We start from the raw sequence: 144,179 nt of genomic DNA, 5'->3' as shown, positions 1-144,179 counted from the left end.
AACTAATGAGTTAGTTACGGGATGATATATTACAGAACGAGTAAAGAGACTTGCCGGTAACGAGATTGAACTAGGTATTTGGAATACCGACGATCGAATCTCGGGTAAGTAACATACCGATGACAAAGGGAACAACGTATGTTGTTATGCGGTCTGACCGATAAAGATCTTTGTCGGTGTCAAAACCGGCGGATCTCGGGTAGGGGGTCCCGAACTGTGCGTCTAGGCGGATGGTAACAGGAGACAAGGGACACGATGTTTACCCAGGTTCGGGCCCTCTTGATGGAGGTAAAACCCTACGTCCTGCTTGATTGATATTGATATTGTGGATGTTTACAAGAGTAGATCTACCACGAGATCAAGGAGGCTAAACCCTAGAAGCTAGCCTATGGTATGATTGTAAGGGTTGTTGTGATTGTTATCCTACGGACTAAAGCCATCCGGTTTATATAGACACCGGAGAGGGCTAGGGTTACATAGAGTCGGTTACAATGGTAGGAGATCTACATATCCGTATCGCCAAGCTTGCCTTCCATGCCAAGGAAAGTCCCATCCGAACACGGGGGGAAGTCTTCAATCTTGTATCTTCATAGTCTTGGAGTCCGGTCGATGATGATAGTCCGGCAAATGATAGTTCGGCTGATGATGGTAGTCCCGCTATCCGGACACCCCCTAATCCAGGACTCCCTTAGTAGCCCCTGAACCAGGCTTCAATGACGATAAGTCCGGCGTGTATATTGCTTGGCATTGCAAGGCGGGTTCTTCCTCCAAATGATAGAAGATTGTGAACACCAGGATAGTGTCTGGCTCTGCAAAATAAATTCCACGTTCCACCGTAGAGAGAATAATAATATATACACAAGCTCAATCTGTTGATGTTTTCCATGGCATGATGTCACACCACTACCAAGCCATTACTCGAATTGTTTTTTACTTTACCACCTCAGCGCATTTAGCGAAGCGGTTTCCTTGGCACGTCTTGTCGAAGCAGAGATCGTGTTTCCCCTTAATCCGGGATTCTCATCAATACGGGCGTGGGTAACCCAACCGCATCATTGATGGTGACGCTTGGGAGATAAGCGAGTTTTACCAGGCCGGTGGGGGACGCGTGAGATTTCACCCGCCCATATAAGGGATAAGGATTCACCTTCTCACCTATGCCTTCTTCCTCCTTTGCTTATCCATCTCCGCGCACTCGAGCTCCAGTGCCCAAGTTCGCGCATCTCGTCTCAACCTTCTCCGACCATGTCCGGAGCGGGAGGTAAATGGTTGGCCTCCACCGTTAAGGAGGAGCAAATCGCCAAACTGCGCGGCGCCGGATACCTCTCCGGCGACATCGCGCACCGGCTGCCCGACGAGGGGCAGCTCATCCCCACCCCCAGGCCCCATGAGAGGGTTGTCTTTCTTTCCCACTTCCTCCGCGGACTGGGCTTTCCACTTCACCCCTTTGTCCGGGGGCTCATGTTCTACTACGGCCTGGATTTCCATGATCTGGCGCCGAACTTCATCCTCAACATCTCGAGTTTATCGTCGTGTGCGAGGCCTTCCTCTGCATCCAGCCCCACTTCGGCTTGTGGCTCAAGACCTTCAATGTCAAGCCGAAGGTAGTGAAGGGCATTCAAGCGGAGTGCGGAGGCGCCATGTTGGGCAAGATGCCCAACGTCCTTTGGTTCGAAGGGGCCTTCGTGGAATCCGTCAAGGGGTGGCAATCGGGGTGGTTCTACATCACCGAGCCGCGCGACCCTAAATGGGCGGCGGCCCCCGAGTTTAGATCTGGTATCCCCACGCAGCTCACCTCCTGGAAAGAGAAGGGCTTGCTGTGGGGCAGTTTGAAGGAGCTGACGGGACTCCAGACCTGTATCAAGAAGCTGGTGAAGAAGCTCAGGCTGGTTAACGTGGTCCAAGTCATGCTCGTCCGCCGGATTCTCCCATGCCAAGAGCGGGCATTCAATCTATGGGAGTTCGATCCGGAACAGCACCAGGCGCTGAACAAGCTCTTCGACACAACGTACGAAGGCGCCTGGAAGGTGCTGTTCAAGGGCGCGAAGCCCCCGCATCCGCGACGGAAGATCGCGGATTTCGCTCGCAGCGCCAGGCTGACGAGGTAAGTGATTCTACCCCTTTACGGGACACTTGTTTTTCATAGTTTGACTCTATGCGGGTTTTAATTCCCCCTTTTCCTTTGACAGGACTGGATGAAGAAGGCGGAGCAGATTACCTGTCCGGCTCCTATGCCAGAAAATCCAGTAGACGCTCGTCTAGCGAGGCTGCTGGTTCCGGCACCGCACGTGGTGCCGGAGAAGAAGGCCAAGAAGGAGGCCACGGGTGCTCGAAAGAGTGCCCGTTTTCAGGTGTCCGACGACTCCGGGGCTGACTCCTCCCCTGAAAATAAGGAGGAGGAAGAGGACTCTCTCCCAGAGGAGGGAGAGAGGAAGAGGAAGGCTTCCCCAACTGGGGAGGCCGGAGGGTCCAAGAGGGGAAGGACTATTTCCCCGGACAGCTCTGCCAACATCAACGTTGGCGAGGAAGAATGGCCTTCAAGGGCCAGGCCTCCGGCGAGATCGTAAGTATCCGGATTCCTGAATGATTTATAATTTCTTTTTCTGCGTCACATAGTGTCATTCTAACGCCGCATGCTACCTGTAGTCCGTCCAGTGATGATCTCCCCGCTTCATCGAGCGGGTCGTTGGCTTTGTCGGATGTAGACTCCATCCCGACCGCCTCCACCCTCGCGACGCTGAAGACGCCGAGGTGGGATCCCTAGAGGGGACCCACCAGGGGGAGGCTCCGGAGGCGCCACAAGGCGCCCTCCCGGACTTCGCGTCGGACTCCACAACGGAACCCGCAGTGGTTCCGGAGTCCGGCAGGCGGCCCCTTCGATCGAAGGGCAAGACCGTGACGCCGGCGGCTTCCGTCCAACCGGAGGCGCCGGGCAATTTGTTGGAGGCGCTGCAGAGCGCTTCCATCGAGGAAGAACACCGCACTATTATGAGTGCGGTGATTCAAAAGGTGCAGCTCGCCAAAGGCGGGCTGACCGAAGCCTGCAATAGCCTTCTATCAGGCTTTGAGGTAAGAAGTTAAAAACATGCAAAGTAATACCGCATAGACAGTAGCCCCTGATGCTCAGTTTGGTGTTCGGAAAGAAAAGCCGGACTGAGGATCTTAAAAAGGATATACGCAGGGTTGCTAAAAAATTATGTCAATATGGGTTGCAGGCTGCGCTGCTGACCTCTGCCGCACTGACTGCGGAGGTCGGTGCGTTGAAGCAGGAGCTTGAGTGGTCCGCGCAAGAGCTCGGCCGCGCCAGGAAGCAGCTCCAAGACAAAGAAGGTGAGTAACACCACTTTGAATTTGTACCTTACAGAAAAGGATTTAGGTTGCGACAAAAAATAACAAGGATAACATGGGTACTGCAGGGGCCACGAACGAGGTGGCGGCCCTGAAGGAGGCCGTGTCCGCGGCCGAACGCAATGCGGCCACGGAACGGGCAGAGCGAGAAAAGCAAGAGGCGAGGGTGGCGGTGGTTCAGCAAGAGCTCCAGGCTCTCATGGAAAAGCATGAGAGTTTGGAGCGTGACTCAAAGACTCGAGAGTCCGAGCTTGCCTCGGCTCTCGAAAGTGCCAAAACCGCCAAGGCCGCGGCCCATAAGGCCCTTCAGGAGATTGAGTTGATGAAGAAGATAGCGGCGGGTAAGGCATTTTTCATGCAAAGCAAGCATGTGAATGTAAATTACGTGATACTTACCCGAATTCGGATCTCTCCAGGGGCGTTTGCAGATCTGCCTCGCAGCGTGTCTGATGCCGCCGCATTCTACCGAGCCGAGGAGGGGAGCTCAACGGAGAAGGTCTTCTGGTCTCAGTATGCTGAGGCCGGCCATCCGGTGCCCTAGCGACCAGCTGAAGCAGCTGGTCGAGCTTCACAAGGTGGCCGAGCAGGCCATGAAGGGGCTCATAGTCCGGCTGTGGCCCGGAGAGGCCATGCCTGGGAGCTACTTCGGCCTCGTGCTACGGCTGGTGGATGCGTGCCCCTGGGTGGAGGTTATCAAGCGCTCCGCCTGTATTGAAGGTGCTCGTCGGGCCCTTGCCCGCGCAAAGGTGCATTGGGGCAAGCTGGATGCGGAGAAGCTAATCACTGACGCGCCACCAGCGGGCAAGGAGCATCGTACGCCCGAACTTTACTATAAGGCTGTCCTGAAGGGTGCCCGCAAGATTGCGGATGAGTGCCCCAGGGATGTAATTATTGAGTGAATTCGCAATTTGTTATCCTGTGCGCTGAAAACGTTGTTCATATGAGCTAAGCAACGCTTGTTTAATTTAAAATATTACCTTCTGTGCGGCCGTTTATTAAATCTGAGAGATGGCAAGTCGTCGGCTTCAGCCCCCATGCCACGAGTGCTGGGGTGTTCGGGATAAACTTGAGCACTCTTGTTCCCATTTTTGGGTCCATCTAGGGAGGCGCTCAACACAACGAACCAGGCAACCGGACTTATAGTGCTTGAACACTCTCACTTAGCCATAGAATTCTACAATTTTAAATTTCAGCGAAGCCCCTAGTATTCGGAAGACCGAATTGGGGCGCTATCCACGCCTTCATCGGACATAATCCGGAACTTCGCTCGAAGCGGCGTAGGTCTTTAAGGACCCGAAAGGACCTCTCGAACAGCGACCAATCTCACGCCTTATCATGCCGGTCAGTTTTAGCTTTCTCCACTGAGGCGTTAACCCGGCTCAACCGGGGCGCAATCGCAGTGGTTCTCCCAGTGCTACCTTAGCCGATAGAACGGAAACGTAAGGTGCCAAACATGGGAGCCGGGCAAACCCAACTATTGACCCAAGACATGATTCGGAGCCGATTCATATAATGCTATAAGTTCGGGGTGCCGCACTTGTGAAAGTGTGCGGACTTTATCACACCATAAAGCGGAGGACATAAGCCCCTGGTGTGTTTGGCCGTACCAAGATGCACGGGTGCAACATGTCGTAAATGAACATATATATATAAAGTAATGCAATTAAAGGCAAAAAGTGCTGCATTTTATTCGAGAAGATATGCTATCAGTGCGGAATGATACAAATAGTGCGGAAAGCAAGGGATTGGACGAATTAAAGGCGTCTCCCTCCAGGGGTAGGCCGCGGAATGTTGTATTTTAACAAATTTAATGCTCGTGATGGAGACCACCTGAGTGTTCATCGCGGCCTTAGTCCTTCCCTAGCTGTTGCATCATGAGTTCAGTCGGTTCGCCGCCGGACTGAGTTCTGTATAAAAAAGAGAAAAATAAAACAAAAAAGAGCGACACACTTGGGAGCCCCTGGTGTGGTCGAACCGCACTCTGGGTCTGTTGTGGTGGTGCCCTTCCCCCTATGCCCATGGTATCTCCAGGGCGTAATTATGTACGCGGAGAGTTTGTCTTGCAGTTTTGCGAGGGCTGGGGTTGGGGCCGCATTGCTACGCGTGCACGGAACGTGCCAGGTGGTCTTGGTTGATGTTGCTCCGGGCGCGTTTGGTCGTGTCCGGTCGTTTAACGGCCGGACTCGAGAATTGCCTCAAAAGGCTGCTCTGTACTTCTGCCGCGAGAGCCGTTGTATGTTCCTCCGTTCGGAGGGAGCGTTCCGTGTTTCCATTGACCGTGATGACTCCACGAGGGCCTGGCATCTTGAGCTTAAGGTATGCATAATGCGGCACCGCGTTGAACTTTGCAAACGTGGTTCGTCCGAGCAGAGCGTGATAGCCGCTGCGGAACGGGACTATGTCAAAGATTAACTCCTCGCTTCGGAAATTATCCAGGGATCCGAAGACCACTTCCAGTGTAACTGAGCCTGTACAATTGGCCTCGACACCTGGTATGACGCCTTTGATGGTCGTCGTTGTAGGTTTAATCCTTGAAGGGTCTATGCCCATCTTGCGCACTGTATCCTGATAAAGCAGGTTCAGGCTACTGCCGTCGTCCATAAGGACTCTCGTGAGGTGAAATCCATCAACGATTGGGTCCAAAACCAATGCGGCGAATCCGCCATGGCGGATGCTGGTCGGATGGTCTCTTCGATCGAAAGTGATCGGGCAAGAGGACCATGGGTTGAATTTTGGGGCGACTGGCTCCATCGCGTATACGTCCCTTAGTGCATGCTTCCGCTCCCTCTTGGGAATATGCGTTGCGTATATCATGTTTACCATCCGAACTTGAGGGGGGAATCCCTTTTGTCCTCTGTTGTTCGGCGGCCGGGTCTCTTCCTCGTCATCGCTGTGTAGCCCCTTGTCACTGTTTTCGGCGATTAATTTGCCTGCCTGCTTGAATACGCAACAATCTCTGTTGGTATGGTTAGCTGGCTTTTCGGTGGTTCCATGTATTTCACAAGAGCGGTCGAGTATTCGGTCCAAATTGGACGGGCCCGGCGTGGCTCTTTTGAATGGCTTCTTCCGTTGACCGGGTTTGGAGCCTCGAAATCCGGCGTTGACTGTCGTATCCTCATTGTTGTCGCCGTTAATGCGGCATTTGTTTTTGTTTCGACGCAACCTGCCATTGTGGTCCTTAGTATCCGGACTGCCAGCGTTTTTGCTGAGGTTGTTACTGCGAGCGAGCCAGCTATCCTCTCCCGCACAGAAGCGGGTCATGAGGGATGTGAGGGCTGCCATGGATTTCGGCTTCTCCTGTCCTAGGTGCCGGGCCAGCCACTCGTCGCGGATGTTATGTTTGAAGGCAGCGAGTGCCTCTGCATCCGGACAGTCGACGATTTGATTTTTCTTTGTTAAGAACCGTGTCCAGAATTGCCTGGCCGATTCGTCTGGCTGCTGGATTATGTGGCTTAGGTCATCTGCGTCTGGTGGTCGCACATACGTGCCCTGAAAGTTGTCGAGGAATGCGGTTTCCAGGTCCTCCCAGCATCCAATTGACTCTGCGGGCAGGCTGTTAAGCCAATGCCGAGCTGGTCCTTTAAGCTTGAGCGGGAGATATTTGATGGCGTGAAGATCGTCGCCGCGGGCCATGTGTATATGGAGGAGATAATCCTCAATCCAGACCGCGGGGTCTGTTGTGCCATCGTAGGATTCGATATTAACGGGTTTGAACCCTTCAGGGATTTGATGATCCATTACTTCGTCAGTGAAGCATAGTGGGTGTGCGGCGCCTCTGTATTGAGCAATATCGCGACGTAGCTCGAGAGAGCGTTGTCTGCTGTGTTCGGCCCGGCCGGAGTAGTTGTATCCGGTGCGACGGTATTCGTCGTGGGTCGTGGGGCGTCCACGTGATCCATAGATAGATCTGGATTGTCTTGCCTTGTCCTCCAATATATCTCGCAAGTCCGGCGCGTTCCCCCGTGGCTTCCTGCTTTTAGAGCGATGCCGGGGTACGGTTTTGGTGGAGGGCTTGCACGCCTCTCTATCGCGGCCACGACGTGGTCGGTCTGCCGTATTATGCGCTGGTGATGCTGCCTCCTCTAATCGGGGGAGCAACTTGCGTTTTGGGTAACTTTTGGAGGGGCGTTCGAGTTCGTACTCTTCGGCCGCGAGGACCTCGGTCCATCTGTCGGCCAATAGGTCTTGATCAGCTTGAAGCTGTTGTTGCTTTTTCTTTAGGCTGTTTGCCGTGGCCATTAGCCTGCGTCTAAAACGCTCTTGCTCGACGGGATCCTCAGGCACGACAAATTCGTCGTCGCCGAGGCTTGCCTCGTCTCCGGAGGGAGGTAAGTAGTTATCATCCTCGACCTCTTCGTCTGTCGCCCTCTCCTGAGGGCTTGCTTCTGCCTACTCCTGCGCTGGATCGAGCTGGAGGGAGTTGTCTTCGGCACTTTCTGGGGTGTTATTATCTCCTGTGCCGGAATCTCCATTCTTGCTGTGGCGGGATTTAGAGCGGCGCCGCTGAAGTCGGCGCTTGGGATGTTTCTTTAAGGAATCGGCCTCCGCTGCTTCTTCGCCATCCCCATCTTTCGGGGTGTCCACCATGTATATGTCGTATGACGAGGTGGTCTTCCAGTGTCCTGTAGGCACTGGTTCTTGGTAGTCTCCGGCATCATCGTCCATACCGTCAATGTCTTTGGAGTCGTAGTCGAGTATGTCGGTTAAGTCGTCGATGGTGGCTACGAAGTGGGTGGTGGGTGGGATCCGAATTTCTTCGTCCTCCGCGTCCCAACCGTTCAGGCCGTAGTTCGGCCATGGCTCTCCGGATAGCAAGAGATTCTTCAATGAGTTTATGATATCACCGAAGGGCGAGTGCTGAAAGATGTCCGCAGCGGTGAATTCCATGATCGGCGCCCAATCGGATTCGACTGGCAGGGGCGCAGGAGGTTCGGAGTCCGGAAGGGAGTCCGGCACCTCGGAGTCATGGGCTTACGTAGGACAAGGTAAGTGTTCGGCTCCATCGTCGTAGGAATTGTGGCTCCCGAGGCGGTGTCCAGCCATCCGTCCTCGATTCGAGCGATCGGCTCCGGACTATGAGTCGGAGCAGATCCGGGTGCAGCCTCCAAGGTGCTGTCCGGCGGCAGAGTTAGGTCATGCCCATTGTGACAGCGCGGCGCGATCGGCTGTGGCTCAGATCCATCGAGGATCAAGTCCCCGCGGATATCGGCCGTGAAGTTTAAGCTTCCAAACCTGACCTGACGGCCAGGGGCGTAGCTTTCGATCTGCTCCAGATGGCCAAGGGAGTTGGCACGTAGTATGAAGCCGCCGAATACGAAGATCTGTCCGGGGAGAAAGGTCTCACCCAGGACTGCATCGTTGTTGATTGAAGTGGCCATCAAGCCTATCGGTGACGACATAGAGGAACTCTCAATGAAAGCACCAATGTCGTTGTCAAAACCGGCGGATCTCGGGTAGGGGGTCCCAAACTGTGCGTCTAGGCGGATGGTAACAGGAGACAAGGGACACGATGTTTACCCAGGTTCGGGCCCTCTTGATGGAGGTAAAACCCTACGTCCTGCTTGATTGATATTCATATTGTGGATGTTTACAAGAGTAGATCTACCACGAGATCAAGGAGGCTAAACCCTAGAAGCTAGCCTATGGTATGATTGTAAGGGTTGTTGTGATTGTTGTCCTACGGACTAAAGCCATCCGGTTTATATAGACACCGGAGAGGGCTAGGGTTACATAGAGTCGGTTACAATGGTAGGAGATCTACATATCCGTATCGCCAAGCTTGCCTTCCACGCCAAGGAAAGTCCCATCCGGACATGAGGGGAAGTCTTCAATCTTGTATCTTCATAGTCTTGGAGTCCGGTCGATGATGATAGTCCGGCAAATGATAGTTCGGCTGATGATGGTAGTCCGGCTATCCGGACACCCCCTAATCCAGGACTCCCTCAATCTTCGTAGAATATGTAGGAGCCAATATGTCTTGGTCATGTCTACATTGTTCTCGAACCCGTAGGGTCCGCACGCTTAAGGTTACGATGACAGTTATATTATGAGTTTATGCATTTTCATGTACCAAAGTTTGTTCGTAGTCCCGGATGTGATCACGGACATGACGAGGAGTCTCGAAATGGTCGAGACATAAGTATTGATATATTGGAAGCCTATGTTTGGATATCGGAAGTGTTCCGGGTGAAATCGGGATTTTTCCAGAGTACCGGGAGGTTACCGGAATCCCCCGGGAGCTATATGGGCCATGATGGGCCTTAGTGGAAAAGAGAAGAGGCAGCCCTACATGGGCCGCGTGCCCCTCCCCTCCCTTGGTCCGAATAGGACAAGGAGAGGGGGTCGGCCCCTCTCTCTCTCTATTCCCCCCTCCGCGAATCCTATTCCAACTAGGAATGGGGGGGAATCCTACTCCCAGAGGGAGTAGGACTCTCCTGGCGCGCCTCTCCTAGGCCGGCCGCGCCCCCCCTTTAGTCCTTTATATACGGAGGCAGGGGCACCCCAGAGACACACAAGTTAATCCACGTGATCTTATTCTTAGCCGTGTGCGGCGCCCCCAGCCACCATAGTCCTCGATAATATTGTAGCGGTGCTTAGGCGAAGCCCTGCAGCAGTAGTACATCAAGATCGTCACCACGCCGTCGTGCTGACGGAACTCTTCCCCGACACTTTGCGGGATCGGAGTCCGGGGATCATCATTGAGTTGAACATGTGCTAAAACTCGGAGGTGCCGTAGTTTCGTTGCTTGATCGGTCGGGCCGTGAAGACGTACGACTACGTCAACCAAACGCTTTCATTGTCTGTCTACAAAGGGTACGTAGATCACACTCTCCCCTCGTTGCTATGCATCACCATGATCTTGCGTGTGCGTAGGAAATTTTTTGAAATTACTACGTTCCCCATCATGTATGACGTCGTTGTCGATATAACCCCCTCCCGGATAACTTCTACCATGATAACTTATACCACGGGAGCACCCCCCGGCCCTCTCGCTCGACCAAAACTCTCGAGGACATCCAAACCCTAGAAAAAAACAATGTCGGTCTCCTACCCCCTCCCACCGCGCCCCTACCCTTGAAGCGTTGCCGAGGCCATCCCAAACCCGGAATAAGCTAGGTGTCTACGTTTGCCACTAATATATCCACCTGGTGTCATCTTTGTGTAATAATTGCCATGTTGTAGTATTTGCAGAAACAATGGAGCACGGACGAGATGAGGAAGCAGAAGAGGTGTTGGGGAACATAATCTTAGCCGGAGGTGATGTCTTGTCGTACCTTAACGACAATGCTGGTCTGGAAGAATAGGGTGAAGAAGCAGGCTATGGTGATCAAAGAATGGAGGAGGAAAGACATGATTATGATGGCTCCGGTGACCCAATGTTGGTGCAAGAAGGAGCCCGTGGTGACGGCTCCGGTGACCAAACAGAGTCCGGCCAGGTATATATATTAGTTAAGCCTGTGCTGACTAGCTAATTGATGCATTCATTGTTTTGGTATGTACACATATTAATTAACTCTCATCTTTCTTCTTTTTTCTAGCCCTCCGGATCGAGCACAACTTCGGTAAAGAGACAAGGCCCGAAGAAAAAGTTGCGCTCGGATGAAAGGTTTGAGATCACAGCAATCATGCGCGACGGCCAACAGATTGAACCCATCCGGACAAAGGAAGCATTTGCTTCTCAGTGCGGGGTTCTTGTTAGGGACAAGATCCCGATCATCATCCACCAATGGTATAAGCCTAAGAAGGAATACCTTGAGGTGTCTTATGTCAATGACATGCAGAAAGATGATCTTTGGACTGAGCTGAAGGCAAGTTTCACCCTACCGCCAAAGGAGGATCCGGAGAAGCCAGTTAAAGAGCAATTAATCAAGTCTCATGCTCTTAAGAAGATGGCAGACCTATTCAGGAGGTGGAAGAATGAGCTGAAAACGTTTGTCGACAAAGAAGAGACACCAGAATTCATCGGCAAATATGAGAAGATCAGAGATCACTGGCACGCATTTGTGGCCCACAAGACATCGGAAAAGAGTAAGAAGATGTCAGCGACAAACAAGATAAATGCTGCGATGAAGAAGCTTCACCATTGCACGGGTTCAGGTGGCTACCTCAAAGCCCGGCCTAAGCGGGCCAAGGATAAGAATGATCTGCTTGATAAAGGGATCGAACCTGAGAGAATGAACTGTGTCGGTGTACTTTTGCCGACGTTAGGTTTGAAAGTGCGGTGAGTAGGCCACTGGAACTATCGCAGCTCACGGGCAAAAGCCAGACAGCCTACCTCGTAAGGTAGGCCTCCAGGGCGCTCCGGTGTCGGGTGGTTCACAGCAAGCCCTGCTCGCCTGTCTGACTGGTGGCGCGCTCCGCGCCGGCGCTCGATAGTGGTTCGAGCGTCTTCATGTTCTCGTTCCCGAAGGACTTAGTGCTGGTCGCGGTGGGTCCGAGGGTCGGACGACGCTATGGAGATTCCGTCGCCCACAACATCGCGACGGGCTGATGTCCGCGGTACCGGGCGAGGAGGAGGCGATTGCACCATGGTCGCGGCGTCGTCGGCTTTCCTGCCACCGGTGCGTGGGATTCCGTCAGAGCGTCGACCCGGGGGCTCCACCATACTTGGTTCGTCTTTGTTGTCCACCGCAACAAGGCTTCGGATAGTGGCTCTCCATTCGTCGAGTTTCCCCGTAGTGGGAGGAAAATCGAGGAGCAACTACGCGCGCGCCAGGGCTTCTGCTGGCGTTGGTGGCAGGGAAACCTGCACGGATCGCGACGCGCTTCGACTTCTGACCGTGTCAGAAGGAGCTCTATCACGACCCCGAGGTCGCATGCCATCTTCACCAGCGCTCTGGCGAGCGGGCAGGTCTTGTACTTCCCGGGAGCGGCGTTCGGGAATCTTCCCGCGGCGACGCCCGGGATCTTCGGCGTGATTACGCCGTTCGTCGCGCACCGCTTGAGAGGAGCGCGCCGTCGACGCCGGCGTTGGAGTCTTGGAAGCCCTCGAGCCGCCTTCGGGTTGGGCGGCAGCAATCTTGGAAGGCCCTGCGCCGCTTGCGGAGGGCCTGGCTTCGTCTTTGGATTTGGCGGCGTGTGGCCCGCTACCAGGCGCACGAACATCGCCGCCTCCCAACCTCCGGCTGCTGGGACGGTGTTGGTGTTCGCAAATGGCGCTCCGGGTCCTCTCAGCGACCGGTCCGCTGCTCGCCCGCATCGGGGCGGGATGCCCGGCCTCCGACGGGCCAACCGCCACCGTCATCTTCTTCTTGGGCGCCATGATGATGAAGAAGCGTCGAACTAACTCCTAAAGCCGATTCTCACAACTGTGCCCCCTACCTGGCGCGCCAAAGATGTCGGTGTAAACGACACCTATGGGATCACAAGAATCCCTACTACGGTTGCGGGGCGCGGGGTCGTGAGAAGAGCGGATCAAACAGACAGCACACGGTTCGTTTACCCAGGTTCGGGCTGCGGGGATGCGTAAAACCCTACTCCTGCTTTGGTGGATTGTATATCTGTGTTCTTGAGCTAGCTATCGGGCGTGAGGAGCTCCAAAAAGCCGAATCCTCTCCCTGGTCGCCTCGGGCCTCCTTTTATAGGGAAAAAGGGTTTGCCACAGTGGCACATAGGAGGTGGAAAGGGTACAGTAATGCGAGGTTATGCCTCGCATTACATGACAAGGCGCATTTAATGCGCCTGCCCAGGTGTCCTTACTTTATCGGGGGCGGGGGCGAGGCCTGTCTCGTTCGTCGCCGCCTCCCTTCGTGTTGACACGCGCCCTGGCCAACGGTGCTTACGGTGCCATGTAGACAAGCAGGCAGCTGAGATGGCGCAGCAGTGGGTCTCCACGAAGATCTGCATGCCGCCACGCAGGTGCCTGCCCAGCTGGTCGGGTCGGCAGCTGCGTGCGAACGGCAGTGGAGGTTGACTGGTGTGAGCCTGATGGTGGCCCTACGAGTGTTCATGGCAAGGGCCTTGCCGGGGCCCTGGCAAGGGTCTTGCCGTGGCGCCTGCTGTCATCCCCGGCAAGGCTCTTGCCGGGGGCCTCGTGGTCCTCCTTGGCTGGGATCCCGCCATGGATCATCATCATCTTCCAAAGTGTGTGTGTGATCTTGAATGTCTTCACAAAGATCCGCATGCCATTACAGAGATGTCTCCCGAATCCTTGTCCCAAGGGGCAGAGGACTCAAGGGAGACTCGATCCGTGGGCGTGGGACGAGCTGCCCCGGCAAGGATCTTGCCGGGTTCGCTAAAAGCTCCTCCCGGCAAGGATCTTGCCGTGGGAGTCTGCTTCGTCTCCCTTGCTCTTTGTGGTCTTGGTCTTGGCGTCGTTCTGCTTCCCTCGAGCTTTGGCCTTACCTTGGCTCACCTCCCTCGCCTTGCTCAGTGTGGTGGTGCCCGTGGCTCAGACTGCCCATGCACAGTTATAGGGGTACAAAAAGTGTACCCCTCTTTTTGTACACCGACAAACTGGCCAAACCGTTGCCGGACTTGGTTCTTCGGGGCTGGCGGAACCTTGGAGCCTGTATCATGGAAGTGCGTTTGGATGGACGAGCAAATGAGAATACTAGTCAAGAGGCTACTGCACTATATCGATGCAGCACAACAAGGGACGTTCGTTCCAGACAGAGAGAACGACGAGCTCAAAATGCTCCTCGGGAATCCTGAGCACCCTGGACGGACACCAGGCATGCCAGGCTCCGTTCTGTGGAAGGCTGGTCTTCCAGACACAGGCGGTTACAAATGCCAGGAGAGGAGGAAAAAATTGGAGCAGACCCAAATTCAAATGTTGCATGAAAGGGCTCAAGCGCTAGAGGAACAAGACGTAGCTCGCAGCAAGCGACCTGCGGAAACTACCCCCGAAGCTACCACGCCATCTCAGCGGAGAAGCAGCGTGGCTTCCACCGAGCTGCTTCAGCCGGAGCATGTCTTGACGGCTCCTGCTAGTTATCTCGTGGATGCTATCACGGACTCTCAACATTGCCACCTTATGACGCAATGGCAGAACTTCAAAGTCAAGGCGGTTGTCGGCTCTGTTCGACCTCCTAAACCAGGCGCAACTTTTCACTATCGTACGATTCTAGAAGCATATGCTAGGGTGACGGTGGATGAAATAACAGAGGGATTTGAGGACCTCCAGCTTGACCACCCTACCGGTGAAGGGGAGACTCGGCTGGGTTCTGCTCTGAAGACTCCATGCCTATGGCGGAAGGAGCTCATCAACCTTCCGAACTGGATGCCTCCGCCTCCTCCTCTTCCTCCGGCAAGTAAGGGCACTCCGCCTCCTCCTCCGGCGAGTGATCAGGGCACTCAGCCTCCTTCTCCGGCACGTGGCGGCACTCCGCCTCCTTCTCCGCCTGCGCCGGCGCGCCCAAGCAGCTAGCCTCCTCTTTCTCTACCTCGTCAGCAAGGGCGGAAGAGACCCGCCGCCGCTCCGTCTCCTCTGTGTCGTAGTCCTTCTCCTCCGCCTCGTAAGCAAGGAAAGAAGACAGCCACAGCCACTCCGTCTGCTCTGTCGGCGTCTAGCAGTATAGCCAGAGGCAGGAGGTAATACAGATTCGGTCCTTCTCTCAAGACTCCAGAGAAGTTACCATACGAGAGGACCCCGGAGGAGAACACGAAGATCGTGCGAGCTGAAGTGACAAACTTCTTTCAAGGGGTGAAAGCAAAGAAACATCCACCTCCGGAGGAGAAGGTAGATCCGGTGAAAGCGAAGCGCACTCTGGCTGCCCTGAAAAAACCACCAAAGTCTCCGCCAAAAGGCAACTATGAGCGCATTATTGCAAAGACATTTGTCAAAGCGGAGCGATCGGGAAGTACTGTCAGTGATCAAGGATTAAAAGAACGACGAGCTGGGAAAAAAATTGCCCAGCTCGGCGAACAAGCGAACCAATCGTGCCCCCCGCTCAAGGTGTCTAGCGACATCGTCGATAATGATCCGAGGATGGTGCCCGGTTATAGCAATCTTGGAGATTACTGCCCGACGATGTACATTATGATTTCTTGGAGGTGGAGGAACACAGATACGAGTACGGGAAGCCTCTCATCAAAGATGAAAGATCTCTAACAACGATGATGAGAAGATTCCATGATTGCTACATGAAAACCTGCTGAGAGTCTGGGGGGAGGAATATTTTGACGCTGAGAGTTAGAGAGGAGCATGACCTCGTTGGAATTGAATTGTTGAATATTTTGACGCTGAGAGTTCTTCCAGTTTTTCAATCAAAAGGCCCTCGATAAATCAACCGTCACTTGCTACTGTCTGTAAGTAGTACTACTTCTATCATTAAGTCTCTCTATATAGGTCAGCTCTTTCATTGCATGTATTTATAATTATCCTCACTATATTATGCAGATTGAAGATCGTTGAATTGAAGAAAAGACAAATCGGTGATATTGGGTTCATTAACACAAATCTCATAGATGCAACTGCGGTTAAATATCATGCCGAATATACCAAGGCCAACTTGCTAACATCATTGGTAATAAATGAAAACTAAGATATAATACTCTTTCCTTACAACTTTAAGTGAGTGTTACTGTCTTGTGCATATTCGGTTTCCCTTATTAGTCCAGATTATAGTAATGTAATTGATGAGTTATGCATGCATGCGCAGGTTCCACTATATTCTCCTAGAGATTAAGCTTGAGCAGGGACTAGTAACCGTCTTAGACTCGAGACGAAAAGATCCCCAGGACTATGCGGACATGACTCAAATGCTCGAGAAGTAAGTTAAATCTATCATTATCCACCATATCAGCAACTTTGTTCATTTCCTGATATCAAGTAATTGTTTTCTTTGTCTGGCAGGGTTTGGAGAAAATTCACCAAAAAAGCTCCGAGACTGCCGAAGAAGCTGCAATTTAGAGACCCGAAAGTAAGTACTATAGAAGCATGTTCCGCGCATCTCCTAGTGATTCAAGTGCTAGTTTCATCAATACCATTAAGCATGCTTGCTTATCAGTTTGATTGACCTCAGTTCCTTGTAAAGTGGTTGTGGCAGGAACAAGGGAATGATTTCTGTGGATACTACGTTTGCAAGTCCATCCGCCACACGACCTGTGAGCGGGGCTACTCTGACGAACAATGTGAAGTGTGTAAGAAATAATATTCACAATTTTATTTTATTACCATCATTTGTGTTGAGTTTCATTTCTTCATATATAAATGTATTGACCCCCTTCTTCAAATTAGATCTTTCAGATGCGGGATGAATTCCTACCACCATATCATATGCGATCAATTCAAGGGGAATTGGCGGCATTCTTCCTTGACCACGTGATCACTGAAGATGGAGAATACTATGTGGACCCTGTGTTCATATATAATTAGGAGATTATATTGTAAGAGATAATTATTGTATATATGTAGCCAGTAGTGTCGGATAGATATACGAGAACTTGTTGTTCGACTAATCTCTCGGAGAAGGAGACGTGGTCGATATAACTTCTCTCTGTATGCATATGTTCATGATGATCTTATGTTTCCTTCATTTGCTTACTAGCTAGCGTGTCTAGTCCTCTCTATACATATATAGTACGTAGCGTCGACAAAGCACGGAGATAAGAGAGGACACTTCTCTCTATAAATTAGCTAGCTAACACAATATATGAAACACCTAAATTAACACCCCAAAACCCCCAACCCCCACCCCCCTTTCAAAAAAAAAACAAAAACCCCAGCCCCTGAAATGCTGACGCGTGGATGCCAATTGGTCCCGGTTGGTGCCACAAACCGGGACCAAAGGCCCTCCTGCCTGGGCTCGCCACACCGGCCACGTGGAGGCCCATCTATCCCGGTTCGTGTAAGAACCGGGACTAAAGGGCTAGGGCATCAGTAACGACCCTTTAGTCCCGGTTCAACAACCGGGAAAAAAGGCCCTTACCAGCCGGGACAGATGACCCTTTTTCAACTTGTGACCTTCTCTTCAGAGCTGCATCACATGTACAAAATTTTGTTCCGAGTGAAGGGACAATTTCCATTCTAAGAGAAAGCCAAAGCAATTGTGTTCTAAGAAGAACCAAGTTCAGATAAATCTCACAAGTTCCGAACCGCAGATAAAAGTACTCGGGCATCAGGGCCGAAAGAGTTTAACAGTTACAAAATTACTCGGCATTCCGAGGCAAATTTAATCAGAGCTTAAAGTTTGTTCGCTCCGCAGGAGGAGGGCTGGTAGGCTCGATGAACTCGTAAAAGTTGATTCCATCTGCAATGCGAGTGGCTCCTTCGATGAAGGTTTCCATGAAGGATTGGAAGTCAAGCTTCTTGGTATTGGCAACCTTGAGCGTTGCCAGCTTCTCTTCCTTGGCTTCTTTGAAGTGGACACGGACCAGAGACAGAGCAACATCAACAGCACACCGAGCAGATAACTTCTTCCATTCCTGCACTCGACCAGGGATCTTATTAAGCCGAGTTATCATGGACTCGAGATCATTCTAAAATTTCACCCATGGCCAGAGCGTTGTGTCAATCCGCGACACCGCCACCTTCAGTCGCGCAAGGTAGTCCATGGCACTGGCAAGGCGACACTCCAGTCGGAGCACATTCATGGCAGCTTCATCCTTAACAGGAGAGAGGATGGGGTCCAAGCTCGTTTCAATTCTCCCAGTCTCTTCCTCGAAGTTTTGATAGAATTCTGCACACACAATAAAGCGATAAGTCAGCAGCTATATGGCAAGTCGACAGCAGCAAATCAGTTAGATAAGGAAAAACACCTTCAAGCATAAGGAACAACTTCTTGGCGAGTCCTCCCAGATAAGCCTCCAGTTCGTCCCTCTTCCGAGTGAGATCTCCAACTTTGTCGGTTAGAGCCACCTTATCCTTCTTCAGCTGCACGACTTCCTTGTTGGCCTCGCTGATGGCAGTCTTTAGTTTGGCGTTTTCTTCTTCTAACTTGCCAACTGAATCTAGCTTCTTGTCGGCAAGCTCGGTTTTTTCCCGCGCCGTCTTCTGAGCTGCAGCAAGATCAAGTTCCTTCTGTTCCAGCGCCTGCTTCATTTTCTCTAAAGAAATAACATTCTTCAGACGGGCCTGGAGTTGTCTGTTTTCACTACGCATATCTGCTCGAGTAGTGTCACTCGGTTCAATGAACGAAAAGAGAAGATGACAAAGCAGACAGTCGACAAGTCATTACCTCCCATGGCAGTGGCTTCATCCTATGCTTTATTCAAGTTCTCCTTGGCCAGTCCCAGGTCGAGATTGGGTTGGATTTGTTGTTTCTGCAAATAGGCGAACTGGCTCCCAAAGTCACAAGATTTCTGCGGTCAATGAATAAGGCATGTCAATCGACTGAGACAGAGATCAATTGCTCCGAGCGGAAAAGATACAGGTTCAAATCATTACCACAAAAAAAATTCTAAAGACTACTGCTGAATCAAACATTCAACAGTAGTCTCGGGGACTACACCGAGTGGGTGCACTTGGCGTGCCCCCACTGGTTCCGCTTTCCACTCGACGTGCTTCAAAAAACAACAACAAGAAGTGTGGCAATACTTGCTCTCAGACCACCGCCGAGTGCCTGCAGTCGACCGCTGTCTCGGGGAATACACCTAGTGGGTGCACATTGCATGCCCCCACTGGTCTGGATCCAACTTGGTACGACCAGTCTAAACCGTGTGGACGAACTAAAAAGAGATATTTTTGATAACGACCCCCGTTGAATCAAACATTCGACGAAAGTCTCGGGGACTACACCCAGTGGGTACACTCTGTGTGCCCCCACTGATTCAACGGTACACTCGACACCACATGGTCGAATCAAGTGGAAAATTACTCAGCAAAAGTTGAAAACACCCAGTGGGTGTACAGATGCAAGATGCAGACTCTTGATAGATGCACAACACTCATCCACGGGCATCTTACGGATAGTAAAGCAGCAGTTTTCAAGTAGCATGTCCTAACAGAAAAAACGTCAAGCTAAAGATCAGTCGGAAGTCAACTAACCTGGACGTTAGCCTGGAGAGCTGAGCTAGCGTGACTTGGAAAGTCGATGCCGAAGGGCATACACTTGAAACAGGATCAGCAAAGGTAACAGAAGCTCGGTTGAGGTCTCCGGGCTGCTGGGTCACTGGTTCTAACACTAGCATCATCTGCGGTGTCTTGCTGGCTAGGACCTCCTGCCCAAGGTCCTACTCCTCCTTCCCGTGGGCTTCTGTGGCACTTCTTCATCATCGTCTAGAAGTTCAATAACATTCTGCAAAGCTTCAAAAGAATCGACCGCAGGGAGTTCAGTCGACCGTGAACATGATTGGCAGGGTAAAAGCAAGATAACAAGAGTAATACATGCTTTGGATGTGGCCACGTCTTTCATCTCCTTGTCATCATCTTCCTTGTACATGGAAGTCACATAAGTAGCAGTGCTACAAATTTCAGAATTCACTCGGTCAGGCGGGAAAGTGAGTCGGCTGAAGGTCAGGTTATGCAAAAGCAAAAGGATAAAGCTCAATAATTACCCAGAAGCAACGGGGATTGTCAGGACACCGATCCTAAGCCACATCGATCTAGCATGTAACACATCATATCGCTTTGCGGCCTCACGCACGGTATTCCCATGGGTGCCACCTTACCTGGCCCGGGACCGTTTGCACCTTTTGGCTCACGTATATGATAGTGTCGATAGCATCCATATGACAGGGAGCCCGGGCGACATGACTAGTTGTGAGCCCAAAGTGGCACTAACTTGCAGGTACAGGCATACATGACCCAGCAATGAACGTGTCGGTCATCAGCGAATGAATTCGGGCTGTAGCAACTGGGCTAGCAGGACTCCAGGATTCCAGACACCGCGTGACATTTCCCCGAAGGGACACACACAGGATCAAAGAAGGACTACATGCCGGCCAGTCTAAGCGTTCCGGAGCAATAGCAACTGGGCTAACAGGACTTCGGTAAACCAGGCTGTAGCAGACTACCATGGCTCACTGGAAGCACTAGACTACATTTCCCCATAAGAGAGGCTACCAAGGATAGACAACTAGGTTGTCGGATCCCACACATACGAAGCATTTCAAATTATACACACAATATGCTCGATATGTGCAAATACAACATGGCATCACAACAAAACTGTACAACTCAAAGTATTTATTCATTAGGCTCCGAGGAGCCAAGTATTACAAACATGGGTCTCATGACCACACATACAGAGCATTCAAGTAACAAGCACACACGGAAGCTAAACTTGTGTGAGTACAGACAACTACAAATGAAAAAGGGCTGACAAGCCTGACTATCTACAAGATCCTTCCGAGGGCACAAGATCGAAGCTGAGGTAACAAGCAAAACGTCGAAGTCCAAGCGGAACTACTAGTGAGACTGAAGTCTCTCTACAAAACATAAATTAAGAAAACGTGAGTACAAATGTACCCAACAAGACTTACATTAGAACTAGCCACATATGCATCAGTATCAACAAATGGGGGTGGAGTTTAACTGCAGCAAGCCAGCTTTGACTCGGTGGCTATCCTGTACTATGACTGCAAGTAACTCTTTTGAGGTGGCGCACACGAGTCCACATATTCACCATATCAATACACCACTATGGATCCGCTCCCGTCTCCCCACGAGAAGGCCATCCATAGCACTCACGCTTGTCTTGCACATTTTAGAGTATCCACTTTCACTTGTCTATGAATTGCACAGGCCGTCCAAAAGTCCTTTACCGTGGACACAGCTATTCAAATAGATCATTTATAACCCTGCAGGGGTGTACTTCTTCACACACACTCTCGCCACTTACCACCATGTCCACATCGTGTATCTCGGCAAGCTACAAGCGGAAGCCTGGCGAGGGAGTCGTCCACGACCTAACTAACCACAGAAGTCTCTAGTCCAGGTTTATCGCCTATTCGGGTTCCATCCGCAAGGAGATCCGGCCAGGGTGTCGCTCACGGCCCCAAATGATGTGTACAGGGTTCCAAGCCCACCAAACGAGCGACGCTTGGCATACCCCGCCACGGTGCCTAGTTTGTCCCAAGCCCACATTTATCGGGTGCCACTTGGTAGACTACTAACACTACCTACAAACACTAGAAACTAGTCGCAACTCCTGGACAGAGATCAGGTTGATTAATAAGTCGAGAGAGCTTGGAGTGCCCGAAGCCCAATGTGTGGTAGTAGCTGTTCATGGATCACAAACACAGAACTTAGTTCCTGAGGACAGCTGCAATGAGACAACCCACCATGTACTCCTACATGGCCTCTCACTGCTACCTTTACCAAATCATGTTCACACACTTAGCTCACAACGGTAGGACAAGTTCACGCACCTCCGATTCATCCCCAATGAATCAGACCAGACTCAACTCTAAGCAGTAGCAGGCATGACATACAAGCATGAATGAGTAGGCACATCAGGGCCCAAACAACTCCTACTCATGCTAGTGGGTTTCATCTATTTACAGTGCCAATGATAGGTCATGTAGAGGAAAGGGGTTCAACTACTGCAGCATGTAACGGTTGAATCATTGTTGTCCTAATGCAGTAAAAGAGAGCAGAAGCGAGAGAGTGGGTTTGTATCAGAATGAACAAGGGGGTTTTGCTTTCCTGGCACTTTTGAAGATAGTATAGTTCTTCATCGGTATCATCGATCTCATCGTCGGAACCACGTCTACTGAGAGGGGACAAATACCGGCAACAGAGAAGAAACACAATCAATGCAATGCAACAATATGATGCATGAACATGGCATGAAGATGTGATGTGGTTTGTGCTAATGCATCTAGCATCCTATTTAGATGAAGTCCATTTGAACCAAGGGTTCAAATGCAACTCCAAATTAAACATTTATAAATGCCATTCATGTGTTTTCACAAGTACAGCAGGTCTAGGTCGGTTTGTCATGCATGAAACAGGTATGGATGGATAGATTGAATTTTTCTGATAATTTTTCATATATAAATTATTTCATTTGGAGTTACGGTAGATTTTCTACGAATTTCAGAAGTTTAAATTGTTTTCTAAAATTTCCTGGATTATTTTTAATCAAGAAAACTATTAATTGTGCAGCACTACGTCATGCCTTCGTCAGCAGGTCAACAGCGCTAACTGCGGTCAAACCTGACGTGTGGGGTCAACACGTCAGTGACACTGAGATTAACCGGGTCTAATCCCGTGTCACTGGGGTTTGACTCGCTGCGGGACCCGCTGGCAGTGGCTCTGGGGGCGTCTAGCTAGCAGGGATTAGCACTAATGACAGTGCCACGTCAGCGAGTTAGCGCCGGTGATAACCGGAGCACGGCGGCATTCACTGTCCGGCCAACTCCGGCATCGGGAGGACGTGCGGCTGGTCTCGTTGGAACGGCCATGACGCGGCGCGTCCAACGGTGGCTGCAGTTGCGGCTGGGGTGGCCAATAGCGGCAACTGCGGCGAGCGAGGCGGCGGTCGGAGCTCGGCCTCGAGCGGCTAGGGGACTACGGTGTGCAAGAGAGGAGAAGGAAAGGGGGTTCGGACCGTGGCCTCACAGTGAGCACGATAGCCGGGTCGGCGAGCTTGGGGGAGCACCGGAGAGAGCGGAGCGGCGAGGGGGACCTCCGGCGTCCAGCGGTGAAGATGATGAAGATGGCGGCGAAACGGAGCACTCCGGCTCGCTTCCTTTGGCCTGGAGACGAGGTGCACGACGAAGGAGCTTTTGAACATGGCGATGCGGCGAGAGGGGAACGGTGGCTACGCATACCGTGACGGCGGTCGACTGCTGCTCTCGGATGGAGCTCAGGAGGATCTAGAGAGGGGGAGAGGGGCCAGAGAACGAGGGGGGGCAGACAAAGGAGGATGCAGGCGTCTCCTGGACATCTCGAGAAGGGTCGGGGAAGGAGGAGGCAGGGAGGGAGGTGGCCATGGCGATCACGCACGCGTCGACACGCCTCTGCCTTCTGGCAGAGGTTGAGGACGACCGCTTCGCCCTGGTGGGCTGGGGCTCAGCTACGGTGCTGGGCCAGCTGGGCTGCCAGGTAAGCCAGGTGGGTTCTAGCCCTTTTCTATTTTTTTGTTTTTGTTTTCTATTTTGCAGTTTGTATTTGATCCAGTTTTAAAACGAAATCAATTTTATAAATCCTAAAATTATTCATGAGCACTTTCTGAATTATTTCAGTGGCCAACAAATAATTTCAACATTATTTGAGCACCTAAATTATTTATAATATTTAAATACCCAAAGTCAAATACAATAGTATTTAATTCAAAAATCCAAAATGGCCTAGAAATATGTGCACCATTTTTTCCAAAGGTTTTCATCTTTATAAAAAATCATGAACTTTTCTGAAGGGCATTTTGGGTTCATTGAAATTATTTTTATTGAACCTAGTTGAATTCATTTGGTGCTAGGGTTTCAACAATCCCGATTTCAACTTTCAAAGAAATTTAGACATGATGCATGGATGCTTGTGCAGCTATTTGCAATCAAATTCTATGGCTGTGATAACTCACCCCCACTAACAAGAATCTCGTCCCGAGATACAAGAGGGGATACAAAGCTAACTTGATCTTCATGATCCAACTTGCACTTCATAAGAACGTTGACTTGATCATCATCTTGATCTGGACATCTTTGCATTCGAGATCTTCATCCAACACGACGACATAAATAACCTCTACAGGATTCGATCTTCTCGAAGATCGAGCAACTCACGATCTATTCATGGAATGAGACATAACAACATCTCTTGCGCTGAGACACATAACACACACCAGGGGTGATGGAAAAGTAGATGACGAAGGTTCAAGTTGGTAGGCAACAATTCCACGCTTCAGTAAGATGGTGCAAGGTTTCAAAGTAGCAAGGAGATAATTGCCATGATTCCATAACGTGACACCTTAGGGAAGGTGACTAGTAGAATTATTCCCTTAAGTGGAAAAAAGAATTACATTTGATTCATAGATCATTGGAAACGAAATCTGGATGGTCGACCGAGAGACATTTAGCACTCCACTTCTAATGTTCTCCTTGATGTACCAGCTTAACTCAATACCATTTGGTATCTGGAACACCAAGTAAAGGTCTAACTTCGGGAGCTCAAGGAACCCATAAGGAACAACTTATGTTCAAAGTCATACCAAATCCTCATGGAAGAACGGCCAAATTGCTGACTCAAGATACTGCAATAAGAGATCTCCCGGATAAGTGTGTTGGCCATGACATCCACTTAACGGTTCAAAAGACCAATATTATAATTCTTGGGAATCTCCCAACCATCATATCTGCGTGAGATTCAGATCTGGTTGGTAACATGATGTTTCAGACGGCATGTCTGAAAAGGAAAGGTTGCAATGCAAACCGACGAGATGACGTTGCGAGATTCTCGGGAAATGAACTACGATAGCATGCCCCAAAACATGAGCTGGTTCTGCTACACAGATGTGAACACGCTGTCCTAGACAAGCATGACTGAGGGAGTCCCGGATTAGGGGGTGTCCGGATAGCCGGACTACCATCATCGGCCGGACTATCATCGGCCGGACTATCATCATCAACCAGACTCCAAGACTATGAAGATACAAGATTGAAGACTTCGCCCCATGTCCGGATGGGACTTTCCTTGGCGTGGAAGGCAAGCTTGGCGATACGGATATGTAGATCTCCTACCATTGTAACCGACTCTATGTAACCCTAGCCCTCTCCGGTGTCTATATAAACCGGATGGCTCTAGTCCGTAGGACCAGAACAACAACCCTTACAATCATACCATAGGCTAGCTTCTAGGGTTTAGCCTCCTTGATCTCGTGGTAGATCCACTCTTGTAAAACATCCGCAATATCAATATCAATCAAGCAGGACGTAGGGTTTTACCTCCATCAAGAGGGCCTGAACCTAGGTAAAACATCGTGTCCCATGTCTCATGTTACCATCCGCCTAGACGCACAGTTCGGGACCCCCTACCCGAGATCCGCCAGTTTTGACACCGACAATGACCACATAGTAGTCTTACAATTAAACACTACCGAGTTCTGGTTGGGAACCATCAATGAAGATAACGAAGTCTTGTGCATGTCCGTCTGGGCACTTCGAGAATAGCATTTGAACTTCTTATCCTTGAACAAATCAATCAGTGGCTTTCAGTGCTAGGAATACATATGGAATGGAGATGATCAGTCTATCAAACCGTAGAATACTTCGCACATGCGTGACTGACTTGGGACGATTCCAGAGGAGGCAAATCAAACTTTCTTGAATTCACGGCGGCAACTTACATCAAGTGCACGTGAATTAGAGGAAGTCACTTCTTTCGTCCAAACATATGCTTCACGAATGGATCATGAAGACATTGCCTACAAAGTTTCCAACACTAGCTTAATGTTCAACATGAATCATGGAGGAGACAAGATAAGGATGTTGTTGATGGGCTCAACAACAATTCATCCAGATTCTCATGAAGATGGAATTCCACAACTATGTTAACAAGGTGATAGCATTGGTCAGACCAAAATATATAATGGTGTATGATCGAGGGATCAACCACGAGTAAGACAACATTATGAGCATCGTTGGTTCTGATTTGATTTGACGATAACCCACACTCAAATCAAAGTTTTGACAAGACAATAGATCCAACAACTGATACGAGGACCAATTGATGAAGATATCATCTTTCTTCAACACACACTCGAAAAGATATCCCTTTGGAATGAACTAAGTCAGAAAAGCTTTTATCTTCCAACTCTCCAAGTTGTTGTTTAGCTCAACCGACTAGTTTAGGGTATCCAACACAGAATCTTGGAGAATGGGTGGTTTGGAGGAAAACCAACATGATCACGAACTCAACATAGCGGTTTGGTGACAACTTGGTAATACTTCCGAGAAGATATTCGGAACATCACGAACCACCGGTTTGTTACTAAGCTCAAGAACAATCTTGGTTTTTGGAGCAAGACGATATGATCAAATAAGCAAGGGATTGAATAATCCTAACTCATTGATCAAGGAGTGCACCAGAAATAAGGACTGGGTAGCACAATCTATCTTAGAATTATGATTCAATAACCAACACGCTAAGAATGAGAATATTGTCCATTTACTACCAAGCAACGAGTTGCTCGAAGTATTGATTTCACATATCACATTTCACTTGTCGGCATTCCAGTCACAACAACACGGAACCGAGGAATGAATAATGATGGAAAGAAGTATTACTAAATCAAGAATTCATAAGAGGTGGTGCAATTCTCATGACATTCTTGACATAAGATGGTAATGCTCCAGGGTAGAACAAAACAAAAGGGGGATTGGCATTTTGATCTGCGGGATACAACTACTTTGGCCCAATCCTAGAAATGGATGAGGTACTGGAGTTTGTTTCTCCTAGTCATTCTAAAATAGAACGGCTTGACGGACCACAAGAATAATAGGCATCGATGAACACGAATGCAAGACATGCTCTTTACTATCAAATGATAGACGGAGATCAGGATACAACTAAAGAGAGGGACAACTGAAAGGAACATATATCTTTCTGAGTCGTGGATGCATAGATTAGTATGTCGAGCAAAGCTCAATATTTCTTCCGAATAACCCATGCAGAAAGGTAGAACTGGCAGATTCACAATGTAGAATGGAGAACTCATCAATAGGACTCTGGTTGTGATCTTTTGGTTCAAAAGAACTTCTGCCATAAGCAGTTCATGGTATTTGGAAGAAGGAAATACCACAGACCTCAAGGACTACCGCAAAGGTTACTTATATCCTAAAGGTACGAGCAACACTATCAACACGAGGTAAGGGGGAGTCCCGAGGCACCCACGAGGGTGGGGGGCGTGCCCATGGGGGGAGGGCACGCCCCCTGCCTTGTGGACACCTCGGTGACCCCCCTGATGTGAAATGAACGCCAAACTCTTCTATATATACCAAAACTTCCAGAAAGAAACCTAGATCGGAAGTTCCGCAAGCCCCTGTAGCCATGAGAAATCAATCTATGCCCTCTTCGGCACCCTGCCGGAGGGGGCCATCATCGCCGGTGGCCATGGAGGAGTATCCCGGAGAGGCCATCATTGCCATGAAGGCCAAGGACCAGAGGGAGAACCTTTCCCCATCTATGGGGGAGGCCATGGAGGAGGAAGCATAAGGGGGAGAACCTCTCCTCCTCTCTCTCGGTGGCGCCGGAGTGCTATCGGGAGGGGAATCATCGCTACAGTGATCGTCTTCATCAACTTCACCACCATCATCACCATCCTCATCTCTTTTACGTCGTCCACTCTCCCGCACCCCGTTGTAATCCCTACTTGAACATGGTGGTTTATGCCACATATTATGATCCAATGATGTGTTGCCATCCTATGATGTTTTGAGTAGATATATTTTTTCCTTGGGTTGATTGATGATCTAGATTGGTACGAGTTGCATGTTTTATTTTGGTGCTGTCCTATGGTGCCCTCCGTGTCACGCAAGAGTGAGGGATTCCCGTTGTAGGCTATTGCAACACGTTCATGATTCGCTTATAGTGGGTTGGTGAGTGACTGAAACACAAACCCGAGTAAGGGGGTTGTTGCGTATAGGAATAAAGAGGACCTGATGCTTTAATGCTATGGTTGGGTTTTACCTTAATGATCTTTAGTAGTTGCGGATGCTTGCTAGAGTTCCAATCATAAGTGCATATGATCCAAGTAGAGAAAGTATGTTAGCTTATGCCTCTCCCTCATATGAAATTGCAATGACGACTACCGGTCTTGTTAACAATTGCCTAGGACAATTCCGCACACCGATCGACCATTATTCCACACTCGCTATTTATAATATATTCTAACTTTATGATAACAACACCTACTTTTATATTTTAGCTCTCTAATATCATGCAAAGTTATCCTCTTCATACCCACAACATAGTTTTATTTCTCATTGCTAGTTGGAAGCAAGCGTTCAGTGTACGTAGAGTAGTATCAGTGGCAGATAGGGCTTGAGAGAATATTGATCTTACCTTTAGCTCCTTGTGGGTTCAACACTCCATACTTATCACTTCCACCTTTGGAAATTTCTATGATGATCCCTTGCACTTGGGATTATCAGGAAGCTTAACTTGTCTGAGTACAGACAACTACAAATGAAAAAGGGCTGACAAGCCTGACTATGTACAAGATCCTGCCGAGGGCACAAGATCGAAGTTGAGGTCAAGCTAAACATCAAAGTCCACGCAGAAATACTAGTGAGACTGAAGACTCTCTGCAAAACATAAATTAGGAAAATGTGATTACAAATGTACCCAGCAAGACTTACATCAGAACTAGCTACATATGCATCAGTATCAACAAATGGGTGGTGGAGTTTAACTGCAACAAGCCAGCTTTGACTCGGTGGCTATCCTGTACTACAACTGCAAGTAACTCTTTTGAGGTGGCACACACGAGTCCACATATTCACCATATCAATACACCACTATGGATCCGCTCCTGTCTCCCCACGAGAAGGCCATCCATAGTACTCACGCTTATCTTGCGCATTTTAGAGTATCCATTTTCACTTGTCTATGAACTGCACAGGAAACCCAGAAGCCCTTTACTGCGGACACGGCTATTCAAATAGATCATTTATAACCCTGCAGGGGTGTACTTCTTCACACACTCTCTCTCCACTTACCACCATCTACACATCGTGTATCTCGGCAATCTTCAAGCGGAAGCCTGGCGAGGGAGTCGGCCATGACCTAACTAACCACACAAGTCTCTAGTCTAGGTTTATCGCCTATTTGGGTTCCATCCGCAAGGAGATCCGGTCGGGGTGTCGCTCATGGCCCCAAACGATGTGTACATGGTTCCAAGCCCACCAAACGGGCGACGCTTGGCATACCTGGCCATGGTGCCTAGTCTGTCCCAAGCCCACCTATACTGGGTGCCACTTGGTAGACTACTAACACTACCTACAAACACCAGAAACTAGTTGCAACTCCTGGACAGAGATCAGGTTGATTAATAAGTCAAGAGAGCTTGGAGTGCCCGGAGCCCAATGTGTGCTAGTAGCTGTTCACAGATCACAAACACAAAACTCAGTTCCTATGGACAGCTGCAATGAGACAACCCACCATGTACTCATACATGGCATCTCATCGCTACCTTTACCAAATCGTGTTCACACACTTAGCTCACAATGGTAGGACAAGTTCACACACCTCCGATTCATCCCTGATGAATCAGACCAGACTCAACTCTAAGCAGTAGCAGGCATTACATACAAGCATGAATGAGTAGGCACATCAGGGCTCAAACAACTCCTACCCATGCTAGTGGGTTTCATCTATTTACTATGGCAATGACAGGTCATGCAGAGGAAAGGGGTTCAACTACCGCAACATGTAACAATTGAATCGTTGTTGTCCTAAAACAGTAAAAGAGAGCAGAAAGAGATAGTGGGTTTGTATCGGAATGAACAAGGGGGTTTTGCTTGCCTGGCACTTCTGAAGATAGTATAGTTCTTCATCGGTGTCATCGATCTCATCGTCGAAACCACGTCTACTGAGAGGGGACAAATACCGGCAACAGAGAAGGAACACAATCAATGCAATGCAACAATGGCTAGGGGGCTACAGTGCACAAGCGAGGAGAAGGAAAGGGGGGTTCGTACCATGGCCTCACAGTGAGCGCGATGGCCGGGTCGGCGAGCTTGGGGAAGCACCGGAGAGATCGGAGTGGCGAGGGGGATCTCCAGCATCCGCCGGTGAAGATGACAAAAATGGCGGTGAAATGGAGCACTCCGGCTCGTTTCCTTCGGCATGGAGACGAAGTGCGCGATGAAGGAGCTTCTGAACATGGTGATGCAGCGAGAGGGGAACGGTAGCTACGCATATGCGCGATGGCGGCCAGCTGCTGCTCTCGGATGGAGCTCGGGGAGGAGCTGGAGAGTGGGAGAGGGGACAGAGAACGAGGGGGAGACAGAGGAGGCTGCAGGCGTCTCCTGGGCATCTCGAGAAGGGTCGGGGAAGGATGAGGCAGGCAGGGAGGTGGCCACGGCGATCACGCACGCGTCGACACGCCTCTGCCTTCTGGCGGAGGTTGAGGACGACCGCTTTGCCCTGGTGGGCTGGGCCTCAGCTAAGGTGCCGGGCCAGCTGGGCTGCCAGGTAAGCCAGGTGGGTTCTAGCCCTTTTCAATTTTTTTTGTTTTTGTTTTCTATTTTGCAATTTGTATTTGATCCAGTTTTAAAACGAAATCAATTTTATAAATCCTGAAATTATTCATGAGCACTTTCTGAATTATTTCAGTGGCCCACAAATAATTTCAACATTATTTGAGCACCTAAATTATTTATAATATTTAAATTTCCAAAGTCAAATACAATAAGATTTAATTCAAAAATCCAAAATGGCCTAGAAATATGTGCATCATTTTTTCCAGAGGTTTTCACCTTTATCGAAAATCATGAACTTTTCTGAAGGGCATTTTGGGTTCATTGAAATTATTTTTATTGAACCTAGTTGAATTCATTTGGTGCTAGGGTTTCAACAATCCCCATTTCAACTTTCAAAGAAATTTAGACATGATGCATGGATGCTTTTGCAGCTATTTGCAATCAAATTCTAGGGCTGTGACAGGGACGTCCACTTTGATCTTAGGCAAGGCTTTCCGAGGCTTTGCGGGTGCCACCTTGGGCTGCTTCAGCGCCTTTTCAGTCGGAACAGGGGAGGAAGTCCGAGTGCGCTTCCAAGACTGCGTACTTGGCGCAACCACTTTGCCACGAACACTTGCGGGGTCATGCTTTTGCTTGGAACGTCTTTCAGAGCAAGGTGGGGAGTCGACTTCTTCGCCAATGCTTGAGTCCTCAGTTTCTTTCCCGTCCTCATCATCAGATTTCCAGTCGGTGTTGTCACCGCCGCTCGCTTCCCCTTCATGGTCTTGCTCTCCATTGGGCATCAAGTACATCTCAGTATAGATCTGCGAAGCAAAGAATTGGGCAAGTTTAAGTCAGGGTCAAGGATAGTTACAAATCAGAACAAAAGGCACTCGGTAGTGAAAGTCAAACCTTGTCTGGTTCATTGGAGGAGTCGAATGGTTGGATTCTCCTCGACCCCCTGGGGTTGTCTTTGTTTCTAGTGATGCCCTGCAACCATTGCTCCACCATCTCTTCGGTGACTTCCTCTGGGTGAATCCGAGAGGTGTCCTCAATGCCCGAGTACATCCACATAGGATGATCCCGAGCCTGGAGTGGCTGGATGCGTTGACTAAGAAACACCTCCAACAAATCCATGCCGGTCACACCATCGCAGACTAATTGGACTACTCGTTCAACCAACATGTTCACCTCTGTTTTCTCTGCTGAAGTCACTTTCAACGAGGAGGGCTGCCGGACCCGATCCATTGGGAAGGGAGGAAGACCAGTCGACTGCCCAGGAGTCGGTTGGCCCTTACAGTAAAACCAGATCGACTGCCCCTCATCTGAATCCCTAGACCTCCGCACATCTAAATCACGTGCGTCCTCACAACACTCGGATTATCCTTTTTCACAGACTGAGAACGGCAAGTGAAGATGTGTTTGAAGAGACCCCAATGCGGTCGGCAATCCAGGAAATTCTCACACATAGACAAAAATGCAGTGAGATATATGATGGTGTTGGGGGAAAAGTGATGAAGTTGAGCTCCAAAAAAGTTCAGGAAACCTCGGAAAAATGGATGAGGGGCAAAGAGAAACCACGCTCTAAGTGGGTTGCGAGGAGGACGCACTCACCCTCCTGCGGCTGCGGCGTAGTCTCGTTGCCCGGCTGCCTCCAAGATCTGTGGGCAATCAAGCCCCCTTCAGCCAGATCCACCAGATCATCCTTCGAAATCGTGGACCGGATCTAGTCGCCCTGGATCCAGCAGGGAGGTAGGCGGCCCTCGATGATGATCCCCCCTGACTCGTCTTCTTTTCCTTCACCGCCGCTGTCGCCTTCTTCGCGTGCTCTAGGGCTGCCGTCTTGTGCTTCCCCATCATTGCGGGCTGCGCACGAACGGGGCGGTGACGTTGAGAGTGGAGGCGAATGCGGTGGAGAAGCAAAGGAGGAAGAAGGGGAATGGCGAGCACTGTGCAGAATACATCGGCCGCAACGCCTTATATAGGCCCGCTTCCGAGTGGCTGACTCGTGGGCCCATATGATCATGTCAAATCCCGCAACAGTCGGGCGCTGGGCACGTGGCAGAAAAGGCGGCACGGAGATCGAGGCGCCCCTGCCTAATCCGTCCCATTTTACCGTGGTGCCCTCCGCTTCGCGCGCTTCCCGAATTTCGAATCCCGTGAGATCCGGGGACGGCAGTACAACCTATCATGCCAAAGATTTCATACCGCTCCAGCACAAGTTTGGCATTAGTTCATTCGACCAAATCTGAATGGATCAAGGCGACTGTAAATGAAGTTGAAGTCTCGGTGTAATTCGTCAGCCTACACTAGTGCAGAACCGGGCAATAGCACCAGTTCGTAAGGCCCTTTAGTGCCGGTTTAGGAACCGGCACTAACGTTTCGGCACTAAAGCCCCCCCCCCCCTTTAGTACCGGTTCAGCACGAACCGGTGCTAAAGGGCAACCACGTGGCACGAGCCAGCTCTGGGGGCCGGGAGCCCTTTAGTACCGGTTGGTAACACCAACCGGTACTAAAATGTTTGGGGGGTTTTTGGTTTTATGATTTGTTTTTCATTTAATTTTGTGTTTTCCATTTTAATTCTTTTTCGTTTGCTTGTATTTTACGGTACTACACATTGTACACGTTATGCATATATATATATATATATAATATATATATATAAATAGAATTTCTAGTAGAACCAATCATATATATATCATCAATGTCTCACAAACCATATTAATTCACACATACACACATGTATAGCTATATACAATTTCTCCTACATATGCATGTTGCCTTCGGAGCCAGTGGCATTAGCCTAATTGGTGCCTTCGGAGCACGATGACAATTGGAAGTGGTTCATGGGGGCGGTAGCGGGTAATAGTATTCTCCCTTCGGATTTATGACCTGGTCGAGCAAAAATCCCGCTATTTCCTCTTGAAGTGCTTCTACGCGCTCCGTTTCTAGGAGCTTGTCCCGCACCTCTTTGAACTGTTAAGAAGGAGATCAATATGCATGTGTATTAGTTGTGTGACTAGATATCGATAATGGTGTAAAAATTGTGAATAGTGTTCTGACAAGCGTACCCATTCCTGTCTTTGAGATCTGCTCCTTTCGGACGCCATCATGCGAATGTTCTCGCAAACGCAGAATGCACACAGATCAGTCCCCTGCGCCTGCTTCAGGGCCTTTATTACGAGAATGGAATTTAATTTGATCAGATAATAATTAATCAAGCATGATAATTAAAGAGATGGCAGCTAGCTAGCTAGCTAGCTAGTACTACTTAATTACTTACCTTGGATCGAAACCATTTCAGCTTTGGTTTCCATTCGCCTTCCGTGACGCTGATGAACCTTGCCCAAGCCCTGCCCGCCGACAAAGAAAATGAATAAAGGGGTTATTAAATAGTTCATATCATGAAATGACGAATTACTAAATAGGCCGAGATATATAGTTAATAATGATTGAAATTACCTGTTGACTATCCCAAACAAGATGTTATAGTCACTTTGTTTTTTAAGTAGCGAGTCCAGTATTTCAACTGTTCCGGCGTCAACTTTAATGATACACAAGATCCAGTGAAATCTGCATGCACACACGTTTGCATGTCTTAATTAAGCGGGCATATGTAAGCAAAAACATGTAGCTAGCTAGCTAGTAGGCAAAAACAGAGAATTTGTAGTACAAGAAAGTGTGACTCACTGGAAGTTGTAAGGAAGTAGTATATCTTCATTGTATTTGAGGCGCTTCAAGAACTCTAGCATGCTGTCCTCTACCTCTTTTTCTTGATGCTTGTTTATTTTCCATGTGTATTCATTAACGGTGTTTGGGTCAATGAACCCAATGCCATAGCGTCCACCTTTTCTCATTTCATACATCTTCATCCTGCATAATACCACAGAAAAGAATATAGTGAGGATAATTACAGGTAATGATTGATCAAAAGGATCACTACAGCTAGCTTGAGACTTAAATTACAGAAAGAAATCACTTACAGACAATAGCAACTGACGATAGATTTGTCGAGTGCGTCTTGATTGTATAACTGAAACAGTTCAGGATACTCAACGGCCACAGCTTTCTCATGGTAGTAATCATCCTTCTTGACATACACCATGAGGGACTCTCGATTGGATCTCTTGGTAATGTCCATGTACCATTGATGCAATTCATACATTCTCGTTGGGAGCTTGTTGACATCTTCTGGCTCGACCAAAGGTTGGCCCCGGACATATTTCCGTTTTATTTCCTCCTCTGTAATCCCAGGCATGTCCTCGATCTCGAGGAGTTGTCCAACAGTGATCTTGAGTTCTTCAGCCTGCATTATATGCTCCTGGGTTATTACCACATCGCCCACCTCGGGAACGTAAACTGTTTGGCCACAATAATATTGGGCGCGCGTACTGTCACGTGTTGTTGGCGGCACAACAAGCGGGGGGATCGATTGCGCCGCCTGTTTTCCCAGCTGGGCAACGGTTTTCCCGCATTTTTTGACAGCTGCTTGTTGTTTGCTCGAGCTCGAGCTCGCCTCCTTCTGTAGACGTCGTCGATGTAACTTCCTGATGTGGCGCTCATAGTCTGTGTCAACAGGCTTAGGAGCTGGTGGTTGAGCCATACGAATGAAGTGGTCAACTACTTCCACAGGCACTTTCTCCCTTGGCGGCGGTGGCGGTTTCGGTCCAAAATGGGCGTCGAGTTCTGCCTGCACTATGGCATTGGTTTGCTCCTCGGTCCTGTCGTAAGCCCTCACAGGAAGAGGAGTAGTGAGGTTTGGACCATATTTATATCGCTTGCCTCCGCCTGTACTTCCTGTACTATGACCTCGACTCGTACCGCTACGCACCATAGCTGCGGGGTGTCTCTTCTGCGATTGCTGAGGCGGCGGAGACGGCTGACGGGGCTGAGTTGGACGAGGAGGAGTGGCCTGAAGCTGTGCCGGACTTGCAGTGGCCTGAGGTTGTGCCGGACTTGGAGGAGGAGTGGACGTCTGACGCTGTGTCGGACTTGGAGGAGGAGTGGCCTGACACTTTGCCGGACTTGGAGGAGGAGGAGTGGCCTCACGCGTTGGTGGACTTGGAGGAGCGGGAGTCTGCTGACTCGGTGGCGGACTTCGAAAGATGATGCAATCCTTTCTCCATAGGATGACACGATGTATGGCCTCTCCCAATGTGTGCTCGTCGTCACCTCCAGGAATGTCAAGCTGTAGCTCCGAATATGGGTCCACCACCTCATCAACCAAGACACGAGCATAGCCCGCTGGAATCGGGTTGCAATGGAAGGTTGCCTCGGGGGAATTTGAAAAAGCAACGCGTCCGCCACCTTCATGGATATGTTCTTCATTTTGAAGTGTAGCTCGCAGTTAGTGTTCTCCGTGATGTCATCCACGGGGTATCTATCCAGCACTACTGCGTCGCCCGGGGCGGAACCCACGCTGCTTCTCGGCATGGATGGGGCGGTGGTATCCAATGCTGGATCATCCGCTAGCTGCTGCAGCTGCTGAGACCCCCTTTGCTGGCTAAGTGAGTCGATCTGCTCCTGCTGCCGCTGGAATTTAGCTGCCAATTCCGCTTGACTTGCTTCTAGGCCTTGAAGGCGTTCATAGTCCCGCTTCCTCTGCTCCTCCTCCATCTTCCTCTTCTTCTCCTCCGCAATCTTCTTTCTCGCACGGGTTCTGTAGTCGGCGTTCCAGTCCGAAAACCCCTCATACCACGGAATAGCGCCCTTGCCTCGTGTTCTTCCCGGGTGTTCAGGATTTCCCAGGGCACGCGTAAGCTCGTCGTTCTCTCTGTTGGGCTGGAACACCCCCGATCGAGCCTCTTCTATTGCAACAAGTAGCGCATCGTCGGCTCCGTTCAGACATGCCTTCGTCGAAACATTGCCTGTCTTCGGGTCCAACTCCCCCCCATGCGCATAGAACCAAGTCCTGCACCTGGGGGGCCAGCTCTTAGTAACCGGAGTGACACTTGCATCCTCCATCTCTTTCTCAGACTTATCCCACTTAGGCATTGCCACCGCGTAGCCACCTGGCCCCAGCTTATGGAACTTATCCTTTTTTTCGGCATTCTTCTTGTTTATTCTCGACCGTTCCTTAGCTAATTCTGAATCCTTGAATTTCACGAAATCGTCCCAATGAGCACTTTGATTCTCTAGTATCCCCTCGAATACTGGAGTCTTCCTTCCTCCCTTGACGTACTTCTCCCACGTCGTTCTCTTGTGGTTCTTGAATGCAACCGCCATCTTCCTAAAAGCAGCGTCCTTGACTTTCCGCACATCTGCTTCTGTGAAATTATCTGGTAGGGTGAAATGTTCCATGAGAGTATCCCAAAGCAGTTTTTTTTATTCTCGTCGACAAAAGTAACATTTGGACGTGGCTTTGCTGGCTTTCTCCATTCTTGAAGGGAGATCGGGAGTTGGTCCTTCACAAGAACTCCGCACTGACGAACGAACTTGTCCGCAATCTTCTTAGGCGCTAATGGTTCGCCATTAGGTTTGAATGCCTCGATATTGTACTTTACGCCCTCCTTCAACTTTTTGTTCGGGCCTCGTTTCGTCCTTTTGCCTGAAGATTTGCTCGATCCGGATGGCTGAAAGAAGAAAGATCGATTCGTTAATATATCTTCAACTCATTTAAAACATGCGATGATCACCAGATTCCTGCTTATATAAATATATATACCTCGCCGGTGTTTGTTGTTTCAGGATCAACATGTTCTTCGTCGTAGTTCATGACTTCATCTTCTCGGTCGTCGCGATCGAATATCATATCACCCTCTCCGGTGTTGTTTAGAAATTCGGAGCCGTCAAAATCTTCTTCATTCTGATCATCATCTGGCCCGCGTATGATATCGAACATGGTCTGTTCTCTCTCTCTGTCGGTATTGTCCGCCATAGCTTTTATTTAACTATGCCAAAAGAAATATAAAACAATTTAGTATAATCTCGAATAATAGATATAATCTCGAATACATCGTCTCGAATAATAGATATAATCTCGAATACATCGTCTCGAATAATAGATTTAATCTCGAATACGTCGTCTCGAATAATAGATATAATCTCGAATACATCGTCTCAAATAATATATATAATCTCGAATAAATCATCTCGAATATTATATATCGAATACATCACTAGCTAGCTAGCTAGCTAATAAAGATCGAATACTAGAGAGTAATCTAGGCGGTGGACAACCAAAGTGAAGGAACCATCACTGGATCATAGCTCGGGTGATCTCCCCAAAGAACCTGCCAGGTATTGGAGAACCTGACGTCCATAGCAGCCATGTAGCGATGGACGTGCTCGTCCTCCTCCCTGACACGGCGACGTACCACCTCCGGCGGGGCCGGCTCCCTCCGCACCGAAAGTGGCCCACGCGAATGCCACCAAAGGAGATGAGGGTCGACGACGGGACCCGGGGCCGGGTTCCTCACCAAGCGTCGCGCCCCTGAAGGTAGCACCTCCCAGTGCCAGCCCGGCGGAGCCCAGTCCCGGACATGGGTCCTCTGAAGCAGGACGTCGTCGCGAACGGGTCGACGGCGAGGATGCGGGCCGGGCATCGTCGACAACAAATACTATATGCAAATGTAACACTAATTATGCTATCATTGCATATGTCAAAATTCTATATGCTATTTCATACTAATTAAGCATCTAACACTAAAAACAGAAAAAACAACTTCTATACATCCATTAAAAACAGAAAAACAACATTATATAAAAAATTCCATACTAATTAAACACTAATTATATCCATCTAACATGCATTCATACATATATACTAGTGAAAAAATAATAATCTGAAAAATCTAAACTAATTAAACATACAAAATACGTATATACTAATTAACTTAAGGAAATGTGCGTGTGTGTGTGTCCATCATGCTTGTGTGTGTATGGGTCGGGGAGGGGCGGCGCCAATGGTGGCCACCGGGGGCGAGGGAGAGGGGTTAGAGGGGAGAGCTCACAGCGGGGCGACGGCGACGGCGAGGCGACGGCCGGGGCGGCGACGGGCCGGGGCGTGACGGGGCGGCGACGCGGGGACGGCGCGACGGGGACGGGCCCGGGGCGGCGACGGAGACGAGGGCGGCGACGGCGACGGGGGCGGCGACGGGGACAGGGGCGGCGACGGGGATGAGGGCGGCGACGAGGATGGGGGCGGCGACGGCAACGGCGCGCGACGGGGCGGCGTAGGACGGGGGCGGCGACGGCGTCGATCGACCAGGAAGAAACAGAGGGAGAATGAAATTTTTCGAAGTGATGTATATATAGAAGGCACCTTTAGTACCGGTTGGAGCCACCAACCGGTACTAAAGGCCTATTTTGGCCAGGCCAAGCGGCGGGAAGCACCCCCCTTTAGTACCGGTTCGTGGAACCAACCGGTACTAAAGGCCCCCCCTTTAGTACCGGTTGGTGCCACAACCCGGTACTAAAGGGTGTGCGCTGCCAGGCGAGGGGCACAAAAGTTTAGTCCCACCTCGCTAGCCGAGGTGCACTCGCACCTGCTTATAAGCCCCGCCGTCGTTGCTGTCTCGAGCTCCTCTCTTAAGCAGGCCTTCTGGGCCTACCTCTTCTGCGATGCCCTATTGGGCCTACTGGGCTAGCGGGCCTGCATCCTGGCCCAACTTGAATTTGGGTTTCTAGTCGTATGCAGGCCGCTGTGGCCCAGTAGGTGGGCTTTTTTTCTTATTTTTTTGCTTTATTTATTTTTGTGAATAACTTAACTTTGAAAATAGATTTTTCAGTGATTCTTTTTTCTTAAATTTAATATTAGTGTGTTTTATCATTATATTCAATTTGGTAATGCTTAGGTTATTTAAAAAATGAAATGCCTTTGTAACGGATGAGTTTTCGTCCGAAACCCTGATACTTCGAAACAGATTGTCCATTTTGTACACGAAGTGCATCCAGTTTTTGCGGTAACCCTCTCTACTTTTTTGCACATGCTATGTGGGTGAAATTATGATACCATGCCAACTTTCATCCTTTTCTGAGTTCATTTGAAATGCTTTTCAATTTCAGGGTCATTTAGCTGAAAAAATCAGTAAATGCATGAAAGAATTTGCTTGCACATAAAATTTCTTCGCGTTTCAAATGCCAAAACACATAACTAGCTACCCTAACTATTACAGAGATTCCCTCCTGGGTGTGAAACACAGAAGAAAGTGATGATAGTTAAGCCGATCACATCCCAGATCTTTGGGTGTGAAACTTTTTCTTCGCGTGTGTCCTTTTGCGTCGTAGCCATGGAAAATCTTCATCATTTAACGGGATGCTCGGGTCAATATTCACTGTGAATGGAGCAATTTCATCAAACTTTTCATAATCTTCTGACTTGTCTGTCTTGTCATCCACTCCCACGATGTTTCTCTTCCCAGAAAGAACTATGTGCCGCTTTGGCTCATCGTACGATGCATTCGCTTCCTTATCTTTTCTTTTTCTTGGCTTGGTAGACATGTCCTTCACATAGAAAACCTGTGCCACATCATTGGCTAGGACGAATGGTTCGTCTGCATACGCAAGATTGTTGAGATCCACTGTTGTCATTCCGTACTGCGGGTCTTCCGTTACCCCGCCTCGTGTCATATTGACCCATTTGCACCGAAACAAAGGGACCTTCAAACCACGTCGATAGTCAAGTTCCCATATGTCCTGTATATAACCATAATATGTTTCCTTTCCCGTCTTGGTTTCTGCATCAAAGCGGACACCACTGTTTTGGTTGGTGCTCTTCTTATCTTGGGCGATCGTGTAAAATGTATTACCATTTATCTCGTACCCTTTGAAAGTCATTATATTCGAAGATGGTAACTGGGACAGCAAGTACAGGTCATCTTCAATAGAGGTGTCATGCATGGTACGTGCTTGCAACCAGCTGGCGAAACTCCTGGTTTGTTCACGTGTAATCCAGTCATCAGACCGCTCCGGGTGTTTGGAGCGTAGCAAATTCTTGTGTTCATCCATATACGGAGCCACCAAGGCGGAATTCTGTAGAACTGTGTAGTGTGCTTCAGTGAGAGAATGTCCGTCCATACATATTATTTGTTCCCCTCCTAGCGTGCCTTTTCCATCCAGTCTGCCCTTATGCCGCGATTCAGGAACACCAATCGGCTTAAGGTCAGGAATAAAGTCAATACAAAACTCAATGACCTCCTCATTTTGACGGCCCTTGGAGATGCTTCCTTCTGGCCTAGCACGGTTATGAACATATTTCTTTAAGACTCCCATGAACCTCTCAAAGGGGAACATATTGTGTAGAAATACAGGACCCAAAACGTTAATCTCTTCGCATAGGTGAACTAGGACGTGCGTCATGATGTTGAAGAAGGATGGTGGGAACACCAACTCGAAACTGACAAGACATTGCACCAAATCATTCTGTAACCTTGGTATGATTTCTGGATCGATTACCTTCTGAGAGATTGCATTGAGAAATGCACATAGCTTCACAATGGCTAATCGAACGTTTTCCGGTAGAAGCCCCCTCAATGCAACCGGAAGCAGTTGCGTCATAATCACGTGGCAGTCATGAGACTTTAGGTTCTGGAACTTTTTCTCTGCCATGTTTATTATTCCCTTTATATTCGACGAGAAGCCAGACGGTACCTTAATACTGAGCAGGCATTCAAAGAAGATTTCCTTCTCTTCTTTGGTAAGAGCGTAGCTTGCATGACCCTGATGTATGCCGTCTTTTCCGTGCATACGTTGCTGGTCCTCCCGTGCCTCAGGTGTATCTTTTGTCTTCCCATACACGCCCAAGAAGCCAAGCAGGGTCACACAAAGATTCTTCGTCACGTGCATCACGTCGATTGCGGAGCGGACCTCGAGGTCTTTCCAATAGGGCAGGTCCCAAAATATAGATTTCTTCTTCCACATGGGTGCGCGTCCGTCAGCGTCATTCGGAACAGGTTGTCCACCAGGACCCTTTCCAAAGACCACCTTCAAATCCTTGACCATATCATGTACATCAGCACCAGTACGGTGGCGAGGCTTCGTCCGGTGATCCGCCTCACCTTTGAAATGCTTGCCTTTCTTTCTTACGGGATGCCTGCTCGGAAGAAATCGACGATGTCCCAGGTACACATTCTTATTAGCCAAATATATACTGTCGGTATCGTCCAAACAGTGCGTGCATGCGCGGTATCCCTTGTTTGTCTGTCCTGAAAGGTTACTGAGAGCAGGCCAATCATTGATGGTCACGAACAGCAACGCCTTTAGGTCAAATTCTTCCCCCATGTGCTCATCCCACGCACGTACACCTGTTCCATTCCACAGTTGTAAGAGTTCTTCAACTAATGGCCTTAGGTACACATCAATGTCGTTGCCGGGTTGCTTAGGGCCTTGGATGAGCACTGGCATCATAATGAACTTCCGCTTCATGCACAACCAAGGAGGAAGGTTATACAAACATAGAGTCACAGGCCAGGTGCTATGGTTGCTGCTCTGCTCCCCAAAAGGATTAATGCCATCTGCGCTTAGACCAAACCATACGCTCCTTGCGTCATCTGCAAACTCCTTCCCGTACTTTCTTTCGATTTTTCTCCACTGCGACCCGTCAGCGGGTACTCTCAACTTTCCGTCTTTCTTACGGTCTTCTCTGTGCCATCGCATCGCCTTGGCATGCTCTTTGTTTTGGAACAAACGTTTCAACCGTGGTATTATAGGAGCATACCACATCACCTTGGCAGGAATCTTCTTCCTGGGGCGCCGGCCCTCGACATCACCAGGGTCATCGCGGCTGATCTTATAGCGCAATGCACCACATACCGGGCAAGCGTTCAAATCCTCGTACTCACCGCGGTAGAGGATGCAATCATTAGGGCATGCATGTATCTTCTGCACCTCTAACCCTAGAGGGCAGACAACCTTCTTTGCTTCGTACGTACTCTCGGGCAATTCGTTGTCCTTTGGAAGCATATCCTTTATCATTACCAGCAACTTTCCAAATCCCTTGTCAGATACACCATTCTCTGCCTTCCATTGCAGCAATTCCAGTGTGGTGCCCAGCTTTTTCTTGTCACCTACGCAATTCGGGTACAACAATTTTTTGTGATCCTCTAACATGCGCTGCAACTTCTTCTTCTCCAAATCACTTGCGCAGTTTCTCTTTGCATCGGCAATGGCCCGACCTAGATCATCAACGGGCTCATCTGATGCCTCTTCTTCAGCTTCTTCCCGCATTGCCGGCTCAGCTTCTTCCCGCATTACCGGCTCAGCTTCTTCCCCCATTGTTGTATCATCGTATTCAGGGAACCCATGGCCAGGATAGCTGTCGTCGTCCTCTTCTTCTTCATTGTCTTCCATCATAACCCCTCTTTCTCCGTGCTTGGTCCAAACATTATAATGGGGCATGAAACCGGACTTAAACAGGTGGACGTGAATGGTTCTTGACGTAGAGTAATTGTGACCATTCTTACAGCGAGCACATGGACAAGGCATAAAACCATCCGCCCGCTTGTTTGCCTCAGCCGCAAGCAGAAAAGTATGCACGCCCTCAACGAACTGGGGAGAGCATCGGTCATCGTACATCCATTGCCGGCTCATCTTCATTACACAACACCGAATAGACCAAATTAATACAAGTTCATACATAAAGTTCATACAACACTTAAATGCAACAAACAAATAACTCTCTAGCTAAAGCATTTAAATGCAACAACAAATACGATCAAGATCGCAACTAAGGTAACAATGGATCCAACAGCATAATGATACCAAGCCTCACTATCGATGGCATATTTTCTAATCTTTCTAATCTTCAAGCGCATTTTCTCCATCTTCATCTTGTGATCATCGACGACATCGGCAACATGCAACTCCAATTCCATCTTCTCCCCCTCAATTCTTTTCAATTTTTCTTTCAAGTACTCGTTTTCTCTTTCAACTAAATTTAACCTCTCGGCAATAGGGTCGGTTGGAATTTCCGGTTCACATACCTCCTAGAAAAAATTTCTATGTCAACTTGATGGGCATAATTTGTCATAAACACGAAATGCAACTAGTTTTAAAAGAGAATATACATACCACATCCGAATCATAACAAGGACTAGGGCCGACGGGGACGGATATCAAAACCATGGCACTATATGTATAACAAACAACGTACGGGTAAGATAATTATACGAGTAACTATATATCCAAATCACACAAACATCAATTTTTATATAAAATTTCATGAACTAGAGGCTCACCACAAGGTGGTGCCGGCGACGGGACGGTGCGGGCGATCGACGGTGGCTACGATGGAGATTTAGAAGGCACTAAGTAAACCACACCTACATATGCAAACTAAGTGTTATTTTTGACCTCAAATTGCATATAAATCAAATACTAGCACATATATATATATATCCTCCCAAATTACTAAACTCACAAATTAATCACTATATAAAGCATTGCAAGAGCTAATCTAGCAATGAGAGATGAAAGGACAAAGTTGCTAACCTTTGTGATCATTTGAATGGATGGGGGCCTTCAAATCTTGACAAATTTTGGGCAAAATGTGTGATGAGCTCGAGAGGAAGAGGGGAAGAACAGAGAGGAGAGGGGAAAGGGGAAGAACAGAGCGAGCTCGGGTGGACGAAGGGTTTATGTAGGACGACCTTTAGTACCGGTTCGTGCCAAGAACCGGTACTAAAGGGGCTGGAGGGGCACCTGTCTGACAACATCCTGCCACCACTCTCATTAGTACCGGTTCGTAGCACGAACCGGTGCTAAAGGTTCGCCACGAACCGGTACTAATGAAAGCGGCCCGGCTAGCTGTTGGAACCGGCACTAATGTATACATTAGTGCCGGCTCAAATACAAACCGGCACTAATGTGCTTCACATTTGACCCTTTTTCTACTAGTGCTAGGTAAAATGCCTCGAAGCACAAAAACCAGGTCGGAATCATCTTCAACCTCTTCCTCACTCGGACCCTGATCCATTCAGGGGCTAATGACATTGACATGTACCTAGGGTAGGGTAATAGGCCTGACCTAGACACCCTTCCCAAGGACACTTCCCTACAGTCAAAGGCATGCAAAGCACAACAGCACCTACCGACTGAGATCACCACAGAGTGCATCCCACTTCACCAACAGTTCTACTCGGGATCCCAATTCCACTTGACTGAACAAGAAACCACTTGGAGTACAGAAGACCTAAAGTCACTCAGGATGGCAACGGTCAGGCGTTCACTCTGTAGTCTTTAAGATCAATTAAAGCTCTTTATAGCTAGCGTTACCAGTAATGCCCTGTCTTAATGCACATTGAACCCTATGTAATAGGGGATGGCCGGGGCCCTGGCGCACTCTATATAAGCCACCCCCTCCTCGGGGACAAGGGTTCACACCCCCTATAACTTCACACATAATCCAATCGACCAAGCCTCCGGGCACCGAGACATAGGGCTGTTACTTCCTCCGCGAAGGGCCTGAACTCATAAACCTTGCGTGCACAACCTCATCGCAGCTAGGACCTTGCCTCTCCATACATACCCCCTATTCTATTGTCAGACTTACTCCCACGACAGTTGGCACCCACCGTGGGGCAGGTGTCTTAGCGACTTTCCGGTGATGTTGCAATTTTTTCGATTCCTAGCATCATTGTTTCCAGCGGCGGATTGGCTGAGGGCCACGAGATCCGTCTCGGCGCGCTCATTTTTGTCGACGACGACTCTGCTTGGCTCCAGGAGGCCCCCTCGACATCGAGACGCTCCTTGTCCGTGGGGCTACACACTTTCACGTGTGCGTCCGTGGCGTCCTTCTGCGGCAGCCGTCGACCTAGTATTGGTCGGCTCCCGTGGCATCTTCGCTCCCTACTGTTCATCGCTGCAAGCGATCCGGTCGATCGCGACTCCAGCGGTGGGTGAAGCATGCGGTGGCCCGCTAGTCGGCCACCCCTCAAGTCGCGGCAATCGAGCCCGGCGAATCTCTTTACGGGCTATTTGATCTATTGTGTGGCTCCGTCGAGACCCTGTCCGAGTGTGACAACTGTGACCCTGCGGCAGAAGTCTTGGTGGTCAACACACCGCACAACCCGCCAGGTTTTCGTCGCGGCGACGACGGCGATGGCGGTGGCGATCCATCACGTGTTCATGAAGAATATTATCCCGAAGCCCTCACTTCACAACAGACGGAGGAACTTCACCGCCACAACATGGAGGAACTCCACACGCCCATTGTTGGAGAGACCTCTGAGGCTCGGGCCTTGGAGGAGGTGCGCCTGGCCACTTTGGCTGAGCACAATCGACAGGAGAACCTTCAGCATGTAGTCGACGAGCGCGCCCGTTAGCAGATCCCAAAATCCAGTCGGCGACGATGACGGTTATTTCCGTCCGACCCTCAGGTATATCGCACTCCGATTCAGAATCTTATAGTTGCATCCCGTATAGCAGAGTTGATCTAGCCGTCTCAGTTAGAGGCTGGAAGAAGTTTAATGCAGATCAGGGCGCTGCTTCGGGCAGCAGGAGAGCAAATCTCAGTTGTTTCTTAGTCTCGCAATAGGATACACAGCAGATCTGTGATGGCTGACACAGTTCAGTTGGCTCATAGCCCAAGATCGCCCCTACGGCATGAGGGACGTGGGCATCACCAAGAGAAGTACGTGGGTCGGAACCACGAGCAGTATGATCACCGACTTGGCTGTGATGACCGTCGTCAAGTGCCTACGCCTATTACAAGGACTGGATCATACGTGCCTCGGCAATATGATAATAGGCGCCCGCACAGCGGTGAGCGGAGGGTACCGGTCGACCCAACAGAGCCAGGTTTTGATGCGAGGTCGGTCCTCGTTCAAGGTCTGGTCGACAGGAATAGAGCACACCGAGAAGGACTTGACAGAGATTGTCCGACTGGCAGTAGAGTTCATATTTCCGGTCCAGAGTGTTTCAGAAGAGCCATCAGAGCTGCTAAGATTTCCCCCAACTTCAGGTTGGCAACAGGAGTGAGCAAGTTTACAGGCGAATCGAAGCCTGACATGTTGTTGGAGGATTACCGAGTGGCTGTGCAGATCGGTGGTGGTAATGATAAAGTGGCAATGAAGCATCTTCCTCTGATGTTGGAGGGTTCGGCCAGAGCATGGTTGAATCAGTTGACTCTAGGTAGTATATTCATTTGGGAAGAGTTGGCCCGAGTGTTTGTCAGGACATTTGAGGGCACATGCAAACGACCTGCAGGGTTGGTAGAACTTCAGCATTGCATACAAAAACCGAATTAAACTTTGAGGGATTATATCCATAGGTGGACCACTTTGCATCACACAGTGGAGAATGTGTCTCAGCATCAATCTGTTTGCGCCTTCAAGGAGGGCGTTCGGTACAGAGAGCTTAACCTGAAATTCGGTCGGACAGGAGATATATTACCCTGACCAGAATGATGGAAATAGCCACTCGGTGCGCTAATGGCTAAGAAGAAGACTAAATCCGCAGTGGCAACAGCAAACCAGTCGTCCAGGACACTGGGGGAGGGAATTCCAGTCGGAAGCAGAAACGCAAAGCTGAACCCGCAGGACCTGGTGAGACTGCAGTTGTGGTCCAAGGAAAATTTAAGGGAAAACTTAAGGGGCCCTGGACCCCCAAGAAGGTAAAAGATCAAGCAGGAAATGATGTACTAGATTTGTCGTTTCATATTCACACCAAGAAGGATGAAGAGGGAAACCTGATTTATCCCAAGCATACCACTCGATAATGTCGACTCCTTATCCAGCAGTTCCGAGAGAAGCAATCCAGTGAGAAAGAGAAGGAATCTGATAAAGATCAAGACAAAGAAGAGGATGATGGTTTCCCCAACGTCAATTCTACCTTAGTGATTTTTGCTGACATCGTGAGCAAAAGTCGACTGAAAGTCATAAACAGAGAAGTGAACATGGTTGCTCCGGTAACAACAGCATATTTGAAGTGGTCACAAGCTGCAATCACGTTCGACCAGTCCGATCACCCAGCACGTGTTGCTACTCCAGGGCGACAAGCATTGGTAGTCGACCCAGTTGTTGGAGGCACTTGATTGAACAAAGTATTGATGGATGGCGGTAGTGGTTTGAATATTATATTTGTTGCATTTGAACTCCGTCTGATATTGATTTCCTGCGACGTAAAAAACAAGCAGAAAACAACAACTAGCACTTGGCACTATATGAATAGGTTAGTACCTAAAAATGATATAAAATGATTATAAAACATCCAAGATTGATAATATAATAGCATGGAACAATAAAAAATTATAGATACATTGGAGACGTATCAGTGGCCCTAGATGAATCTGTTTGTGGAGATATCCCTCATCTCCAGGTAGAGGAGAATGATATTCTGTCTGCACCATTTACTGAGAAGGAGGTTCTGGATGCAATCTAGCAAATGAAACCGAATAAAGCACCGGGACAAGATGGGTTTCCAGCTGAATTCTATAAGAAATGTTGGCATATTATTAAGGATGATCTTATGCCTATGTTTCATGATTTCTTTAACTGTCATCTACAGTTGTTCATCTGAACTTTGGCCTGATTACGCTATTGCTAATGAAAGAGGAAGCAGTTCGGATCAAACAATTCAGGCCCATATGTCTTCTTAATGTGAGTTTCAAAATTTTCACAAAGGTGGGTACCAATAGATTGACACAGATTGCTCATTCAGTGGTACAACCGAGCCAGACAGCGTTCATGCCAGGGAGACACATACTTCAAGGAGTGGTCGTTTTGCATGAAACGCTACATGAAATCCATTCGAAGAAGCTAGATGGGGTGATCTTCAAAGTGGATTTTGAGAAGGCATATGATAAAGTTAAGTGTTGAAATATATTACCCGCCTCCCTCCATCAGTTCGGACTTTTGGATGAGTTGGTTGGAGCATGAATTGAATATGATATCAGAGCCAAGAGGTCTTGAGTTCAAGACCCTGCCAACGCAGAATTAAATAAAATGGTGCAGAGAGAATATCATTGTAGGCCATTCTTATTGGTAGAGCCAAGCAACATGGTCAAGTGGAGGGGTTAGTTCCTCATTTAGTAGATGAAGGAGTATCCATCTTACAATACGTGGACGACACTATCATATTCATGGAACATGACATTGCTAAAGAGCGCAATATGAAACTTGTATTATGTCTCTTCGAACAATTGTCTGGTTTAAAGATAAACTTTCACAAGAGTGAATTGTTCTGCTTTGGGAAGGCCAAAGACGAGCAAGACACTTATAGACAACTATTCAGGTGTGAACTAGGTTCTTTACCTGTTAGTTATTTGGGCATTCCGATTCATCATCGTAAGTTATCTAATAAAGAATGGAAGTGTATCGAAGATCGAATTGAGAAAAAGCTGAGCTGCTGGAAGGGAAAGCTTATGTCTTATGGAGGTCGGCTAGTGCTGATTACTTCGGTACTGACTAGTATGCCGATGTTCCTACTATCGTTCTTAGAAATTCCGAAAGGGGTAAGGAAGCGACTTGATTTCTTTAGATCTCGGTTCTTCTGGCAGTCAGATGAGGCCAAGAGGAAATACTAACTCACGCGATGGGATATCCTTTGCCGACTAAAAGACCAGGGGGGTCTCCGTATTGAGAACTTAGAAATCAAGAATAGATGCCTTGGCTCTACAGGCTAGAGACAGAGCCAGAGGGCATGTGGGCACAGATCTTGCGTAATAAATATTTGCAGTCGAAAACACTCGCCCAGGTTACCATCAGACCAACTGACTCGCCATTTTGGAAAGGGCTTATGAGAATGAAGGACTTGTTCTTTCATAGGGTCAAATTTTTGGTGGGCAATGGGATGTCAACAAGATTTTGGGAGGATACGTGGTTAGGAGAGACGCCCTTGTCTGTACAATATCCAACCCATTATAACATTGTGCAACATAAGGAGGATTACGTAGGCATAGTTTTCGAAACGATTCCCTTGAATATTCGGTTTGATGCGCGTTAGTTGGTGAACGATGGACTGCCTAGATGCCCTTGGTTTAGAGATTGATAGATGTTCAACTCTCCGACAAACCGGATTCGATGCAATGAAAATTAGCTAAAAATGGGGTTTTTACGGTGGAATCTTTCTATATGGATTTGAATAATTCTGGCCCAATCTCAAGATCGTTACACATTTGGAAGATTAAGGTTCCCTTGCGTACTAAATTTTTTATGTGGTTTATCCACAAGCAAGTAATACTCACCAAGGATAACTTAATCAAGAGGCGATGGGTAGGTAGTTCACGTTGTTGTTTTTTTAATCATGATGAAACAATACAACATTTATTCCTTGAATGCCAAGTTGCCAAATTGTTTTGGAGAACGATTCATATAGCCTTCAACATTAATCCTCTAGTTGACATTGAGTCGTTGTTTGGAAAGTGGTTAAATGGGGTTGAACATACTACGGCGGCTTGTACTCGGATTGGAATATGTGAGCTTCTGTGGGCAATATGGAACTATAGGAATGATTTGATTTTTAACAGACAACACACTTTAACTTTCTTGCAGGTCATCTTCAGAGCTACCGCATAGATCCGTACGTGGTCCTTACTCACTCCTATGGACTCCAGGGAGCCTTTGGTTACTGGGTGCAACCAATTGGAGATGGTAGCGCGGGCTATATTCAACCGGTTTGGATCGCTGTCGCATAACAGGATAGGAGTCTAGGAAGCTTATCCTTCATATTGCCGTACCGGTTGTGATTGTCAGCATGTATTTTCCTTTTATTCATTTGCTTCACTCCACTTGCGAGCTGTAATACTTTAATGACTGTGATACTTCGGGATTTTTTTAATAAGATGGTTGCATGTATCATTATGATGCAGAGGCCGGGGGTACACCTCCATTTCCAAAAAAAAACTTCGAGTGAAAGATAAATTTGTTGGCTATGATTTTTTACTTACATCTAAAATCATGCACTCTACCTAGAAATCTTTGTCATCTTTAGAGCTCCGTACGTGTTCTCCGTTTGTTGGCTGTTAGCCGAGGCAAACGACGGCAGCACCCTTGGGTGCCGCTTTCTCCTTGAACATGTCGTCTACTCATGGTGTTCGCCCTTCCAGCCACATGGATAACTCTGAGGAAAACCTCATATCTCGGGATCAAACTAGGGTGGCGTTTCTACCGCATGCCCCCCTTGGGCTGGGAGAAAACCGTGATGGTGGCGGGACTTTTATGAGAAGAAAATATTTCTAGAACACGAAACCAGTGACAACTCAACCCATACAAAGGGAAAAATCAGTTTCAGATACAACTCATTTTCAACACGAGTCGTGCCTGTTCTGACGGTTCTCCATAATTAGAGTAAACATTTTCAACAATGGAAACAAAATTATTCAAATTCTACTCTAGAATAATATATCAAACAATGTGTGGCTATCTAGTTCTAGCGCATGTGTTGAGGACCGCATTTGGCACTATGTTTGTCTGGTTGTCTCTGAATCCACCCTATCTTCGAGATCCTCCCGATGAACTAATCCAAAAACTTGGCTACTAAACCACCGCATGAGGACGCTACCACAGAGCCAGACTAGATTCTCATCCAAGTCAGTCAAACGCCAATGAATATCCTCTATATTTCCTGGAAATCCGTGGAAACGCAGGAACATTCAGCTAATTTTATTAAGATACAACTCATATAAAACATTAACTTGCGGACGAACACACCCATGGAGATCGAAGAGCTCTCTAACTGTCATGGTAGAGAGCATACCAAAGCATTTCCAAGATAGGATTTTCATTATTCCCGGCGCTCGTCCACGATCTATCTAAGGAACTGCGATCAATCGTCAATCCATCAATTCCTTTGATCTCTCTTCTCTTCTTATTTATTTTCTTGCGAGCTAACAAGATGCAAGTTACTTCTTTTTGTCGGCGCTGCCTCCTCGCAACGCCTCTTCTTCTTCCTCTTTGTTGCCTCACACAACTATCTGTTCTTCTCTCATGAACACAAACACATGGTCAGAAACACCACATACACACTCAACGCACACACCAAGAAAGAAGCTTGTTCGCACATGAACATGTCACCGCGTAGCTTTGACGCCGGGGGTGATGCACTGCAGCTCACGTCGAAGGAGATCCGACTGAAAGTGCGGTACGCAAGGAATCCGACGAGCGGTTTTATATACCCGAAACCCCACACGCCCTGGAGGGACCCCACCAGGGCACGTGGCGGCTATGGGCTGCCCTAGGTCGAACTGATTGCCCCTAGGGCCTCATGGATCGCCGCCCTACAAACGATGAACAAGCGAAGAATGATAAGAAGAAGAACTAGGGTTAAGGAGAAAAGATAAAAGACAAAAAGTTGAAGATGATTTTTTCGATTCTGTGTTGTTCAATTGGCCGTCACCCCTTAGGTATATAAGAGGCGGCTGGACTTCCCATGCCAGGAAAAGGCTTGGATTCACGTCCAAAACCCCAGTTAAATTCGAATGGTTTTCTCTGAAGTTTCCAAAACTATTCGGTTTAAAACTGGTTGCATCTTGCGGGTATTTTTTTAGGATGTAAACAATCTCGGATGGAAACGAGCCGAAAAGAAATTTGGACCGTTTCGATGATATGAACAACTTTCATGTTGAATGTTTTTTCATGAGAGGCCATCTTGATGGGGTTTTGGGCTGTTTTATGAAGTCTGCGGCAGAAAAATCTGAAACCCGGATGGTTCTCCCCGGAGTGTGCGGCCATCTACTACAACAGTGTCTTGTATTGGCTGTTACTTTTTAATGTGACCTCGCATTAAGACTATTTTTATATCAAATCAACCATTTTGAGGAGACGCACAACTTTCATGTTGAAACGTTTTCCATCCGAGACCATCTTAATTGGGTTCCAAGTCATTCTTTAATCTGGTTTCAACATGAGCATCTTTGAAATTGTCATAACTTTTGCATCCAAGCTCTATTTTAGACCATCTTCATATCCATCTTGATCTTCTCGAAGAGAGCCATCCCACGGTGACTTTCAACAATAAATTTGAATTAATCTTGACATAGCTTCAAGATACTCTTTATGATCGGGCCACTTTTGAACGTCAACACATGCCCCCCCTGTTTTTCGGCATAGCTAGCGCGCCGAAGAATAACTTGTACCGTGTTGTTTCCAAGGACGATGTCGACACTCTATCGGCCATTTATATGCTTTGGGCAATAACTATATATTGGCCATTATTTTTTTGAATCCTTGATGCAAACTTGGGCGAAACCTTCTCAACTTCATGAACAATCGGATGATAAAGTTCCATACATATGTATCTCAAAGTCATTCTTCGAACCATATTGTTCACCCACTTGCTAGGATTTTGCAGATAATCAATAATAATCTTTCTCCATTCTTTACTTTCGTCTGCATACAAATTTCATTAGTGGCCGAAGCGGTGGACTTCGGTTCGACCTTACCTACACTAGTAGAAAACAGGGCTTTGGTCCAAGCTCAATGCACCCTTTAGTCCCGGTTGCATTACGAACTGGGACTAATATGAGCATTAGTCCCGGTTCAAGTGGCTAGGGTGTCGGGAAGGCATTAGTCCCAGTTCAAATGGGACCTTTAGTCCCGGTTTGAGACACCAACCGGGACTAAAGGGTGTGATGCCCTTTAGTCCCGGTTCGTGTCTCAAACTGGAACTAAAGATTGGGGTTCTGAAATTTGTTTTTTTTTTCATTTGTTTCCTGTTTTTAGTTTCTGTTTTAAATTGCTTATATCTTTTAGGATATTTGATGTTTTTGAGTGATTCCTTCTGCATTAGATTCAAAATTTTGTCTAGTTTCTTTTTGTGCCATTAGTTTTTGAATTTGAATGATTTAAATATGAATTTGTTCAAATTTACTTCAAACACCAGACTGTGAATTATTTGAGTTTAAAAATAGGTTTTAATCTAATTCTTTTTGCTCCTAGTCACATGTCAGATTGTTATCACAGTAAGATTTATTTTATTATTTTTATAATAATTTAAATTAGGATGTTAATTAAAATAGTACTGGTTTGCTTATATAGTTGTTTTTGTCCTTTAATTTTTGTTTTCAATTATTTTTAGTTAAAAAATAATTATTTTTGCCACTTTAATAGAACGTGAGCAGAGTTAATATGATGGCATGTTGGAGACATGAAACAAGTTTGCTATAGTAGTAGATCATGGCATCAAAAGGCATACCATGATAATACATAACATAGAACTCAAGTAACACAACATGGCATTTGTATAGGAGCAACAAGTTCATGGCATTCATCAAGACAAGATGCAACCATAAAATAGTAGCTTCTCAGACTGAACCTGGGAATGCAAAACATGAACATTTGATGATGATTTGGAGGAACATAACAGCAAGCACATAAATTTTAATAATTATGAAAAGGACATGAGCATGTAGTATACATGGCATACTTCCAATTAAACCAATGGCACAATTTATAAGATGCATAGATTAATTACACTACAAGAAACCTATTAATGCATGACGGATTTCGGATGACAGTTTCAAAAATCGTCATGAACGGCCCAGTACAACCCCTCAAGCCCGCCAAAAGCCCGCCTAAAGTCCTAGACGTTTCCTGTATATAACCTAAACCTAACACACTACTGCCCCAATCTCCTTCCTCCATCCGCCGCGGCAACATCTCTCCTCTTCTCATCCCAGTCCTCTGCCTCCACCTCCCTGCCTCCAATCGATGACGGCGGCCTGAGATCCATGGCGACGGCGGCACCAGTGGCCCGATGGAAGCGGTGGCTAACCCTAGCCGCCGCAGCGCGCTACTCACAACCAAGGACCAGATCCATGGATCTGCGGCAAGGGCCCCGCTGCTCCATCTCCCAGGTCATGAAACTTCCTCACCATCCGGAGATTCGCAGCAGCAAGCGTTGAACGAGGAGAGGACAACGACCGTGACCTGCGGGAGGCCCGAGCTTGAGCTCGCCGGTGACGACGACACACCGCATAGGGTCCCTCACTACGTCTCCCCATCGATTCCTCTCTCCTTCGTTCCTTCCTTCTCTTCCCATTCCAATAGACTTTTGTTTGCTTTTATTTAGATCAGCATGAGCTCTCCTCCTCTCCAGATCCATGCACGGCGACGACCAGGACCCCATGCTCAAGCCCCATGAGCAAGACGAGGTCGACAGTCAGGTCATCTGCCCCGCCCACCATGATTTCCCGCAGAACAAGAAGGTCGACCCTCTCTCTCTATTTTCTTTTCTTTCCAAATGATTGTTGCTATGCTCTTGGATAGTTCTCTAGGGGCTCTCAAATTTTCTTGGACTAAACCGGATGCAAAAAATGTGGCCACTTTGTTTCCTGATACTCGCAGGTTACAGCCATCAATAGACTAGCATTGCTGGCTATGTTGTTTTTCTTCTCTCACCGTGTGAGTACTAGCAGTGTAAAATTTGTGAGATCTGCTACTTAGTTAAGCAACTACTAGTTTAATAAGTAAATGTCCATCAGATGCTCCTGTTGGTTCCTTCGATTTTTCTTGTTTATGGAGGGAAAGTAATTCATTCATCTCACTGAATCGATTGGCCAAGAGTAGATTGTTTGTTAACTAGACCTGCTATTACACTGCTTCTCTATTATATAATATGTGCAAACTTTCTATTTTTTATGTGGTGAAAATAGCCATCGTATTGATTTCCCCACAATCAAGTTGATGAAAATTATACCACATGAATTTTCATGCTATTGTACCAAGATGAGGGTGTTGCTTGTTGCCATGGAATGCTTAGTTTGATCCCATTTATTATCAGCAAACAAATATGCGTTTAGTATTTTTCTATGTTTTGTTATGAAAGACAAGTCCCTTTGGAAGAAAAAGACTACTTGGAAGGGAAATGGGAAGCCAAAATAGCTGACGACTATGTATTCTCGGTTATTGGTACAATCAAAATCTGGTACAACTCATGCTTGAATGTTACTGGGTTAATGCCAAGCTGCTTATACAATCGATGATACTATTTTTTATATGCGTAACTAGAAGTAGCTGACATCCTTGTACTTCATCCGCTTATATAATTGATGCACATACAAGTAGGCTCCTGATCTTTGCTCAATTTAATATATATCACAATTTGATGATGAATTTCTTGTTTCCAGTACATGTCACCAAGTTCAGGATATTACGTAGTAAATGCCTCCGTCTGACAAGATGTAAAAACAAACCTTTTCCTGCCCTTTACTCTGTTTTATTTGTTTATAATGGAAACTAGAGCAGACTTAGATACGTATAGTGCTTGAAGATTTGACCTCTTAAGTCCTCTTAAAATAGCTTGGCCATAGTTTGTATATACACGTGCCTTGAGCATCCGTATTTTGCCCAGCTGATATATCTTTGTTATTATCTAGATATGTTCTCATGGTGGTTAACTTGGTTTTCTAATGCCATTGTTTAGTGGATGTCATTGGTATATATTCTTTATGCAAGCGTATATATACATAGAAAGCGGAGGCTCCTTTTTCAGAACGGTTCCAAGAAAATTCAAAGTGATGTAACATTGATGTTTGTAAATCACAAAGTCCACCACTGAATGTCTCTGCACATTTGTAGGCCTTGATTTCATATAAAAACAATCCAATTTATCTTCTTACTTCTGTCCTGGATTTCACTATGACTCTCTTTCTCTGATTTCTTGTTACACGGCATGCTGCCCCATAGGTGTAGATGCTGAAACATTCCAATTGTAGGTGTGCCTTTCACATGTTTACCGAGGTGTTTGATAAAAAATCTCGCCTTATGCAATTCCATCAAAATAGCTTAGAAATTGATACTCCATGGTGTACATGTAAGTCCCCCGAGATCCCATGTCATACTTAATTAATTGTGTGCATGAAGTATTATAGCTTGCATAAATTAAGGTGACTTTTTACTATTATGTATATGCGTGTTCAAGCTTACATACACTAATTAAGATCACAAGAAACAAAGACATGCTTCTGATTTGCTCCAAAGATATTAAATATGAAATTGTTGGAGGGTATGTGATAGGATTTTATAGTTAAGTAGTGCCTACTATTTCATGGTGATAAATTTTTGGTTCTCCTAGTCTAAGAATGCAATCTGTACAACATGAACCAATGAAGAAAAGAAACTTCATACTTCCGCTTGTACCTTAATAGCCTTGCTTTGCTTCGATACAGTACCAGATTGGCCATCAACTTTTGTTCCTCTGTTCAGATAGACTAAATTTGTAGTTCTCATGCAAGCTGTCATCTTGTATAACATATATACTGGTTCATTTCATTATTGTTTCCTGTTATAAATAATAGTACTATGATGGTCAAGTCGGCAGCAAGTATTGTTACTATAAAAATTGAAGAATCTTGGAGATGTAATTCTTTTTTATCTCTGCAGTAATTCTCTTTTTTGTACTATCTATTTGTATCTACAAATATCTAATATTCTTGTAAATATGCTAGGTAACGAGCTACTTGGTGTTGCCCATCACAATCAATCATGACATGACGGTTGCCACAAAGGGCCGAGGACAAGAACGTGAACAAGTCTCAATAGTTTATATGTTTTGTTGATGTAAAATGGATTGTACTAGTTCCTAACCTTGATGTGAGATATATTTTGTTAATCTATGTTGTAAGTTACCATTTCGTAGAGGATTTTGGAGGATTTTATAAACTGGTACGTTGATACATACAGATGGTTGTATACTAGATGAACTGTGTACTGTTTGACACTTTGCAAATACTTCCTCTTGGGTCAAAACTGGAATTAGGATTTGTGTGATGCATTATGCTAAAAACATACTGGGTCAAAATTAAGCCGAAATAAATGGCCTAATGGGCTTGATTTAATTTACATAATCCATGACGAATTTTATGACAAAGAATAGTATCCACGTAGGCAGCCATGTGGCAATTGAAAATCCTATGTGGCTTCAGTCCATGACGGTCTGCTAGTCCTGGGCGGGCTTGGGGCAGATCCGTGATGGTCAGGTACCGTCAAGGAAGGTACAATGTCAAATTATGACGCGATATACATGAAGGATTTCACATCCGTCATGTCTGGACACCCATGACAGTTTTTCAATTATGCGTGACGGATTGGATCCGTCATGTAATAACAGATTTCTTGTAGTGTTACAATGAGCTTTGCAAAATGGAGCATGTTGTCAACAGATTGACAGATTTAGCATAATGACCACTTGAGAGAAAGCTTAAGGGAGGCTACGGCATGTTTACATGGCAACCAAGGTCATGGCATTTAAGTACATGTCAAGCACTAAAAAACATGATTACTGAGCTACTGCTGAAAACCACAAGAACATGTTTAAAACATCATGGCAAGAATGCAAATGATAACAGTTTTTCAGACTGGATTTTACTGGACATGGTTGCAAGCTTGCTTAACTCAACACACAACATATCATGGCATGAAAATACAACCAACAGTAAGGTGGCATGTTTGTGCATCTACTCATGTCAAGAATATGGTCATAGGATATGCACAACACTAACTATGCACTTTGCAAAAATGAACTTACTCCTAATAGGCTGATAGATATATTTTTCAGCAATTTGAGAGCATCAAAACAACAAGCTACTGTAGGCTATAATTGCAAAAAATGGCATGGTTGGATAGAGCATAACATGATCTTCAAAACATGCTTAATGGCCATCTCCAAAATATGCACATATTTGATGGTAGCATCAAGTAAACATGGCAACATAATATAACAGTTTCAGACGACAAAAATTACTGACTCTAACAATGAGTAGCCCACTTCGCAAGCTTGTCCTAATCAACACAGGGCATATCATGAAAAATGAGTTACACCATTGCAAAGCGTACATGATTGTGCTTCTAAAAATATAGGCATGTTGCTCAAAAGAAAATCACATGAAATGATATGAAAAACACAAAATGGCATGTTATATCAGTTTTTTGCACTTAAAAACACTTAGCACTTTTGCAATGATTAATATGGAATCAAGATGAGCCCTAACATGGACACAAACACTACTAAGAAAAGGGCTACTAATGGCGCACCAGTTTTGCCTACTAATGGCGCATCACTGGTGCGCCATTAGTATCACGCCACTAGTATTTTTTACTAATGGCGCACCACTGGTGCACCATTAGTATTTGGTATACTAATGGCGCACCACCGTTGCGCCATTAGTATAGGCCACGGTGCGCCATTAGTATAGGCCAGTGGTGCGCCATTAGTATAGGCCACGGTGCGCCATTAGAATTTTTGAAATTTGAAGGCGGGAAAATAGTAATGGTGCACCGTCTAACCCCCACCGTGCGCCATTGCTATTTTTGAATTTTGAATTTGGATCTGGATCGTGATTTTTTTGCCCATTTTTTGCTTGTTTTTTTGCTCGTTTTTTGGCACGATATTATTTCAAATTTTGTTCCTGTTTTTGGATCTTGTACGTTCTTTTGCCATGTTCTTTTGCCGGAGAGGAGTTCGTCGGAGAGGAGGAGGAGGAGGTCACCGGAGAGGCGCTCGCCTACATCACCGGAGAGGAGGAGGAGGAGTTCGCTGGAGAGGAGGAGGAGGAGGTCGCCGGAGAGGAGGAGGAGGAGGAGGTCGCCGGAGAGGAGTTCACCGGAGCATCGGAGAGGAGGAAGGAGAAACCATGAGGGGATGGGAGGAGAGGAGGGAGGAGGAGCTCACCGGAGAGGAGGGAGGAGGAGCTCACCGGAGAGGAGGGAGGAGGAGGTCGCCGGAGAGGAGGAGGAGGAGGTCGCCGGAGAGGAGGAGGAGGAGGTCGCCGGAGAGGAGGAGGAGGAGGTCACCGGAGAGGAGGAGGGTAGTATGGCGGAGGAGAGAAGGGAAGATGGAGTGGAGGAGAGGAGGAGATGGAGTGGATGAGAGGTGGAGCGGAGGAGAAAAATGAAGGAGGAGAGGACCACGCCCAGCCATATATATGGCATAGTAATGGCGCACCGCGGGCAGGTGCGCCATTGCTAACTTTTTTTTTATTTTTTTGATTTATTTTGAATTTTGAAGGCGGGAAGATACTAATGGCGCACCATGGGCAGGTGCGCCATTAGTAACTATTTTTTTAATTTTTTTGACTTATTTTGAATTTTGAAGGCGGGAAGATAGTAATGGCGCACCATGGGTAGGTTTGAATTTTTTTGAATTTTTTTGCCTCTAGATCTTAAAAGCCCCGTAACTTTTTTTCTGTTAGGTTTTTGGGGATTTTGAAAATGTTTAACGGGGTTCCCCCGGTTAAATTCGGATGTAACTTTTCGAGTAGATGATTTTTCATATAAAAAACTTTTTCATCCGAGTCTGTACGCAAAAGTTATGCCCATTTTACAAATTCTCGAGAGATTTCGCAAATAAAGTCGAAATTCATATTTGTAAATTTTTACAACAACTAGACCACATATCACATGGGAAACTTATTTTCTTTTATTTTTTGACATTTCCATCATTTTTGTTTATTTTTTTAAAACTGAAAAGGCGGTCCACAGGGGGGTGCATTCGGTGGAAGTGGTGGCCAAGTTACTAATGGCGCACCATGGGGGTGGTGCGCCATTGCTAGTTCAACTAGTAATGGCGCACCACTCCCACGGTGCGCCATTAGTAGTTTTGAAAAAAAAATTAAAAAAACTTTTTTTACTAATGTAACTAGTAATGGCGCACCACTCCCACGGTGCGTCATTAGTAGTTTTGATGAAAAAAAATTTTAAATTTTTTTTACTAATGGCGCACCGTGGATGTGGTGCGCCATTAGTATTTGCACACTAATGGCGCACCAACACATGGTGCGCCATTAGTATATAGTAATGGCGCACCACATGTCTAGTGCGCCATTAGTGTCAATTCCATCTATAGCCCTTTTCCTAGTAGTGAAAGCACACCATCTTGTAGAGCACAGAGAGCACAACATTTTGATATATTATACACTCCAATCGGATAAACATGCACAAAGTTATGGCATGAAAAAAATGCATATGTGATGTTTTTTAGTCAAAAGACTTGGGCGTTTCATAAATAGAACTGGGTGTCAAATACTATAACGTGCACATGGCGATGGATAGGGTCGGTGCTCAAATTGGGCCCGTGGGCCGGATGGTGAGGAAGAGGCCAAGCAGGCCAGAACGGAGTTGGGCTGCTCGGGCGTGCGGTGGCCCATGCTGCCAGGCGAGGCGAGCGATGAGCGTCCTCCTCCTCGATCCCGAGCGGGGACGAGGCAGGGGAGGCGGCGGCGGTTCCATGGCGACGGCGGGCGGCGGTGAGGCAGGGGACCGGCGGGGATCCACCGGATCTGGCAAGGAGGAGGCCAGGTAGCCGGATCCGAGGTCGACAGGGGGCACAGACGCCGGGAGCTCGGCACGACGGCGAGCACCCATGGTGGGGCCCCGATGGTGGCTGGTGCGGCGGAGCTCCTCTGCCGGTGCCCTGAGCGAGGAGGCGGGGCCATAGACGGGAGGAGGGGCTCTCTGGTGATGGGGCATGGAGGCGGGGCGAGGTCGACAAGGTGAGGGGCGTCGGATCGAGGCAAAGCGCTCGGGTGACGGCGTGACGCGGGCTCGCTCGGGCCCTAGATGTGCTGGGTTGGGCCGTGCGCGGGCTTGGCGGGCTCACGGCGGGAGGTGGAAGACAGGGGCGTAAGGTGGCGGCTGTAGAGAGGTGGGGCGCAGAAAATGAGGCGGGAGCTAGGGTTTCCAAAAGTGGGGGGGGGCTAGGGCGTCCATATATAGTAAGAGGGGCTAGGTTAGGGGGTTTTAGTCCTTTTTTGATAGTTTAATCTCGATCGAATGGTTCGAAACGAAGGAGTAGTGTAGGTGGAATAGATGGGCTATGTAGAGGGGCGTGGGCTGAGAAGAGAGAGACGAAATGCGGCCCGGCAATGGTTTTCGGATACCAAAAACGTCCGATGAATATACTGGCTATAGTGCCGCTACTGATGATGGTTGGGCTATCAAACGGACTCCGAATGCGACAAAATTTGGCAGGCGGTCTACCTACGCTATAATAATACTGTATGCCAACTTTCAACCCATTCAGAGAGCATTCTTATGCCACGTATAAAATAATATTTCGGAGGTGCCGCGGGCGCGTGCGAGTGTGGTCGGACTCAGAATGGATAATGGAGGGAACTTGGAGACCCGGATGGATGCAAGTTTTGAAAAACATGCAGATGAAATACGCATGTTGACATGGCAAAGTGAAACAAGAAAATGAATGGCATGGCAACGACGGCGAATAAACGGAAGACATCTGGCGCATCGGTCTCCGGGCGTCACAGTAATATTGGTAAGCGTTAGGAAATACCTATGAATTATTCACTTCATGTTCAACCATTTGATGTTTGGGGTTTTGATTACATGGGACCTTTTCCTTCCTCTAATGGATATACTCATATTTTGGTTGCTATTGATTATGTTACTATGTGGGTAGAAGCTATTCCAACTAGTAGTGATGATCACAATACCTCTATTAAAATGCTTAAGGATGTTATTTTCCCAAAGTTTGGAGTCCCTAGATGTTTAATGATGACGGTGGTTCATACTTTATTCATGGTGCTTTTCGCAAAATGCTTCCTAAGTATGATGTTAACCATAGAATTGCATCACCCTATCATCCTCAGTCTACTGGTCAGGTTGAACTTGGCCATAGAGAAATAAAATTAATTTTACAAAAAACTGTCAATAGGTCCCGAAAGAATTGGTCTACAGCTGTCTCTCTAGCAGATCGATCCTACTGTTGGTCAGGTGGTAGGACTTGTATTGTGCCACACCAGAGAGCTGGCCTACCAGGTGGGCTTGTGAATATATACTTTGTTTTATTCTCATGCATTTTCTCCCTAGTTTGCTCATTCGCCTCCCTTGTCTTATGTAGATTTGCAACGAGTTCGAGAGAGTCAGCAAATTTCTGTCGGAATTAAATGTTGATGTATTCTATGGAGGTGTTCATATTAAGAAACACAAGGATTTGCTCAAGAACGACTGCCCCCATATCGTTGTGGGCAAACCTGGGAGGATTCTGGCTCTAGCTAGAGACAAGGACCTTTCTTTGAAGAATGTGAGGCATTTCATTCTTGACGAGTGTGACAAGATGCTTGAATCACTGGATAATTTGTCAGCCTTCACTTATGAGCCTGCTTATTTACTAATATCATATCATTATGCCCTTGAATGAATGGCAACTATGTATACATTCTGCAGACATGCGGAGGGATGTCCAGGAGATTTTCAAGATGACATTGACAATGACATGTACCTAGGGTAGGGTAATAGGCCTGACCTAGACACCCTTCCCAAGGACACTGCCCTACAGTCAAAGGCATGCAAAGCACAACAGCACCTACCGACTGAGATCACCTCAGAGTGACTAGTAGAAAAAGGATCAAACGTTCAGCTCATTAGTCCCGGTTTGTATTTGAGCCGGCACTAACGTGACCATTAGTGCCGGTTCTAATGGCTAGGCGGACCGCTCTCATTAGTACCGGTTCATGCCAAACTTTTAGCACCGCTTCGTGCCACGAGCCGGTACTAAAGAGAGTGGTGGCAGGATGTTGTCAGTCAGGGGCCATTCCAGCACCTTTAGCACCGGTTCGTGCCTCGAACGCGTACTAAAGGTCGTCCTATATAAACCCTTCGTCCACCAGCGCTCTATTCTTCCCCCTTTCCCCTCTCCTCTCTGTTCTTCCCTTCTTCCTCTCAAGCTCATCACACATTTTGTCAAGATTTGAATGCCCCCATCCATTCAAACGATCACAAAGGTTAGCAACTTTGTCCTTTCATCTCTCATTGCTAGATTAGCTCTTGCAATGGTTTATATAGTGATTAATTTGTGGGTTTTAGTAATTTGGGAGGTATTATATGTGGTAGTATTTGATTTATATGGAATTTGAGATCAAAATAACACTTAGTTTGCATATGTAGGTGTGGTTTACTTAGTGCCTCCTAAATCTCCGTCGTAGCCAGCGTCGATCGCCCGCACCGTCCCGTCGCTGGCACCACCTTGTGGTGAACCTCTTGTTCTTATCTTTTTTATATAAAAAATTCATGTTTATGTGATTTGGATATATAGTTACTCGTATAATTATCTTACCCGGCACGTACGTTGTTTGTTATACATAGTGCCATGGTTTTGATATCCGTCCCCGTCGGCCCTCGTCCGTGTTATGATTCGGATGTGGTATATTCTCTTTTAAAACTATTTGTTGCATTTCGTGTTTATGACAAATTATGCCCATCAAGTTGACATAGATATTTTTATCTAGGAGGTATGTGAACCGGAAATTCCAACCGACCCTATTATCGGGAGGTTAAATTTAGTTGAAAGAGAAAACGAGTATTTGAAAGAAAAATTGAAAAGAATTGAGGGGGAGAAGATGGAATTGGAGTTGCATGTTGCCGACGTCGTCGATGATCACAAGATCAAGATGGAGAAAATGTGCTTGAAGATTAGAAAGATTAGAAAATATGCCATTGATAGTGAGGCATGGTATCATTATGTTGTTGGATCAATTGTTACCTTAGTTGCAATCTTGATCGCATTTCTTGTTGCATTTAAAATCTTTAGCTAGAGAGTTATTTGTTTTTTGCATTTAAGTGTTGTATGAACTTTATTAATTTGGTCCTTTCGGTGTTGTGTAATGAAGATGAGCCGGCAATGGATGTACGATGATCGATGCTCTCCCCAGTTCATTAATGGCGTGCATACTTTTCTGCTTGCGGCTGAGGGAAACAAGCGGGCGGATAGTTTTATGCCTTGTCCATGTGTTGGCTGTAAGAATGATCAGAATTACTCTAAGTTAAAAACCATTCACATCCACCTGTTTGAGTCCGGTTTCATGCCCAACTATAATGTTTGGACCAAGCACGGAGAAAGAGGGGTTATGATGGAAGAAAATGAAGAATAGGAGGACGACGAGAGCTATCCTGGCCATGGGTTCCCTGAATACGATGATACAACAATGGGGGAAGAAGCTGAGCCGGCAATGCGGGAAGAAGCTGAGCCGGTAATGCAGGAAGAAGCTAAAGAAGAGGCATCTGCAGATGAGCCAACTGATGATCTAGGTCAGGCCATTGGCAATGCAGAGAGAAACTGCACAAGTGAAGAGGAGAAGAAGAAGTTGCAGTGCATGTTAGAGGATCACAAAAAATTGTTGTACCCGAATTGTGAAGCTGACAAGAAAAAGCTGGGCACCACACTGGAATTACTGCAATGGAAGACAGAGAATGGTGTATCTGACAAGGGATTTGGAAAGTTGTTGGTAATGTTAAAGAAGATGCTTCCAAAGGATAACGAATTGCCCGAGAGTACATACGAAGCAAAGAAGGTTGTCTACCCTCTAGGGTTAGAGGTGCAGAAGATACATGCATGCCATAATGACTGCATCCTCTACCGCAGTGAGTACGCGGATTTGAACACGTGCCTGGTATGCGGTGCATTGCGATATAAGATCAGCCGCGATGAACCTGGTGATGTCGAGGGCGAGCGCCCTAGGAACAAGATTCCTGCCAAGGTGATGTGGTATGCTCCTATAATACCACGGTTGAAATGTTTGTTCCAAAAAAAAGAGCATGCCAAGGCTATGTGATGGCACAGTTAAGACCGTAAGAAAGATGGAAAGTTGAGAGTACCCGCTGACGGGTTGCAGTGGAGAAAAATTGAGAGAAAGTACAGGGAGGAGTTTGCAGGTGACGCAAGAAACGTATGGTTTGGTCTAAGCGCAGATGGCATTAATCCTTTTGGGGAGCAGAGCAGTAACCATAGCATCTGGCCTGTGACTCTATGTTTGTATAACCTTCCTCCTAGGTTGTGTATGAAGCGGAAGTTCATTATGATGCCAGTGCTCATCCAAGGCCCTAAGCAACCCGGCAACGACATTGATGTGTACCTAAGGACATTAGTTGAAGAACTCTTACAGCTGTGGAATGGAAAAGGTGTACGTGCGTGGGATGAGCACAAACAGGAAGAATTTGACCTAAATGCATTGCTGTTCGTGACCATCAATGATTGGCCTGCTCTCAGTAACATTTCAGGACAGGCAAACAAGGGATACCGTGCATGCACGCACTTTTTGGATGATACCGACAGTATATATTTGGATAATTGTAGGAAGAATGTGTACTTGGGACATCGTCGATTTCTTCCGAGTAGGCATCCCGCAAGAAAGAAAGGCAAGCATTTCATAGGTGAGGCGGATCACCGGACGAAGCCTCGCCACCGTACTGGTGCTGATGTACATGATATGATGAAGGATTTGAAGGTAATCTTTGGAAAGGGTCCTGGCGGTCAACCTGTTGCGAATGACGCTGACGGACGCGCACCCATGTGGAAGAAGAAATCTATATTTTGGGACCTGCCATATCGGAAAGACCTAGAGGTCCGCTCCGCAATCGACGTGATGCACGTGACAAAGAATCTTTGTGTGGCCCTGCTTGGCTTCTTGGGCGTGTATGGGAAGACAAAAGAAACACCAGAGGATCGGGAGGACCAGCAACGTATGCACGGAAAAGACGGCACACATCAGGGTCATGCCAGCTAAGCTCTTACCAAAGAAGAGAAGGAAATCTTCTTTGAATGCCTGCTCAGTATGAAGGTACCGTCTGGCTTCTCATTGAATATAAAGGGAATAATAAATATGGCAGAGAAAAAGTTCCAGAACCTAAAGTCTCATGACTACAATGCAATGTCTCACAAGGTAATCGATCCAAGTCATACCAAGGTTAGAGAATGATTTGGTGCAATGTCTTGTCAGTTCCGAGTTGGTGTTCCCACCATCCTTCTTCAACATCATGACGCACGTCCTAGTTCACCTATGTGAAGAGATTAATGTTTTGGGTCCTATATTTCTACACAATATGTTCCCCTTTGAGAGGTTCATGGGAGTCTTAAAGAAATATGTTCATAACCGTGCTAGGCCAGAAGGAAGCATCTCGAAGGGCCATGAAAATGAGGAGGTCATTGAGTTTTGTATTGACTTTATTCCTGACCTTAAGCCGATTGGTGTTCCTGTATCACGGCATAAGGGCAGACTAGATGGAAAAGGCACGCTAGGACAGGATCAAATAATATGTATGGATGGGCATTCTCTCACTCAAGCACACTACACATTTCTACAGAATTCCGCCTTGGTGGCTCCGTATATGGAGGAACACAAGAATTTTCTACGCTCCAAACACCCGGAGCAGTCTGACGACTGGATTACACGTGAATAAATGGGGACTTTCGCCGGCTGGTTGCAGACACATGCCATGCATGACGCCGCTATTGAAGATGACATGTACTTGCTGTCCCAGTTACCATCTTCGAATATAATGACTTTCAAAGTGTACGAGATAAATGGGAATACATTTTACACGATCGCCCAAGATAAGAAGAGCACCAACCAAAACAGTGGTGTCCGCTTTGACGCACCAACCAAGACGGGAAAGGAAACATATTATGGTTACATAGAGGACATATGGGAACTTGACTATGGATGTGGTTTGAAGGTCCCTTTGTTTCAGTGCAAATGGGTCAATATGACACGAGGCGGGGTAACAGAAGACCCGCAGTACGGAATGACAACAGTGGATCTCAACAATCTAGCGTAAGCAGACGAACCATTCGTCCTAACCAATGATGTGGCGTAGGTTTTCTATGTGAAGGACATGTCTACCAAGCCGAGAAAAAGAAAACATAAGGAAGCGAATGCATCATACGATGAGCCAAAGCGCCACATAGTTCTTTCAGGGAAAAGAAACATCGTGGGAGTGGATGACAAAACAGACATCTCAAAAGATTACGAAAAGTTTGATGAAATTGCTCCCTTCACAGTGAATATTGACCCGAGCATCCAGTTAAATGATGAATATTGTCCATGGTTACAGCGCAAAGGGACACACGTGAAGAAAAAGTTTCACGCCCAAAGATCCCACTCTGGGATGTGATCGGCTTCACTATCATCACTTTATTCTCTAGTGAGTTTCCAGACTTGTATATCTGGAAAGTGCCTCTTCGAACAAACTAGAGGGAATCTTTGTAATAGTTAGGGTACTTATGTGTTTTGGCATCTGAAATGCAAAGAAATTTTATGTGCAAACGAATTCTTTCATGCATTTACTGATTTTTTTGCTAAATGACCCTGAAATTGAAAAACACTTCAAATGAACTCTGAAAAGGTTGAAAATTGACATGGTATCATCATTTCACCCACATAGCATGTGCAAAAAAGTTGAGAGGGTTACAGCAAAAACGGTATGCACTTCATGTACAAAATAGACAATCTCTTTCGATGGATCAGGGTTTTGGACGAAAACTCATCCATTACAAGGCATATTTTTTTTAAATAACCTAAGTATTACCAAATTGAATATAATGATAAAATACACTAATATTAAACAAAAAAATCATCACTGAAAAATATATTTTTAAAGTTAAATTATTCACAAACTAGTGATTCAGACAAATTTCAAATAATTCAAATTTGAAAATTACTAGCACTAACAGAAAGTTTGTAATTTTTTGCACCTAAAGCAAAAATATTCACAAAGAAACTCTAAATACATCAAAAAACAACTCACAAATAAATAAAAGAAAATAAATAAAGCAGAAAAGAAAAAAAACTAAATAAAAAAGCCCGCCTACTGGGCCACAGCGGCCTGCATACGACTAGAAACCCATCCTGTAGTTGGGCCAGGATGCAGGCCCGCTAACCTAGTAGGCCCAACAGGGCATGCAAGCAGAGGTAGGCCCAAAAGACCTGCAATAGAGAGGAGCTTGAGACAGCTACCGCGGCGGGGCTTATAAGCAGGTGCGGGCGCCCATCGGCTAGCGAGGTGGGCCTAAACTTGCCCGCACAGCACCTGCGCCAGCGCTCCCCATTAGTACCAAGTCGTGGCTCCAACCGGTACGAAAGGGAGGGTCTTTAGTACTGATTGGAGCCACCACCCGGTACTAAAGGGGTGCGCTTCCCGTCACTTGGCCTAGCCAAATTTGACCTTTAGTACCGGTTGGTGGCTCCAACCGGTACTAAAGGCCCCTCCTATATAAACAACACTTACGAAAATTCGTTAGTTTTCCGCTTCTTCTTCTCCTCTGCCCCGTCGCTGCCACGCCCATCGTTGCCCCCGTCCCCGTCGCCATCCCCATCGTCGCCTGTAGCCGTGTCGTCCCCGTCGCCGCCCGTCTCCATCCCCATCAATGCCGCCCGTCGCCGCCCCGACCCGTCACCGCCCATCGCCAACCCCGTCGTCGCCGCCCGTCGCCGTCCCCGTCGCCGCCCCCATCGCCTCGCCTCGCCGGTGAGCTCCTGCCCCACCATGGACACACACACACACATTGTTAATTAGTTATAAAATTGTCAGTATTTTTTATGTTTTTAGTTATACAAATATTTATAGAAATGTTAGAAATTTTTCTGTTTTTAGTTATAGAAATGTTATAGAAATGTTAATTATATAGAAATGTTAGAAATTTTAGAAATGTTGGTTTTAGCTAGATGAATTAGATTAATATCAAATTGTTAGAGAATGATCGATGTTTTTTTAAGTTTCTTATAATTTTAGTTATAGAAATTTAGAATTTGCATATAGAACTTTGACATATGCAACGATATCATTTTTAAAATTTGTATATAAGAAATCACAATCCAATCATTTAAAAATGTTACTTTTGTGGCATATAGTATTTGTCTGGACGATGCCCGGCCCGCATCCTCGCCATCGACCCGTTCGTAACGATGCCCTTCTTTAGAGGACTCATGTCCGGGACTGGGCTCTGCCGGGCTGGCACTAGGAGGTGCTACCTTCAGGGGCTCGCCTCTTGGTGAGGAACCCGGCCCTGGGTCCCGTCGTCGACCCTGAGCTCCTTTTGTGGCGTTCGCGTGGGCCACTTTCAGTGCGGAGGGAGCCGGCCCTGCTAGAGGTGGTACGTCACCGTGTCAGGGAGGAGGACAAGCACGTCTGTCGCTACATGGCTGCTATGGACGTCAGGTTCTCCAATACCTGGCAGGTTATTTGGGGAGATGACCGGAGCTGTGATCTTGTGACGGTTCCTTCTCTTTGGGTGTCCACTGCCTGTGCCTCAGGAACCGCGAGTGGCCTAGATTATTCTGTAGTATTCGGTCTTTATTAGCTAGCTTATTCGAGACGATGTATTCGAGATTATATATATTATTTGAGAAGATGTATTCGAGATTATATTCGATGATGCATATCATGTACTATGATTCAGTTTTTCCTTATTGATTGCATGCATGCATTGTAAATTGAATACTAAATTGTTTTATATTTCTTATGGATTAATTAATTAAAAGCTATGGCGAACAACACCGGCAGAGAGGGAGAAGAGGCCATGTTCGAGCTCATACGCTCCCCTCGCGGGCCAGATGATCAGAATGAAACAGATGACGGCTCCCAATATCTGAACAATACCGGGGAGGGTGATGATATGATATTCGATCGCGACAACCGAATTGATGAAGTCACGAACTATGATTATGATGATGAAGAAAATGTTGATCTTGAAATAACAGAGACCGGCGAGGTATATTTATATAAGCAGGCATCTGGTGATCATCACATGTTTTAAATGATTTGAAGATATATTAACGAATCAATATTTCTTCTTTCAGCCCTCTGGATTGAGCAAATCTTCTACAGGCAGCAGGACAATGCGAGGCCAGGCCAAAAAGTTGAAGGAGGGCATAAAGAACAACATCGATGTCATCAAAACTAATGGCGAACCAAGCGCGCCTAAGAACATTGCGAACAAGTTCGTTCGTCAGTGCGGAGTTCTTGTGAGGGACCAACTCCCGATCTCCATTCAATAATGGAAAGAGCCAGCAAAGAAACGTCCAGATCTTACTTTTGTCGACGACAGAGCTAAATCAAAGCTTTGGGAATCTCTCATGGAACATTTCACCCTACCAGATCATTTCACAGATGTAGATGTGCATATAGTCAAGGATGCTGCTCTTAGGAAGATGGCAATTGCATTCAACAACCCCAAGAAAACTATATGGGCCAACTATGTCAAAGGAGGAAAGAAGACTCCAGAATTAAAGGGAACACTGGAGAAGCAAAGAGAACACTGGCCTGCTTTCATGAAATTCGAGGAATCAGAATTATCTAAGGAACGGTCGACAAAAAACAAGGCCAATGCCGCAAAAAAGGAGAAGTTCCATAGGCTGGGGCCAGGTGGCTACGTGGTGGCAATGCCTAAGTGGGATAACTCTGAGCAAGAGATGCTGGATGCAGAGGTCACTCCAGTTACTAAGAGCTGGCCCCCAGGTGCAGAACTTGGTTCTATGCGCATGGGGGGCGTTGGACCCGAAGACAGGCCAGGTTTCGATGAAGGCATGTCTTGAAGGAGCCGAAGATAAGTTACTTGTTGCAATAGAAGAGGCTCGAACGGGGGTGTTCATGCCCAACCGAGAGAATGACGAGCTTACGTGTGCCATGGGAAATCCTGAACACCCGGGAAGAACACGAGGCAAGGGCGTTGTTCCGTGGTATGAGGGCTTTTCGGACTGGAATGCCGACTACAGAAGCCGTGCGAGAAGGAAGATGGAGGAGAGAAGAAGAGTAAGGTAGAGGGGGAGTAGAGGAAGTAGGAAGCAGAACGCCTTCAAGGCCTAGAAGCAAGCCACGTGGAGTTGGCACTCCAATTCCAGCGGTAGCAGCAGCAGATCGACTCACTTAGCCAAGAAAGGGGGTCTCAGCAACGTCAGCAGCTAGCGGATGATCCAGCATCGGATAGCACCATCCCATCCATGCTGAGAAGCAACGTGGGTTTCGCCCCGGGCGACGCACTGCTGGATAGATACCCTGTGGATGACATCATGGAGAACACTAACTGTGAGCTACACTTCCAAATGAAGAACATATCCACGAAGGTGGCGGACGCCATCTCTTGTACAAATCCCCCGGAAGGAACCTTCTATTGCAACCCGATTCCAGCCAGCTATGCTCGTGTCGTGGTTGATGAGGTGGTGGACCAATATTCGGGGCTAGAGCTTGACATTCCTGGAGGTGACGAGGAGCACACACTGGGAGAGGCCATACATCGTATCATCCTATGGGGAAAGGATTGCATCATCTTTCGAAGGCCACTGACACCGTGTCAGCCGACTCCTCCTCAAAGTCCGCCACCACGTCAGGCCACTCCTCCTACTTCAACTCAGACAACGCGTCAGGCCACTCCTCCTCCAAGTCCACCAATGCATCAGGCCACTCCTCCTCCTCCAAGTCTGGCACAATGTCAGGCCACTCCTCCTGCTTCAAGTCTGGCACAGCGTCAGGCCAGTCCTCCCGCTTCAAGTCCACCAACGCACCGTCAGGCCACTCCTCCTCCAAGTACGATACCGCGTCAGGCCACTCCTCCTGCTCCAACTCAGCCACGTCAGCCGTCTCCGCTGCCTCAGCAATCGCCGAAGAGAGCCGCCGCAGCTATGGTACGTAGCGGTACAAGTCGAGGTAGTACAGGAGGTATAGGAGGAGGCAAGCGATTTCAATATGGTCCAAGCCGCATGCCTCTTCCGAAGAGGCCTTACGACATGACCAAAGTGGAAAACGAAGCGGAAGTGAGGGCCCAATTGGACGCCCATTTTGGACCAAAACCGCCACCACCGCGAAAGGACAAAGTGCCCGATAAAGTCGTTGACCACTTTATTCGTATGGTTGAACCACAAGCTCCCATGCCTGTTGACTCAGACTATGAGCGCCAAATCAGGAAGGCTCATCGAGCACCACTACAGAAGGAGTCGAGCTCGAGCTCGAGCCAAGCAGCTGGCAAAAAATGCCGGAAAACCATTCCCTAGCTGGGAGAACAGGCGGCGCAATCGATCCCCCCGCTTGTTGTACCAACACATGAGAGTACCGGTGTCGGTCAGTTGGTAATAACCGACGAGCATGCTAAAGAGCTCGGTATCACTGTTGGACAACTCCTCGAGATTGAGCCCATGTCTCCGCATAGAGAGGAAGACATAAAACGGAAATATGTCTGCGGCGAACCTTTGGTCAAGCCACGAGAATGTATGAATTGCATGATTGGTACATGAAAATTACCAAGAGTTCCAACCGAGAGTCCCTCATGGTGAATGTCAAGGAAGAGCATTACTTCCATAAGATAGCTCTATCCGTTGACTATTCAGAACTATTTCAGTTATTCAATCAAGAAGCACTCGACAAATCTCTCGTCAGTTGCTATTGTCTGTAAGTGATTTCTTTCTGTAATTGAAGTCTCAAGCTAGCTTTAGTGCTCATTGATCGATCATTACCTGTAATTATCCTCACTATATTCTTTTTTGTGGTATTATGCAGGATGAAGATGTATGAAATGAAAAAAGCTGGACGCTATGGCATTGGGTTCATTGACCCAAATACCATTAATGAACACACATGGAAGTTGGAATGGTATAAAGAAGATGTAGAGAATAAAATGCTAGAGTTCTTGAAGCGCCTCAATACCAATGAAGATATACTACTTCCTTACAACTTCTTGTGAGTCACACTGTCTTGTACTACAAATTCTGTTTTTGCTTACTAGCTAGCTAGATGTTAATAATTAAATGTATAGGGTTTAGGGTAGTTGATTAGTGTTATGCACATGCCCGCTTAATTAAGACATGCAAACGTGTGCGCATGCATTTACTACTGGATCTTGTTAATCATTAAAGTTGAAGAAGGAACAGTTGAAGTACTGGACTCACTACTTAAAAAAGAAAGTGACTTCACCATCTTGAAAGGGACAGTCGGCAGGTAATTTCAATCATTATTAACTATATCTCGGCGTATTTAGTTCGTCATTTCCTGATATCAACTATTTAATAACCCCTTTATTAATTTTCTTTGCCGACGGGCAGGGCTTGGGCAAAGTTCATCAAGGTGACTCCGGGCAAATGGCGACAAAAGCTGTTTTGGTTTCGACCCAAGGTAAGTAATTAAGTAGTACTAGCTAGATACCATCTCTTTAATTCTTGTTTCAATACCATTAATTAATTATCATGCTTAATTAATTCTTATATGATTAAATTATATTCTCGTAAAGGCCCTGAAGTAGGCGCCAGGGCTGAAGTGTGTGCATACTATGTTTGCGAGAACATTCGCATGATGGCGTCCAAAAGGAGCAAATCTGATAGACAGCAATGGGTACGTTTGTTGGAAATATGCCCTAGAGGCAATAATAAATTAGTTATTATTATATTTCCTTGTTCATGATAATCATTTATTATCCATGCTAGAATTGTATTGATAGGAAACTCAGATACTTGTGTGGATACATAGACAACACCATGTCCCTAGTAAGCCTCTAGTTGACTAGCTCGTTGATCAATAGATGGTTACGGTTTCCTGACCATGGACATTGGATGTCATTGATAACGGGATCACATCATTAGGAGAATGATGTGATGCACAAAGACCCAATCCTAAGCCTAGCACAAGATCATGTAGTTCGTATGCTAAAGCTTTTCTAATGTCAAGTATCATTTCCTTATACCATGAGATTGTGCAACTCCCGGATACCGTAGGAGTGCTTTGGGTGTGCCAAACGTCACAAGTAACTGGGTGGCTATAAAGGTACACTACAGGTATCTCCGAAAGTGTCTGTTGGGTTGGCACGAATCGAGACTGGGATTTGTCACTCCGTGTAAACGGAGAGGTATCTCTGGGCCCACTCGGTAGGACATCATCATAATGTGCACAATGTGATCAAGGAGTTGATAACGGGATGATGTGTTACAAAACGAGTAAAGAGACTTGCCGGTAACGAGATTGAACAAGGTATCGGGATACCGACGATCGAATCTCGGGCAAGTGTCGTACCGATAGACAAAGGGAATTGTATACGAGATTGATTAAGTCCTTGGCATCGTGGTTCATCCGATGAGATCATCGTGGAACATGTGGGAGCCAACATGGGTATCCAGATCCTGCTGTTGGTTATTGACCGGAGAGTCATCTCGGTCATGTCTGCATGTCTCCCGAACCCGTAGGGTCTACACACTTAAGGTTCGGTGACGCTAGGGTTATAGAGATATTAGTATGCGGTGACCCGAAAGTTGTTCGGAGTCCCAGATGAGATCCCGAATGTCACGAGGAGTTCCGGAATGGTCCAGAGGTAAAGAATTATATATACGAAGTGCTATTTCGGCCATCGGGACAAGTTTCGGGGTCGCCGGTATTGTACCGGGACCACCGGAAGGGTCCCGGGGGTCCACCGGGTGGGGCCACCTGCCCCGGGGGGCCACATGGGCTGTAGGGGTCTGCGCCTTGGCCTGTATGGCCCAAGGGCACCAGCCCCAAGAGGCCCATGCACCAAGAGATAAGGAAAGGAAGAGTCCTAAAGGGGGAAGGCACCTCTGAGGTGCCTTGGGGAGGAGGGACTCCTCCCTGGCCGCACCCTTCCTTGGAGGAAGGGCCAAGGCTGCGCCCCCCCTCTCCCTTGCCCCTATATATAGTGGGGGAAAGGGAGGACAGCAAAACCTGAGCCCTGGCGCCTCCCTCTCCCTCCCATGACACATCTCCCTCCTCTCGCAGCGCTTGGCGAAGCCCTGTTGGAATCCCGCTACTTCCACCACCACGCCGTTGTGCTGCTGGATCTCCATCAACCTCTCCTTCCCCCTTGCTGGATCAAGAAGGAAGAGACGTCGCTGCTCCGTACGTGTGTTGAACGCGGAGGTGTCGTCCATTCGGCGCTAGGATCATCGGTGATTTGGATCAGGACGAGTACGACTCCATCAACCCTGTTCTCTTGAACGCTTCCGCGCGCGATCTACAAGGATATGTAGATCCACTCCTCCCTCGTTGCTAGATGACTCCATAGATTGATCTTGGTGATGCGTAGAAAATTTTGAATTTCTGCTACGTTCTCCAACAACGTTTGCCAGAACACTATTCACAATTTTTACATTATTATCGATATCTACTCACACAACTAATACACATGCATATTGATCTCCTTCTTAACAGTTCAAAGACATGCAGGAGAAGATCCTACCAACAGAACAAAAGGCACTCGGTAGTGAGAGTCAAACCTTGTCTGGTTCATTGGAGGAGTCGAATGGTTGGATTCTCCTGGACCCCCTGGGGTTGTCTTTGTTTCCAGTGATGCCCTGCAACCACTGCTCCACCGTCTCCTCAGTGACTTCCTCTGGGTGAATCTGAGTGGTGTCCTCAATGCCCGAGTACATCCACATAGGATGATCGCGAGCCTAGAATGGCTAGATGCGTCGATTGAGAAACACCTCCAACAAATCCATGTTGGTCACACCGTCACGAACTAATTCGACTACTCGTTCAACCAACATGTTCACCTCTATTTTCTCTACTGAAGTCACTTTCATCGAGGAGGGATGCTGGACCAAATCCATGGGGAAGGGAGGAAGACCAGTCGACTGCCCAGGAGTCGGTTGGTCCTTATAGTAAATCCAGGTCAACTTCCACCTTCTAACCGAATCGGGAAGAGTCATAGACGGAAAAGTACTCATGCCCCTCATCCGAATCCCTAGACCTCAGCACATCTGAATCACGTGCATCCTCTCATAACTCGGATTAGCCTTTTTCACAGACTAAGAACGGCAAGTGAAGATGTGTTTGAAGAGACCCCAATGCGATTGGAAACCCAGGAAACTTTCACACATAGACACAAATGCAGCGAGATATATGATGGTGTTGGGGGAAAAGTGATGAAGTTGAGCTTCGAAAAAGTTCTGGAAACCTCGGAAAAACGGATGAGGGGGAAAACAGAAACTGCGGTCAACGTGGGTTGTGAGGAGGACGCACTCACCCTCCTGCGGCTGCGGCGCGGTCTCGTTGCCCGGCTGCCTCCAAGATCTATGGGCAATCAAGCCCCCTTTAGCTAGATCCACCAGATCATCCTTCGAAATCATGGACCGGATCCAGTCGCCCTGGATCCAGCTGGGCGGTTGGCTGGCCCTCGACGACGATCCCCCCCCCCCTCGCCGCCGTTGCCTTCTTTGCACGCTCCAGGGCCGCCGTCGTCGCCTTCTTCGCGCGCTCCAGGGCCGCCGTCTTGTTCTTACCCATCATTGCGGGCTGCGCACGAACGAGGCAGCAACGTTGAGAGTTGAGACGAATGCGGTGGAAAAGTAGAGGAGGAAGAAGGGGAATGGCGACCACTGTGCAGAATACATCGGCTGCAGCCCTATATAGGCCCGGTTCCGAGTGGCTGACTCGTGGGCCCATATGATCATGTCAAATCCCGCAACATTTGCGCGCAGGGCACGTGGCAGAAAAGGTGGCACAGAGATCGAGGCGCCCCTTCCTAAACTGTCTCATTTTACCGCGGTGCCCTCCGCCTCACGCGCTTCCCCAAATTTTGAATCCCGTGAGATCTGGGGACGACAGTACAACCAATCGCGCCAAAGATTTCATACCGCTCCAGCACAAGTTCGGCATAAGTTTATTCGACCAAATCTGAATGGATTAAGGTGACTTTAAATGAAGTTGAAGTCTCAGTGTAATTCGTCTGCCTATGTAAAATGCCTCGAAGCACAAAAACCGGGTCGGAATCATCTTCAACCTCTTCCTCACTCGGACCCTGATCCATTTGGGGGCTAATGACAATGACATGTACCTAGGGTAGTGTAATAGGCCTGACCTAGACACCCTTCCCAAGGACACTGCCCTACATTCAAAGGCATGCAAAGCACAACAGCACCTACCGACTGAGATCACCTCAGAGTGCATCCGACCCCACCAACAGTTCCACTCGGGTATCCCAATTCCACTCGACCGAACAAGAAACCACTCGGAGTACAGAAGACCTAAAGTCACTCAGGATGGCAACGGTCAAGCGTTCACTCTGCAGTCTTTAAGATCATTTAAATCTCTTTATAGCTAGCGTTACCAGTAACGCCTTGTCTTAATTTACATTGAACCCTATGTAATGGGGGATGGTCGGGGTCCTGGCGCACTCTATATAAACCATCCCCTCCTCGGGGACAAGGGTTCGCACCCCCTGTAACTTCACGCATAATCCTATCAACCAAGCCTCCGGGCACCAAGACGTAGGGCTGTTACTTCCTCCACGAAGGGCCTGAACTTGTAAACCTTGCGTGCACAACCTCATCGCAGCTAGGACCTTGCCTCTCCATAAATACCCCTTATTCTATTGTCAAACTTACTCCCAAGACAGTTGGCGCCCACCATGGGGCAGGTGTCTTAGCGACTTTTCGGTGAGGTTGCGATTTTTCCGATTCACATCATCATTGTTTCCGGCGGCGGATTGGTTGAGGGCCGCGAGATCCGTCTCGGCGCGCTCGTTTTCTTCGCCGACGACTCCGCTTGGCTCCAGGAGGCCACCCTCAACGTCGAGACGCTCCTCGTCCGCGGGGCTACACACTTTCACGCGTGCGTCCGTGACGTCCTTTTGCGGCAGCCGTCGACCCAGTATTGGTCGGCTCCCGTGGCATCTTCGCTCCCTGCTGTTCATCGTCGCAAGCAATCCGGTCGATCGCGACTCTAGCGGTGGGTGAAGCATGCGGTGTCCCTCCCGTCGGCCACCCCTCAAGTCACGGCAATCGAGCCCGACGAATCTCTTTACGGGCTATTCGATCTGTGGAGTGGCTCCATCGAGACCTTGTCCGAGTGTGACAGCAGTTAGCCTGCGACAGAAGTCTTGTTGATCAACACACCACACAACCCGCATGGTTTTCGTCGCGGCAACGACGGCGATGGCAGCGGCGATCCATCACGTGTTCATGAAGAATATTATCCTGAAGCCCTCACTTCACAGCAGAGGGAGGAACCTCACCGCCGTAACATGGAGGCACTCCACATGCCCATCGTCGGAGAGACCTCTGAGGCTTGGGCCTTGGAGGCGGTGCGCCTGGCCACTTTGGCTGAGCACACTCGACTGGAGAACCTTCAACATGAACTCGACGAGCGCACCCGTCAGCAGATCCCAGAATCCAGTCGGCGATGACGATAGTTATTTCCGTCCGACCCTCAGGTATATCGCACTCCGATTCTGAATCTTGCAGCTGCAGCCCGTATAGCAGAGTCGATCCAGTCGTCTTAGTCAGAAGCTGGAAGAGGTTTGATGCAGATCAAGGCGCTGCTTCGGGCAGGAGGAGAGCAAAACTCAGATGTTTCTTAGTCTCCCAATAGGATACACAGCAGATCTGTGATGGCTGACACAATTCAATTGGCTCACAGCCCAAGATCGCCCCTGCAACGTGAGGGACATGGGCATCACCAAGTGCAGTACGTGGGTCGGAACCACGAGCAGTATGACCACCGACTCGCCTGTGATGACCGCTGTAGATTACCTACGCCTCCTCCGAGGATTGGATCATATGTGCCCCGGCAATATGATAATAGGCGCCCGCACAGCGGTGAGCGGAGGGTACCGGTCGACCCAAGAGAGTCAGCTTTTGATGCGAGGTCGATCCTCGTACAAGCTATGGTCGATAGGAACAGAGCACACAGAGAAGGACGTGTCAGAGATCGTCCGACTGGCAGTAGAGTTCATGTTTTCGGTCCAGAGTGTTTCAGTAGAGCCATCAGAGCTCCTGACATTCCCCCCAACTTCAGGTTTTTTTTGACTATATAGTGCAAGGCAACAGCCTCACAGCCCTTTATTAAAAACAATAGGTACGCTGTACAAAATTACAAAGAGCAAAGAAAGGCTACTTACAGAGAGAGATTAGGAAGGGAAGCTATCCAAGAGGTTAGTCTATCTCTATATTTACACTTGATTCTATGAGCTAAAAGAGAAATATCATGAATAAAATTCCTCCTCCAAGATCTGAAAGTGGGCAACTCATTTTTGAAGATCCTTCCATTCCTTTGGGTCCAAATATTCCAAGTAGCCGTAAAGACTACCTCAGTGAAAAAAGGCTGACCAAATTCCTTCCTGGCCGCGCAAGCCATTTCAAAAGTATTCTGGTTAGGGTGAACACTCCATGAGATGCCCAAATAATTCCAGACACGTTGGCTGAAGTTGCAAGCAAAGAAGAGATGAGCTCTATCTTCAGGTTGCCCAAAGAAGAGATTCCCCCCAACTTCAGGTTGGCAACAGGAGTGAGCAAGTTTACCGGAGAATCAAAGCCTGACACGTGGTTGGAGGATTACCGAGTGGCTATACAGATCGGTGGTGGTAATGCTGAAGTGGCAATGAAGCATCTTCCTCTTATTTTGGAGGGTTCGGCCAGAGCGTGGTTGAATCAGTTGACTCCAGGCAGTATATTCAGTTGGGAAGAGTTGGCCCGAGTGTTGGTTAGGACATTTGAGGGCACATGCAAACGACCTGCAGGGTTGGCAGAACTTCAGAATTGCGTATAAAAACCGAATGAAACTTTGAGGGATTATATCCATAGGTGGACCACTTTGCATCACACAGTGGAGAATGTGTCTCGGCATCAAGCAGTTTGCACCTTCAAGGAGGGTGTTCGGTATAGAGAGCTTAATCTGAAATTTGGTCAGAAAGGAGATATGACCCTGACCCGAATGATGGAAATAGCCACTCGGTACGCTAATGGCAAAGAAGAAGACTGACTCCGCAGTGGCAAGAGCAAACTAGTCGGCCAGGACACCGGGGGAGGGAATTCCAGTCAGAAGAAGAAATGCAAAGCTGAACCCGCAGGACCTGGTGATACTGTAGCTGTGCTCCATGGAAAATTTAAGGGAAAAACCTAAGGGGCCCTGGACCCCCAAGAAGGTAAAAGATCAAGCAGGAAATAATGTACTAGATTTGTCGTGTCATATTCACACCAAGAAGGATGAAGAAGGAAACCTGATTTATCCCAAGCATACCACTCGATAATGTCGACTCCTTATCCAGCAGTTCCGAGAGAAGCAATCCAGTGAGAAAGAGAAGGAATCTAATAAGGATGAAGACAAAGAAGAGGATGATAGTTTCCCCAACGTCAAATCTACCTTAGTGATTTTTGCTGACATGGAGAGCAAAAGTCGACTGAAAGTCACAAACAGAGAAGTGAACATGGTTGCTCGAGCAACAATAACATATTTGAAGTGGTCACAAACTGCAATCACATTCGACCAGTCCGATCACCCAGCAGGCGTTGCCACTCCAGGGCAGCAAGCATTGGTAGTCGAGCCAGTTGTTGGAGGCACTTGACTGACCAAAGTATTGATGGATGGCAGTAGTGGTTTGAATATTCTATACGATGGCACCCTGAAGGGAATGGGCATTCTGATGTCCAAGCTTAGTGAAAGCAACATGAGGTTCCACGAAGTTATCCCTGGAAAGAAAGCTGATTCACTCGGCCAGATCACTCTTGACGTGGTTTTTGGTGATTCAAAGAATTACCGTAAGGAAAAGTTGACATTTGAAGTTGTGGATTTTCAAAGTGCCTATCATGATGTTCTGGGCAGGCCTGGTATGCTCGTTTCATGGCTCGACCGTGTTACATGTACCTTAAGCTGAAGATGCCAGGCCCAGAGGCGTGATCACAATTAATGGTAATCGGCAGAGAGCAGAAGAGTGCCTCCAGAAGGGCTCGAAGATTGCTACTGATTAGATCGCTGCAGTAGAAATGCAAGAGTACCAGAAGAATGCAGATCCGAGTGATTTGTTACGCGCCAAGAAGCCTCCTTCAGAATCTGCATTTCAGTCGTCCGGTGAAACGAAGCCGGTTCACATTCACCCGACCGATCCCAATGCCGCTCTGAATCATATCTCATCAACGCTCGATAGCAAATAGGAAGAAGCGCTCATCCCATTCCTCTGTGAGAACTGGGACATCTTTGCATGGAAACCTTCTGACATGCCCGGTGTACGCAGGGGACTGGCTGAGCACCGTTTGCGAGTCGACCCGAAGGCAAAACCCGTTAAAGAGCATCTCCGTTGGTCCACCGTGGAGAAGAGAAAGGCAATTGGCAAGGAGGTGGCTCGGCTTATGGCAGCTGAGTTCATCCGTGAAATTTACCACTCCGGGTGGCTCACCAATGTTGTCATGGTCCCTAAGAAGGACGATTCACTTCTTATGTGCATTGATTTCAAGCATATCAATCGGGCCTCCCCGAAAGATCATTTTCCTCTCCCTCGCATCGACCGGATTGTCGACTCAACTGCGGGGTGTGAGCGTTTGTCTTTTCTGGATGCATATTCCGGGTATCATCAGATCTGACTATGTGGACCCGATGAAATAAAAAAAGCTTTTATCACCCCATTCGGGTGGTTTTGCTATGTTACCATGCCCTTTGGTCTCAAGAATGTTGGTGCCACATTTATGAGGATGATTCAGAAGTGCCTGCTCACTCAAATCAGTCGGAATGTGGGAGCATATATGGATGACATCGTGGTTAAGTCGCGTAAAGCTTCCGACCTGCTGACTGGCCTCGCTGAAACCTTTGCCAATCTGAGGAGATATGACATCAAGCTTAATCCGTCAAAGTGCACGTTCGGAGTCTCGGGCGGAAAGTTACTCGGTTTCCTCATTTCCGAATGAGGGATCGATGCAAACCCAGAGAAAGGTTGTGCAATCCTCCAAATGAAGCGCCCTATGCGTGTGCATGACGTTCAGAAGCTCACTGGTTGTTTGGCCACTTTGAGTCGATTCACCTCTCGTCTCGGTGAAAAGGCATTGCCTCTTTACCGACTGATGAAGAAATCTGATAAGTTTGAGTGGACTCCTGAAGCTGACGCAGTGTTTGCAGAGCTTAAAGCCCTGCTTTCCACTCAGCCGGTGCTTGCTGCTCCAATCAGCAAAGAGCCTTTACTGCTTTATAATGCAGCCACTGGACAAGTTGTTCGTACAGTACTCACGGTCGAGTGGGAAGAAGAAGGTAAAGCCTATAAGGTTCAGCGCCCAGTGTACTATATTTCTGAAGTCTTGACTCCATCCAAGCAGAGATATCCGCATTATCATAAGCTTGTGTATGGAAATTACTTGACCACGAAGAAGGTTGCACATTATTTCTCAGATCATTCAATTACATTCGTCAGAAACGCTCTATTGTCAGAAATTCTGAACAACAGAGATGCAACTGGTCGAGTGGCAAAATGGGCGATTGAACTCCTTCCATTGGATATCAAGTTTGAGGCAAAGAAATCAATCAAGTCCCAAGAAATAGCAGATTTCCTTGCCGAGTGGGTTGAGCAGCAACAACCGACTCAGATTCACTCAGAGCATTGGACTATGTTCTTTGATGAATCCAAGATGCTGAACGGTTCTGGCGCTAGGGTAGTACTGGTATCCCCCCGAGGTGACAATCTCAGTTATGTTCTCCAGATTCACTTTGATTCCTCCAACAATGAAGCTGAGTATGAAGCACTTCTGTATGGGTTGCGTATGGCCATTTCACTCGGTGTTCCTCGCCTAATGGTTTATGATGACTCAGATTTAGTGGTTAATCAAGTGATGAAAGAGTGGGACGTCAGGAGCCCGGCCATGACTGGTTATTGCAATGTGGTGAGGAATTTAGAAAATAAGTTTGAAGGGTTAGAGCTCCATCATATACCCCGACTGAAGAATCAAGCAGCTGATGACTTGGTGAAGATAGGTTCTAAGCGGGAGCCCAATCCCAGCAATGTGTTCCTATAGCATCTTCACACACTGTTAGTTCAAGAAGATCATTTCAGAGAAGAGCCCCTGCAACCAAAAAGTTATACTGATCCGACTAAAGTCGAGATTCCAGCCGTGGTCGACCTGATCATGGAGGTTTTGGTCCTCATCCCCGATTGGACGGTGCCATATATTGCATATCTGCTCAGAAAGGAACTTCCAGAAGATGAATATGAGGCCTGTCAGATTGTTCGTCGATCCAAAGTTTTCACCATGATAGGTGGACAACTTTTTAGAGAGAGTGTTACTGGAGTTGCTCAACGATGCATCACACCAAAAGATGGTTGAATGATCCTCAATGACATCCACTCAAGGACCTGTGGTCACCATGCATCCTGTCGGACCATTGTGGCCAAAGCATACCGAGCGGGATTCTATTGGCCACGAGCAAATGAGATGGCGAAAGAAATTGTCGACAAATGTGAAGGTTGTCAGTTCTACTGCAACATGTCCCAAAAGCCTGCATCAGCCCTGAAGACTATTCCACTCGTCTGTCCATTTGCTGTTTGGGGATTGGATATGGTTGGACCCCTGAGGACCGGCAGAAGTGGTTTCATTCATTTGCTTGTAGCAGTCAACAAGTTCACTAAATGGATCGAAGCCAAACCCATCAAGAATCTTGATTCTGGCACTGCCATCAGTTTCATCAGAGAACAGACATTTACATATGGAGTCCCTCACAGCATTATCACGGATGATGGCTCCAACTTTGATTCTGATGAGTTCAGAGCATTTTGCGCTTCCCAAGGCACTCGAGTCGACTACGCTTCAGTCGCCCACCCGCAGTCGAATGGACAGGCAGAAAGAGCAAATGGTTTGATCATCCAAGGGTTGAAACCTCGATTGATGCGTCACCTCAAACATGCAACAGGTGCTTGGGTAGATGAGCTTCCATAAGTCCTTTGGGGATTAAGAGCAACACCGAATCAGTCGACTGATCAAACTCCCTTCTTCATGGTCAATGGGGCTGAAGTTGTGCTATCGAGTGATTTGCTTCACAATGCACCCCGAGTAGAAATCTTCTCAGAAGCTGAAGCTTAACAAGCTCTACAGGATGTTGTTGATCTTCTGGAAGAAGAAAGGGAGATGGCCCTGATCCAGTCGACCATTTATCAGCAAGACCTCTATCGATTCCATGCCAGAAACATGAGAGGTCGAGCATTTCAGGAAGGAGACCTTGTGCTCCGAGTGATCAGCAACGGCCCCATAAGGTTGCTCCTGCTTGGGAAGGTCCCTTCATCATTACCAAGGTGCTCGACAACGGAGCATATCACCTTTACAATGTGGAACACAAGAAAGACGAGCCACGCGCTTGGAATGCGGAGCTGCTCCGCCATTTTTATACTTAAACATTCGGTCTGATGAGATGTAATAAGCAGTATCTTTTCAGTTTGTTTATAAAAGACACTGTTTTAAAGTCTTCTAGATGATTGTTCTTACATATGCATGTGTTAAAGAAAACCAGTGGGTGGCTTAGCCGCGAACCTGATTCGCCTAAGTTTTACAAATACAACCGACTGAAGAGCAAGCCTCTCACTCGGGGGCTTAGCGGCGAACCTGATTTGCCTAAGTTTTAAAAATCCTATCGAGTGAAGAGCAAGCTTCTCACTCAGGGGCTTAGCCGTGAACCTGACTCGCCTAAGTTTATAAAATCCTACCGAGTGAAGAGCAAGCCTCTCACTCGGGGGCTTAGCTGCATTTCCGTACTCGCCAAAGTTTAAAAAATCCTACCGAGTGAAGAGCAATCCTCTCACTCGGGGGCTTAGCTGCAGTCTCGTACTCGCCTAAGTATAAAAAATCCTACCGAGTGAAGAGCAAGCCTCTCACTCGGGGGCTTAGCCACGAACCTGATTCGCCTAAGTTTTGAAAATACTACTGAGTGAAGGGCAAGCCTCTCACTCGGAGGCTTAGCTGCATTTCCGTAGTCGCCTAAGTTTAAAAAATCCTACTGAGTGAAGAGCAATCCTCTCACTCGGGGGCTTAGCTGCAGTCTCGTACTCGCCTAAGTTTCAAAAATCCTACCGAGTGAAGAGCAATCCTCTTACTCGGGGGCTTAGCTGCAGTCTCGTACTCGCCTAAGTTTTAAAAATCCTACCGAGTGAAGAGCAAGCTTCTCACTCGGGGGCTTAGCCGCGAACCTGACTCGCCTAAGTTTATAAAATCCTACCGAGTGAAGAGCAAGCCTCTCACCTAGAGGCTTAGCTCCAGCTCCGTACTCGCCTAAGTTGTAAAAATACTACCGAGTGAAGAGCAAGCTTCTCACTTGGGAGCTTAGCCGCGAACCTGACTCGCCTAAGTTTATAAAATCCTACCGAGTTAAGAGCAAGCCTCTCACTCGGAGGCTTAGATGTAGTTCCGTACTCGCCTAAGCTTATAAAATCCTACCTAGTGAAGAGCAATCCTATCACTCAGGGGCTTAGCTGCAGTCTCTTACTTGCCTAAGTTTAAAAAATCCTAACGAGTGAAGAGCAAGCCTCTCACTCGGGGGCTTAGCCGTGAACCTGATTCGCCTAAGTTTAAAAAATCCTACCGAGTGAAGAGCAATCCTCTCACTCGGGGGCTTAGCTGCAGTCTCGTACTCGCCTAAGTATAAAAAATCCTACCGAGTGAAGAGCAAGCCTCTCACTCGGGGGCTTAGCCACGAACCTGATTCGCCTAAGTTTTGAAAATACTATCGAGTGAAGGGCACTCCTCTCACTCGGAGGCTTAGCTGCATTTCCGTACTCGCCTAAGTTTGAAATATCCTACTGAGTGAAGAGCAATCCTCTCACTCAGGGGCTTAGCTGCAGTCTCGTACTCGCCAAAGTTTCAAAAATCCTACCGAGTGAAGAGCAATCCTCTTACTCGGGGGCTTAGCTGCAGTCTCGTACTCGCCTAAGTTTTAAAAATCCTACCGAGTGAAGAGCAAGCTTCTCACTCGGGGGCTTAGCCGCAAACCTTACTCGCCTAAGTTTATAAAATCCTACCGAGTGAAGAGCAAGCCTCTCACTCAGAGGCTTAGCTGCAGCTCCGTACTCGCCTAAGTTGTAAAAATACTACCGAGTGAAGAGCAAGCTTCTCACTCGGGAGCTTAGCCGCGAACCTGACTCGCCTAAGTTTATAAAATCCTACCGAGTTAAGAGCAAGCCTCTCACTCAGAGGCTTAGATGCAGTTCCGTACTCGCCTAAGCTTATAAAATCCTACCGAGTGAAGAGCAATCCTCTCACTCGGGGGCTTAGCTGCAGTCTCTTACTCGCCTAAATTGTAAAAATACTACCGAGTGAAGAGCAAGCTTCTCACTTGGGAGCTTAGCCGCGAACCTGACTCGCCTAAGTTTATAAAATCCTACCGAGTTAAGAGCAAGCCTCTCACTCAGAGGCTTAGATGTAGTTCCGTACTCGCCTAAGCTTATAAAATCCTACCTAGTGAAGAGCAATCCTATCACTCAGGGGCTTAGCTGCAGTCTCTTACTTGCCTAAGTTTAAAAAATCCTAACGAGTGAAGAGCAAGCCTCTCACTCGGGGGCTTAGCCGTGAACCTGATTCGCCTAAGTTTAAAAAATCCTACCGAGTGAAGAGCAATCCTCTCACTCGGGGGCTTAGCTGCAGTCTCGTACTCGCCTAAGTATAAAAAATCCTACCGAGTGAAGAGCAAGCCTCTCACTCGGGGGCTTAGCCACGAACCTGATTCGCCTAAGTTTTGAAAATACTATCGAGTGAAGGGCACTCCTCTCACTCGGAGGCTTAGCTGCATTTCCGTACTCGCCTAAGTTTGAAATATCCTACTGAGTGAAGAGCAATCCTCTCACTCAGGGGCTTAGCTGCAGTCTCGTACTCGCCAAAGTTTCAAAAATCCTACCGAGTGAAGAGCAATCCTCTTACTCGGGGGCTTAGCTGCAGTCTCGTACTCGCCTAAGTTTTAAAAATCCTACCGAGTGAAGAGCAAGCTTCTCACTCGGGGGCTTAGCCGCAAACCTTACTCGCCTAAGTTTATAAAATCCTACCGAGTGAAGAGCAAGCCTCTCACTCAGAGGCTTAGCTGCAGCTCCGTACTCGCCTAAGTTGTAAAAATACTACCGAGTGAAGAGCAAGCTTCTCACTCGGGAGCTTAGCCGCGAACCTGACTCGCCTAAGTTTATAAAATCCTACCGAGTTAAGAGCAAGCCTCTCACTCAGAGGCTTAGATGCAGTTCCGTACTCGCCTAAGCTTATAAAATCCTACCGAGTGAAGAGCAATCCTCTCACTCGGGGGCTTAGCTGCAGTCTCTTACTCGCCTAAATTGTAAAAATACTACCGAGTGAAGAGCAAGCTTCTCACTTGGGAGCTTAGCCGCGAACCTGACTCGCCTAAGTTTATAAAATCCTACCGAGTTAAGAGCAAGCCTCTCACTCAGAGGCTTAGATGTAGTTCCGTACTCGCCTAAGCTTATAAAATCCTACCTAGTGAAGAGCAATCCTATCACTCAGGGGCTTAGCTGCAGTCTCTTACTTGCCTAAGTTTAAAAAATCCTAACGAGTGAAGAGCAAGCCTCTCACTCGGGGGCTTAGCCGCGAACCTGATTCGCCTAAGGTTAAAAAATCCTACCGAGTGAAGAGCAATCCTCTCACTCGGGGGCTTAGCTGCAGTCTCGTACTCGCCTAAGTATAAAAAATCCTACCGAGTGAAGAGCAAGCCTCTCACTCGGGGGCTTAGCCACGAACCTGATTCGCCTAAGTTTTGAAAATACTATCGAGTGAAGGGCACTCCTCTCACTCGGAGGCTTAGCTGCATTTCCGTACTCGCCTAAGTTTGAAATATCCTACTGAGTGAAGAGCAATCCTCTCACTCGGGGGCTTAGCTGCAGTCTCGTACTCGCCAAAGTTTCAAAAATCCTACCGAGTGAAGAGCAATCCTCTTACTCGGGGGCTTAGCTGCAGTCTCGTACTCGCCTAAGTTTTAAAAATCCTACCGAGTGAAGAGCAAGCTTCTCACTCGGGGGCTTAGCCGCAAACCTTACTCGCCTAAGTTTATAAAATCCTACCGAGTGAAGAGCAAGCCTCTCACTCAGAGGCTTAGCTGCAGCTCCGTACTCGCCTAAGTTGTAAAAATACTACCGAGTGAAGAGCAAGCTTCTCACTCGGGAGCTTAGCCGCGAACCTGACTCGCCTAAGTTTATAAAATCCTACCGAGTTAAGAGCAAGCCTCTCACTCAGAGGCTTAGATGCAGTTCCGTACTCGCCTAAGCTTATAAAATCCTACCGAGTGAAGAGCAATCCTCTCACTCGGGGGCTTAGCTGCAGTCTCTTACTCGCCTAAATTTAAAAAATCCTACCTTGTGAAGAGCAAGCCTCTCACTCGAGGGATTAGCCGCGAACCTGATTCGCCTAAGTTTTAAAAATCCTACCGAGTGAAGAGCAAGCCTCTCACTCGGACGCTTAGCTGCAGTTCCGTACTCCCTAAGTTTAAAAAATCCTATCGAGTGATGAGAAATCCACTCACTCGGGGGCTTAGCTGCAGTCTCATACTCGCCTAAGTTTAAAAAATCCTACCGAGTGAAGAGAAATCCTCTCACTCGGGGGCTTAGCTGCAGTCTCGTACTCGCCTAAGTTTAAAAAATCCTACCGAGTGAAGAGAAAGCCTCTCAGTCAGGGGCTTAGCGGCAGTCTCGTACTCGCCTAAGTTTAAAAAATCCTACCGAGTGAAGAGCAATCCTCTCACTCGGGGTCTTAGCTACAGTCTCGTACTCGCCAAAGTTTAAAAAATTCTACCGAGTGAAGAGCAATCCTCTCACTCGGGGGCTTAGCTGCAGTCTCTTACTCGCCTAAGTTTAAAAAATCCTACGGAGTGAAGAGCAGCCCTCTCACTCGGGAGCTTAGCTGCAGTCTCATACTCGCCTAAGTTAAAAAAAAACTTACCGAGTAAAGAGCAATCCTCTCACTCGACCTGGCCACGCGCTTCAAGCTGTGTCACAAGTACAACGTACGCTCCATCTTGATCTGCAAGGATGACGAGGTGCCGGTCGTCTGCGACCCTCTCCTCGGAGCTGCGTCACAAGTACAATGTACGCTCCATCTCGATCCGCAAGGACGACAAGGTGCAAGTCGTCTGCGACCCTCTCCTCGGAGCTGCATCACAAGTACAATGTACGCTCCATCTCGTTCCACAAGGACGACAAGGTGCAGGTCGTCTGTGACTTTCTCTTCAGAGTTGCATCACATGTACAAAAGTTTGTTCCGAGTGAAGGGACAATTTCCATTCGGAGAGAAAGCAAAAGCAATTGTGTTCTAAGAAGTACCAAGTTCAGATAAATCTTGCAAGTTCCGAACCGCAGATAAAAGTACTCGGGCATCAGGCCCGAAAGAGTTTAACAATTACAAAATCACTCGGCATTCCGAGGCAAATTTAATCAGAGCTTAAATTTTGTTCACTCCGCAGGAGGATGGCTGGCAGGCTCGACGAACTCGTAAAAGTCGATTCCATCTGCAATGCGACTGGCTGCTTCGATGAAGGTTTCCATGAAGGATTGGAAGTCAAGCTTCTTGGTGTTCGCAACCTTGAGTGCTGCGAGCTTCTCTTCCTTGGCTTCTTTGAAGATTCATAGCCAGACAAGTACTCCTGCCCCTCATCTGAATTCCTAGACCTCCGCACATCTTAATCACGTGCGTCCTCTCATCACTCGGATTAGCCTTTTTCACAGACTGAGAACGGCAAGTGAAGATATGTTTTCAGAGACCCCAATGCGGTCGGCAACCCAGGAAATTCTCACACATAGACACAAATGCAGCAAGATATATGATGGTATTGGGGGAAAGTGATGAAGTTGAGCTCCGAAAAAGTTCAGGAAACCTCGGAAAAATGGATGAGGGGGCAAAGAGAATCTGCGGTCAACGTGGGTTGCGAGGAGGACACACTCACCCTCCTGCGGCTGCGGCGCGGTCTCATTGCCCGGCTGCCTCCAAGATCTATAGGCAATCAAGCCCTCTTCATCCAGATCCACCAGATCATCCTTCGAAATCATGGACCGGATCCAGTCCCCCTGGATCCAGCCGGAAGGCTGGCTGGCCCTCGACGACGATCGCCCCCGACTCGTCTTCTTGTCCTTCGCCGCCACCGTCGCCTTCTTCGCACACTCCAGGGTCGTCGTCTTGTCCTTCCCCATCGTTGCGGGCTGCTCACGAACAGGGCAGCAACATCGAGAGTGGAGGTGAATGCGGTGGAGAAGCAGAGGAGAAAGAAGGGGAATGGCGAGCACTGTGCAGAATACATCGGCCGCAACGCCTTATATAGGCCCGCTTCCGAGTGGCTGACTCGTGGGCCCATATGATCATGTCAAATCCCGCAAGAGTCGCGCGCTGGGCACGTGGCGGAAAAGGCGGCACGAAGATTGAGACGCCCCTGCCTAATCTGTCCCGTTTTATCGTGGTGCCCTTCGCCTCGCGCGCTTCCCCAAATTTCAAATCCCGTGAGATCCGGGACGGTAGTACAACCAATCGCGCCAAAGATTTCATACCGCTCCAGCACAAGTTCGGCATAAGTTCATTCGACCAAATCTGAATGGATCAAGGCGACTGTAAATGAAGTTGAAGTCTTAGTGTAATTCGTCTGCCTAGGTAAAATGCCTCGAAGCACAAAAACCGGGTCGGAATCATCTTCAACCTCTTCCTCACTCGGACCCTGATCCATTCGGGGGATAATGACGATGACATGTACCAAGGGTAAGGTTATAGGCCTGACCTAGACACCCTTCCCAAGGACACTGCCCTACAGTCAAAGGCATGCAAAGCACAACAGCACCTACCGACTGAGATCACCTCAGAGTGCATCCCACTCCACCAACAGTTCCAATCGGGTATCCCAATTCCACTCGACCGAACAAGAAACCACTTGGAGTACAGAAGACCTAAAGTCACTCAGGATGGCAACAGTCAGGCATTCACTCTGCAGTCTTTAAGATCATTTAAAGCTCTTTGTAGCTAGGGTTACCAGTAACGCCCTGTCTTAATGTACACTAGATCATGATGGCGCGTGTTGCTGCGTCCATCTATTTTGTCACTAAAATAATAGTAATTTATGTAAATATATGATTGGATTAAAGGCAGTAACAAAAGCAAGCTGTATGATATTTAACGACAAAAGAAAACTCGAGTTGTTTTCACTCCATTTTCCTGTTCATGGATAATATCACAATATCACGTCCATAATCGAAATCAAGAACGGACTGGCGACCTAGCAATAGAGCAGTCAGTTCCATCTAGAGCAATCACACTGCAGTAGAGCCGTCAGTTCCACCTAGAGCAATCAGACTATAAAATAAGAAATTGCGTCGCAAGATAATTAACTTGAGGCATAATAGTGCACGAGCACTAACCTTTTTGTTAGCCATTGGAGCTTCACAGAATCTACTGGAAGGCAGAAAACAACCCAGAAGAAGCAGCAGACCAAGTAATATGGAGCTCGAATTTGTCCTCCTAGAACACAGGGATTCATTTCAAATTATGTTAGCATAAAGCACAATTGCTGGGAAACATAATTACATGTTTGAGTACATCTGCTTAATATGAACCATTTGGAGATAGAAAATTGAGGATATAGAAGGCACTATAGTCTTGCTCCTGCGACTAAACGTTACATATAATTTATAAGAAGATATAGATGCTTGTGCTATGAAAGATTCAAAAGTAACACTAAATAGGAAAAATAATTAAACATAAAATGGCAAGTAATACTGTACAATTCTGATGAATACTGAAAATTAATTTATAAGTGTGATTATTGTGGTTTCTGGAGAGGTAGTGGAGCGTGACGGCAAAGATCCCAAAGGGCAGGAGCACGTTGATCTTAGCCCTGAAGATGATGACGTGACGGCTTTTGCTCGTGAGCGCCATCCACCGCTTGGTTTTGGGCAATAGTGACTCACCGAGCCCGCAATTGGGTTGATATGCATGAACCGGAGTGCCCATGTTTTCCTGCTCGAAGGAGCGGTGATGACCACCATCTCTTCCTCCACCTCCTCGAGCCCTCACTCAGACTTCTCCTCCACCTCCACCATCTGCACAAATCCAGACCAATCTGAGTCAAGAAGCGGCACTTATTTGTGTAATCCGCGATGAAACATCATTCCCACCTCTAGCGCCAGCCGAACAAATCATGGATTAAGACCTTGCTAGCGACCCGGTGACAAAGAACAACATGAATAAAAAATCCTTGCCGAATTTGGTGGCCATGGGAGGAGGACGAGGAGCCACGGGAGGGTAAGAGAGGATGCCCTGTAGAGGGGAAGAGATGAGTTTCTTCTCAGTTGGGTTCAGAGTCAGGGAAAGGGGAGATGGAGGTGGCGGTATCACTCCCCTGCATCATATGATGGTGAGGCCGAGGGCGGTGAGACTACATCGCTGGGAGAGTTGCAGGGAGTCGAGCTTGAAGAATATGCAGTCAAGGGTCGCAGGGGAATCGAAGATTTGCAGTAGAGTTGGAACGGTACCGAAATGAATCTTGCGCGGAAAGACAACGGCGAGATGAGCTGCAAGACGGAGAACATGGTGGCGGCGATGTCACCTGACCTAGGTCTCTTTAGCCGCCACACGATGGAGACGAAAGGAGGGTGGTGTGAGGGTGTATTTTTTTTTCTAGGATGCATAGGCGGACACTCGTAGAAGCCCATTAGGCCCAATTTTACACCAGGCAGCTAAAATTGTCTCCAGAATAGCGGCCTAGCAAGGAAACCTCTCAATTGTAGCCAACATAGCAAGTCAAAGCGGGATTAAGAGGAAATCCAATGGCAAAAAATGCACCAAAACGATGATCTGACGGTTGGAAACACTAATGGTCTGAGAGGGCAGGAAAAGTGCTTAGTTATAATGTATCTAAATTGAACCCTATGTAACAGGGGATGGCTGGGATCCTGGCGCACTCTATATAAGCCACCCCCCTCCTCGGGGACAAGGGTTCACACCCCCTGTAACTTCACGCATAATCCAATTGACCAAGCCTCCGGGCACCGAGACGTAGGGCTGTTACTTCCTCCGCGAAGGGCCTGAACTCGTAAACCTTGCATGCACAACCTCATCGTAGCTAGGACGTTGCCTATCCATACATACCCCCTATTCTATTGTCAGACTTACTCCCACGACAGACACCTCATGATAAGCAGGTCATGATGTTTTCGGCAACTCTCAGCAAGGTGATCCGTCCCATTTGCTAGAAATTTATGCAAGATGTAATGCCCCTGCCTAATGTCTATCTCAATTGCATAGTGCATCATATTTAAGTTACTCCACTGGTTATCATATGGTTTGTATGTGTGCCAAGGGCTTCTCTCCTGTTGTCAGTTGTCACTAGGTTTGTTCTTGGTTCTCGTAATCTTACATGTATAGAATTCATTGTTATGTCATTTTTTTTCTTCTTTTTTCGTTACTACCTTGCATAGGGCAATACTGTGGAGGCCATTTACGACTCTTTTGAGTGGTTTGGGTATGTGTCAGTAGCATTCACTACTAGAATTTACACGTACGCCCGATGTCATTGTCAAGACCGGGTTTTCGGGATATAATTTCCAACAAAATGGTCCTTGTGCTCACCAGCCCCAGGATTACTGTTAGCTGATGAGGCACCAACTTGATACAGAAACTCCAAGCAAAATACAGGATAAGTAGTACAAGACCATTTTGGCCTATGAGTATAACAAATGGTTTCTAGTGGTTGCTGGCGGAAGCGGTTTGCGGATCATCAGCGTCTATGGGACTCCATTTCCCATAGGAATAGCTGACCAGGATAACTCCTATCTTCGCGATGCTGCTATCACCATTGCGTGGGTTCCGGGGCTGTCATCGCAACGCTCCTCTCCATGCAAGGAAAATCTGTCCAAGACAATAGCCAGGGACAAGCCAGTGAGTACTTTGAATGTACTCGCAAACATTAAGAACACAGGTATAATATAACCACTGATAATCATGCTTTGAAAAATTCTATGATCACTTCGTCAGTTATGAAATAAGGTTCATGATGCAAGCAGGTCATTTAAATAAAACATGAGTAAACAATCAGGGAGTAGAAATGAAAAGCATCGATCGGGTGTCTGAAGCGACGCCTCGAACGGAAAATAATATGAAGCATGCCTCAGTCGGGTGTCTGGGCGACACCACATAAAGGGCTTATAAGTAAATCAAATAAAGAGCATGCCACAGTCGGGTGTCTGAGCGACACCTCAAAAAGGGCTTATAAGTAAATGAAATAAAGAGCATGTCACAGTCGGGCGTCTGAGCGACACCTCAAAAATGGCTTATAAGTAAATGAAATAAAGAGCATGCCACAGTCGGGTGTCTAAGCGACACCTCATAAAGGGCTTATAAGTGAATGAAATAATCACCGTGAATATCTAGGAGGTAGAACCGTCCCAGGGATATTCATTATTTCAAATAATACAAATGGTTAGTCCATAATAATAATAACCATAATCAGCATATATCACAAGTCATAATCAATGTTCTGGTTTAGTAGTTTTTCCTCCGAAGACCGACACTAAGACCGACACTTGACCAATCCCAGACTGTAGTCCTTAACCATGGACACGGCTATTCGAATAGGTATAATATCTCTGCAGAGCGTGTACTCTTTACCCACGAGCAACGGATTCCTTTAGTTCATCGGAACTAATTCCGTCTACGGTCTTTTAGTCGAAAACACGCCTGACTTGCACACACCAGCTTAACTTTACTCGTGTCTGGAATCACCCACGACACCCGTTAAGCAAAACTCTAAGTGGGGAGGCTACAACCTCGATTAGCATGGGATCAAATTTCTATCGCGCGCTCTAAGGGGTGCCCCCCTCTCGGTCCCAACCGGAAACACCCATGCCCCCGAACCAAGTGGCCTGCCTACCGGCTGCAGTCGGTATCTTCCACAATGGCCTCTCTATACGGTGTGTGCTAGAAAGGGGTTGACAACTTACTGAACCGTACCCTACCTATGGCAGGGACAAGTGGCAGCACGAAACAAGTATGGGGGGTTACTGGAACAAGACTCGATCTACGGCCGACTCAGGAGGTTTAAGCATTTCCTGCATGGTTAGCTCAAGAATTATATTTCACATCGATCAGACCGAACCACCACTCATCATACCTCCCCCTGCCCCACCGGTCATAACCGTCTCGACGAGGGACAAGCTTGTGTCTACCCAAGACAGAGACTCTCCCGGAACCTTCCCGATAGGCATGAGAGGCATATGAGGGGGATTTCTATCACAAACATATCAAATGCCAACAGCATGAAATCATCAATATGCACTATGATTATGATTGTATCATCGCATAGAATAACGAAATCTTTGAGACAAGGTGGGGTTGCAACCGTGTCAACAACGCAAGACAATACTATGCCAGGGTTCAGAATGCTTGGCTTCAAGTTGTGGAGAGGCAGGGTGCATTCCAAAACTTTTGAAAGTTTTCTTCTCTCTCCAACAAATCCTATTTCAGAAAATATTCAAATTAACACATAGTTTCAAAACAGTACAAAAAAGTTGTCTGAAATTTTTTCAAGTAAATCTGAAAATAAACTAGACTAAATTTGAGAGAGGTAGGAAAAGGAATCAACTCATTTGGAGTTATATTTAAAAAGTTATAGCCAGTCAAAGTTTAGTCAAATTTATGTTTTTAAAATAAAACTGAAAAGAAAATGTTTCAAATAATAATACGCTTTCGGGGGAGGGAAAACATACTCGAGACTTTATGCTTTCACTTATCCAGCATGGACTGGCGCGTGGGTCACTAACAGTGGGTCCAGCGGGCCCACTGGTCAGGTTTGACCAGTCGTCCCCCGCCTTCCCTCTCCTTTGGCTGAATGAAGGCGGAGCTCCGACGATCTTCGCCGGCGAACGGCTTCTCCTTGAGGGCATCCGAGGGCAGGGATGGATCCGCCAGCCCAAGGCGGTCCTCCCGGTGGTTGACTGGCCGGCGGGGACGGACGGGGTCGCCAGCGGCGAGCTCCACGGCGGAGGAAGCTTCGGGTGAATTTCGGGGATCTGGGCTGCGGTGGTTCTGGGTCGCGTTTGAGGGGCTGGGCAGCTCCGTGAGGTCGAGGGGAGAGTGATGGAAGCACGGGAGGGGTTTGGGGGCCTCGGTCTTGGCCGGATTTCACCGGAGCGTGGCGGCGGCCGAACCCATCGGAGGTGAGGAAGACGACCTCCTCCCGTCGTTCTCTGGCTATGGAGGAGTGGTTCTAGAGAGGTGGTAAGAGGTTGCTTGAGGGCCTGGACGAGCTCGGGGGCTCCTTTTATAGCGCGGCTAGGTCGGTTCGCGGCGACCGTGGATAGCATCACCGGCGACCGCCATTTTGTAGCAGCAGGGGGACGTGGCGGCGACGAGCTCTTGCGGACAAGCTGGTGGATGAGCTGGGGCTGCTCAAGAGGGCAGCTGGCGCGCTGGGGTGGCTCGGGCGGCGCCGTCCGGGGCAGGAGCCCACTGTGGTCGGCTGCTAGCCGCAGTGGCCGACCTGACAGCGGCGCTGTAGGGCGCCAGGGGCGGCCCTGCGGCAAGGGAGGGGGGCGGGCGTGCTGGCTGTGCAAGGGGAGTGGCCAAAACGAGCGTGGGGCGTCGGCAGTGGGACGCGGCGGCTCGGTGCGTGCGCGTGCAAAATGTGCGCTCTGGGCGCGCCCAGAGCATGCATGATGCGTGTTCGACGCAATGCTAGAGCGTGCTAGATGATTAGGATGGGTCTGGGGATTAGCAAGCCTGGGTTAGGGTTAGCTAGGAGCTTAGTGGACATGTTGGTTAGGTCAGGGGATCAAGTTCACAATGTAAACTTAAAATCATGCCAAATCTGGCTATGCACTCAGGGTGTTTGACAGAATGCCAAGGGCATCTAGGTAATTCTTGGGGTGGCCAAATTCTCCAGATCAGTGTCTCTTTAGATGATACAGAGGGTGGTGAGGTTAGTTTGTCAAAAGCAAAAACTTGTTAGTGCAAGTTTGTGAGAAAACTGATTCTGGATAGAAGGAAAAAGGCACTAATGCATGCACTTGAAATCCTCCAATGGGTCCACTCTTCTGGACTTAAGGGTTTTGTAGGATGAGTTATAAGTAGGAGAAAACTCAAGGGCACTAGAGCAAAATAAATTAGGGTTGCAGTACAAATCACCAAGCTGGACCAGAATGAAAAAGAGGTTGATTCACTCAAATTTTCCAAAGAACATCAATGGGTTTTTGCATAGAGTTGAATGAAATACTCCTATTAACATCCCATAATTTTGGTGGAAGCTTTAAAGAAATATTTAAATAGGTTGTAGTGCAAAATTGCCCACTGGGTCAGATTTGAAAATTGGGTGTAGAGCTCAAAATATCCAATGAATGAGGTATATTTTTGCATAAAAGTGATTTAAAAACATCAACATGACATCTCCAAATTTTGGTTGGAATTTTAAATAAATTTATCAAGTGGTTGTAGTTCAAAAAGAGCTCCAAAACTAATGAAAAGTCATTTTAAGGAACGAAGCTCAGAGAGAAATAATTATGCAAATAAATCCACTGATAATAGAAATGTTTTTCTTGAAAGGGAAAACAAGTCCAATAATATATTTGGAAAGTTTTCACTTGGGGTAAAAAATCCATAATAACAAAGAAAAGAATGGTTTTGAAATCAAAAGAAAATCCAGAAAATAAAAGTTTAAGTTCCCTGGCAAAATTTTAATTAATAAAACAAGGTTAAAATTTTGGGGTGTCACAGTCATGTTCTTCGCCGAGTGCTAAAACACAGAAACTCGGCAAAGAAAACAACGTTGAGAGTCACTCTCGGAAAACCTAGCTTCACGGCAAACTGCCTTCTTTGCCGTCACTGCCTCATGGCAAAGAGGCACCGCACGGCAAACCCTGCAGATGCCAAGAGCCGCTCACGGCAAAGAGGAGCCACGTGGCATGCCCGTTCGCAACTGCCGGCTCCGTCCGTTACTGTGTACATTACCGAGAGCCGCGAGACGACACTCGGCAAAGTATATGTCACATCCTATTTTCTTTTTTGTGTGTGTTCTTTCTAACTGACATGTGGTACCACTAGTCACATTTATCAGTAAAAGTTCCAAATAATTTGCTAAATATTTTTGAAAAAAATGACGATATCTTTGCTGAGAGCTGCTCTCGGCAATTCTCCTGACCAGTAGGACAACGTGGCCCACATGGCAGCTGACAGTTTACATATCTGTGCCGAGAGCTGCTCTCGGCAATGCTCGCCTTCTTTTCCGAGAGCCGCTCTCAGAAAAGATGTGGAACAATAGTAGTGTCTCCCGGACGACCAAATTTCCGAGAGGTGCTCTAGGTAGTATATCGTTTTTCGAGTGTTGCTCTCGGAAATCTTTCCCATCCATTCTGCTGTTAAGCTATTTCTTTTCTGATCCTGCAGATAAAAACAACTACAGTGCAATTTGGAGTAGTCCACACATATATAGGCATAATTTGATCTAGTCCACCTATGTATGCATAATTAGGGGTAGTCCACATATTTTCACGCACAAGTTGAATGTATTATCCTAGTAGACGCCACACAGAAGTCGCAAATTCATACATATTGTCACTACTTGCAAAACACGTGCACGTCTCAATAGAAGTACACTTGTTCATATATAGATCATCTTGAGGAGGAGAGGCCATCAGGTTAACATTCCGAAGGAGGAGGAGGGGCATCACTTGCATTCCGAAGGAAGAGGGATTTCATGTCGTATGGCGGAGTAAGGAAGGAAAGAGGGCGGGGATTTCATGTCTATACGGAGAAAAAATGGAAAGTGGAAGTTGTCCCAAGGAAGGAAAATACAGAAAACTAAAAAAGGAAAGAGAGGGTCTCCAAATGGGATATAATAATGGCACCATAAATGTCTCTGTGCATGGAAATAGTTGCAACGACTGAAAACAAAATAAATCTTTGCTCTTATTTTTCTGCTCGACCCGCTAGCGCCCGTCACACACTCTTACAATGCTCCTAATAAAAATAATGTTGCCACCAAAGCACAAGCAGTTGGACTCCCTGTTGTGTGCGACACAAACTCCGCACTTTACTTTTTTATATTAGCCATTGATGGAGGATCTTTGTAAAATGCTCCTAATATCATTGCCCCGCAAAAAATGGTTCTAATATCATTACCCCGCAAAAATGTTTCTAATAACGTTGGACACAAATAGTGCTATGCTACCCAGTCCCTAAACCTACCCAACACTGGTTCATGGAAATCTTTGTTGCCTCCGTAGTGAAGCAAGAATGTTGTACTAAGGCTTTACTATTTTAATTATTGTGCGATATTTTTGGGGCATCACTAAGCAACGTCGACAAATATGTGAAGAGATACTCGCGACCAGGTGGATATTTCCATGATTTAAATTGCACACACCTACAGTACATTTACGAATTCCTTTCATGGTTATGTTTTTGCACAACATATCTTTTCATGTTGTTTCTCATGCGGCAGTGTGGTAGATTTCAAAGATTTTACTGATTTCACCATGTCTGGCAGTCGGTCGTGGGAGGAGGAGGAGGGGGAAGGGTCTTGAGCCATTGGGTTCAGAAAGTATATTTTTTTTTCTTCTCCCGTTGCAACGCATGGGCATTTGTGCTAGTTAGTATATAAAACTATACTTCGGATATAAATTTATATTGAAATTAGATTTCATCTGACTAGAAATTTCGGGATAAAAATATTTCGGATCCCATCAAAATGTGGGAAATTTTATTGAATTCTGTTTTGAACGGTTGGTCGAAATGGGTTGTACTTTTAACAAACTGTAAATCGGTTGTACTAAATTCCATTAGAATTCAAAAATTGGTTGCACATTCTTACAAATCTCAAATGGGCTATAAGTTCTCTGCCACACACTTGTGGCCTTACTAAGTTGACGCGTCCCCTCAAAAAAAAGAGTTGACGCGTATGCAAGGCTTTGTCAACTTATAGTCAACACACGGTTCTAGCAGCAGTGGCCGTTGGATGTCCATCCAACGTATGTCGTGCTTCTTCTTCAATCTCAGATATTCTAGCTTCACCCGCCCAAAAAATGATTCCTCCCCCTGACATCTGGGGCACACCATTTGGGAAGCTGACCTGTGGGCCTACTAAGTTGATGCGTACCAAGGGCTTTGTCAACTTAGTCAATATAAATGATTCTAGCTGCAGTGACCGTATGATGTCCATCTAACGGCCGTCGTGCTTCTTCAACCTCTTGTCTTCTTGCTCCAGTCGCCCAAAGCAGCGCCGGTCGTGCCGCCTGCACCTGCCTCCCGTGGCCGGCTGTGCTGTCACGGAGGCCTCACCGCCCCCTACTACTCCCACCACTGGCCAGGCCATCCCTCCACTCACCCACACCCCCTGTTATTCTGCGGCGACGGCAGCCTCACACCGCAGCCAAACCAGTGAACCCTCACACTCCTCTCCGCGTGGGTATCCACTGCCGCGTCTTCCCGGATCCACATCGTCCCCTTCCTAGGCCTCGCCATCGTCCACCGCCATGGTGCTCTCGGCGCGGCGTGGTCAATGTGGTCAACGACCGACTTCCATTGGAAGAGTACTGTAAGTGGAGAGGCTGACAGCTGGGTCCACGGCAGCCGCAAGGAAGTGCCTCCTTATTACGCGCAAAATAATTATTCCCCCACCTAACAGCGGGGACCCACCGGACGGGCCACCATATTTCGCGAAAAAAAGATGTTTCGCCCGGACTGCTGGGACCCACCGGACGGGCCATCGTATTTTGCAAAAAAACATTCCCCCCGCTGTCTGCTCAGACCCACCGGAAGTGCCTCCTTATTACGCAGAAAAAAATGAACACTCCCCCTGCTAGCTGGGACCCACCTTGGTGGGAGGCTGACTTGTGGGCCTACTAAGTTGACGGGGATGGGGAGCTTTGTCAACCTAGTCAATATGAACGATTCTTGCTCCAGTGACCGTACGATGTCCATCCAACGGCCGTAGTGCTTCTTCAACCCCTGGTCTTCTTGCTCCAGCCGCCCAAACCAGCGCTGGTCGTGCCACGTGCTCCTGCCTCCCGTCGCCGGCTGTGTTGTCGCGGAAGCCTCACCGCCCCCTACTACTCCCACCGCTGGCCAGGCCATACCTCTACTCACCCACACCCCCTGTTATTCTGCGGCGACGGCAGCCTCACACCGCAGCCGAACCAGTGAACCCTCATACTCCTCTATGCGTGGGCATCCACTCTCGCGTCTTCCCCGGCTCCGCGTCGTCCCCTTCCTAGGCCTCGCCGTCGTCCACCGCCCTGGTGCTCTCGGCGCGGCATGGTCAACGTGTTCCAGGAACGACTTCCATCTTAAGAGTACTGTAAGTTGATAGGCTGATAGCTGGGTCCACGACAGCCGCAAGGAATTAGATCCTTATTACGCGCAAAATAATTATTCCTCCACGTGACAGCAGGGACCCACCGGACAGGCCACCGTATTTGGCAAAAAAAAAGTTTCCCCCTTGACTGCTGGGACCCACCAAATGGGCCACCATATTTGGCGAAAAAAACGTTCCCCCCGCTGTCAGCTCGACCCACCGGAAGTGCCTCCTTATAACGCACACAAAAAATGAATACTCCCCCTGCTAGTTGGTACCCACATTGGTGGGAGGCTAAGTTGTGGGACTACTAAGTTGACAGGGATGGAGTGCTTTGTCAACTTAGTCAATATGAACAATTCTAGCTCCAGTGACCGTACGATGTCCATCCAACGGTCGTAGTGCTTCTTCAACCTCTGGTCTTCTTGCTCCAGCCGCCCAAAGCAGCGCCGGTCGTGCCGCATGCTCCTGCTTCCCATGGTCGGCTGTGCTGTCGCGGAGGCCTTATCGCCCCTACTATTCCCACCACTGGCCAGGCCCTGCAGCGATGGCAGCCTCACACCGCAACCGAACCAGTGAACCCTCGTACTCCTCTCTGCGCGGGCTTCCACTGCCGCGTCTTCTCCAGCTCCGCGTCGTCCCCTTCCTAGGCCTCGCCGTCATCCACCGCCCTAGTGCTCTCGGTGCGGCGTGCTCAACGTGGTCAAGGAACGACTTCCACCGGAAGAGTACTGTACGTGGAGAGGCTGACAGCTGGGTCCACGGCGGCCGCAAGGAAGTTCCTCCTTATTACGCGCAAAATAATTATTCCTCCACCAGGCAGCAGGGACCTACCGGATGGGCCACCATATTTCGCGAAAAAATTATTTCCCCCTGACTGCTGGGACCGACCAGCTACATCTTCGCACGCAAGGAAGTGCGTCTGGGCAAAAAAACGATTCTCCCCCTTGACTGCTAGGACCCACTAGCTACATGTTCGCACGGAAGGAAGTGCCTGACAGTCGGGACCCACCTAGTCGAAGCGTACATAGCGTTGTCATTCTGGTCACGAACATGTACGTACATACTGGTCGATGTAGAGGCGCGCACGGGTCGTAGTAGAGGCACGCATGTAGCTTGTACACGTACGTACAGCGGCCGGTGTGCAAGAAAGAAAATACGGCCACGTACGTACATACGGGCGGGGTCTCGAACGCCTACTCGCGCATACGTACGTCCAGGGCTCGTGTACATGGCTGGGTCGGAACGGAGAAACTGCATCGTCGTCGTGTACATGGGAGGCAACGGAATGTGTCGTGTTCATCGGGAGGCAACGGAACGTGTGGGAGCCAACCGGCTTGGACGGAACAGCCGATGGAAACGAGGCCTGGCATACCGAACAATGGAGGAAACGGCCTTGCGTTCGACCGGCCACATTCGAAACGAGATCCTGTTCATCGGGAGGGGTCTGGCATACCGTATAACGGAGGAAATAGACTTGTGTTGGACCTCCTACGATCGAAACGAGGTCTTGTTGATCGGGAGGGGTGTGGCGTACTGCAAAACGGAGGAAACAGACTTGTGTTGGAGCGCTACGGTCGAAACAGGGGTCCTGTGTTGGAAATATTCCCTAGAGGCAATAATAAATTAGTTATTATTATATTTCCTTGTTCATGATAATCGTTTATTATCCATGCTATAATTGTATTGATAGGAAACTCAGATACATGTGTGGGTAGATAGACAACACCATGTCCCTGGTAAGCCTCTAGTTGACTAGCTCGTTGATCAATAGATGGTTACGGTTTCCTGACCATGGACATTGGATGTCGTTGATAACGGGATCACATCATTAGGAGAATGATGTGATGGACAAGACCCAATCCTAAGCCTAGCACAAAGATCGCAGTTCGTATGCTAATGCTTTTCTAATGTCAAGTATCATTTCCTTAGACCATGAGATTGTGCAACTCCCGGATACCGTAGGAATGCTTTGGGTGTACCAAACGTCACAACGTAATTGGGTGGCTATAAAGGTGCACTACAGGTATATCCGAAAGTGTCTGTTGGGTTGGCACGAATCGAGACTGGGATTTGTCACTCCGTGTGACGGAGAGGTATCTCTGGGCCCACTCGATAGGACATCATCATAATGTGCACAATGTGATCAAGGAGTTGATCACGGGATGATGTGTTACGGAACAAGTAAAGAGACTTGCCAGTAACGAGATTGAACAAGGTATCGGATACCGACGATCGAATCTCGGGCAAGTACAATACCGTTAGACAAAGGGAATTGAATACGGGATTGATTGAATCCTTGACATCGTGGTTCATCCGATGAGATCATCGTGGAACATGTGGGAGCCAACATGGGTATCCAGATCCCGCTGTTGGTTATTGACCGGAGAACGTCTCGGTCATGTCTGCATGGTTCCCGAACCCGTAGGGTCTACACACTTAAGGTTCGATGACGCTAGGGTTATAGGGAATAGATATACGTGGTTACCGAATGTTGTTCGGAGTCCCGGATGAGATACCGGACGTCACGAGGAGTTCCGGAATGGTCCGGAGGTAAAGATTTATATATGGGAAGTCCTATTTTGGCCACCGGAAAATGTTCGGGATTTTTCGGTATTGTACCGGGAAGGTTCTAGAAGGTTTCGGAGTGGGGCTCACCTGCATGGGGGACCCACATGAACGTGGGTAGTGGGGGCAAGGCCCCACACCCCTGGTCAAGGCGCACCAAGATTGCCCCTTAGAAGGAATAAGATCATATCCCGAAGGGATAAGATCAAGATCCCTAAAAAGGGGGGATAACAATCGGTGGGGAAAGGAAAGGATGGGATTTCTTTCCTCCCACCTTTGCCAACGCCCCAATGGACTTGGAGGGCAAGAAATAATCCCCCTCCACCCCTATATATAGTGGGGAGGCGCATGGGAGCTGCACCCTTGCCCCTGGCGCAGCCCTCCCCCTCTCCCAAGTCCTCCTCCTCTCCCGCGGTGCTTGGCGAAGCCCTGCAGGATTGCCACGCTCCTCCATCACCACCACACCGTCGTGCTGCTGCTGGATGGAGTCTTCCCCAACCTCTCCCTCTCTCCTTGCTGGATCAAGGCATGGGAGACATCATCGGGCTGTACGTGTGTTGAACGCGGAGGTGCCGTCCGTTCGGCACTAGGATCTCCGGTGATTTGGATCACGACGAGTACGACTCCTTCAACCCCGTTCTGTTGAACGCTTCCGCTTAGCGATCTACAAGGGTATGTAGATGCACTCTCCTTCCCCTCGTTGCTAGTTTCTCCATAGATAGATCTTGGTGACACGTAGGAAAATTTTGAATTTCAGCTACGTTCCCCAACAGTGGCATCATGAGCTAGGTCTATTGCGTAGATTCTTTGCACGAGTAGAACACAAAGTAGTTGTGGGCGTTGATGTTGTTCAATATGCTTACCGTTACTAGTCCAATCTTGTTTCGACGGTATTGTGGGATGAAGCGGCCCGGACCGACCTTACACGTACTCTTACGTGAGACAGGTTCCACCGACTAACATGCACTTGGTGCATAAGGTGGCTAGCGGGTGCCGGTCTCTCCCAGTTTAGTCGGAACGGATTCGATGAAAAGGGTCCTTATGAAGGGTAAATAGCAATTGGCATATCACGTTGTGGTTTTGCATAGGTAAGAAACGTTCTTGCTAGAAACCCATAGCAGCCACGTAAAACATGCAAACAACAATTAGAGGACGTCTAACTTGTTTTTGCAGGGTATGCTATGTGATGTGATATGGCCAAGAAGAATGTGATGAATGATATGTGATGTATGAGATTGATCATGTTCTTGTAATAGGATTCACGACTTGCATGTCGATGAGTATGACAACCGGCAGGAGCCATAGGAGTTGTCTTTATTTATTGTATGACATGCGTGTCATTAAACAACGCCATGTAATTACTTTACTTTTTTGCTAACCGGTAGCCATAGTAGTAGAAGTAATAGTTGGCGAGACAACTTCATGAAGACATAATGATTGAGATCATGGTGTCATGCCGGTGACGATGATGATCATGGAGCCCCGAAGATGGAGATCAATGGAGCTATATGATATTGGCCATATCATGTCACTACTATATAATTGCATGTGATGTTTATTATGTTTATGCATCTTGTTTACTTAGAACGACGGTAGTAAATAAGATGATCCCTTACAACAATTTCAAGAAGTGTTTTCCCCTAACTGTGCACCGTTGCTAAAGTTCGTCGCTTCTAAGCACCACGCGATGATCGGGTGTGATGGATTCTTACATTCACATACAACGGGTGTAAGACAGATTTACACACGTGAAACACTTAGGGTTAACTTGACGAGCCTAGCATGTACAGACATGGCCTCGGAACACAGAGACCGAAAGGTCGAGCATGAGCCGTATAGTAGATACGATCAACATGAAGATGTTCACCGATGATGACTAGTCCGTCTCACGTGATGATCGGACACGGCCTAGTTGACTCGGATCATGTAATCACTTAGATGACCAGAGGGATGTCTATCTGAGTGGGAGTTCATAAGATGAACTTAATTATCCTGAACATAGTCAAAAGACCTTTTGCAAATTATGTCGTAAGCTCGCGCTTTAGTTCCACTGTTTAGATATGTTCCTAGAGAAAATATAGTTGAAAGTTGACAGTAGTGATTATGCGGACAAAAGAAAGCTTATATCCTTAATGCACCGCTTAGTGTGCTGAACCCCAATCGTCATCTGTGGATGTTGCGAACATCAGACATACACGTTTTGATAACTACGTGATAGTTCAGTTAAACGGTTTAGAGTTGAGGCACCAAAGACGTTTTTCGAAACGTCGCGGAACATATGAGATGTTTCGAGGGCTGAAATTGGGATTTCAGGCTCGTGCCCACGTCAAGAGGTACAAGACCTCCGACAATTTTCTTAGCCTGCAAACTAACGGAGAAAAGCTCAATCGTTGAGATTGTGCTCAGATTGTCTGAGTACAACAATCACTTGAATCGAGTGGGAGTTGATCTTCCAGATGAGATAGTGATCTTTTTCCAAAGTCATTGCCACCAAGCTGCTAGAGCTTCGTGATGAACTATAACATATCAGGGATAGATGATCCTTGAGGTATTCACGATGTTTGACACCGCGAAAGTAGAAATCAAGAAGGAGCATCAATTGTTGATGGTTGGTGAAACCACTAGTTTCAAGAAGGGCAAGGGCAAGAAGGGACACTTCATGAAATGGCAAATCAGTTGCTGCTCCAATGAAGAAACCCAAGGTTGAACCCAAACCCGAGACTAAGTACTGCTGTAATAAGGGGAACAGCCACTGGAGCAGAATTACCCTAGATACTTGGTAGATAAGAAGGCTGGCAAGGTCGATAGAAGTATATTGGATATACATTAAGTTATTGTGTATTTTACTAGTACTCCTAGTAGCACCAGGGTATTAGATACCGGTTCGGTTGCTAAGTGTTAGTAACTCGAAATAAAAGGCTATGGAATAAACGGAGACTAGCTAAAGGAGAGCTGACGATATGTGTTGGAAGTGTTTCCAATTTTGATGTGATCAAACATCGCACTCTCCCTCTACCATCAAGATTAGTATTAAACCAGAATAATTATCATTTGGTGTTTGCGTTGAGCATTGACATGATTGGATTATGTCTATCGCAATACGGTTATTCATTTAAGGAGAATAATGGTTACTCTATTTATTTGAATAATACCTTCGATGGTCTTGCACCTAAAAGAATGGTTTATTGAATCTCGATCGTAGTGATACACATTTTCATGCCAAAAGATATAAGATAATATTGATAGTACCACGTACTTGTGGCACTGCCATGTAAGTCATATTGGTATAAAACGCATGAAGAAGCTCCATGTTGATGGATCTTTGGACTCACTCGTTTTTGAAAAGTTTGAGACATGCGAACCATGTCTATTGGTGTATACGCATGAAGAAACTCCATGCAGATGGACCGTTTGGACTCACTTGATTTTGAATCACTTGAGACATGCAAATCATACCACATAGGCAAGATGACTGAAAGCCTCGTTTTCAGTAAAATGGAACAAGAAAGCAACTTATAGGAAGTAACACATTTTGATGTGTGAAGTCCAATGAGTGTTGAGGCATGCAATGAATATCGTTATGTTCTGACTTCACAGATGATTCGAGTAGATGTTGAGTATATTTACTTGACGGAACACAAGTCTGAATTATTGAATGGTTCAAGTAATTTCAGAGTGAGGTTGAAGATCATTGTGACAAGAGGATAAAATGTCTATGATATGATCATAGAGATGAGTATCTGAGTTACAAGCCTTGGCACGCAATTAAGACATTGTGGAAATTGTTTCACAATTAATACCGCCTGGAACACCATAGTGTGATGGTGTGTCCGAACATCATAGTTGCACCCTATTGGATATGGTGCGTACCATGATGTCTCTTATCGAATTACCACTATCGTTCATGGTTAGGCATTAGAGACAACCGCACTCACTTTAATAGGGCACCACGTAATTCCGTTGAGACGGCACTGTTTGAACTATGGTTTGGAGAAACCTAAGTTGTCGTTTCTTAAAAGTTTGGGGCTGCGACGCTTATGTGAAAAGGTTTCATCATGATAAGCTCGAACCCAAAACGGAAAAATACATCTTCATAGGATACCCAAAATGGTTGGGTATACCTCCTGTCTCAGATCCGGAAGCAAAAGTAATTGTTTCTAGAAACAGGTCCTTTCTCGAGGAAAAGTTTCTCTCGAAAGAATTGAGTGGGAGGATGGTGGAGACTTGATGAGGTTAATGAACCGTCACTTCAACTAGTGTGTAGCAGGGCACAGGAAGTTGTTCCCATGGCACCTACACCAATTGAAGTAGAAGCTTATGATAGTGATCATGAAGTTTCGGATCAAGTCACTAACGTACCTCGTAGGGTGACAAGGATGCGTAGTACTTCAGAGTGGTACGCAATCCTGTCTTAGAGGTCATGTTGCTGGACAACAATGAACCTACGAGCTATGGAGAAGCGATGGTGGGCCCGGATTCCGACAAATGGCTCGAGGCCATAAAATCCGAGAACGGATCCATGACTTTGGAAGAAATACTTGATGGTCGTAAGGCCATTGGGTACGGATGGATTTTAAAAGGAAGACAGACAATGATGGTAAGAATTACCATTAAGAAAGCTTGACTTGTCGTTAAGATGTTTTCCGACAAGTTCAAGGAGTTGATTACGGTGAGGTTTTCTCACTCGTAGCGATGCTAAGAGTCTGTTGGAATTGGATTAGCAGTTACTGCATGATTGATGAAATCTTGCAGATAGGATGTCAAAACATTGTTTCCTCGACGTTATACTTGAGGAAAGGTTGTATGTGATACAACCAGAAGGTTTTGCCAATCCTGAAAGATGCTAACAAGTATGCGAAGCTCCAGCTATCCTTCTAAGGACTGGAGTAAGCATCTCGGAGTTGGAATATACGCTTTGATGAGATGATCAAAGATTTTGGGTCTATACCAAGTTTATGAGAAACTTGTATTTCCAAAGAAGTGAGTGGGAGCACTATAGAATTTCTGATGAGTGTATGTTGTTGACATATTGATGATCAGAAATGATGTAGAATTTCTGGAAAGCATATAGGGTTATTTGAAAGATGTATTTCAATAGAAAACCTGGATTAAGCTACTTGAACATTGAGCATCGAGATCTATAAGGATAGATCAAAATGCTTAATAATACTTTCAAATGAGCACATACTTTGACATGATCTTGAAGGTGTTCAAGATGGATCAGTCAAAGAAGGAGTTCTTGCCTGAGATGTAAGGTATGAAGTTAAGAGTTAAAGCTCGACCACGGCAGAAAAGAGAGAAAGGACGAAGGTCGTCCCATATGCTTCAGACATAGGCTCTATAGTATGCCATGTTGTGTACCACACCGAAAGTGTGCCTTGCCATGAGTCCGTCAAGGGGTACAAGAATGATCCAGGAATGGATCATTGGACAGCGGTCAATAATTGTCCTTGGAGTAAATAAGGACATGTTTCTCGATTATGGAGGTAATAAAGAGTTCGGCGTAAGGGGTTACGTCGATGCAAGCTTTAACACCTATCCGAGTGACTCTGAGTAGCAAACCAGACACGTATAGTGGAGCAACCATTTGGAATAGCTTCAAGTGGAGCGTAGAAGCAGCATTTACAATATGACATAGAATTGCGAAGCACATACGGATCTGAATGTTGTAGACCCGTTGACTAAAAACCTCTCTCACAAGCAAAACATGATCAAACCTGAGAACTCATTGAGTCTTAATCACATGATGATGTGAACTAGTTTACAAACACTAGTAAACTCTTTGGATGTTGGTCACATGGCAATGTGACCTATCAGCGTTAATCACATGACGATGTGAACTAGATTATTGACTCTAGTGCAAGTGGGAGACTATTGGAAATATGCCCTAGAGGCAATAATAAATTAGTTATTATTATATTTCCTTGTTCATGATAATCGTTTATTATCCATGCTATAATTGTATTGATAGGAAACTCAGATACATGTGTGGGTAGATAGACAACACCATGTCCCTAGTAAGCCTCTAGTTGACTAGCTCGTTGATCAATAGATGGTTACGGTTTCCTGACCATGGACATTGGATGTCGTTGATAACGGGATCACATCATTAGGAGAATGATGTGATGGACAAGACCCAATCCTAAGCCTAGCACAAAGATCGTAGTTCGTATGCTAATGCTTTTCTAATGTCAAGTATCATTTCCTTAGACCATGAGATTGTGCAACTCCCTGATACCGTAGGAATGCTTTGGGTGTACCGAACGTCACAACGTAACTGGGTGGCTATAAAGGTGCACTACAGGTATATCCGAAAGTGTCTGTTGGGTTGGCACGAATCGAGACTGGGATTTGTCACTCCGTGTGACGGAGAGGTATCTCTAGGCCCACTCGGTAGGACATCATCATAATGTGCACAATGTGATCAAGGAGTTGATCACGGGATGATGTGTTACGGAACGAGTAAAGAGACTTGCCGGTAACGAGATTGAACAAGGTATCGGATACCGACGATCGAATCTCAGGCAAGTACAATACCGTTAGACAAAGGGAATTGAATACGGGATTGATTGAATCCTTGACATCGTGGTTCATCCGATGAGATCATCGTGGAACATGTCGGAGCCAACATGGGTATCCAGATCCCGCTGTTGGTTATTGACCGGAGAACGTCTCGGTCATGTCTGCATGGTTCCCGAACCCGTAGGGTCTACACACTTAAGGTTCGATGACGCTAGGGTTATAGGGAATAGATATACGTGGTTACCGAATGTTGTTCGGAGTCCCGGAGGAGATCCCGGATGTCACGAGGAGTTCCGGAATGGTCCGGAGGTAAAAATTTATATATGGGAAGTCCTATTTTGGCCACCGAAAAATGTTCGGGATTTTTCGGTATTGTACCGGGAAGGTTCCGGAGTGGGGCCCACCTGCATGGGGGACCTACATGAACGTGGGTAGTGGGGGCAAGGCCCCACACCCCTGGTCAAGGCGCACCAAGATCCCCCCTTAGAAGGAATAAGATCATATCCCGAAGGGATAAGATCAAGATCCCTAAAAAGGGGGGATAACAATCGGTGGGGAAAGGAAAGGATGGGATTTCTTTCCTCCCACCTTTGCCAACGCCCCAATGGACTTGGAGGGCAAGAAATAATCCCCCTCCACCCCTATATATAGTGGGGAGGCGCATGGGAGCTGCACCCTTGCCCCTGGCGCAGCCCTCCCCCTCTCCCAAGTCCTCCTCCTCTCCCGCGGTGCTTGGCGAAGCCCTGCAGGATTGCCACGCTCCTCCATCACCACCACACCATCGTGCTGCTGCTGGATGGAGTCTTCCCCAACCTCTCCCTCTCTCCTTGCTGGATCAAGGCATGGGAGACGTCACCGGGCTGTACGTGTGTTGAACGCGGAGGTGCCGTCCGTTCGGCACTAGGATCTCCGGTGATTTGGATCACGACGAGTACGACTCCTTCAACCCCGTTCTGTTGAACGCTTCCGCTTAGCGATCTACAAGGGTATGTAGATGCACTCTCCTTCCCCTCGTTGCTAGTTTCTCCATAGATAGATCTTGGTGACACATAGGAAAATTTTGAATTTCTGCTACGTTCCCCAACATCCTGTTCATCGGGAGGGGTGTGGCATACCGCAAAACGGGACTCCACGAGATACTGTTCATCTCCATCGTCGACCCCCTCCAGCCTCCACAGGCTACTATTCATCCACCGTCGACCTCCTCCAGCCTCCACATGCGACTGTTCATCCATGGGCTCCTGTTCATCCTGCCTCCACCGCGCGCTACTCCACCGGCTACTATTCAAGCAGCCCTCTCCACGGGCTCCTATTAAACCACCCCTCCACGGGCTACCGTTCATCCAGCCCTCCACCATCTACTGTTCATCCAGCCCTCCACGAGGTGGTCCTATTCATCCAGCCCTCCACGGGGTCCTGTTCATCCAGCTCCAACCCGCTCGATCGATCGGGGTCCTGTTCATCTAGAGGCAACACCACGGGGTCCTGTTCATCCACCCCCACCGGGAACTGTCCATCCAACCCCCCCCCAGCAACGCTCACTGTTCATCCAGAGGCAGTATCGATCGGCTTTAGTAAGCAGCAGTAGCGAAGGAATCGCTCGATCGGGTTCAGTTAACAACCATCGATCGCTCGGTTTCAGTAACGCGTAGCCTGTAGTGCAATCGCTCGGGTTCAGTAGGCGAATGCCTCGCTCAGGTTCAGTTAGAGCCCAACACCTCGCACCCATGCACGTGCGTGTATGAGAGAAACACGCAAACCTCCGTGCATCGCTCGGCCCTGACCACCCACCGTAACCGGGAACACCCCGATATTTTCCTCGCCCTCGCTTCTACCACGGTTTTTTCTGTCATGGACGGCCCAAAGAATGTCATGCAGCTACGTCTCCGGCCCGCCCAGGACGAAAAGCCCAGTTTATGTCATGATTTTTTGTCATAGAAGTAGGAGCCCACCACATCTATGATGATACCGGGTTTTGTCACAATTATCGTCATAGAAGTGTCATAAGTATGACAGAAAAAAATTCGTTCGGCCCAAAATGTCACGGATGTGTCTTTTTTTGTAGTGCTAGGGACAAATGGATGTCACTAATATGGAACCATCGAAGAAATTTATGAGCTGCAGTATTGTGGTTTACAAGGAGTGAAGCCCTTCGTATTCAGATGCAGCTGGCTCAATCCTGAGAATGTGAGACAAACCCCTAGTATTGGCTTGGTCGAAGTTGAACGAGCATCGAAATATGCAGGAAATGATGTCTATATTATGGCTCAACAGGCTACACAAGTGTTTTTTCTCCCATATGTGTGCACATCTACGAAATATATCGATCTCTTGAAGTGGGATGTCATGTACAAGGTACCGCCGCGTATCAAGGTACCTACCCCAAACAAGGAGAGTTCTTTCAAGAAGCATACACTCATGAAGAAGAAGATGATGCAGAGGAAGATGATGGCGTGCATCACGAAGATGATGCTATGGAACATGAGGCCATGGATGACATGGAAGTAGATAATGCAGAGGAAGAATACGAGGATGTTTCTGACCCTCGAGATTTGGCATTACTTATGCGATGGCACATGGGGCTAGATGAGGATGAGGGCCCCGTGAAGACTTCGAGGATGAATGTGTGAACGGGCTTGATAGTGATGATGAAAGCCCTGATCCAAATGTTGCACCTAATATTGAACCTTATTTCTAACAACTCCATGTAATCGTGTTAGAACTCTATGTATGTGTGTCACAACTCTATGTATTCGTGTGTGTAACAACTCTATGTATTCGTGTGTGCAACAACTCTATGTATTCGTGTGTGCAACAACTCTATGTATTTGTGTGTGTAACAACTATATGTATTATTGTGACAATTCCATTTATTCTTCATATGTGATATATTTATTGTATTTACATCAAGTTGTATCATCTGTACTAACTGGTTTGTTCTTCTTTGTATCAGGTGATTGAAACATGACTGGTAGCAATAAGAATCGAAAGGAAAGTTTGAAAAAAGTGAATGATTTGTACAATGATCAACTTGCTCGACCGGTGAAAGTGGTGGCCGCTCCTTCATCGGTTGCCACAACCACCAAGAAGGCCAATGGATTGGCGGGTCTAGACACCCGTCCGAAAAAATGTGCGAAACAAGGTCGAGTACCACGCGGGGGAGGAGTAGGAGGCGGACGAGGTGGAGGCGGGCGAAGAGGGGGAGTAGGTGAGGCAGGTGGAGGAGGCGTACGAGGAGGCGGACTTGGAGAGGAGTAGGTGAGGCAGGAGGAGGAGGCGGACGAGGAGGGGGAGTAAGTGAGGCAGGAGGAGGAGGAGGCGGACAAGGAGGGGGCGAGGAGGGGGAGTAGGTGAGGCAGGACGAGGAGGCGGATGAGGAGGGTAAGTAGGTGAGGCAGGAGGAGGAGGCGGACGAGGAAGGGGACGAGGAGGGGAGTAGGTGAGGCAGGAGGAGGAGGCGGGCGAGGAGTACGTAAAGTAGCCCGGAGTAGAGCACCTCTTTATTCTCCTGGACCCTCTGATGCAGTGCTTCGCCGTGCTCGGGGGGAGGAAATAGAGGATGGGGATGAGGCGAGTGAGGAGGAGGACGAGGAGGATTTCGCAGAGGAGGTGGTGGAGGATGAGGAGGAGGTGGTGGTGGTGGATGACACCGCCGAGAGGAGGCTGGTTGTTCGTCAGGTTTCTGAGGGTGGGGATGGACCCTCACGGGTGACAGAGCACCACGAGGTGAGCGGCTCGCAACCGAGCGGTTCGACTATCATCACTACTTCCAGAGGGAAAGTGTGGCTGCGTGGTCCTTCAAAGCTTCCAAGACGTCCATATGTGCATACAGACGTGTTGATTAAACCAATGGGAGAGAAGTAAGTGGTTATCTCGACTCATCCCATATAAATTGTACCTTTTGTCATTTCCTCACAGATAATATGACTTCACTCTTCGTAATGCAGAAGCTTAGTAAAAGGTGGTGAGAGGCGTCTGCCATGGTCGCCGAGTGGCATCACTGGGGGTCTTTGTAGGTTAAATTATCCTGGACTGGTCACTTTGCCGAACGGTATCATTGAGCCAGCTTGGTCATGGGATCGCTACAAACTTGCACCGGATTTCCTGGATATGCGTCAGAGGGTTTATGGTAACAAAGCCATGCGAGTGGTCAACGATTTCTGGGTAAGTCCTTTCAAACACCTAAATGTCAATACCAAAAGGTTTAAATTTGCCATAGTCATGATTTTACCCTTCTCACGTGTATGCATGTTTGTAGGATTTCTATACATGCGTTGAGGGTCAGAAGGATCGTGCAAATGTGGTGGTTGAGAATATTGCCAAGAAACTACTCCACGACATGCACTATGAGGGGCGCGTCAGGTTAGTGGTGAAGTATCACGCGGACTATCTCAACCACAAGATTTCCAAACAGGAGGCTCGAGGGAAGCATCTTTCATGGGACAATTACTTCAAGGCAAGTGACGATGGATGCTTGCTATTCCCTACATTACCGCAAAATTAGAATCCTTACTAAGATGTATTTGTTTAATTTACAGGTGATTCCTTGGTGGTGCGCTGACAAATGTCCGTGCTGGGAGAAGATCATCGAACGGTGGACAGATCCAGGGTGGCAGGATGAACACAAAGCAATATCTGAACGGCGTAAGTTGATGGGTTGTCCAGGACACCGTCAAGGCAACCTCACCATCCCAGGTGTCATCTCAAAACATGTAGGCAACCACATCTTTTTCTTTCATCATGTTATCTTTCATTTGTAAGCATTCCCTTGATTGTTTGGATTGCTTTCTTTTGTAGAAAGAAGACACGGGCGAGGATATCACTTACTTCGAGGCATGGACCATCAGACGTACCAAAGACAACAAGGACAAGCACCCTCTCCACCCGGAGAGGGACTGGATCAGCTCTAAAGCCCGGTTAGATGGAGAGAACTACACCAAAAAATTGAAGGAGACGTACGGGCAAGACACTGATCCTCACGTGCTACCGTTTGACCCTCTTGTGTCCATTGCCGCGGCAGGCGGTAGACCGAATGGCCGGATGGCGGTTCACCTTGATTCTGTCATAACCTCCTCCCTTCCGAGAGTCAACATGCTCCGTGCTATGAGTACTGGCTCTACTCCTACCATAGAGTGTCACATACCACATTCCGTGAGCATTATTGAGGATATTCAGGTCAGTGCTTCTTCATTGATCCTTCATGGTCCTGCATATTTGCATTTCAACATGAATGACATTTGCATTGCCATATTGTAGACTCGACTGATTGACACCGAGAAAGAACGAGATGAAAACCGGGCCAACCTGAAGGCACAAGATGATCTAGTGAAGTCTTTACAACATATGGTGGCCAATCTTTATTCCGTGCAAGGCCAACCAGTGCCAGAGATGCCATCGACACCAGAGTGGAACATTGTGAGTTTCGTTCAAATTATTTCCGTCACCATTTTCGGCATTACCATATGCATTCATCTCACTATTGGGTCAATCCATCACAGCTCAACCCATCACAAGGGTCGAACAATGTTCCGGTAGTTCCACCTCAAGTTGGTGGAGCTGGGGCAGCAAACGGAATGAGGCCTTCTAATGTTGATGTTATCACTCCGATCTCCAAAATCGCGTGAACTTCATGTTATGTTATGTTTGAAACTGTTCCTTGTATGTGCTTGAGAACTCTTGCATCTTGAGACTTGTAAACTTGTGGTAGTCGAGTGTCTTGACTACTATTTCAGCTTTTAGGCACTATTTCTTTTATGTGGAATGTTTTTCAGAATCATTGCTTTTTTTGTTCAATGATGCCTATATGTGACATGTTCTATGTGTTATTAACTATATGATGCTGTTGTATATGTTTCGCTGCAGGAAAGAAAGAGAAATGAAAAAGGTTGTTGGGCACACCATTACCGAGGGTGCCTCTCGGTAAAGACTGTGAAACTGGACCAGCAAGCAGCCTTTACCGAGAGGGATCTCGGTAAAATTGTACCAACCAATAGAACCTGGCACTTTTACCGAGAGGCCTCTCGGTAAAGGATAATAACCTGTAGTGCTCCTGAAACCTTTATCGAGAGGCCTCTCGGTAAAGGTAAAAGGATTGCCGACGGTGGCCCTCGGCAAAGTATGGGCACGGCTTTTAGGACAAGTGACGTGGCCCTCCCCTATTGGCTCAGTTTGCTGAGAGCAGCACTCGGCACAGATAGAGTTTGCCGACGGTGGCTCTCGGCAAAGTTGGCCCTCGGCCTGTTCTCGTGGTCCCACATGTCAGAAGATGACACGTGTCAGCCTCCTATTGGTTAACGTTGCCGAGAGCTATTCTCGGCAAATATGGCCCTCGGCCAGTTCTCGTGGTCCCACATGTCAGAAGATGACACGTGTCAGCCTCCTATTCAGTCTGTTTGCCGAGAGCACCTCCCGGCAAAGTTGGCCCTCGGCCTGTTCTCGTGGACCCACATGTCGGGGGAGACACGTGTCAGCCTCCTACTGGTTGTCTTTGCCGAGAGCCCCTCTCGGCAAAGTTGGCCCTCGGCATGTTCTCCTGGTCCCACATGTTAGGAGCTGACACGTGTCGATCTGCTACTGGCTCTCTTTGCCGAGTGGTGCTCTCGGCAAAGTTGGCCCTCGGCCTGTTCGCCTGGTCCCACATGTCAGGAGCTGACACGTGTCGACCTGCTACTGGCTCTCTTTGCCGAGTGGTGCTCTCGGCAAAGTTGGCCAACGTGGCAACCGCCGTCCCCGTCTGTTATCCGTCAGCTACTTTATTTTGCCGAGCTGTACTGTTTAGCTCTCGGCAAAGTCTTTGTCGAGTGTCCGTGTTCTAGCTCTTGGTAAACTCCTGTTTGCCAGAGAGGTGTACGTCGGTTGGCTTTTGCCGAGGGTGACATTCGGCAAAGGATTTGCCGACGGTTTTCGGCCCTTTGCCGAGTGCCCGTTACACCCGGCGTAAAACAGAATTCCAGTAGTGATTGGTCTGTTAGCAATAATCTTGTCTAGCAAATAAGTTTAAGCTAATCACAATTAGAGTGGCCGGTGGTTAGGCTAGTTCGGTGTACTACGACTTGCATGTCATGTGTCAAGTAGTAGTAGCTTGGATAGAATTAGCACCTGGATGTGTCTAAGTGTTTGAGTTAGATTAGGAAGCAAACGAGTTGAGTCCTGGTAGTATTAGGTGGTCAAGTCCGTGTACGGTAAGGAGACAGAAGTCCAAGTCCTAGTTGCTTTAGGTGGTCGTGCGTTGGCCATTGTGTATATATACACAGCACGTTGTGCAAAGTTGTAACACCCGAGAAAACAGAAAATAAAAAGAGGAGAAACAAAGGGCACGACAAGAGCCCTTGGCTATAAAAGTTTTTTTTTGCACGTTTTCATTGTACTGTGATGTGATCGATCGTCATGTGGGCGAGTTCCAACATGGTCAATTTCTGTTGGGAACCAGTCTGGAGGTTAACTATCTGGGTTCACTTGTTCGGTTTGTTGCACTTAGTCACGCACATATGGAGTTAGCTGGTGGATGTGGAGTTTCAGTGGAGTTTAGCTGGTGGCGGTTCTGGTTCTCATTTTCAATGTCGCCATATGTCAGCCTGGAATTGTCTGTGATGCACTGTTGCAATGACCGACGAACTTGATTGGAACAAATATGGTGTGCAACAGTGCAGAACTTAAGTTCCACACGTGGGCAGCATATTCTGAAGATGAAGGAATTCAGATACTTGAAATGTACCTGTAGATTGATGCTGGAATGCTAATTTCTTTCATCTACCATTTTTTCCCTTACAGCCTATGGAAATTTATGTTGATGATGAGGCAAAGTTGACCCTTCACGGTCTTGTTCAGGTAGCTTTTGTCGTTTTACACTGTTTTGCACATTCATTTCACTAGTTTTTGTTCCACTGTGTGTGTGATTATACTGTCTTGTTTTAGTAGCACTATATAAAATTGACAGAGTCGGAGAAGAATCAAAAATTGAATGATCTCTTGGATGCTCTTGATTTCAACCAAGTTGTGATATTTGTGAAGAGCGTTAGCAGGGATACAGAGCTGAACAAGTTGCTTTCTGAATGCAACCTCCCTTGAATCTGCATCCATTCTGGCATGACCTAGGAAGACAGGTTTATACATTAGTAGAAAACAGGGCTTTGGTCTAAGCTCAATGCACCCTTTAGTCCCGGTTGCATTATGAACCGGGACTAATGTGAGCATTAGTCCTGGTTCGAGCGGCTAGGGCGTCGGGAAGGCATTAGTCCCGGTTTAAATGGGACCTTTAGTCCCGGTTTGAGACACGAACCGGGACTAAAGGGTGCGATGTCCTTTAATCCCGGTTCGTGACTCTAACCGGGACTAAAGATCTCTTTAGTCCCGGTTTGAGACACCAACCGGGACTAAAGGGTGTGATGCCCTTTAGTCCTGGTTTGTGTCTCAAACCGGTTTAGTCCCGGGACTAAAGGGTGTGATGCCCTTTAGTCCCAGTTTGAGACACGAACCGGGATTAAAGGGCATCGCACCCTTTAGTTCCGGTTCGTGTCTCAAAACGGGAATAAAGGGGTTCTGAAATTTGTTTTCTATTTTTAGTTTCTGTTTTAAATTGCTTATATCTTTTAGGATATTTGATGTTTTTGAGTGATTCTTTTTGCATTACATTCAAAATTTTGTCTAGTTTTTTTTGTGCCATTAGTTTTCAAATTTGAAAGATTTATTTGGTTATTTTTAGAATAATTTAAATTAGGATTTGAGTTAAAACAGTACTGCTTTGCTTATATAGTTTTTTAGTCCTTTAATTGTTGTTTTCAATTATTTTTAGTTAAAAAGTAATTTTTTTGTCACTTTAATTGAACGTGGCTCTGGCTTGGTTAACCTTAGTTGTGACTCTGGCTGGGACGGTGCTAGCAAATATAGTCGATGGTAGGATTGGATGGACACCATCCCGGACTAAAGGGATTCAAACTCTACCCTCCCCCCCCCCCCCCCCCCCCCGCCCCCAGTATCGCCATTTCAATTTTGAAAAAAATAAAAGAAATTGATAAAAACTTCAAAAATTAAAATCCTTCGAGATGTAGTTATGTTACTACATCTACTAGTTAGGAAAATTTAAAAACTTAAATTTGGACATGTTTTGGAAAAAAGTGTTATGAAAAACTAAAGCGGCTATAACTTTTGCATACGATGTCGAAAAAACGTATAATATATCAAAATGTTCAGCACGAAAATCCAGATCCGATTTCGACGGCCGTAGGCCGTTTTGCAAATTTTAGAATCCACAATTTTGAAAGGAAAAAAATTATCCTCAAATTTATGTTTTTCTGAATTTTTTGTCAAACTCTGGTCAAACTACTTATTCAAGAAATATTAGTGTTACTAAATAATTATTGGTTTTAAGAATAATAGTTTCAAACTCAAACGGTGAAACATGTGACTTCATGCTCAAGTTCAACTCCTAAGGGTTAATAGGATTGACAGCTTACTATTGTCAGGAAAACAACAAGTACAGACTTGGAGGCAGCACCGACAAAAAGAAGTAACTTGCATCTTGTTAGCTCGCAAGAAAACAAATAAGAAGAAAAGAGAGCTCACAGGAATTGATGGATTGACGATTGATCGCAGTTCCTCAGATAGATCGTGGAGGAGCGCCGGGAATAATGAAAATCCTATCTTGGAAATGCATTGGTATGCTCTCTACCATGACAGTTAGAGAGCTCTTCGATCTCCATGAGCGCGTTCGTCCGCAAGTTAATTTTTTATCTAAGTTGTATCTTAATAAAACTAGCTGAATATTCGTGCGTTTCGACGGATTTCCAGGAAATATAGAGGAGATTCATTGGTGTTTGACTGATTTGGATGAGAATCTAGTCTGGCTTTGTGGTAGCCTCCTCATGCGGTGGTTGAGTAGCCAAGTTTTCGGATTAGTTCATCGGGAGGAGCTCGGAGAGAGGGTGGATTCAAAGACAACCAGACGAAGATAGTGCCAAATGCGGTCCTCAACACATGCGCTAGAACTAGATAGCCACACATTGTTTGATATATCATTCTAGAGTAGAATTTGAATATATTTTTTCCATAGTTCTAGAAGAGATTTACTCTAATTATGGAGAAACGTCAGAAGAGGCACGACTCGTGTTGAAAACGAGTTGTAACTGAAACCCTTTGTGTGTGTTGAATTGTCACTGGTTTCGTGTTCTAGAAATATTTTCTTCTCATAAAAGTCCCGCCACCATCACGGTTTTCTCCCAGCCCTGTTGGCCTAGTTCCGACGCCGAGTACTTTCCGGCAACGATGATACGACCAACGAGGAACAATGATGACGAATGAAGCTTGTTGGCGAACTCGACGAGGTGCTTTACGCCGAGACGCACCGTTGTAAGCTAGCAACACCACGTACTAGCTTGATCGATTCCTTTGATCAACTAGTATCTCACGTACGCACGCAGCGGCCAGCCGGCCGGAACTGTCAAACGCACGCGAGACTGATGTATTGCCAAAGGCTCGTCTCGAGCCTTATTGCTTTATTGATCAACTCAAATCACGGTGGTGTTACAAGCCAGGGTACGTACATATATAAATAGTACTACAGGATAAGCTATCTAGTGCAATCCTACTCCTAGACTAACTCATACTCTAGTACTAGTCGGATACATGCTTGTACACGAAGTGGACACCACTAGCTTTGGAGGGTATGTCGTGATTAACTCCAACAATCACCCCCCCTAATCACGACGTGGTCACATCACAGCTTCAACATCGATCCTTCTTCTCATCTCCAAGAACTTCTTTCGATCCAAAGTCTTGGTTAGCATATCCGCCATCTGATCATCGATGCAAACGTAGTTGACCTTCATCTTACCTTCTTCCACGCAGTCCATTATATAGTGATACACCGTATCAATGTGCTTACTCCTATCATGCCGCACTGGTTCTTCGCATAAAAAAGTTTTAGACTTTCCATCAACATTGAGCACCACTTGTTTCGATCTCGATCCATGAGATCATCGTGTAGCCTCCCTAGCCACACAACTTGACACATCGCAGCTGCAGCTGCAATATACTCTATTGCATTAACTGTGGGTGCTTTAAATTTGCTCTTCTTGCTTAGCTCAAGATGAGGTTTCATTGGAGCGTCAAATGGATTGCAATATTTCATGCCATGTGATGTATTTTCCATGATTCTTGAGCCGCCAGAGCGATAAGTAATCTCACCGACTCCATCTTTGTAATAGGAACGAACAATTCTTCGAAGTCCACACCTTCCTTTTGTACATACTCTTTGGCTACAAACCTCGCTTTGTGCTTCATGCACCCTTCAACATCTTTCTTGACATTAAATTTCCACTTGAGCTCCATAGCTTTTTCATTGTTGGGAAGATCCACAAGCTCCCACGCATTATTGTCGTGGATCGACCTCAACTCTTCTTTCATAGCCTGACGCCAATACTCCATCATATTTGCATCCTCAGATTTTGCCGGTTCCTCGGCACTTGATAGACACCATCGCCCACTCCTTTTCACCTTTACCGGGTCAATCGTCCGAAGAGTATTCCTCGGATATGGGTGTAACACCGGCTGTAGATGTTCGGGTGTAGGTGGTGTCCTTTCCTCCACACTAGATGACCAGTTGCGTCAAATGGCGCAAAGACCTGTTTAAAACCATGTTCGTGTGGAAAATATTAGCATTTTTTCAATAACCGTATATTTAAGTACATTTGGTAAGAACTTATACCCCTATATATATAAAGAAAATTAAATGCAAATATTTTCTTAAGGTAATAATGCCACAAATTAGATCGTCGGTAGGTCAAGATAGTTGAGTCTGCAATTAGGAACTCCGAGTAGCTGTAAACTTGCATTAAAAAAAGAGTAAACACAAGTGACACAATAAAATGTACTTAATACATGAACTCATGAACATTGTGCACAAGAGAAGTTAATAGAAATAGTGGTCAATTACATCATATAATTTGGTTCTATACTCTTGTGTATATATCCTGAATGCTACCCCGTTGTGATCAATTCTTTGTCCTTCGAATCGAATGGCACAGCTACTGCCCCTTGTGGAAAAAGAAAGGGGGACTTTGTAATACCCATAAATGTAAACTTATAATTGAAAAAAAAATGCCACAAGCACCATATATAAGGATATATTACAAACTACAATGCAGTTCATAGGCTCATTCTTCAATTGACATTCTGGACATCAAATCAAAATTATGAGGTATTGTTGTGAATTGCAAAACTTCTAAAGCAGGTGCTAGCCTCAAAACATCCTTCAGTATGTACCTACCAAAAATGATAGTCAGATTAATAAAATACATATCCCTTAGAAGCGGAAAAACACAACCATCTAAAATAGAGAAACTTGGCGGCATGCGGCATAAAGAAGATATTGCTCATGCTCGCTTGAGACAAGGAATATAGCTAAAGAATTTTCCAAACCCTGAGAACGAACTACAATAAACAGCCAAGAAAATTCTAATATTCTACATATGCTGGACACATGGATGTTACTACAAAAAGGGAAGGCATCAACAAGCATAAGTATCTCATTTTTAGCTACCAATACTACAAAAAGGTCGCTTAATAAATCATTTAAAATTCCACCAAACTTCTCGATGATTATCTCAGGGTGCTCAATATACTACAACTTGAAGGCATGCACCCAAATAGATGAACATGTTACAAAGAAGAATCTGTGGGATATAGTACTACACTGACATAGAGAAATTCATAGTTTTTTTCAGAAAATAATGAAGGATCAGAGTATTGCTGGGTTGGTACAGTATCCCAGTGTTAATGTATATACGGTGGAAGTTTAGGAATGAGTTCACTTCTTTAACAAAATAGGAAAAGTGTGGCCTATAGCATGAAGAATAAATGCAAGAAAGTAAACGGATGGGCAGGGAACCATTATTTAAATTTCCATGGTGAATTTCCCTACAAAAGTCTGCAGCAGGAACGCACATGATAGAACAAAAAAACCATGTATATAAAATATACAGAACAGATATGAGAGGAAGTTGTCATCCATACATTGAACTTCGCAATATAAATCATGTCCAGTTCCCCAATAGGCCAAAAGATGTCACCGGATCACAAAGAACTTCTTGAGAGAACATACCATGCCCTCCAGCAGCAAATCCTTGCAAACTTAACTGCTCCAACATGAATAGGTGCATACCTTTGAGTAGTTACCTTCCTTCAAGATCAACGCTTTGAGCTCCATCAAATGCTTGTCTCGCCAATTGCTTCGAGTAGTTACCTTCCTGCTAGTAAAAAGATAAAGCCAGACAACCAATATGCTTCAGAGAGAAACATGATCCAAATACGTTGCCACAGAGAAGAAGAAAACTGCATACAAAAACAATAACCAAAAGAAAATATAGCTTAAAGAGGAAGCACAAACCTTGATAGGCAAAACAGCAAACGATGAACAAGCGGCAGTTTAGAAGAGCAGGCAACAACATCACCTGTAAAAGTATTCAGAAACCAACAAGCCAGATCAAGCAAATAATTTGGTAGCATAAGGATGCTCCATTTTTTTATGTAGTATGTACGTAACCATGATTTACAGATACTGAAGCTAGACCGTAAAGGCTACTTTCTTAATTTACACTTGCAGTATCACATACCAAAATGGATGCAGTTTTTACATGTAGTAATTAGACTATTAAAAGGCAAATGTAAATCTATAGATGCTAGAACATATGAATGTTCTTTAACTTGTAGAATATTGATCCAAGAGCATACCATTGGCTCCACGCCTCTGCCTGCTCTCAAGTAAGGTTTCTGTTTCATTTTCAAAAAGGGTTTCAGTGTATAATCACTTTGAGTCATCGGTTACAGAACAACATTCAAAGTCGTATGAATCTGCAGCAACATTCAGACAAGTGATTCAGCGAACTTCCACAAAATATTTGGAGCTAATTCAACATTGATCGGTCACTGGTCCAGTAAACAAATTATACTTTCTAGTTAAAATACATCATGTTTTTACTAATATGCAGAGCAGCTTTAGCACCCATTAATCACTGGCTCAGGAAAAGAAATTCTGGTTGCTATTTAAACTACTGATGGCAAAGGTATTTAAACTACTGATGACAATGGGATTCAAAACTGTACATTTAGTCATCTCTCATCATAGTGCGTCTTTTTTCCATTCAGTGAGAACTTGCAAATTCCTTCGAATCGCAACAACAGCTAGCACACAAGCAAGCTTCTAGCATCGCCTCCTGATGTTCTCTTCAGGTATTTCAGTTCTTCACTGTGAAGGAACAAAAATAATCAGGCAAGCATGTATAAAAACAATAAGCAGATGGTGTATTGCATTTTGCAACCCACAGAAAAAAAATCTAGATATCCTTCCTTTATTAGCAAGCAACAACCATTACCTGGTGCATATATAAACAATCTACTGGATTTTATAATCCATAGATTAATTATCTGTGTAGTTAGCTGTCCTTTATTAGCAAGGAACAACTATTACTTGCTGCATATATTTCTCTCAAAGTACTAACCTGAGCAGGTACTGCAGTCTATTGGGAATTATCAAGAAGGTACAAAAACTGGGCACACTACAAACATGGATATCAACCAACGACATATGAGCACTCAATCAACCAGGAAGCAAACCACCAGGACAAGCATAAGTAAACAAGAACCCACTTTTTCCTAACGAGATCCGATGAAAAAACCCACAAACAGCACGACAGGTATAGCAGGCAAACACCAAAACATATAGACAGCAAGCTGGCTGTACAAACGCCCGAATTCATGGACTATCTACCAAGAACTAACCAACCAGGCCAATTAGAGCATATCTAACCTTGTTGGTTAACAGCATGGATGTCGCACGAACCATCAGCCCGAGCAGCGAGCCGAAGGATGAACAACGTACTGGACGATCTTGCACCAGCAAGGGAAGGAGAAGTAAAAGAGGAAAACAGAACAGCACGACGTAAGCCAAAGCAAAGTTAACAGGGCCATGCAAAAAGCAAAACGAGGGCGGCATCGAACCTCAACCGTAAGCAACAGCCGAAGGAACGAGAGCCATGCCGAGGAGGCGGATCCGCCACTCCTCTCCACCTTCCCCATTCGTCAGCCTCCGCATACGGTCTAAATTAATAAATGAGCCAATTTGAGGAGTTGTTATCCTCCAAACAATACTCAGATAATTCTATTTTCTATGATGATAATTATGTACCTGCAGATTACTCGGCATACCAAATTTCTCCAATCGGGTACTTCTCTCCGCGACACATCAATATACGAGCAACTAATTTTCTTGGTCCTATTTATTTGTTCTCCTATCTGCAAATATCATGTTTAGGAAGTCCACATATTAGTAATTTCAGAGACGTACATTAGAGAAAATGCCAGCTAACAATCCAATTAGATATACATGTGCATGTATGTCTATACACCTAGCAACCATAGCAAGCTAAGAACAGCAAGTTGTAAAGGAACTGTAAGAAGAAGGAATCTAGGGAAAAACTCAGCCCCAAATCAGATTAGCCAATGAAGAAAACTGCCACTGTTTTGACCACGGAATTCGACCAGACAAGAGGAAAATCAATAGAGAACAAGACGTAGTCACCTGTAGACTGTAGTCAAGCCGCCCTGGAAGGCGAGGTCGCCGGTGCAGGCCGACGCCGGCGGAGACCCTCTCCCATTCGAAGACGCACCTCCCTCTCTCTCCTGCAGATCGAATCCAGCGCCGCCGCCATCGCCGGGAAGCTCGCCTCCGCACCCATGGCAGAGGAGATGCGGGAGGGGGGTGGGGGAACAGACGAGGCAAGGAAGCACCGCCGCCTCCCCCTGTGACGTGTGTTGGAACCACCACTATGCCTCAACTCGTCCTCAGGTCACCGCTGCACCGCGCGCGAATAAGAGGGTGAAGCTCCTAGCCGAGGCCCCCGGCCACTGCGCGCGAAGAAGAGGGGCGCAGCTCCTGCTCCCCTCATCCGGATCGAGGCCGCGCCCTCCCCTCCATGGCTATCCTCCTCGGCTGCGGCCGTTTCTCCATCGTCGACCAACAGAGACGGCGACTTCTGCCTCTCCGCACCGCCGCGCGCCCCGCCATGTCCTCCACTCCTTGTCGCCGGCCACCAGCTCACAGCCTGGCGTGTGTGGAGGCAGGGGAGGAGGAGGTGGTGGAGGCAGAGGTGGAGGAGAAGAGGCGGCCGAGAGGGAGGTGGGATGAGGGAGATAGAGGAGATATTTTTCCACTCCTTGCCGCCGGCCACCAGCTCTCCGTCCGGCCCGAGCTCACAGCCTGGCTTGTGTGGAGGCAGTGGAGGAGGAGGTGGTGGAGGCAGAGGTGGAGGAGAAGAGGCGGCCGAGAGGGAGGTGGGATGAGGGAGACAGAGGAGATATTTTTCCACTCCTTGCCGCCGGCCACCAGCTCTCCGTCCGGCCCAAGCTCACAGCCTGGCCTGTGTGGAGGCAGGGGAGGAGGAGGTGGTGGAGGCAGAGGTAGAGGAGAAGAGGCGGCCGAGAGGGAGGTGGGATGAGGGAGACAGAGGAGATATTTTTCCACTCCTTGCCGCCGGCCACCAGCTCTCCGTCCGGCCCAAGCTCACAACCTGGCCTGTGTGGAGGCAGTGGAGGAGGAGGTGGTGGAGGCAGAGGTGGAGGAGAAGAGGCGGCCGAGAGGGAGGTGGGATGAGGGAGACAGAGGAGATATTTTTCCACTCCTTGCCGCCGGCCACCAGCTCTCCGTCCGGCCCAAGCTCACAGCCTGGCCTGTGTGGAGGCAGGGGAGGAGGAGGTGGTGGAGGCAGAGGTAGAGGAGAAGAGGCGGCCGAGAGGGAGGTGGGATGAGGGAGACAGAGGAGATATTTTTCCACTCCTTACCGCCGGCCACCAGCTCTCCGTCCGGCCCAAGCTCACAACCTGGCCTGTGTGGAGGCAGTGGAGGAGGAGGTGGTGGAGGCAGAGGTGGAGGAGAAGAGGCGGCCGAGAGGGAGGTGGGATGAGGGAGACAGAGAAGATATTTTTCCACTCCTTGCCGCCGGCCACCAGCTCTCCGTCCGGCCCAAGCTCACAGCCTGGCCTGTGTGGAGGCAGGGGAGGAGGAGGTGGTGGAGGCAGAGGTAGAGGAGAAGAGGCGGCCGAGAGGGAGGTGGGATGAGGGAGACAGAGGAGATATTTTTCCACTCCTTACCGCCGGCCACCAGCTCTCCGTCCGGCCCAAGCTCACAGCCTGGCCTGTGTGGAGGCAGGGGAGGAGGAGGTGGTGGAGGCAGAGGTGCAGGAGAAGAGGCGGCCGAGAGGAAGGTGGGATGAGGGAGACAGAGGAGATATTTTTACTGTAGAGAGAGGGTTGGCCAATCGTGGGTTGAACTGTTATGGCGAATGAAAGGAGACTTGGCTGGTGCCGCTAGTTGGGCGCAGTGTCTTATTCTTTATATGTCAATGCGCTGTTGACGTCCCTCCTAGACTGGTCGGCAGCACCGCAGCTGTAGCTGAGCTCACGTCCACTCACAGACCACCAGGCCAAACCCCACGCAGGCCACCAGGCAATGTGCCTTGCCCATTACCACCAAAGTTTCAAATCGCGGCCGGCTTGGCCAGCCGCTATAGCCCGCAATAGCGGCCGCTAAGCACTTTCGTGGGAACAGTGCATGTGCTTGTCATTCTGAAGTCTCAAGTAGTACATGTGCATATTTGTCTCAGAAAACAGAGGATTTTCACTAAAAAACAGGGGATTTTCAGTAGAGAACATGTATAAATTCAGAAAACAAGTGTTCACAAATCGGCTGCAGTCTAGGTCTACTAGCTGTTCTGCTACTAAACCAAATGGCAAACGAGTGAATGAAGGACACAGCGGACTGGAGGACTCATAGACGTCGTTTTGCAGAGGTCCTTCATCGCCGGTCGCAGCCTTCCTGACCGTGGTGTGAAGCTATGGGGCGGAACGTGGTCGCAGCCCACTATTGCAGAAACTGCCCGGAGTCTTGGGCGTCGCCTTGCCGTCACTGCTTCCGGTCAAGCAACGGCCGGCCTGCCAAGCGCACCTGTGAGTAACCGCGCAGCCGCCACAATGTTTTCGGTGGAGGGAAGGAAAGGAACGGGAAGAGAGGGAGACGATGCTAGGTTTCTGGAAGAGCTCCTCTGGCTTATCGAGGCAAAATTTGGGCCGAGCCCTTTTTGGGCCTCTCTTTCGGCCTGTCCGAGCTAAATTGCAGCGACAGCGAAGGGATTTAGCGCCGTTTCGCGCAGCGATCGCGTGATTACCGCAGATCACGTTTTTTCAATGATGGCATCGCGGGGAGGCTCCCAGCCAGCGATTGCGCCGCGATCGCTCGAGTTTCGCCCGCGATTTAAAACTTTGATTACCACCCGCGGATTGGCCTGTCTCCTGGTCCAGCTCCTCTTCTGATGCATCACATGGGCCTACCTCTTTTGCTTTGCATGCTGAGACGTTGCTGCTGCTGCATGTGGTCGTACGTACTTTGGCGCTTCCGTAAGCCAGCTCCATGCATGAACTGGATGATACACCTCGCTCGCCTGATGCAGCGCGCGTAGTGTCCGGAGCGTCTCAGCTCGCGCCGTACATGCCTTTGTACGCGTCTCCCGATGCGTGTCCTGGCGTGCCCCGTCTCGCGCCTTGGATTTCCGGTGCACCGCCCGCCCTGCTCGTCACACCTGGTATGAATGTAACTCGCAGTACATCTGGCTCTTCTGGCATGACCACATCTGTGTGCCTTGTGTCATGGTCTTTAGGCGCCACGTTTTCGCCTACTTCTAGCATGATCACACCATCACGCCTTGTGTCGTGGACTTCTGGCCCCACTTTTTCGCCTATTCTTAGAATTTCTGAACTGCTCTTTCGACTACAGCTGGCCTTTCTCGGAGGCACCGCACAAAGACTGCTTCTCCATGGTCGTGCACATGTAGCTATCGCCGCATCTGCTCCAGCAAAGTTGGCACTTACGTCCATAGCACTGACATAAGTTTCGGAATCACTCCCCGCATCTGTAGCTTCGACACAGGTTTTTTTTTTGAGAATCACCGGGGGGAGCTCGCCCACCTGAATATATTACTCAAAGGACTGCCGAGGCAGTAAGTACAGCATTACATAGGCACGGTGCACCGTGCAGAAAGGTAGGAACGCCACGAGAAGACATCCTCCTTGTCCTGTGGTAGCACAAGACGATGAGACCAAAGATTCAGAGCGGAAATAAGGTTTCTAAGGGTTATTACAGAACTTTGACCAATCGTCCTAAATACCATGTCATTGTGAGCAGACCAGATCATCCATAGCAGGGCCAAGAGGACTGAAGGCCATGTGGAGGTGGGGAGGTGAGGAGGGGTAGCGACATCCCAGAGGTCTGTGATATCGTCAGACTAGTGCAGAAGGCCAAGACGTTGCCAGATCCTATTGGCGAGAGGGCATGAGATGAACAGGTGGCTGGAGTCTTCTGGCAGCCTCGCACACCGAGGGCATATATCTGAGGAGATTATATGTTTGTGTGCAAGGTTGCACCTGGTGTTGAGGCGGTCTTTGAAGCAGCCAAGCGAAGACTTTGAGCTTCCGAGGAATCTTTGCGAACCAGATGAGCGGAGCATGATGATCGTGATCTGGCTGCTCCATGAGGGCGGCGTATGCATGTTTGGTGGAGAAGGCAATGCCATGTCGAAGGAACCGTTGGTCTTCCCCAGGCGAAGGGATGAAGTCCTGCAAAACAGCCACAAGCGGGACAAGTTCTTGTTCTGCCATAAGAGAGAGACGGTTACGGAGGTTAGCTTGAATACCGAAATGCGGAATGTTAGCCACTTTAACCAGCTTTAGAGTGGAGTGGGAGAATAAGTGGGGGAAGGTAGTGGCCAAGGGTTGTGGAGTCAACCAAGTATCTAGCCAAAAGTAGGTGTGTGAACCGCTATTTGTTAACACAAAGGTTATATTTTGTAGAGAGGTGAGTTGCTGTGAAATTGTGCGGAAAAGGAAAGAGGTTTGCGGGGGTGGGGAGACTAGAGCATTAGGGTGTTGGAGATTTAACCATTCTAGCCAAGGGGTTTGTGTAGTGGAGAGGGCTTTGGCAGTGAATTTCATGAGAAGGCAGTTGTTTTGCACATGTAGGTTTTTGAGCCCTAAACCACCGTATTTTTTTGGTAAGCAAACATTTTTCCATGCAATAAGACATTGAGCACCTGAGCAAGCGTCCTCACCTGCCCAAAAAAATGCTCTCCTCAGCGAGTCCAGAGTTTTGATTGTTTTCTTTGGGATGCGGAACACAGACATGAAATAAACAAGGATTGAATCGAGGACAGAAGAGATGAGGATGAGCCGATCACCTTTGTCAAGAAGCTTGGCACGCCAGCCAGAAAGTGGTTTCCTAGCTTGTTCTAGCAGAGGATTGAAGATATTAGTGAGATGTCTGGTGGGGGCGAGGGGGAGTCCTAGATAAGTTTGCGGAAAGGAAGCGCAAGAGCATCCCATGGCCAGGGCGATGTTAGTAGATATGGTTTCGTCGGTGTGTAAGGTGGCTAGGGTAGCAAAGTTGATGGTGACACCGGTGGCATGTGCAAAGGTGTTTATGATGTTTTTGAGGGTTGAGGCGGATGCAGAGGAGGCGGCTGCAACGATGAGCGTGTCATCGGCGTATTGGAGGACAGTGGGAGGCAGGTGGGAGAAGATAGGATGGTGGAGTGCAGGGTCTGAGTTTTGGAGGATGAGCTGTTGAAGGAGATCGGCGATGATAAGAAAGAGGTAGGGAGAGACTGGGTCGCCCTGCCTCAAACCATTTTTGCATTGGATCCATTTGCCCTGAACCCCGTTCAGGAGAATGGCCGTTTTGCCGGTGAGGAGGATGTTTTGGATCCACCGGCGGAAGGCGGACGAGAAACCCCGTACTGCTAGAATTTTTTGTAGAGCAGGACATGCGACAGAGTCGAAAGCTTTTCGGAAGTCCAACTTGAATACCATGGTAGTTTTTTTGCGAGAGTGGCAAGAGCTAACGAGATCGGTTGTGAAGACAAAGTTTTCAACGATGTTTCTACCAGAAATGAAGCCGGTTTGATTGCCATGAACTAGCATAGGAATGAATGGTTTAAGACGAGATGTGATAACTTTTGCAACAGCTTTGATCGGGCAATTTTGCAGCGAGATGGGCCTAAAAGCGTCAGGGGAGGTCGGCGCGTCCTTCTTAGGGAGGAGGGCAATGTGGGCACGGTTTAGACGTTCTGTGTCTACGATACCTTGGTGGAAATGTGAGAAGAAAGGTAGAACAAGGTTTTTGACTAGTGGCCAGAACGATCTATAAAAAGTAGGTCCAAAGCCATCCGGTCCCGGGCTGGCTTGGGGGTTCATAGTGAGAAACGCAAGCTTAATTTCATCTTCGGAGAAGAGTGCATCGAGGGCGTGGAGTCCAGGCACCGTGTGAGGGTATATAGATTTTAGATCAAAGGTCCAGGTTGTCAGGCCTGGGGTGCCAATTAGAGAAACAAAGAAGTCTTTGAGAATTTCCGCTTTCTGGGGATGTGCAGAGTATTCGGATCCGTCATGTGTGAGGGTGAAGATTTTGTTCTTACGCAGTCGTTGAGAGGCTGATATCTGAAAGAACTGAAGGAAATATGTCCTAGAGGCAATAATAAAGTTATTATTTATTTCCTTATTCCATAATAAATGTTTATTATTCATGCTAGAATTGTATTAACCGGAAACATAATACTTGTGTGAATACATAGACAAACAGAGTGTCACTAGTATGCCTCTACTTGACTAGCTCGTTGATCAAAGATGGTTATATTTCCTAGCCATAGACATGAGTTGTCATTTGATTAATGGGATCACATCATTAGGAGAATGATGTGATTGACTTGACCCATTCCATTAGCTTAGCACACGGTCGTTTAGTATTTCTGCTATTGCTTTCTTCATGACTTATACATGTTCCTATGACTATGAGATTATGCAACTCCCGTTTACCGGAGGAACACTTTGTGTGCTACCAAACGTCACAACGTAACTGGGTGATTATAAAGGTGCTCTACAGGTGTCTCCGAAGGTACTTGTTGGGTTGGCGTATTTCGAGATTAGGATTTGTCACTCCGATTGTCGGAGAGGTATCTCTGGGCCCTCTCGGTAATGCACATCAGTTAAATCTTGCAAGCATTGCAACTAATGAGTTAGTTGTGGGATGATGTATTACGGAACGAGTAAAGAGACTTGCCGGTAATGAGATTGAACTAGGTATTGAGATACCAACGATCAAATCTCGGGCAAGTAACATACTAATGACAAAGGGAACAACGTATGTTGTTATGCGGTCTGACCGATAAAGATCTTCGTAGAATATGTGGGAGCCAATATGAGCATCCAGGTTCCGCTATTGGTTATTGACCGGAGACGTGTCTCGGTCATGTCTACATAGTTCTCGAACCCGTAGGGTCCGCACGCTTAACGTTTTGATGACAGTTATATTATGAGTTTATATGTTTTGATGTATCGAAGGTAGTTCGGAGTCCCGGATGAGATCGGGGACATGACAAGGAGTCTGGAAATGGTCGAGACGTAAAGATCGATATATTGGACGACTATATTCGGACATCGGAAAGGTTCTGAGTGATTCGGGTATTTTTCGGAGTACCGGAGAGTTACGGGAATTCGCCGGGGAGTATATGGGCCTTATTGGGCTTTAGGGGAAAGAGAGAGGAGAGGTTGGGCGCCCCCCCCCCCCAAGGCCTAGTCCGAATTGGACTAGGGGGAGGGGCTGCGCCCCCTCCTTCCTTCTCTTGTCTCTTCCCTTGCCTTGACTCCTACTCCTACTACATGGAAGGGGGGAATCCTACTCCCGGTGGGAGTAGGACTCCTCCAGGGCGCGCCATAGCTAGGCCGGCCCTCCCCCCTCCTCCACTCCTTTAAATACGTGGCCAGGGGGCACCCCATAGACACAACAATTGATCTGTTTGATCTTTTAGCCATGTGCGGTGCCCCCCTCCACCAGTCCACCTCGATAATACTGTAGCAGTGCTTAGGCGAAGCCCCGCGTCGGTAGAACATCAACATCGTCACCACGCCGTCGTGCTGATGAAACTCTCCCTCAACACTCGGCTGGATCGGAGTTCGAGGGACGTCATCGGGCTGAACGTGTGCTGAACTCGGAGGTGCCGTGCGTTCGGTACTTGATCGGTCGGATCGTGAAGATGTACGACTACATCAACCGCGTTGTGCTAATGCTTCCGCTTTCGGTCTACGAGGGTACGTGGACACTCTCCCCTCTCGTTGCTATGCATCACCATGATCTTGCGTGTGCGTAGGAATTTTTTTTGAAATACTACGTTCCCCAACAAGAACTTGGTATTTTCCCCTCCGTAGATAGCGCGAGAGACTTTAGCACGCCAGCGCCAGTATGTCATTTTCTTGTGGATGGCACCCTTGAGCAAGGATATGATGATTTTGCGAGTGAGCGACTCTGGCTGAGTTAGGGGTCTAGTTTCTTCAACGAGGTCTAGGGCTGTGATTGCAGATTGGCAGCGAGCCTCACGAAGGTGGGTGGGGATACGAGAACGTGCCCAAGTCTTAAGACGGGCATGAGATTTTTTAGCGTGGAGACGAGGAAGGCAGTAGCATTGGTTGGCGATGAGGGCTGTGCAGCCCAAATTTGAGCAACAATGTCCTTGCCGGGCCGGGAGTTGGCCCAGGCCGCTTCGAATTTGAAAAAGCTGGATCGAGGGATGGCGGTGGTGACGTGGATGAGGAGTGGAACGTGATCGCGACGTAAAGCGGGATCGAGAGGAAAGGGAAGTGTTAGGGAAAGCATCTGCCCATGCAAGGTTAAAAAGACGCGATCTAGCCATTCTAGGGTGGGGGAGGCACGGTTATTGGACCAAGTGAACCTGCGGTCCAGTAAAGGCAATTCGATAAGTGCTAGGTTATCTAAGGTTTGGTTGAACGCGTTGGCTTCGGCGGGGCGGAAGGCGGTGTTATTTTTTTCAGAGGGGAAGCGGATAAGGTTGAAGTCACCGGCGATGAGCCATGGGGTGTCATCTGGTTGTGCGATTGAGGCGAGTTCGTCTAAGAACGCTAACTTGAGAGAGCACGAGGGGGAGCATAGATGTTAGTAATGGCAATGTGGTGGGCGCAGGCAGTTGATTGGAGGATTAGTGTGGAGGAGAAGGTTAAGTGGGAGAAGGACACAACTTGGAAGGACGCAAAATTGACGACCGAGATGGTGCCACCCGTGGTTCCGACAGCTGGCAAGGAGAAAACTTGGTCAGCCTAACGTGGAAGGAAGGATTTTGTTTTACTGACGGAGAGAGAGTCGATTTTTGATTCTTGGAAGAGCGTAATGTGCGGTTTTGTTGTGATTAGTTCGGATAGCACGTCAGAGCACTTTTCGTTATCACCAAGTCCTCATACATTCCAAGAGCATATTAGAAAGGCGTTATTACTCATTAAGACCGATCGAGCACCAACAGACAGAAACGGGATACATCTGGCATACAGTCACAAAGGCTACAGGTGAGGCCAAAAGTAGCATTGGAACATGCGACATAGGAAGAGAAAACCAAAAGAACAGCGATCTAACAGCGTCATGCAGAAAAGCTAGGTGAGGCAGAGGTCGCGCCGTAACTCCAGAGTGGCGAAGATAGCTGATCATGGAGCGGCGTCGTCACCAGAGGCAGCATCCTCGGAGCCAAGGATGGCATCAAGCTGCTCGTCGTCAGCGCCGCGGAGCAGAGCAATGGCAGCAAGGTCCTCGGAGGAGGCAGGAGGGGCCTCGGGCTCGTGGAGGCGTGCCTCCTGGATAGCACGGCCAATGGCCGTGTCAACATCCGCGGCAGAGAGGCGAGCAGCCTTGGCCTTGACGGCTTTAGTAAGCATGGGGGAGTAGTTGGCTTGCTTGCCAGCCAGCCACGCACTCCGCTCCAGCTTGTCCTTGAAGACGGACTGATCGCGCTCTGACTTGCGGCGCGCCTTGCGAATGATGCACTCGTGGGTGTCCAGGTCCTGCAGGGGGAGGGCTGAGTCCAAGGGTACATCAGTCAGTGGCAGATAAGCAGAGGGTGAGAGATTAGATTGATTAAGCACGGGAGGGGTAGATTCGTTACCAGCAGCACGGGAGGACTCGCCCGCGGCGAAAGAAAAGGAGGGCGGCGCAGCAGGTGCGTCTGCAGGAGTGGGGACTGCAGAGAACGCAGAGGCGCTGGACTGAACCAGCGGGCCGGCAGCCAGAGGAGCGGCAGGCAGGTTAGTGCACGGGCTAGGTGGCACCACGGCACCCACCTGGGCAACCGGGCGTATGGTAGGTGGGGCATGAGTGTCGGAAGGGAGTGCATGCACGACGTCTAGCGAGTCTGAAGCGGCATGCAGGAGCGGTGCATGCATGTCATCTGAGGCGGTCGAATCGTCGTCGGAAATGATGAGAGGCAGGCGCCGGGAACCATGGAGGGTGAGAGGTGAGGCCAGAGCTGACTGGTTTGTGTCGGTTTCATGAGACTCAGAAGGGGCATGGGGGGCGACCGGCCTAGTGCCACCGTAGGTGGGATCGGCGCGCCACCCCACACGTATCACGGAGACTACAGGAGCAAGGTGAGTAGGGGAGAGAGGCCGCGGGGAGGCCCGCTAAGACGGAGGAGCAGAGTCATTGTCAGAGGAGCCATCACTGAACGGGTTGGCACCATCACCATGGTGCCAGCGGGAGACCTCTACAACTTTGGCGATCTTAATCTCGTTTATGGGTGGGATCTGAATGACAATGCTTGGAGGGGCTGGCTTGCCAGATTGGAGAAGGACGAGGGCACGGACCAACGTGTATTCGATACCGTGGAGGCAGAAATCGTCAATGGCGCACACGTCGCCAAGGAAAGTGAGGGCGAAGCGTATGCCATCCTCATGCTATAGCTCATGTGGAAACTCAGAGACTTCGACCTCAGCAAGGTCAGTGTATATGGCAATGGAGCGGTCGACGTGCTCGACCGGCTCAATAGTGATAGAGTTTCCCTCGTACTCGATGGGGCTGTGGCTGAGCACGTCATTGCGTGCAGCTGGTGTGTGAAAGGTGAGGCAGGCGATCCCCCTCCAGGAGCCGCCCATGATAAAGGCAGGGTTGCCGCAAGTGTGCTGGATGGCTTGATGGATGAGGGGAGTGGGGTTGGGGACGGCTGTGCGAAGGTGGACGAAAGCAAAGCGACGCGGGCAGTGAACAAGACAAGGAGGAACTGCGACTAGTGGCATGTCTCCATAGGGAGGCAGCAGCCCGGCCTCATCGGCTGGACGGGGCAGATCCTCTACAGTGTCTGTCTCGGAGACGTGAGACGAGGCTCTGTGTATTGTGAGGCGAGGAAGACGTCGGCGAGCCGGTCCCTCAGTTCTTGTGTGTCGAAGGGTGGAGAGTGCGTGTGGTTGAAAGCTAGTGGGAGTGAGGTAGGTGTGGGTGGAGGTGCAGAGGATCGTAGTGGGGAGGGAGGTGGCGGAGCTAGAGGGGCGGAGCCGATCGGAGTGCCATGGAGGATGAAAGGTGAGGGGACGCAGAGAGCGGGGAAAGGTTCGGAGAGGATGATGGGGACGTCACTGATCATGAGTGTGTGGGATGCGCGAGCCGCCGTCGACAAGGAGCCGGCGGAGTCCATGCTGCGAGTGCAAAAGGCTAGATTAGGTTGAGAATGGAAAGCGTCGGGAAGGGGAGGGAAGATGGGCCACATGCGCCTGTACCTGCAGTCACGGCTGCGGTGGCCGTTCCTCCAGCAGCAGGCATAGCGGACTGGGTCACGGCAATCTTCAACGAGGTGATCTAGAGCTAGGCAGCGAAAGCAGCGCTGCTTTCTTTGTGTTGGAGGAGAAGTGTGAGAGCATCGATGCGGAGTGGGGAGACGGCGAGGGGTTATATAGGGAGGGGGGAGAGTGTGCGGGTGGTTGTGATCGAGGGGGGAGGAGAGAAGGGCATCTTTGTACGAGCTCGTAGGTTTGTGGTTGGACTGCACGGGTGACATATCCGCCGTCAGGGCGGCTGGGCCCATTGCGTGTGACAAGGAGCGAGGGGGCGGCGGGCAGGGGCGTGGTGACCGAGCGGCCGGCGTAGGCTTGGCAGAGGGATTAGGCTTGATCATGAGGTCTAGATGCTGGTCATGTGTAGCGGGAGGGGTCTGTGGCGACGGGCAGGCGTGCGGACTCGTTGGTTCGTCGGTTCCCAAGGCGAGATTCGCTGCAGATACGTTCATCGGGGGTGCGCGTGGGGTGACAGGGGGCGGCGCAGACATGCCCGGATTAGACGCGGGTCGGGCAATCAGCTCGTCCAAAATTGGCACGGACAAAGAGACAGAGAGTAGGTTCTGGGGACTCGCGCCAGCTCGATCCACATGCGCCGAGCCAGGAGCAGCGTACGGATCTTTTGATAGATTTGGTGGGGCAGGGGGCGCCGCACCGCCATCATGATGCATGGGGTGGGCCAGCGGTGCATGCGCGGCAGGGCGAACATGGTGCAAGCGTGCGACCGAGGTGGGCTGCAGTGTCGTGCGGGTCTGGAGATGCCGACGCTCAAAGGGGCCAAGAATGGAGTCTGATCGAGGGGGCAATGTAGGGTAAGCAAACTTAGTGTAATGATGGAAAAAACGACTGCAGTGAGCAATTGCTTGTTCAAGCTGGTCAAAGAGGAAGATCCGAAACCCTTCAAAACCTATGGACCCCAGATTGAGGATTTAAATTTTAATTGATCGGGAGAGGACGCCAGACTTGTACACATGATCATGAACTTTGACTGCTAGAAAATCTTGTTTGACCGAAAAGCAGTGGTTTAGGGCAGATTCTACTAATAGTTCATTATATTAGGCCTAACATTAATTGGTAGGAAGGTGACCCAAAACAAATGCGTGTGTTGGGTGTAATTTGCATGTGGTGTAAGCTGGCAGGAGCGGATAACATTAAGCATACGGTAGAAAAAGCTTATACCAGGCCGTTGATGACGCTCCTTAGAGAGAACAATAGTTGTGGACGCAGGTGGCAGCAGAGCAGGATCGACTGCCGTCGGCGAGGAAGACGTAGGCCCGATAGACGACGGCGAGGCCGACCCCGATGGTGAGCATGAAGCACGCCCCGTAGGTGCACGCCAAGGGAAGCGGAGTAGGATGCCCAGCTTGTGAAAGTCACCCATAGAAGCGATGAGCGCGGCAACGCCAGTCGAGGCCACAGTGAAAGAGAAGCAGGAATCTCCGTCGTCCGTGACGTTGAATTGGTGGTGGATGCCGCCGAATAGGCAAGCTAGGATGAGACCCATCGTGGTGGCATCAAGGGTGAAAGGGAACTTTATGACGCGCGCATACATGCGGCATCCATGCGGTTGGTTTGGTGGACGCTGGGAGATGAGCGAGCGACATTGTGCCCATGCTACGCTTTCAAAGTGGAGACCCAGATCCTCTGGAATTTGGAGCAGGTGAGCCAACGGCATGCATGTGGCAATGTGGGGCGGAGAAGGTGGGATCGGAGGTAGGGTTCTCACAAAAGAGAAGGAGTATGCGCAGAAGCAGAGTGTGGATTGTGCGAGGATGATCTCTGCTATACGCGCAGAAGCAACATGGAAGCGATAAACGAGGGGAGAGCATTGGCAACGAAGAAATCAGCGGCAGCACCGCCAAGGACAGCCTGAAGCAGGGCGGCGACGATAGTGGCATCAAGGAGGCGGTTGGAGTAGTGGAAGATGATGTAGAGCGGCGAGGCGAGGTGGACGGCGGGGGTGGTGATGTCGAGGCGGAGGTAGTATGAGGCATCATCCTCGAACTCCAAGCCCATGGCATTGCCACAGCCCAGGAAGCAGCGGAGCGCAACCTGTCCGGCTTTCACTTAAGGCGGGTCAAAGAATGACGATGGTGGAGGAGCTACTGTGGGGAGGAGCTCGTCTAGAGGACTGGTGGCTAGTGTTGGCTCCGGCGAGAAGGTGGCCGGAGGTTTTTTGGTGGCTGGTTGTTGGCCCTCCTCCGGTGAGATGGAGGAGGGGGGAGCGGGAGCGGGAGCCATCGAGAACCTTAATGAAAACTTAGGAAGAAAGAAACTCGAGCTAGCACGACGCGTGCGCACCGACACAGGTTTTCGAATCACGATCATGCTGGAAAACTTTTTCTTCCACAAGCTCGACAATTTCTTTAGTCAACGCTTGAGAATTTGGATCCTCCTCGTCCACCAGTTTACACATCAACATCATGTCACCATCATCTCCTTGCTGGGCAATGAGCGCCTTCTGCTTCGGTGCTTCCTCGCGGTCAGCCTTGAAGTGACCGACAGCGTATGACGGGGGGGGGGGGGGAGAGGTTATGGCAGCAAATGTAATGCACAATACGGAAGAGTTATTATATATTACAAAAACAAACTGGAAATTGACGCCAGTTCAGGCAGGCAGCCAGGCATTGGACCAACAGCTAGCAGGCCATGCAGGCAGGCATGATTATTACATGCATAAAGGCAACATGAGCTTCCTACTCCGCTCCCAATTCCATTGGACCATTATTCATACGCATGCGATATCAATGTAAGAGCAAATCACACCGGCTGTCCTCTTCAGTTAGAGTTAGGTGATGTTGTTTTGTTGTCAAGCTGCTGCTTCCTAAAATACGCCCTCCTCGTCAACAGGTCATCAGTTACACGAAGAGCGCCAAACACCCCACCGATTTGGCTCTGTGCATTGCATTCCTCGATCGAGGAGTTGTCCGAGCAACAATCTCCGTAACATTTTCTCTTTGTGTCAAATTGCTCAAAGAAGCCCGCGTCGTTGGCGGTTTCGAGCGTCGCCAGGAGCGTCTTGATGTGCTTGGATAGTACGGCGAGGTCGTCGAGGCAGTCGGTGACGCACTTGGAGGGTTTCTTGATGGCCTTGGCGAATGCGGCCGCCTCCGCCGCCTTCTTGGCGACGACTTGGACTGACATTGCGATCACGTCCTTCACTTGAGGCGTCCTGACATCCAGGTTGTTTAGTAGCAGATGGGTGCACTCAAATTTGTACGTAGCAGTCGCGCATGTGGCGTTGATGGCTTCAATGCTGGGCCCAGGCTCTTGGTCCGATCGAACAACTGTAGGGGCGACAGCGATGGCGACGGCGATGACGATGGCAAGCAGAGCCGAGGCGGTGTAAGGCAGCAGAGAAATGGCCATGGTAGTCGATGAATGGATGATCTTTCTCTCCCTCTCTATTGTTATATGATGGATATATTTGGTCAGGTGGGTGGGTGTGTGCGCACTTGCAGCGAGAGAGCAGATTAGCTAGCTGGTGTTCCCCTTCTTATATAGGCATACACATACACCAGATACATAGATAGATAGCACCGCATGCATGCTTCCTTGCTTTTGGACGCCTATTTTTAGTAGCTTGGCCAATTTCAGCGCAGGCAGTTGAGAAGGAGCTACCTAATTTAGTTGTGGCCACATAACAATCAAAATAATAGTTGTGGCCATGAATCCATCGACTTGTTCTCCCTACCTAATATAGAATTATAGATAGACGACAAGCTTGCTGGCTAGATTATCTTAATTGTTTTTTTCCTCCAACCCTTGCTATGTGGGCATTTCCTATTTGGCGCTGCAGGCGCCCGTTACACTGCAATTTGCAAACGGGCGCCTGCAGCAGTCCAAACTAGGCCGGCCCATTCTATTTTTTCCTTCTTGATTTTCTTTAGTCAACGCTTGAGAATTTGGATCCTCCTCGTCCACCAGTTTACACATCAACATCATGTCACCATCATCTCCTTGCTGGGCAATGAGCGCCTTCTGCTTCGGTGCTTCCTCGCGGTCAGCCTTGAAGTGACCGACAGCGTATGACGGGGGGGGGGGGAGGTTATGGCAGCAAATGTAATGCACAATACAGAAGAGTTATTATATATTACAAAAACAAACTGGAAATTGACGCCAGTTCAGGCAGGCAGCCAGGCATTGGACCAACAGCTAGCGGGCCATGCAGGCAGGCATGATTATTACATGCATAAAGGCAACATGAGCTTCTTACTCCGCTCCCAATTCCATTGGACCATTATTCATACGCATGCGATATCAATGTAAGAGCAAATCACACCGGCTGTCCTCTTCAGTTAGAGTTAGGTGATGTTGTTTTGTTGTCAAGCTGCTGCTTCCTAAAATACGCCCTCCTCATCAACAGGTCATCAGTGACACGAAGAGCGCCAAACACCCCACCGATTTGGCTCTTTGCGTTGCATTCCTCGCCCGAGAAGTTGTCCGAGCAACAATCTCCGTGACATTTTTTCTTTGTGTCAAATTGCTCAAAGAAGCCCGCGTCGTTGGCGGTTTCGAGCGTCGCCGGGAGCGTCTTGATGTGCTTGGATAGTATGGCGAGGTCGTCGAGGCAGTCGGTGACGCACTTGGAGGGTTTCTTGATGGCCTTGGCGAATGCGGCCGCCTCCGCCGCCTTCTTGGCGACGACTTGGACTGACATTGCGATCACGTCCTTCACTTGAGGCGTCCTGACATCCAGGTTGTTTAGTAGCAGATGGGTGCACTCAAATTTGTACGTAGCAGTCGCGCATGTGGCGTTGATGGCTTCAATGCTGGGCCCAGGCTCTTGGTCCGATCGAACAACTGCAGGGGCGACAGCGATGGCGACGGCGATGACGATGGCAAGCAGAGCCGAGGCGGTGTAAGGCAGCAGAGAAATGGCCATGGTAGTCGATGAATGGATGATCTTTCTCTCCCTCTCTATTGTTATATGATGGATATATTTGGTCAGGTGGGTGGGTGTGTGCGCACTTGCAGCGAGAGAGCAGATTAGCTAGCTGGTGTTCCCCTTCTTATATAGGCATACACATACACCAAATAGATAGATAGATAGATAGCACCGCATGCATGCTTCCTTGCTTTTGGACGCCTATTTTTAGTAGCTCGGCCAATTTCAGCGCAGGCAGTTGAGAAGGAGCTACCTAATTTAGTTGTGGCCACATAACAATCAAAATAATAGGTGTGGCCATGAATCCATCGACTTGTTCTCCCTACCTAATATAGAATTATAGATAGACGACAAGCTTGTTGGCTAGATTATCTTAATTGTTTTTTCCTCCAACCCTTGCTATGTGGGCATTTCCTATTTGGCGGTTCAGGCGCCCGTTACAGTGCAATTTGCAAACGGGCGCCTACAGCAGTCCAAACTGGGCCGGCCCATTCTATTTTTTCCTTCTTGATTTTCTTGTTCTTCGAAGGTAAAAAAAGAGCGCAGGGTGGAGAATCGAACTCGCAACTCGGTTTATAATTTTTCCCTTTTTATTTCGTTCTTCAGCTCGGTTTATTCAATCAAGAGTGTACAGGTAGATAATTTTTCTCTTTTTATTTCGTTCTTCAGCTCGGTTTATTCTTTTTCCCTTTTTCTTATTTTTTTAATTTTATGTATTGCGCGCTTTTTAAATTTCTGAAGTTTTCCTTTAAATTTGTTAACTTTTTTGAAAATCAATGAACTTTTTTATAAATTGTTGAACTTTTCTTCAAATTCGATGAACTTTTTTGAATTTTGATGAACTTTTTCAAATTTTATGAAATTTTTTGAATTTTGTTGAACTTTTTCAAATTCGATGAACTTTTTATGAAATTCAATGAACTTTTTAAAAAATTTCTATGAACTTTTTTCAAATTCTATGAACTTTCTTCAAATTCGATGAACTTTTTTCAAATTCATGAATTATTTTCAAATTTAATGAACTTTTTTGAAATCTGATAAACTTTTTCAATTTTTGTGAACTTATCCTTTCAGTTCATGAATTATATGGATGCCTTTTCAAATTGATGTATTCTTTATTCAAAAAAATTAAGCGGTGCCCTCCAGCATTGTTATTACGCATCTGCCTTTGTTGCTAATCATAGACAGGAAGTAGCTCGTATGGTTGGTGGTACCTGTACGCGAACTCGACGTTGTGAGTTCGAAACCTGCATATAGACAAAAAAATCGCGTTTTTTTTCCGAGCTTTCGCATTCGCCAGGATTCCCGTTTCATGGGCCGGCCCAGGGCGGGGCGCTGCAGGTGCCAGGAGCACGAACGGGCGCTGCAGGAGCTCTCTGCTATGTGTGCAAAACAAACTCCGGCCATATGTTTATGTTTAGAATACAGACAGAATACAGCTCCCTCCATCCGGGTTTCAAGGCCCAAGAGCCACCCAGCCGAGTCTCTTTTTTTTACTAGAGTAACTAGAACATAAAGGCGCACGTTGTTGCGCCCGTTCGTCTTAAGGGAAGAACAAGTGACAGTGAAATTTAGATGATCTAAAACTAAATACTTGTTCGAATTCCTGGGTGCATTCAAAGGTTTAGGTGGCGGATTCCATAAAATCAATGTTTAATGGGGTTTCTGGACAAAATATCGATGCTCCATGTACGTCTATATATCATGACAATTATAGAATAATGAGATTCTAGCACTTTCACATAAAAACCAGTATCACGTAGCATAGAAAGAGAACAAATATTTTACGGTCGTTGTTTCAGGCTACTTGCTCAATATTGACAGTAAATGGTCCATTGGGTGGGTTGGCATGAAGCGCAAAATCCAATCCTCACTTCCATTCAAGAGTTTTGGAAGAAAGTGCACAAGGCAAGATTTAACCCTACTTACCTAAGTGAACACACCTGATTATTAACTAACACCACCTCGAAGTTGAATCATTGTGTTATGATTAATTTACCTAAACAGTGACATGATTTAATCAAAGTAGTAAAAGATAACATGGTAAGGGGCGAATGGTCTTTGCCCCGTATTTCCTATTTGATTAAAGACCCCAAGGTTGGTTTATTCACACATACATTTTCTACTGATATCTCTATAATTCCTATGGCCATCAAAAACAACATCCTATTTTCCAACCTTCTTCATAACTTCTAGCACTGATTGAGGTATACACTTATTAGGGGTGGGCTTGTTTCATGTCTACTCCTAATGAAGCAGTTGGTAGTCTCGCTTCCACGGTTAAATTTCGTCCCACCATAGCCGGGTTTTTTTCGTCCTCATTCCCACCTCCCACGTACCAGCAATCCACCCTGGTTCCAGCGCTGAACCAAAAAAAACGATGCCCATGCGAGGTTCCTACAGCGATCGATTCCCACCTCCCACATGGTCGATCGAGAACAAAACGCTTAGAAAAAAATCTACGAAAATAAACCTACGAAAAAAACCGGGTGGAATTGGTCGCACGTACGAGCGATTCCTCCTGACCTAG

At 47.7% G+C, this 144,179-nt stretch overlaps 1 protein-coding gene and 2 pseudogenes across 1 annotated transcript; 1 reads left to right on the top strand and 2 right to left on the bottom strand.

Moving 5' to 3' along the window:
* Positions 1-61,427: 61,427 nt before the first annotated feature.
* On the top strand, positions 61,428-118,187 carry LOC123082927 (DEAD-box ATP-dependent RNA helicase 15-like; annotated as a pseudogene).
* Positions 118,188-137,800: 19,613 nt separating this feature from the next.
* Positions 137,801-139,002, bottom strand: LOC123082915 (uncharacterized; annotated as a pseudogene).
* A 1,822-nt stretch (positions 139,003-140,824) lies between these two features.
* Positions 140,825-141,766, bottom strand: LOC123149985 (uncharacterized). Its single transcript, XM_044569779.1, has one exon. The coding sequence runs from the start codon at positions 141,644-141,646 to the stop codon at positions 141,056-141,058; it is 591 nt and encodes a 196-aa protein (XP_044425714.1). The 5' UTR covers positions 141,647-141,766; the 3' UTR covers positions 140,825-141,055.
* Positions 141,767-144,179: the final 2,413 nt, after the last annotated feature.

This window comes from Triticum aestivum, chromosome 1B (assembly GCF_018294505.1).
Source record: "Triticum aestivum cultivar Chinese Spring chromosome 1B, IWGSC CS RefSeq v2.1, whole genome shotgun sequence".
NCBI lineage: Eukaryota > Viridiplantae > Streptophyta > Magnoliopsida > Poales > Poaceae > Triticum > Triticum aestivum.
Note: the sequence above shows the minus strand (reverse complement) of the source record. Positions and strands in the feature narration are given on the sequence as shown.

Excerpts from the sequence above, each read along its gene's own strand:
- LOC123149985 (XM_044569779.1), bottom strand. The coding sequence starts at position 141,646 with ATGGCCATTTCTCTGCTGCCTTACACCGCCTCGGCTCTGCTTGCCATC.